The following is a 144,179-nucleotide window of genomic DNA, read 5'->3' as shown; positions in this document are numbered from 1 at the left end:
GAGGGGCAGGGGCTGAAATCCCGTAGGCTAAGAGGGCACTTCTGGACAAAAATAGCGAAAATAGCAGATCTACAAGCTCACAGCGTCGCAGTTGAGAGCTTATCAGCTATTTTGGGGCACAACCCAGCACTCTTTATCTACTGGAGATGCGGTGTATTTCTAAACAAATTTGTTCAAAGCAAAATACTGTGAAAAAAAGCAATTCTCCTAGAATGCTGGCATGGAAAGGTGTGGCATTTACATTTCTTTCACCATGTAGTAAATGCTGCATTCGTGGTGTGGAGAGGGCAGTTATTTTTACAGACGGGTAAAAGAGCAGGGTCTGACTCTCTGGATGCAGTTTCAGCCTAATTAATTCTGTAGTGCTATTAAACCATAGCTGTGCAACGTCAGTGGTCAGTGAATCCAGGCATGGGGAAGAGCCTGTCAGTGGTCAGTGAATCCAGGCATGGGGAAGGGCCTGTCAGTGGTCAGTGAATCCAGGCATGGGGAAGGGCCTGTCAGTGGTCAGTGAATCCAGGCATGGGGAAGGGCCTGTCAGTGGTCAGTGAATCCAGGCATGGGGAAGGGCCTGTCAGTGGTCAGTGAATCCAGGCATGGGGAAGGGCCTGGCAAATGTCTCCACCCGCTGGCGGAGGTCTGACATGCGCGATGCTGTGTCGGAGTCCTCCAAAAGGAAGGATTTGAAGCTCCTCAAGTTGCCTAAAAAGGAAGGAAACGGGTGAATAGAAGCAGTTAAAGATGTTACAAAGCAACAATGCCTTATGGTTAATATTTTACAAATTCTATCCTGGTGGGTCTATATTCTTTTCATCTATTTAATCATTAGTAGCTCTATAATAAATGTAGGATATTATGTTGTTTAAAAACCACCATTACAAATAGATGTATAAAAACTAAAATCTGCCAAATAGTTATTATGAGGAATGGGGGATGTGAATGTTAGTGAATTCATGTTTCGTCATCACAAATTTTAAAAGTGATAATGTAGGTATTGTCTTCTTTTGACATATTTGTTGCGCTCCTCCCATCCTCTAGTGGAAGAACATCAAAATTAAACTTAAGGAACTGTTTTTACTGTTTTTACATTCATGGCCTACTTGTGTGCAAAGTTGGCAGCTCGACAGAGTGCATTTCTAGTTAAGGGACCAAGAAGTCACGAAGTAACTTTGGTCACTTATTGTTTTTGTGTTTATTTTTCTTCTCCTTCTTCTTCTTCTTCTTCTCCTCCTCCTTCTTCCGCCAAAAATTGCAGTTCTGACTGAACGGTGCAGTCGGTTTTCGCGAAACGCGGTAATCTGGTAGAGGGCCATGCCAAACGGTGACTATGCGAAGCCCATGACGATTGGCCAAATGGTGGCGCTATAGCGCTCAATTGAAAATGCTAACTTTGAACGTGCATAGCTCATGAACCGTTTGACCGTTGGCAATGACACTTTGATACACATATGTGTCTCCTCATGCCGAACAACTTTCATGTTCTGACTTTTGACCTCTGACCTTGAGATCACCCGCCATTTTAAATGATATGAAAAACAGTTAAAATGTATCTGCTCCCAGGATCTTTGATGAAAATGCACGTGAACTTTGGACCTATACAGACAAATAATCGTAGCACATTTTTGTTAAGTGAAAAAATGAAGTTTTTATGAGCCAATGAAAATTGCTGTTTTGTGAAAATTATTCTTCTGCCTCTAATACATACATGCAGACATATGCTTATGTTACTTTACAGTATAGTAGAGAGTCATGCCAAATAGCACTGGAAGCAGTCTTACTCCAATTGGCCAAAGGGCGCTATAGCATTTTTTTTTAAATGAAACCTTTGAACAGGCTTAACTCATGCTTTATTTGGCCAAAATTCATGGCACTTGTTTCCACATGTTCCTTGACTCATGGGGAACACATCTGTCACTTTGAAAAGTAAGCTCCGCCCTCAGATTTTCTGCCATTTTGAGCAGTTTGAAGAATGCTTATACCTGATTTTCTGCCTGGTTTTTTGAGCAATTTGCGTGAAACGTTCTACACACAATGTATGGACCATTATTCGAAATTCCAGTTGAAGAGAAGTTTGTACGTGAAAAGAATTGCAGCAAAACACACTGTAGTAATGGATAATGACATGCCCAAAATGAGGACACACACTTGTTACCAAAACACTGAATGATGTTACAGTTTACAATGAAACAACTGACTGTCCAGATAGCTCAGTTGGTTGAGCTCTCACCTTCAGACCAAAAGGTTGTGTGTTCAAATCCGGGTAACGACAACTCAGCCTGTGATTCTTATTTGTGCATATTGTTCTTATTGCGTATTGTCTTCTTTCTTGGTCCCGCCTTATCGCTGCTTGCAGCTATATTTTTTATTTTGTTATGTTGATGCACATTTCAGTTTCACAAAGCATGAGTAATTGGTAATGATGTCCAACATTCTTTACATTATGATTTCATTATTGAGATGGACAGTAAGTGAAGCTGAGAGGTGCTGTAGTATAGACCACACAGGTGAAGCAGAAAAGAGAAGAGTATATCAAAACTACATTTAATTATAGCCAAGGGAACATAGGGTGCAGTCACACTTACCTTTGATTCTGCCAATGCGGCAGATTCTGCCAATGGAAACTTTCAATGGGAACTTTCAATGGGAACAGACTGATTGTTTTTTCTTTTTCCTTTTTTGCAGAAATCCGCAAATGGCAACAAACCATTGAAAAACATTGACAGAATCCACCGTATTTAGTCCGAATCAAAGTTCGGTGTGACTACACCCTCATACATAATTTAGTTTTTTAAATATATTCAATTAAAGAAAACTTGTCATCCCATATACCAGTCTGTTTCCCATCACTCCTCACTGTACAGTCATAATAAAGTGACAAATAATATTATTTTAAGTTCGGTGTGACTGCACCCTAGTGTAGCATGTTTTTCCTTTTTAAAGGTGTTTATATTGGATGACATAGTATATGGCATGGTATTTACTCATGGTTTTTACATTGGTAAATGGTGTATTTATATAGCGCCTTTATTCAAGGTGCTTTACATAGATTGTGCATTACATTCACCCATTCACACACACATTCATACACCGATGGCGGCGGAAACCATGCAAGGCACCAACCAGCACATCAGGAGCAATTAGGGGTTCAGTGTCTTGTTCAAGGACACTTCGACACTAACTCTGGGGGAGCCCATGCGGTTCAAACTGGCAACCTTGCGGTTACCATCCGGCCACTCTACCCCTGAGCCACCCACCGCATTGACATTGACATACAGTACAGCAGGGGTGGGAAACTTTGACGAAGGAGAGGGCCATTATATTTCCATACTCACTCCAGAGGGGCCACATTGCACGTGGCAAAAATAGCCGATCTACAAGTTCAAAATGCGTTGCATCGCGACACGTTTTGAACTTGTAGATCGGCTATTTTTGCTATATTTGAATTGAAACCTGAATATTTTTTTGCTATTTTTAATTGGGATCCTGAAAAGTCATTTTAACTAAATACAAATATAATGGACATAAAAAAGACAATAACATTATTTGTAATACTACTCAGCAAGCTACTTAATTTAGACTGTAAGTAATTAAAGCGGGTCATGTTCGCATGTTAGGAATTGTAACAGCTGAATCAATAACATATCAGTATTCCGAAATGAATCTGAGGGCCACATTAAGTGAAGGTGGGGGCCGCATGTGGCCCCCGGGCCGCCAGTTGACCATGTATGCAGTACAGCATACATAAAAAATCACACCCGTGTGAACTGAGTGGTGTAAGGTAATGAAATCATGTCTGACGTAATGTGTGCAGAGAAAATGAGCATGGTTGCTATGTTCACCCTGTTCACCCGGGTGTGATTTAATTACGTCAGAAATTATTTTGAACATAGCAACCATGCTCATTTTTTCTGCACAAAAAAGCCAGTTGTAGGAGTGGTTTACACCACTCAAAAAAGATATAATAAAAAATACATTATTTCTTACCAGTCTTGTTTTTCGCATCCAGAGCAATGTGAATACCCTCATCAAAAAAGTCCACAACTTTCTCAAAATCTTCCTCCTTGAACTGCCTGGAGGTCAGAGCTGGGGTTCCTATAACAGGGATAGATGGATAAAAGGCATAAAAAGATTAAAACATGGAAAGAACATACAGAGATAGATAATCAATGCCATTAACTATATAAGAGAGAGAAGCCCAGACAGTCATACTGTAAAACAGATTTATTGGCAGACATAGACAGGCAGAATAAATGGAAAAGCATCACAATGACAGACAGACAGACAGACAGACAGGCAGGCAGGCAGGCAGGCAGGCAGGCAGGCAGGCAGGCAGGCAGGCAGGCAGGCAGGCAGGCAGGCAGGCAGGCAGGCAGGCAGGCAGGCAGGGAGAAGTAGAAAGGGACAATGTGACTGATGTCTTCCTGCACTGTGTCCTATATCCTCTTCTTGAAGTTCTTCCCCAAAACCCAAATATAGTCATATAAAGTAAATTTGAATACCCAGCCTGAGTCCTCCAGGAGTGAGTGCACTCTTGTCCCCAGGGCAGGTGTTTTTGTTGCATGAGATAGATGCCAGCTCCAGGGTCCTCTCCGCTCGAGCTCCATCCATACCACGTGGTCTGAGGTCAACTAAGACAAGGTGGTTGTCTGTTCCACCTGGGAGATGAGAGAAGGATTACATAATATACTCTAGTCGGGTCATGACTTTCTGTGTTGGTTCTGTGTAAAACGAACATCATGGAATCATACAGAAATATCAAAAAGGATCAGTCATATATAACATTGATTAAAACTGATTATGATGCAAAGCCTCTGCAAGCCTGTGGAACTAGTTCAGGCAGACAACTCAATCTCTTTGCTGCTGCTGCTGTACCATCATGCTGCAATCTTGTTGTGCTGCTGCATGTGCTTTGTTCCATGAAGTTTTCTTTTGCGCTCCCACCACAATATGTGATTCCCTTAAAGGGGTCTTGCAATTTCATTCCCTGTAATATCTATTTGTCAGATTAAATATTTTCATGCTTACAGCCAGGGTTAAATGATGTACTGTATGAATTGACAGAGCTTTGATGCCAAAATACTGTATGATAGATATGTATGCTCAATAAATACTTCAATTATTTCAATCCAAGAGCTGTATGACTGAAGTCCCATGAACCCTTTGTATATACCTGACACCAAGGTGTAGCCTTTCTTTAGCAGGGCTCCAGCCATCGCCTTTGAGTTCAGCAGCACCTGATTAACGTACTGTTTGAACATGGGGGCGGTAGCCTGAGAATAGAAATGGAGATGGGACAATGATGAGTGAAGAGACACATGGAAATTAATTAGTGTGGTTGCATCTCATTGCAAAAAAATTGAAATTACAGCCTTTGGTGATCTAAATAGGACTTTTTCACAGAGCAGACACTGACATGTAAACACAGGTAAATAATGTTAAAGGAGCATTCAGTGATTTGGGTGATTTGGAAAACCACCCAGTCCGCCCCGGTAACAAAATGTGCACATGCACGCTCTACAGTGGGGGGGAAGTGCAACAGGCCAACAGCATGTGCACCAAGGCCCGCCCCCACTCGATCATGATTGGAGGAAGGCCCCTCTCATCCTGATTGGATGAAGGTTTTGCCACCCGCCACCAAAACTGAAACTAGGGTTTTTTGACCCCAGGGACTCACTGGGGACAGGGAGGAACTCCTTATATGGTCAACACACTCTATAGTAGGGAGGATTATCCAGAAAAAAAGAAAAAATAAGTGATATTTGAATTAAGTCAAATCACTGAATATACCTTTAAGTGGGCGTGTTTCATGTAGGTATTTCTTTGTACCGCTGTCCATGCAGGTACACCAATACACCTAAATTAAACTCACCCACAATTACTGTAAAGTTATAGCTAAATGTACCTGTCAAAATGTCTGCTGTGAAGAGAGTCCATTGAACTTAACAGTCCACCTCTTCCTCACATTCTATAGGCTATTCAGTGTGTGGAGGCTGAAACAACATAACAGGATTCTTAACCTGTTTGAGGGCAACAGCCACCCCAGCAATGGCATGGTTGTGAGGTCCTCCTTGCAGAGATGGGAACACAGCAAAGTTGACCCTGTTCTCAAGGTCATAGGTCACCTGATGACCTTTCTTATCCACAGACCTCACGCCTTTTCTGTAGAATATCAAACCAGCCCTGCAATACAGGTATCACAACATAATCATACCATCTTCATGTATGTATGTGTATGTATGTATGTATGTATGTATGTATGTATGTATGTATGTATGTATGTATGTATGTATGTATGTATGTATGTATGTATGTATCTGCCATACTATACGTTTGATAAACTGAGTACCTGGACACTGAGTCCAGTGACTGCTGAGAAAGATCAGCTGACGACAGGGGAAAGTCCTTGTGGCGGCATGGAGAGACAGCTGACAGGAGGAAATAGACCCCACTGGGACGGGCATGGGCTAGCTTCCCATGTTTGTAGTTTCCCATGCCGTTGGCATGTGGAATCACCCGCTATAGCTACGAAAAGACGACAAAAGAGAACACCCCTAGAGTCTGCGAGAGCGGGGGCGGAAGATGACTCATCGGCTGACATCATGGTAACGACTGGACCGGAAACGACTACGAGTAACGAGAGCACAGCGCAAGAGAGTGCCACAGCAGTTGCCGCAGCTGCAGCCACAACAGCGGGCCACAAGCAGCAGATATGTCCCTGTGGCTGGACGAAGGTTACATCATATTTGGGGTTGAGAATTCACCAGGGAAAGAAGAAGTGTTTGACAGAAGAGAGACAGAGGCCTCGCATTGATTACTTTCTACGAAAGCAATCAAATCAGTCGAATGAAGTACAGCAACCGGACGCAAACCATAGCTTGCAGTACATCAATACCACTGTCGTGGAGGAAGCAAACACAGAGTTGATGACAACAGCGGTAGAACCGACCCAACCTTCTAGACCTGCAGTCGAGAGGCGACTAGCAGGGCATAAACTACATGTGAAGTGGCCCGGTGCTGTGGATAAGAAGCTGTGGGAAACTATCAATACTGACCTGACCCTGTCTCTCGAGCAACTTCGAGGGACAGTGGAAAAGAAGTTGGAGAGAATGGGGGACATCATCTATCAATATGGGTCAGAACGCTTTGGAGTGCAAGAAAGGTCAGGTGGGAGAAAGGTTCCAACCGCACCCGTTTCCAGGAGGCAGCAGGAGATCAAGCGCCTGGTCTTAGAAATGAGACAACTAAGGAAACAGTGGAAAAAAGCCTCTGGAGTGGAAAGGGAAGGCATAAATGCGCTCCAGGTCGACATTAAAACTCGACTGGCATCCCTCCGCAGAGCAGAGAACCTACGGAAACGTAGAAGGAAGAAAGAACATACTAGAACACGGTTCTATAAAGATCCCTTCAAGTTCCTAAAAAGTATCTTCACCAAGGAAAAAAGTGGAGCTCTAAAAACAACAAAGGCTGATCTGGAGGCTCACCTGAAAGCAACACACTCTGACCCAAGGCGATATGAACATCTGTCCATTCCTTCAGATATCCCACCAATTGATCCCCCTGAACATCACATTCCGATTGGCCCCCCAACATGGAAAGAGGTGGAAAACACAGTGCGTCGAGCAAGAACAGCATCAGCCCCGGGGCCAAACGGAGTCCCATACAAGGTGTATAAGAACGCACCAGATGTCCTGAGGTTTCTCTGGAGGCTTATGAGAACAGCATGGCAGAAGAAAATAATACCTAAAGTGTGGCGTAGGGCAGGTGGAGTCCTCATCCCAAAGGAGAAGGATGCAGTGAACATCAGCCAATTCCGTCCAATCTCCCTACTAAACGTTGAGGGCAAAATCTTCTTTAGTGTCATTGCACAGAGGATGGGCGAGTATCTGCGAAGAAACGAGTACATCGACACATCTGTACAGAAGGCAGGAATATCAGGATTCTCCGGATGTTCAGAACATTCCAGCATGATCTGGCACCAGATCCAAACGGCAAAGGTGGAGAGAAGGGACCTCCATGTAGTCTTTCTGGACCTTGCCAATGCCTTTGGCTCAGTGCCCCATGAACTCTTGTGGTCTGCCTTCGAATTCTTCCACATACCAGACACCATCACAGCCCTGGTTAAATCCTACTTCCAGGACGTGCAGTTCTGCTTCAACACCACTGACTTTACCACCTCTTGGCAGTGCCTAGAAGTAGGCATCATGGCAGGATGCACTATCTCACCCCTGGCATTCACGATGGCAATGGAGGTCATCATTCGAGCCTCAAAGTGGGTTGTAGGTGGACAGCGGGTTGACTCTGGTCTGCGCCTCCCTCCGCTCAGAGCTTACATGGATGACATTACAACGTTGACCACCACCGTTCCATGCACCAGGAGGCTGCTCAGAAAGCTGGAAGAGAACATCAGTTGGGCCCGTATGAAGATCAAACCATCCAAGTCACGAAGCATCTCAATCGTGAAGGGAGTGCTCTCTGACCTGAAATTCTTCATCGGAGAAGACCCAATCCCAACAGTGTCTGAGCAGCCTGTAAAAAGCCTTGGCAGGTGGTATGATGCAAGCCTGAAGGACAAAGACCAGGTACAACAATTGCGTAAGGACATCAGCAGTGGCCTACTGTCCATTGACAACACCCAACTGCCTGGAAAGCTAAAGGCCTGGTGCTTGCAGTTTGGACTCCTACCCCGGATGTTGTGGCCCCTCGCAGTTTATGAGGTACCAATCTCAACTGTGGAGAAGTTTGAAAGAACAGTCACAGGCTACATCAAGAAATGGCTTGGAGTTCCACGATGCCTTACCACCATAAGCCTCTACGGAGATAGCATCCTCAAGCTGCCCCTCACCAGTCTCACAGAGGAGTTCAAGTGTGCAAAAACAAGACTCCAGATGACACTGAATGAATCTAGAGACACAGTGGTGAGCAAAAATGGACCAAGCTTAGCAACTGGGCGCAAATGGAGACCAGCCAAAGCAGTGGAGGAAGCAACAGCAGCCCTCAAACATGCTGACATTGTGGGCTATGTCCAGCAAGGAAGAGGAGGCCTTGGGCTAACAGCCCACCCCCCAGCCTGGAGTAAGGCCACAGCACCAGAACGGCGGAAAATGGTGGTGGAGGAAGTACGCCACCAGGAGGAGGCTGCACGGTGGGCCAAGGCAGTCTCTCTTGGCAAACAGGGACAGTGGACAAGATGGGACAGTGTGGAGAGGAGGAAGATCAGCTGGAAGGACATGTGGGCCATGGAAGCGAGGCAGTTGAGATTTTCCATCAGAGCTACATACGATGTCCTTCCAACACCAGTTAACCTTCACCAGTGGTTTGGTGAAGACCCGGCGTGTGCCCTATGTTCCAGGCCAGCCACCCTCAGGCACATTCTCTCAGGGTGCAAAACCAGTCTCACCCAAGGACGTTATACATGGCGTCACAACCAAGCCCTAAAGGTCCTTGCATCCACCCTGGAGGACAAACGAGCTGCCACCAACTCCCTACCACCACCAGCATCCAACCAACAACGGGCAACTACCTTTGTCCGGGAGGGGGCTAAGGTGACCAGGAGCTGCTCCACACCATCTGAGCGAGGCCAGCTACGCTTAGCCCGTGACTGGAAGATTCTGGCTGATATTGGCCGACAGCTGGTTTTTCCACGAGAGATTACTACAACCACCCTGAGGCCTGACCTGGTGCTCTGGTCCCCTTCTCTAAAAAAGGTGTACATCATCGAACTCACAGTACCCTGGGAGGACGCAGTGGATGAGGCTTATGAGCGAAAACACCTCCGTTATGCCGAGCTCGCTGCTGAAGCACAACACCGCGGCTGGAACGCTGAGGTCCGCCAAGTAGAGGTGGGAAGCAGAGGGTTTGTGGCAAGATCTACCACCAGACTGTTTGCAGACCTGGGAGTCAGAGGCCAGAACCAGCGCTCAGCCATCAAAGCTTTATCGGAGGCAGCCGAAAGAAGCAGCCAGTGGCTTTTTATGAGGAGGAAAGACCCCTGCTGGGCACCGAAGTAGCAAGCCAGGAGGTATGCGGTCAGCTTTGGCTTGACTCAGGGAATAGGACGCCCCTGCCATGCATAGTCCCACGAGAAGTTTGCCATGCATGGCTCTCTTTCTCGTGACGAGTCTGGATTAACGCAAGCTCAGGTCTGATCAGCCTGTAGCTGGCCACCTTGGGGAGGGTGTATAGTGTTAGGGCCGAAACATCCCAAGATCCAAGGATACACTACTGATGATGCGTATCCAGCTCCCACCATTCACCACCACTCATCACCAGGACGACAGGATGACACCAAGACATTCTGCCATTCATCACGACGACACTCTTAGGTATGTGCTTGCACAAAGGAATTTACATCTTATCCTGTGTTTGATAAACTACAGTATGACTTTGAATACTGTAATACACATAGCTACAAATCACTGTTCTTTGAGAATTATGGTATTGGTATTATACCCCCAAATTCTTCCTAGACTCAAATGTATGCTTTTTTCTGCCTTTGTTGTAGTGTTTGGTTTCCATAAGATGTTTCAGGTATATTAGGCATTTTAGTTTTGTATATTAAAGTAAATTATATGATGTTTCTTATCAGCAATATCGTTAGTCTTAATTTAACTCAAAGTTTAGTATTCAAATGGAACCAAATTGACCAATGCGGGTCCATTTTGTTCCAATTGTACACTCTTCAGAGTCAAATTAATTAACACTGGGATTTGACTGTGTTATTATAGCACAAACGCTTGTAACCAACTTGAAGCCCAAAGAGATGATAGACCGCACCTGGCTCCACGCAAAGTCTTGTGGGTAGTGGAGGTCACAAGGTCAGCATGCTCAAAAGGAGAAGGAACAGCACCTGTGGCCACCAGGCCACTGATATGAGCCATATCTGCTAGGAGGTAGGCATTGATCTCCACGCACAGCTAACACAGTTCACAAACATAACAAATGGGATTCTTCATTATATTACTATTGACTTCAATATGTATGAATTTAATAAATATACAAAATAACTATGTATTTGTTTATTTAAATGAATGGTGTGACCTTGCTAAATATTCAGTCTAATCAGTCAGAGGTTGGATGGTTACTATGGCTACCATTAGTGCGTGATGGCTAGCAGGTGTGCAATGGTAGAAGCCAATGTAAAACTATGAAGTGAGTTTCACGTTTGTCTGAACGGCTTCATGTGAATAAAAGGATTGACATTTCCAAAAAGATTCAACAACTCTGGACACTGAAATTAGGCTACTACCGGTATGTGCATGCATCAAACTTAAAGCCAACCCAGTTGCCCCTTGCTGTAGGACCGAAAGGTGAGGTTCTACATTACTGTTACCATTTATTTTAGTTTACTGTGCTCTATAGAGCGCCGCAGTCCCGCCCCCTACCCTGGACCAGGAAATGAATCCCAATGCATTATTCCCATAGACATTTCTTAAAGTATTTATTTAAAGACGGTTACGCCGCGGACAAAGCCAAATACACAAACAATATTTTGGACCAAACAAATAATTACAAATAAGAAAAACAACAAAAAGTGTTGTAACCTGCCGTTTTTTTCTTCTTTCTAATTATTTTTTCGGCCCCAAAAATTGTGTTTGTTGTCATGATTTGTCACGACTCGAGTTGGCTTTGTCCGCAGCGTAAACGTCTTTAAATAAATACTTTCTGAAATGTCTATGAGGAAAATGAACGGAGAATCATTTCCTGGTCCATGGTAAGGGGCGGGACTGCGACGCTCTATAGTCTATCATTCACAGCTCAGTGCAAATCTGAGGAAACCAGATCAGATGAATGAGAATATCACAGAATCAAATTCCTTTTAATTCTATTCTAAAATTGTAAGACATATTTGTGTGACAACAGGTATACCTTTTTCATGCGAGCATAGTCAAGGAGGCGGGCGTAAGCACTGGTTCCTGCTATGATGAGTTTGGGTCTGAAGAGACGGGCTGTCTTCTCCAACTGGTCATAGTCTACCTGACCTGTCTTAGGCTACAACACAATACAGGAGGACATTTCATTCATTAATGTCTTAGGCTACAACACAATACAGGAGGACATTTCATTCATTAATGTCTTAGGCTACAACACAATACAGGAGGACATTTCATTCATTAATGGCATAAATTGCAGAGGGATCAAAACACAGTCTTTTACTTCTATTTCCCAAAATACTCACATCCACTTTGTAGGGCATCGATTCAAAGTAGATGGAGGTGGCTGAGATTCTCTTAACATCAGTCATGTAGCCATGAGTTAGGCTGAAATGTAAAGTAGATGGAGGTGGCTGAGATTCTCTTAACATCAGTCATGTAGCCATGAGTTAGGCTGAAATGTGAAAAGGCTGTAGGCATTTACAGTAGATGACACTAGAAATACGCCACTCGACACTTTCTTCACTACCTTGAATTGTGACATTTTTGGTGAACTCATTTGATGCTCATTTGTTATCAGCTGCTTGATGTTTGATTGATTGACGTTTTTGACTAAAACGCATATCGCTTCTGTCGGTCAGTAATCTCCACATTTCAACTTGTTATAGTTTTTTGTAAATGAATGCCCTACTTTGTCATTGTATAGTAGTGTCACACAAATGTAGAAAAAATAGCCAATGTACAGTGAGCTTGTAGATCTTTTGCTATTTTTGAAAATATTTAACATGAAAACTAAAGTGGTTAAGTGTGTCTGTGGGTTTTGTAAATATTGACCTGATGAAAATTATAAACAAGAGCGTGAGACTAAATAATAAATTCATTGGATCTGTCATTTTGTGAAAAAGAACAGTTTCAGACCCTATAGAGTGTCGCAGTCCCGCCTCCTACCCTGGCCCAGGAAATGAAACCCAATGCATTTCCCTCATAGACATTTTTTAAAGTATTTATTTAAAGACGGTTACGCCGCGGACAAAGCCAACTCGAGTCGTGACAACTCATGACAACACAAACAATATTTTGGACCAAACAAATAATTAGAAAGAAGAAAAAAACGGCAGGTTACAACACTTTTTTTGTTGTTTTTCTTCTTTGTAATTATTTGTTTGGTCCAAAATATTGTTTGTGTTGTCATGAGTTGTCACGACTCGAGTTGGCTTTGTCCGCGGCGTAACCGTCTTTAAATAAATACTTTAAAAAATGTCTATGAGGGAAATGCATTGGGTTTCATTTCCTGGGCCAGGGTAGGAGGCGGGACTGCGACACTCTATAGTCTGCCGTCAACTCACTGTCCCCCATCAGGCAGATCCAGACCCATGATGCGGTCGTGGGGCTGCAGTACAGAGGTATAAGCGGCAAAGTTAGCCGGTGAGCCGGAGTAGGGCTGTACGTTGACCCCCCACAGGGCCGGGTCCAAACTGAAGGCAGCCAAGGCCCGTTTTTGGCACAGCAATTCAATCTGGTCCACAACCTCAGCACCGCCATAGTACCTGAGGATAGAGAAAAGCTTTGAATGCAGTAGTATACATTTTGGGTTATGTTTTGCCATTTGAACATGATTGAAGGAATTTGTCTTAGTAACTTAGCGAACAGTGTGCCTTTTCTTTTCTTTTCTTGAAAATAATACTTGTCACTTTATTATGACTGTACACTACAGTGAGGGATATGAAGGAAAGAGATTGGTATATGAGAGGGGTGAGGGGATGACATGTTCTTTTTAATGGAATTTCTTTGAAAAACAAAATGATGTATGTGGGTGCAGTCACATCGAACTTTGATTCTGCCTATGTGGCCGATTCTACCAATGTTTTTCAATGTGAACAGAGCGTGTTTTTCAAAAATCTTGCGGAAATCCGTGAATGGCAACAAACCGCTGCGTTCCCATTGAAAAGCATTGACAGAATCCGCCACATACTGTAGGCAGAATTAAAGTTAAAGTGTGACCGCACCCTGGGGCTCCTTTTTTAGTCTTTTGAGATAATTTTAAAAACATTGTAGGAAACGAGGGAAAAAAGAAGGGGAATCGTGACCAATAAAAATGTCTGCGACTGAACAATGGATCTCGACTAGAGTTCTCATCGGGCCCGAAAATTAAGACCCGGCCCTAAAATGGGCCTGGTAGGGTTTGTGCAGAATTTGAGAACTCTACACAGAGTAAAAGTGAAACGCCAGTCAGCACCATCTTCATAATAGATAAATACACAAACGGACAGAACAGAACTATTATTTTTATTATTATAAACAATATTTTTCATGGAGCCCGAGGCCCGGCCCTATTGATTAGCATACATTTTAGGCCCAGCCCGGCCCGGGTTCGGGGCAGAGTTTGAGAACTCTATTCCCGACCCACTGTACCTTTGTCCAGGGTACCCTTCAGAGTACTTATTGTTCAGACAGGAGCCTTGGGCCTCCAGAGCAGCACGGCTGCAGAAGTTCTGGCAAAAGAAACAGACATTTACATTATCCAGAGATCTATACCAGTGATTTTAAACCATTTTGATACCAGGGCCCACTATTTATTCTGAATTTTACCCACGGACCACCATTTGATGAGGTTTATAGTCTCTCAGACCCAAGATTTTCTTTCGTTTTTGTCCACAATTCCATGCTTAGGAGAGATAACAGGCGAACGTTGATCAAAATGACAATTCTTCTACATTTTCTAATTGTCTTGAAAATTAATAATTCAGATGTTTGACAATAATTTAAGAGTTCTCAAGAGTTAAAGATCTATAAGGGTCCATTTGGTTACCAATTCTCCATTTAGCTGGGGACCACTGGTTGAAAACCACTGATCTATATACAGTTACTAATGCAGAGGCTAAATACAATCTAGCTTGATGAAAGTAGGGATTTCTAAAAGAGTGTTTTCTATTGCAAAAGAAAACCCCAAAGATAATCAGTCAACACAGTCATGAATCACTGATGGTGAGAATATCATCTCCCAAGATTATCGCAAAGCACCCACTGACAAATGAGCGATGTAAAGAGTGTAAATTATATATTGTTGTAAATATTATAAACTGCATAACAGCTGTGGTAGGGAGGATACTGTATAACGCTATTGATGGCTCGGTAGTGAAAATACGGGCTTACAGGAGAGGAATCTCTCTGAATTCTGAATTGGGTTCACCTCTAAGTCAAGTTTCACAAAGACGCTTGAGAGTCAGAGAGGGAGATGAAACTCCATACAGTTAGTGGGGATGGAAATTGAATATAACTAGTCCTTACCCGTTCTGAATATATGAACAGCAAATGATGTTCAGTGTGGGTAATGCAATGTAATAGATCACATTACTGATAGGGGGGGAATTGTTTACAGATGGTCTAACAACAACAGGGTTTAAGTCCACCCGGAGGGGGAATTGCCTTGGCAACAGTTACAATCCTGTGCACTTTTCTATCTGTTGGATGATCATAACATTATGAATACTTCTGATGGTGATGTTCAGTGTGTCACGCAGTCACGCTGGGTGCGGACAGTGTGGTGTCGAAACAGCGCGTGTGTTCATGTTAACATGCCCCCGTCCAACTGTCAGAGCTGGCTTTCAGGTGCCTGTGCCACGCAAACCCCCGTGTTGGCCGCGATGCTTCCCCAAAGAAGAAGTTCTGTCGACTGACGCAAGAGTAGCTAGTAGTTTTCGAGTTGTTTTCCCCGTGTGGGTCTGTTACGCGGAAAAGTGTGTCCCAGTATTAATCTGTGTCCGTCCCAACATGCATTTCACTGGTGACCCGGAAGTTGTCCGTCCCAACATGCATTTCACTGGTGACCCGGAAGTGGACAGACAGACAGCGGTTCTTGAATTTAATAATGATAATGATAAGCTACTTTAATTTTTTTCCCCCTTCCCTAATTATCCTTATCTGTTCCGTCTCTATTCTCCATCTGATTTTCTTTTTTTTCTTTCATCCTAATGTCTCTTTCTTTCTTTCTTTCTTTCTTTCTTTGTGTCTCCCTGTCCTCCTGTAGCCACCTTCTTATGTCTTTCTTTTTTTACCTGTCTCATGTCATATCCTTCTAAACCTGTCAGCCATCAGGGATACCTCAATCACTTAAGGGACTTCAACCTGTCCAGTCCACCTATTTTGGAATGGGACTATTTCTCTCTTGACTTTCTCTCTCCACCTCTCCCTCTTTCCTGCTTTACTGCATGACACAAACCTCTCTGTGACCCTCTCTTGCTGACTCTTGTCATGAAATTCTTTATTCTTTACTTCACTGTCTGATGCTAAATTCCCTCTGACTTTCACACTTTCTGCCTATCATTCATTTCCTGGCTGCAAGGATCTACAACTGGTATCCCGGCCCTCTCTCTCTCTTTCAAAACGTTGGCTTTATTGGCTTGAGAAAAAATACATTTACATTGCCAAAGCAAAAGTGGAACAATACAATCAAAACAATTAATGTATGCATGCAGCTGTACAATTAAAAGGGAATAAATAATGTGTAAACCAGAGCTGTGTTACGTGGCAACTGAGTGCCGTGTCGTTAGTCAGAAGGTTCCTTGTTCCGAAATTACTATCCCTATCTCTAATCCTAACCTAAACATAACCGCAAGCACGGGAGCAGTGCATGTTCGGACTAACGGGACTTCGGATCTATGGGCAGTTCCCGTATTTACATTACATCGATATGTATTATTCATTCATATGCGGTGTCCTGTCTAAATAAACAAAGTATAGTATAAAGAAAAACAAAAATTGTGCATTCACAGAAATAGTTAGCCTACAGTACATCCACATAGGATTGATTAGTTTGGGATAAACTTTTGAAACTGTCACGGTCCGCTCCTCGGACCGTGGACTTTGACATGCATTTACGTCCTTTCAGTATGTTATGTATGTTTTTGCTCATGTGTTCCTGACTGTTGTTGCCTTGGTTTTGTGTATATTATTTTGTAGTATGGTTCCTAGTGTTTCCTGTCTGCCTAGTTACTGTTGCCTACCTTGTCTAACCTACTTTGTGATGTGCCAGTGTTTCCACCTGTGTCCTGTTAGTCCCCCAGCCTATCCTAGTGTTGATTGTATTTTGGTTTCACCTGTGCCCTGTTATCCTGTTTGCTTTTTGTTCTTGTTAGGTAGGTAGTTCCCTATTGTGTGAGGTCCAGCTGTATGTTTTCTGTGATTTTTTTTTCTTCTTCTGCCTCCGTTTAATTGCTCTGCCTGCTGTCGCCTGCCTTTGGGTCCTCATCCGTACTCACTCGTAACAAACAACTGGCAGCAATATTTAAATGTTTTGTATTCACTTGGTATAAAACCTTAACAATAGCAGAAGATTTTTCAAATGATTTAAAATTGTGCACAAATAGAAGCAGTTTTTCAAAAGTGTTTGGTAGTTGCTCTGTTTTGTATGTAGGCCTACAGTGTTTCTATGTTCCAATTTGACATCCTTCTCCTATCAAGGAAGCTCACAAACCATTGTTGTACTTCACCTAGCAGATAAAGGAGTTTGTCATTAGTCATGTTTTCAAACTCTCCTTTTGTGATTGTAATCTGTAGGAACGAAGTATGTCTCGTCTCTAATGTCTTGGTACAGTGGGCAAGCGGTTAGGAAGTGTAGATCAGTTTCCACCTAATTTTGTGTGCAGTGGGTGCCCATGCAGTCTGTCTTCTCTTGGAAGCCAGGTTTGCTTTTCTTGACTGCAAGACTGCTGTGTATTTTCTCAGGTCCAAATTGCATTCTGTTACAGTAGGTTGCTTCGTTTCAATGTGTCAGATTTTTTTGCTGTTTTATAAATTGGTTTAGTCCAGTGTGTTTTCAGTCTGGTGGCTCTGTTTGTGCACAGTGAGGCTGAGGGGGCATCTCGTGTGTGTGTGTGTGTGTGTGTGTGTGTGTGTGTGTGTGTGTGTGTGTGTGTGTGTGTGTGTGTGTGTGTGTGTGTGTGTGTGTGTGTGTGTGTGTGTGTGTGTGTGTGTGTGTGTGTGTGTGTGTGTGTGTGTGTGTGTGTGTGTGTGTGTGTGTGTGTGTGTGTGTGTGTGTGTGTGTGTGTGTGTGTGTGTGTGTGTCTTTTTGGTGGTTTGGTGTTTCCATTTTACAAGATCTTGGTTGTCAAGCAGTCCTGAGATCTCACAACCATAGAAGGAAATTGGTATCACAGAGTCCAATATTTTTAGCTAGGTTTTAATTGCGATATCCATTTTGATGTTTCTTTTGATGAGCAAATTCTCCCACAGCTTCCAGTTCATAAGGAAACACTGAATTGAAAGAGACAAAAGCAATGGAAATCTTGGGCCAAAATCTGTAGAGTTCCAGAAATGTCACCGTCTGTCATGTGGCATGCTTGCTCCATGGTGGGTTATCTTTTCTGCATTCTGTCTCCCTGTCAAGCCTGATTTATAGAAGTTATATCTCCACCGAAAATAGCCAATACCGATATGGCATTTTTATGGCCGATTATGCTACCGATTAATCGTGCATCCCTAGTTGAAACATAATTTGGCTACATACAACATACTATTTCATATGTATTATAATTTAAGCATATAACTGTACTCTTAAGGTTTAAGACAGCCATCGATCATAAACACACCTTTGCAACTCTGTTTATGGCACATTGCTTAAGGCCAATGGTGGAAGCGTAATGGTGAAGTGGACGGTTTCATAGTTATCTCTGCCAGGCCGGGAAGCAGAAATTATGTTTCTGCCCCTGTATGTGTCTGTCTGAGCACAGCTCTGGACCAATAGGTGTCAAACTTGCTACTTGCACACTAGGCCAAGGAAGACACTCCACCCCAAATGTTTCAAGTCGGTGGCGAATATATAATACCTCCTGTGGCCTATAACTCTTGAACCATAATACAATCAAAAGGATTCAACTCTGCATATAGGCCACACCCATGTCTGCCTATATTATCCACCATTTTACATTTTATGTACCTCATAGACAACTGACATCATAGGATGGCCACATGAAATCCAGAATACACACAGAGAGGCAGGCTGTTACCATGTGGATCCGAGATTCACACGATTTGATTGTTAAACCTTTACTGCCTGTAGTACTAACGGCTCTGCAGAAGTCTATTACGTGGTCTAGAAGAGGGTCTGTCTGTCTCTGTTTTGGCTAAGTTGTGCACTTGTAAAATATGTTTTTAATCCTTTCCTGGTGAAATAACGGTTATATTATACACACATACATTTCCTTATATAGTAACCCACCTCAGACGCAATGAGCTCCAGTCCCCGACACTGTCTGTCCTTCTCTTGCTGTAGAAGACTCCACATCTCTGGATCATCTTGAGCCAGGCTCTCCTGTCCTGTCCACTGCCTGCCACCGGCTAGGAATCGCCTAGGCGACTGCACCATGACATGCCCCTCTTGCCCTGCACATGCTGGGGCTCTGAGCCAGAGGGGCTGTGGTGAAGAGAAGAGCGGTAAGTAGTACAAGAATGTGAACATGTGGAATCATTTAAGTCAGCAGCCAAAACCATAATAGTTAAGCCTGATTCATGATTCAGCAACAAAGTGTTATGTGACATTTTCAACGGCAAAAAATGTTATTTTCTTCAGGTGGAAAATACATTTTGTATTGTCGTGTTCATATTGTGATGTTTTCTTTTATATGGACCCACGGTTCTGAGAGTTTAGTATAATGCTGTGCCTAAATAAGGCTCAGTTTCAAGCACTGATCAAATAAATACTTTCAAGATGCTATCTTTTGAGAACTTCATGAAAAGTACAATCCTTTAATTACTGAATAACACGGTCATTCTAATTTGCAGCAAATATTGGATCCAAGGGGGAAAAGAATAATAATAGTTTGAAGTTTTAAACTATGAATAATAAATAAAACAGGGGGGCTTATGGAAAACCAATTGGACTTGAAATAAATAATCTATAATGTGAGCCTGGCTAAGGAAATGTTGAAGGCTAGATTGTAGCTGTATGATAGTTGTATACGTTTAATAGAAACATTTCAACTTATTTTCATGCCTTGCAGCCAGCCTTATCATATACACCAACAAATCTCTTGGGACTAAATGCAGCTGTGTAAACTGACAAATAGATGAACACAGTTAGTTTCACCCTTGACCGTGAGTAAAACGTATGCAAAATGCAGCTGTAGGCTATATACAGTCTAAAACCCAGGATATGATGAAAATGTTGGGTCAGCCAAAGTAAAACGGCACAATAAAGCTTCTGACTGGATGATTCACTCAACCAAAGTCACTTAAGGTAACAAGTCGATATTTCATAAATCTTTAACCTGCAACACCAATCATTAACTAGGAGGGGGGATCGTCCCCTGACATGAACTCTTTTGAACTATTATTGTCCCACATGGACTGCACTGTCTTTGCATGGTCCACTCATGGTACTTTCTGTCGATCTTTGAGAAATACCAATGAAGCAGGCAATTGTCAGTTAATTTAAACTCTTCAATCAGCTGGCATTACTAGGCAACTGTGGGTATCCGTTTATTATTAAACCACTTGAACCCTAGCATTCTGGGGCAGACATTCAGAGAAAATAGTGGACCTTGTCAGCTTGACAGTCAGCTATTTGTCAGTTTGGTGTAGTAGAGGGAATTACTCGAGGATTTAGTAGCGTCCTGGGAAGACTCTGGTCAACAAAAAATATATATGGGGTTAAAATAGTTTAGCTTTTGTGGATGAAGACTAAATTAATTAATAACATTCAGATAAAAGCACATCTGCAAACTCTGCAAACTTTAAAAAGCCTGGCTTTATTTATACAAAATGTATATAAAATGGATAATTGAGCAAACAAATGTACTCACCCGTAATGTTCTCTGTAGTGATTGAGAAAGCATGCTTAGGACTGTGGATTGCTGCAATCTGACAGAACTTTTAAAGGCAAGTTGGGGTGAAAGTGAAATCAGTGTTGGTCAGGAGCCAGTGACATGCGTACCACATCTTTGGCTGATACATGGCTATAATAAATCAGCTGTTATGTCTTATCACATTGTTTAATGGCATCCTTTGTGAGGACGATTATCATGAACTAATGTTTTCAATATGGCATGATTGCAAAAACAAATTTGTTTTCAGTAATATCTTCAAAGATATATCTTTTAATATGGATTTGGTTTAAATTAATTGGTATAATGAAATGTACATAATGTATTTATTTGACTACATAAATGTAACTATTTTATGCCATCTGTCACTTCACACATCATTTACAGTTATAGTATACAATACAGTTATGTACAGTTTAACAATTTTAAGCTTTGTTCCAAAATCCAAAATAGAACAATTCTGTCAATACATAATGATACATTACGCATACAAGTATTTTTATGAAGTCATTGAATTTTTTTTCCTTCTTAAATTTCACCCGGTGCCAATTGCCTAATTTGTAATCCTAGGCGCTACGTTCCCACTGCCAACCTGGGGGAGCCCTGACAGGGGGGACTTTCCTCAGTAGGACATAGCACGTGGAAGGAACACGTTATTCCAACCAGTTCCTTTCCCCTCCATCAGGTGCCCCGACTGGCCATGGGGAGGCATATAGAGACCAGGATTACTGCATGTTTTTGTGAGGGTACCTACCCTATAGGGGACACGGGGAGAACATGTGAGGGTACCTACCCTATAGGGGACACGGGGAGAACATGTGAGGGTACCTACCCTATAGGGGACACGGGGAGAACATGTGAGGGTACCTACCCTATAGGGGACACGGGGAGAACATGCAAACTCCACATATAGAAAGGCCCTTTTGCCAACCCCACTTAGGGTATGGGCACTGATGACGCGGAGAAGAGAGCACGCCCACAGTGTCCCTATGGCGGGAATCGGTATCATCAGTATATGCCCACATAACTGATGACAGTTTAGATTAGTGGCATTTTGTTTTAAGGCGAGACATGGTAGGTGAAATCATGATTTTTCCTCTTATTTTTTTTGTTGCTATTTTGCTTCCTAAACATGTTTTCTTCCAAACTAAAGCAAAATAAACATTCAAAACACAGATTTAGATGTTTATTTTAGTAGTTTATTTTAGCCAATCGTTTTGCTGGGTGAAAATCCACCCTCTCAATTTTCATGATTGGTTGTTGGTACAAAGGAAGTGACCATATTTGGATCAAACCACAGTCAGCTCGAGGTCCAGACCTTTCCAATGATATATGGCATTATATGTTGTTGCCAAGATTTGGATGAGATATTTTGTCTCAAAATAGTGGCTTCAAATAAAACGTTTTGGAATTTTACAATACAATTCTTTAAAGGCCGTTTACTCAAAATGAGTTTTCCTCATACCTGGGACAAAGAATCTCCACTTCAGTTGCACTCACATACACCAAACTTTCCAGTCTTATTCATAACTATATTCTGCAGATATTTACAGATGGGTTTGTTGATATATCATTCACAGCCTGATTTACATCACATTTTATACCTAAAAACATGCCGAAAATTGCGTTTTTTTATGCCTGTTGACACTATTTTCTAATTTGTGGAGTGATAATTAGAGATATCTAAAATCCCTTCTGTAATTTTCTTTGTCAACAAAATGAAACAATCATTTTGAACCTGGCTTTATCCGATCTTCAGATTTATCGTCCCGAAATGTATGCAAATTAGCGCATATAATGCCTAATTTGCATATTTAAACATATAATTTCAGAAAACTTGTAATACAAAAGATCTTAGTTTTAATATAAGTAATCAACTGGAGAAGTTTCATTGTGATAGCTATTAGTTAACTTTTTTTTCCCTATTCACCTACCATGTCTCACCTTAAGAGTGCGTGTTAACACTCGCATCATAATCCCAATATCTCAAAATCATTCATCATATACAGTATATATATACATGGCTGGTGAAAATGACTGAACACATCATTTTCAGGAGTCTATAGGCTACGTAGCAACAGACATCTAAATATCGTTATATCTTCTTAATTCTTTCTCTTTCTGGAAACGATGAAAAATGATGGAGCTTGCACAAAAACAAATGTCACCCACTGTTTTACACCTGTAAACCTGTGACATGTAATAAAGACAATTCTAATCCGGTCTTAAAAATCATCAAGACAGATTTTCTCAACCAAAGTGCTGTTGGTGGTGATCAGTCTGGAAGTGATGATCTGGGCAGACTTTCTGCACCAGCCTATAGTCGGTGCTGGTGAATGCGATGAAGATGCAGATAACTTTGAAAGGTTTGGCACAGATCCAAGCTGCTTGGGACTGGGTGTTCTCTGCATAGCAGGTCTGACCTGGGTCGTACAGGCAGGGCTTGGTCTTCTTGGACCGGTTGGTCCTCTGGTATTCCACTCGACAGTTGAGCTCTGTCATCTCTTGCTGCTGCTGCTTGTACTGTTCCAGAACAGAGCCAGGACTAGTGGACTGAGGGTGGTTCTGGAACTGGAACTCTGAACCTATGGGGCCATTGGCGTAATGTGTGTTCTGGGCCTCAGGTTCCAGAACCTCCCACCCGACAGCCTTGGATGGTGGCACAATGCTGACCGATATGTTCCCCAGTCGGGATGAGTTGTGGCGGAAGTAGACACTGAACGTACCATTGATGTGATCCACAATCTTCCCTGTCACCAGCAGGCTGAACTTCAGCGTTTTCACATTGAAGTAAAAATCCCCCCAGCCCAGTATCTTTTTGGGTTTTGATGAGGTTTTGGCTGCAGGCTTGGTCTTTGGTGCAGAGCGGTACAAGTACTGATCCAGGGCTTGTGAGACGTTCTGGGTCCAGCCGTAAGGGCTGACTGGACTGTGACTTGTTGCTTTGGGTTTGGTGGAGATAATCTGTAAATCCTTGGAGAGATTCTTCACCTTCAGTGCAGCTCCCGTGGTCTCTCTTCTTCCTCGTCGCTCCATTATAAGTTCATGAGGAGGGGTCTGATGATTTGGACTTGGGTTCCGATAGTATGTGTGTTTGGTTTCCTCTTGCACCTGCAAAGAACATGATATGAATGAAGGGCAAGTTTTATTTTTATAGATTTATTTTCTTACTTTTTAAGGCTTTTGGCATGTCATTCACACCTGACATTTACATATAATCAAGTAGTTCAAAAGATCACCATCCTTTTTAGGGTCTCTTATTTATTCGTCATTTTCACGGTGAGGAAGGCTTTGATCCAAAATGTTCTTTGGCACTGGTCGAAAGTAACTGAGTACATTTACACACAACAGGCCAACAGCACGTGCACCAAGGCCCGCCCCCACTCGATCATGATTGGAGGAAGGCCCCTCTCATCCTGATTGGATGAAGGCTGGCTAACCCTAGCCAAAAACGAAACCTAAGGTGTTTTGACTCCAGGGGTTAACTGGGGACAGGGAGGAACTCCTTATACAGTATGGTCAGTAGGGAGGACTATAAAAGTATTTATTTGTACGTGAATATGACAAATTTTCAGTACTTTGACTTTTACATTTGACATTTCAGAGGCAAATATTGTACTATAATTATTTGACAACTTTAGTTACTAGTTACTTTGTAGATTTAGATTATTATTACAAAACATACATTAACCACTTCAGCCCTACATACATCTTGGCCATTGGAAAATAGCCAATCTACAAGCTCAAAACGCAATGTGATGCATTGTGAGCTTGTATTTTCAAAAAATAATTTATACATTTGAAAACTTAAAATGGGACATTCTGCACCGTGGGTACATTTTGAATTCCGGACGTTTACTTAGGAGTATTTCTATAGGCCTATTTGGAGTATTGATACTTTTACTTAAAGGTTTCATGACATTAATTTTCATTTATTTTTATTTTAGATTTTATGACCTCAATTACACCGAAGAAACCTGAACTTTGAACATTCAGTGGATTTTCTGTGGTCTCTGGGGTTTGGAAGCCTTTTGAGCTGCAATGAAAACAGGCAAAACAGTGAAAACATCTGCTGGAAAATCCCATTGACATATGGGATTTGCAGGCTGTGACATCACAAACAGCATGACAATCAGAGCACTTGTTTGAGCCAGAAAACCCCAGACCACAGAAAATCTACTGAATGTTAAAAGTTCAGTTTTTTTGGGTGCAATTGAGCTCAGAAAATCTAAACAAATTCATTACAAAAACCTTTTTTTTGTCACAATCCCTTCAAGTAAAAAATGCGAGTACTTTTTCCACCACTGTTCGTTGGTCATGCTGCTGTTGGGTCATCATTAAATAAATAAGAGATCCTAAAAGGACATTAAATGACTGCTGGTGATCTTTTCAACTATACTTCTTCTGATTCTTTTCAGAGCCGTGCACCCGATAAGACCTCGCATTATATTCTGCATATACTCCTCAGGGGATACCAGATGGGTGAGGTTTCCTGATTCAGTCAATCACACAGAAGTGTACTCATAAGTGATTGCTGCGTGTACTTTGGTGCTTGCACATTTTTTTAATGGCACTCAAATTGTCCACTGTGGAAAACCTTAACAGTTGAACAAACAAAGCACTCATAAGCGTATAGGTTTCATATCTGCTTTGTGCTTTAGGCCTTAAGCAACAGAATGTGCCAAAAAGTATGGGGAAGTAAGATTGAACTTCCTGATGTCACAAAGGTATTTAATCTAGTTGGAGTTGTACGCATGACATTGGCAGACGACAGTCCATCAAATGAACCCCAGGCGTCTGTACCGAACGACCCCAAATGAAGGACAGTTTCACTATAGCTATGTTATGAGATAAAAGTTAATCGATTCAATTAATTATGTTTTTGTGTTTGCAGCGCGGTGGAATGAGAAAAGTGACTTAGAAATGATCGTGATCAATAGGTCAGCTCCTTCAGGCAAGGACCAATGACGAGCGTACACACACACACACACACACACACACACACACACACACACAAATGACATTCATATTCCCATGCCATTCATGCTCCCGCATAATCAAATTTGTATTTGTCCCCTTTCTGTCCCATCTCTCTGCTTTTCAGCTCAACTCTCTTGAAGTTGATGGAAATAACAAGGATATATACTGTACTGGGGGGGGGGGGGGGGGGGACCCATGCATTTATTTATTGTTGATACAATATTGAGGAGCCACAATCAAAGATGTTTTATACTCTGTATATGAGATATTCACTATAAAGAGGTAATTGAAAGACACATGTTGAGGATGATGATGCAATGCTGTGAAAACACCCCCAAAATACTACAACAATAATAATAATAACAATACAATTGAGATGTAGAGGCAACGCCTTACTTAGTCTGTCCCCTTGAATATTAAATTAATTTCTACATAATTTAATTCCATATTCAAGTTGTGATAGGGTTGCTGTAATACACATGTACAGTATAGCTCTACTCTGTCATACAAAAGCTCCATGCATCAAAAATAGCACATACAATGCATCGTCGTGATCACATTGTGAGCTTGTAGATCTGCAATTTCCGGCACACGACAGCGTTAGTATAAATCGGGCATTAAGGATCCTGCAGCTGAGCTTTCGCACCATTTCACTTAGTCAGCCAATTTCGAGGAAATGGAAAGCTTTGCTAATATTTTGTGAACTCTGTGTTGCATTTGGGTACAATTCCATTGTTCTTTGCCTCGGGCTGTGTTGGTCCCACAGGGAGTAATTGGATAGATTTTGTGCATGATATATGAACAATAAGTGTAAGTAAGCAAAAGTTTTTTTTGTTTTTTTTGGTAATGTATCACCATAATGTGCCCCAAACTGTCCACAAAGTAGAAGTGTTTATCATTAGTTTATTCTTTGTGGAAAAACAAAACCTCTCTTTAAATAACACATCTGTTGTGAGTGGTGATCAGTCCATGTCTTTCATTAAATCACACACTATGAACAGAAGAGATCAGGAAGGCGGCTGTGAGACTGAGGTGGATATTTGATGATACTGTATGGCTTCTTATTGGTTGTGCTCCAAAACAAACCTAATCTTAATAGGACCAATCGGTTGTGAATACATTTTCTGTGACTCTCCTATCAATCAGGGAATCCTGAAACTCAGTGCACAGTTGGTGTTGGGTTGGGGCAGTGACATATTCAGATTCTGCAAGAATGATGTTTCTTTTGTAACAACTGAGACATATTGTTTGGGTCAAAACAAGGGGTGTCACTCAAGATTCAGGGAGATGGATGGATTGAAATATCTTTCTCTCTCTCTGCATAACTATACAGCCTAGTCTGAGGAGTGGGAGGCAGAGTTAACCTTTTTTTTATTTTTTTAAGTAAACAACTCAGAGGGTATATCATTATTTCCAAACCAACACGTGGGCTCCACACCGTCCTCCCTGTCATGCCATCTTCACCGCCATCCTCTCCCCTTTCTGTAACCATGGCGAGGTGAGCTCCAGCTGTGCCTATTGTTATGAACCTCATCTCCAGCTATGAGCTGTTCTCACCTGCTCTAATTGGACCCTGCTGTGTGACAGTCGTGTCACTGGCTCCATGTCAAGATGCCAACACTGTCTGTAACTGAGCAACAGTGGATGAGTGCCGCGCACGCACGCGCGCATGCACGCACGCGCGTACGCACAACACACCACCTGTGCAAAAAAAAAGAAACAGGACAAACTCCAGCAGTAATTATGTTTTTAAAGGGGATAAGAGAGACCTCTGATAGTGCAGACATGGGGTGAAAAAAAACCTTGTATCTCCAAATGTGACAACTTTTTAGGGTGCTGAAAAAGGCGTACGTTTTAGATTAATAGTCGTGCATTTTCTGCAATGATGCAATGGGTTTGGGAAAGGTTTCATCAGCCCTGAGGTCTGTCAATGTTCTCAATGAATATGGAACTAAATAGCCAACCTTGAGTTAACCTAAAAACAGAATTGGAGTGGTCAGGTTAGTGTGATTTAGGCTTATCACATTAATTGTGGAAATATTAATTAAAAAATGTATTTTAGACAACTACTTTTCACAGAGAAATAAATAGCTGGATGCAAGGAAATAAACAGCATAAAAAAAAATTATTTGCGTAAATCTTACAAAGTATTTTTCAAATGTTGTAGGCCTACATTTATGTTAAAGCCAAACCATTTCATGTAGTTTGAAGTACATCAAATAAAATGAAACCGGGAAGGCTTGTCTTTCTAGGTGAGTTTGAATGTATTAAGTAGGCTATAGCCTACAGTCACAGACAGTAGGCTATAGGCTACATGTTTTAGAAAGGTGTTGAAGACCAGTGCACTATTAACTTAAGTTTGTTCCCAAAGCCATCGATATCAGGTTTATTAATGCCATCCAACCTCACATCCAGTGGATATAAAGTATTTAACAGTAAATTACGAAATGTATGTGTGCACATGTAGATGCTGGATATGCTTAATTAATCTGTCTGTGACCACCTCTGCCCCCCCCCAACACGCACGCACGCACACACACACTCACACTATATATGCGCTCATAGTTCTGCAAAAACATAATACAAAATAATTAAAGTCAACCCGTGTGCACGCAGCACGACGGAAACCTGCAAGGTCTATAGCCTGTAGTATACATTATAGAACATCATCCGATTCCCATGTAATTTAAATTAATTAGGCTATCTCTAAAACTGACTTTAGTGGGATAATATTGGTCTGGATGGACAAGATTAGCTCAAATGCCACCGGCCATATAGCCTAAAGTGCATGCCAGCAAAATCTCAGTCCCACTCCCAGTCAACTATTAAAAATGGACTTCACTACACTCACTCAGTGAGTACTATCCATCTCTATAACGGTTAATTTGTTTAGTGCTATAATCATACAGTGAGTCTCACTGTATGATTATAGCACTAAAATTAACCGTTTAATCAAGTGTTGAATTAGAGCGTCTCTTACCGTTGCTGCTGAAAGTAGCCACAAACAGGTAATGGCAAAGTTCAAACAAACCGCTCTCATGCCGCAGCAGCAATAACGCTCCATCAATAATGTCAAATTGCGAGGTTATCTGAAACTGAAAGCCAAAGGGAACGCAGATGCATTGAAACAAATCGCCGAAAATCACTTGAAAAGTAGAGGCGACATTCCGTGTGGTGTGTGAGTGATGACAAAGTCGACAATGACTCGATCAAGATCGCATGGCTCACCGAATTCTTAAATCTGGGCGCGCGCCTCCCCCCCCCACCCCCACCCGGTCTACTGTCACTCTCCCTCCCTCTCCCTCGTCACACGCACCCGCGCGCATGCACGTACACACCCGCGCGGGCGCGCGCACACGCGCGCACACACGCGCGCACACGCACACGCACACACACAGACACACACACACAAAAGGTATTATCATCATCATCACCCCCCAGCGGGCCCAGCCCCAGCGATTTTCCTTAAAAAAAGGAGTTATGAATAAATAAATAAGAAATAGGCTATAGCCTTGGGAAATTTCACCGAAATCAATCAAGGGAGAGTAGGCCAAAATACGAATTTCTCCATGGTGGTCATTCATAACATTTGAAATGACAGGCAGGCGTGAACACTCACACAAACATGCACGCTGAACATTCATATAAGAACAAAAAGACCCCCATATGATATGCCTGCTGTTAATAGCCTACACTATTTCGCATCCTTGTTCATTTTCACCACCTGCCTGCCCCATATTATGACTCATCAAGCCGGGGGAAAGATCCCTCAGGCGGCCACAAATTGACAGCCCTCCCTGCTGTCCCCATACTTTATCCACGGGGATGCTGACAAAAATGACAAGTGTTCTCTCCAGGAAATGTAAAATCACTGACAGGTTTGCTGAAATGCTGCCGCTAGCTTATAGCTTGCCTTGATCAGTGGATTTCCCCAACCGACAAATCGGCTATATACAAATCAGATAGACACGTTGTCAAAGGCCTGCAAAGTAGAAAACTGAGACAGTTATACCAATGATGTGAATAGGCTGCTATACATGTTCAAGGCCAGGGCTCCCCTGGTCAAATATTTCGAACATTCACACATTTGCAGTTTTTAGTAGAGAGGTGCCCGTTGGGCACTGGCCTACTTGGAACGATGTAAGTTGGAAATTGAGGTCTAGGGGTGATTCTGGACTTGGGCCCTGTCTGTATATAGCCTGGGACTTTTGTACTGGTTCTGGACAACCGTGTGTCAAATTTAAAGTCGGTGGAGCGAACGGTTCTCGAGTTACGGGGATGACACTGTCATCCCTGTCGTCATGCATCATGACAGACATACAGAGACAGCATCAGTGTGATGTCAAAACAGGATGCTTTACTGCAGGTATACCTGTTCTTGGGACACGGGTAAGTGTATTTGAGGCCTAGGCCTAGGCCTTCAAGTCCAATTGGCAGATAACTACTTGAAAAGGTACCAAACTGATTATTTATTTTTCTCCACTTGTTGCACTATTGATTACGAGTCACAACTAATGCATTTCACATTTAGGCATTTAGCGCACTTATTGAGTGACCATCAATGTATGAGCAGGCTGTGGAGTTTTTGTCTTGGAATTACAGTGATTAATACTTTACCCTTTATGCACTTAACTGTCCATTTGAGTTGTCCAGCCCCTTATTGTTTTGGGAGATTTTAAGGTTATTTTATGCCTTGTATTGTCTCTTATTGGCCAGAAATATTCATTTTCTGGAGTCTATGAGATGTCAGAACATATTTGAGATGCCAGAACAGGCTAGCTACTGCCCAGCACGGCCTATGAGACAGTGGATGTCTCTTGCTTGAGTGAATTTTTACACTTAAATACCGAAAATCGACTTAATTATCAACCTTTCTCTGTCCCAGCAACACACTCTTTGCAAGATCTATAGCACCAGTAAATGTACAGTAGGACGTTCGTGAGATCTGCCGTCAGACGGTGCCCACTTAGGAGACCATTTGCTTTATGATTCATGATTATTATTTATTTGCTATGAACTATGCCTAATGAGTGAACGTGAATGTAGCATCTTAACTAGTCTTTAGCCCCACGTGGTCCAAATGCATACTACATGTCTGTGTAACTGGATGTGCTGGCGTCTCCTGAGATTACCCCGTTGACAAACGATCCTGTCATACTGTTTACAGTGTAGGTTTTCTCCAGTATGGATAAGCTGATGTTTCTTTGGATTACTTATCGTATTGAAGCTCTTGTCAGAATTTACAGGGGAAAGGATTTTCTCCAGTATGGATGGACACGTTGGATTGGAACTCTTGTCACACTGTTTACTGTGGGTTTTTCTCCAGTGTGGATTCGCTGGTGTCTCTTCAAGTGATCTAAGCGACTGAAACTCTAGTCTTGTCACACTCTTTACAGTGGTATGGTCTTTCTCCAGTGTGGATAAGCTGATGTTGCCTTAGAACGCTCAACTGACTGAAACTCTTTTCACATTGTTTACAGCAGTAAGGTTTTTCTCCAGTGTGGAGACGCTGGTGTATCTTCAGACTACCCATCCGCCTGAAACTTTTGTCACACTCTTTACAGTGGTATGGTCTTTCTCCAGTGTGGATAAGCTGATGTTGCCTTAGAACGCTCAACTGATTGAAACTCTTTTCACATCGTTTACAGCAGTAAGGTTTTTCTCCAGTGTGGAGACGCTGGTGTATCTTCAGACTACCCATCCGACTGAAACTTTTGTCACACTCTTTACAGTGGTATGGTCTTTCTCCAGTGTGGATACGCTGATGTGTCTCCAAGGAAGATAACTGATTGAAAGTCTTTTCACACTGTTTACAGATGAAAGGTTTTTCTCCAGTGTGGAGACGCCTGTGACTCTCCAAGGAAGCTAACTGAGTGAAACTCTTGTCACACTGTTTACAGATGAAAGGTTTTTCTCCAGTGTGGAGACGCTGATGACTCTCCAAGGAACCTAACTGACTGAAGCTCTTGTCACACTGTTTACAGCAGTAAGGTTTTTCTCCAGTGTGGACACGCTGGTGTAACGTCAGTTGATCTCTTCGTCGGAAGCTCATGTCACACTCTTTACAGTGGTATGGTCTTTCTCCAGTGTGGATAAACTGATGTTGCATTAGACCGCACAACTGACTAAAACTCATTAAACATTGTTTACCCTCTTGTATTGCATTTGGATTGATGCCAACAGATTAATTTCGTTGTACACTTGTGTCCAATGACAAAATAAAATTCCATCCATTCCATCCAGTAAGGTTTTTCTCCAGTGTGGAGACGCTGGTGTCTCTTCAGACTACCCATTCGACTGAAACTCTTGTCACACTCTTTACAGTGGTATGGTCTTTCTCCAGTGTGGATACGCTGATGTGTCTCCAAGGAAGATAACTGATTTAAACTCTTGTCACATGGTTTACATATGTTGGATTTTCTTTGATGTGGAGGTCAGCTGATGTGCCTTTACTCCCCCTGCACAAGTTAAAGTCTTGGTAAGCCAATTAGGTCTTTGTTCGTTTGCGTGTTCTTGTCTCTGGCTGCTCACAGAACTAGGGGGGATTTGTCCATTCATCATTTGACTGTAGATGTCACAGTGTTTGCTCTTCACGTTTTTATGGTGGAAGACCTGAGGCAAGGAGGCTTATAACCACTAAAGAACAGAAGACAAGAGTTGGCCTTATATGATCTGTTTTTTCTCAATTCTCTCTCCTCTCCGCCTTTATTGTCTATCTTCTGATCACTCTCTGAACTCTGTTTTATAGCTCTCTCTGGATATATTTGTCTCTCTCAGTCACTCTTGGTCACCTGCAAAGAGTAAATGAAGCATCTTTACTCGTTATAGGCTGAGCATATGTGACCGGTGTCAGAAATAGGTTTCTCTTTTTTTGTTTGGTTGTTCCTTTGATTGTTTTGCATATGTATTATTTGTTGTATATCTATCAGTGACTTATAATATCCTTCCTTATATATATATATATATATATTACTTACCACTGTCGATTGGATATATGACCTAATGTGCAGGACTATTGTGGAAGGACTAAGCATGACTCAGCATCATTAACTGACAGCTGTCAGGTGTGTGACATGGAGGAGGAGCTGTCTAAGAAACACAGATGGTTGCCAGTATAACTATGGACTTGCTGGGAGAGGTTGTGTATTGTGTGCTGCTCTGTTGAGTGTGGAAGGGTGACAGGAGGACCGAGAGAGAGTGAGCGGAAAGATTCGTTGGCACACCAAGGTGCGAGCCGAGAGAGGAGAGGGACTCGTGTGTGACCAACCTGTTGACGGCGGAGGGAATCGAGTGAGCTGTTCCGGTGACCAGGAGTGGTGTTACAGAGTGCGGATTCCCAACAAACGCAGCGGGCAGGTGGAACTGCCCGTGGTGTGTGAGTACTGTTTCATCCCGCACTACTGTTGATTCTATCACCCTGGGTGTATGTGAGCTGTACCTGTTTGTGGAACGGAGAAACTGGCCTTTGCCTTCTGTACTTTCAGGAGGAGGTGTTGAAGTGGACATATTATTCTGATGCTGGACTGACTGGAGGCTCTCTCTCTGATAACAAAAATAACTGTCTGAACCCATTGCACTTTAGCACACCTTTTGTAATTGAATGGTTTTAAGGATTTTGTTATTTGGTTTTGTATTTTGCTACTTCGTTTTAAGATTAAATAAATATTGTATTTTAGCAGGGGTCTTAGGAGCCCATGTATAGGATTAATAAACATATGTTATATTTTGATCCATGATTCAATGTCAGTCTCTCTCCAATGTTTTTATGGTTGTGCTCTCTTACCTGATAAAACGCGAACCTGTGTGTATCCTTGAACAAGCTAAGAGTAATGATGACAAAAGAGTTGCCGTTCTCTTTAATCAAATAACGTGCTGGCGTAGTCCCAGGACTATTGACTTAATAGGGTTGTACAGCTTTTATATCTCTAGCACCTTAAACGGTGCAACTATAATAATTAAAGGTTGTATGTCTTATAAAGTAATAGTGATAAAGAATATTCTACTGCCCAAATTATGTGTGGCTGATTCGGCCTTGGTCACACATAGGTATGGTCTAATGTCACACAGAAAACAAACCATTGTCATAGCAACCACAATTTGTGCAGGTGCCACTGCAGCACACCTGAAGGGCAGAAGAGAAATATCATATTCAATTATAATTGTTGCAGTTCACTCTGTATGGATGAATACAAAAATTATGACAGGCAGTTTCTGCTGTCAAAAAACACTTTGTGTTTGAAATGGACACTCATGCTTTCTAAGGTGTGATTTGGGGCCCTAGAGATGAAGCTGCTCTCAGAGCAGCATATTAACATGGTTGTATGTGTAGCATTTAAGCTGCCCTGAGAGCAGCATTCAAAAGCTGGTCATTCAAAAGGGGGAAATTATGACAGGCAGTTGCACTGTCAAAATATGACTTAAAGCTTGCCCCATCCATCCATCCATCCATCCATCCATCCACTAGCCTACCTGCATGCAGAGGTAATATAAAATAGGTTATCTGGCGCCAACTGCTGGCGGAACTGAAAAGAAAAAAACACGCATGCATGCATGCGCGTTCACGTGAAGGGGTCAAGGGGAGGGGAGTTGGATTCTGACGGGACTCAGAAAATGATACAACAGTCAACACACCGGCTGTTTTCATAGCATCATAGATTATATGCAGCTATTTGCTATCGAATAATCTAAGTATAAGATGTTCCTCATTTGGCTCTGTTACAAGGGCAGGGCCAGGGGCAGGTTAATAAGCTTAAAGCAATTGGTTTCGATAGCACATCAGTGAGCTGGATGCAATCCTACCTGGAGGGGAGAGAACAGATGGTGGAGGTGAATGGAACACTGTCCCCCCCGTTCCACAAGGAAGCATACTAGGGCCTTTACTGTTCCTAATATATGTTAACGACATGACTTCAGCTTGTGACTGCAACTTGTTCCTGTTCGCAGATGACTCGGCACTGCTAGTCTCGGACAGGAACAAACTGCAGGTCGAAAAGGCCCTCAGCTCTGAACTCGGTAGAATCTGCACCTGGCTCGCTGATAACAAGCTATCTTTACACCTGGGAAAAACTGAATCCATTCTCTTTGGCTCTAATAGTAATCTCAGCAAGGCAAATGGCTTCTTGGTTAGAGTGGGTGACAATGTTATCACACGTAAAGATGAAATTACCTACCTAGGTTCCATCCTGGAGGCTAATCTTTCCGGTGATAAAATGGCCACCAACGTAATCAAAAAAGTCAACCAAAGAACAAGATTCCTTTACAGGATCTCCTCACTGGTCAACAAAAACACCTTGAAGACCTTAACAGGAGCCCTCGTACAAGGTTTCTTTGACTATGCATGCACCTCGTGGTACCACAGCACCTCAAAGGCCCTTAAAGCTAGGCTCCAGACTTCCCAAAACAAACTGGTCAGGCTCCTACTTGGCCTCACCCCCCGAACCCACCTCACCCCTGCCCACTTTGACAGGCTGGAATGGCTTAGGGTTAACGACAGAGTACAGCATCTTGCAATGGGTCTGGTCCACAAGATTCGATACACCACCAAGATACCCATGTACCTGTCTAGATACTTCCTTAATGTTAACGAAGTCCACACCCACAACACCAGAGGGAGTGCAACGAACCATGTACAACCCAGATTCGGCACAAACAAGGGACTAAATTATTTTCGCTCCTATGCCACCAAAATGTGGAACGCCCTACCAACAGTCATTAAGACATGCGAATCCCTTGACTCCTTCAAAACCGCTCTCAAAGGGCACCTACGGATGGCTGCAATTCGAAACTGGCCCCCGTAAAATCTGAATCCCCCCCACCCTCCCCCCTTTTTCCCTCACTGTATATGTTTCTTTTCCCTTTTTACCTCCATTATGATTAATTCCTGTTCTGTTCTTTGTCTATATAGAAGTGTCTATTTGTACGTCTCTAAATGTTTTGATGAATTGAACATGGTGGACCCTCTTGTAAACAAGTGTAATGCTTAATTGGGTCGTCCACTCACAGTTAACAGCCTTTGTATTGAGTTTGTGCTTGAAATGTATTGTAATTCTGCAAACTGTTAATAAATATTTCAATCAATCAATCAAAGTACAGGGGGCTAATGGGGCAGTACCACCAGAGTAATCTAGTAAGAGAGTGGCGACACGTAGACAGAGTAATAGGAACTATCCCATTGAGATAGAATGAGCACTTCTGCATTCCATTGTTACGATGAGAGTCAACGCTAGTGTCGCCACTCTCTGGCTACCACTACCTCCGATGACACGTGATTGTGTTCAGCCAATGAAGCCCAGCCAACTACTTGCTTTTTCCCGTCATGCAAACTTGCAAAGCGCTTGTGCGAAACTCATTTAATAAACATTATTTTATCAGTAGCGTTTCGTTGTTGTATTTAAACGCAGAATGCGAGGAGTTATCTTATTTACCCTCAGTACTAGGGTGTGCATTTCTGTTGTTCTTTTTGTAGAACGTGACCAAATGTGTTATGTCAACACATTACTTCCAGCCAGGTCTTCTTATTTTTATATGATTGATTGAAATTTTTATTTCAACCAATTTTTGGATACCCTACCCTATTGGTGGGGTTGACTCTAAAGGGTAAAAGAAATGTTACGTCACATGTTCTCATCATCTTACGAGACCACACAAGCTTGTCACTGACGGTTCCCTGTTTGTAGAGAATCTTTAGACAGACCCATATCTTTTCTTTGGGGAAAGGAGCAGATCCTTTTGGCAATTTGGCAAACTGTAAAAAAAAGTACTGTCTACGTTGTGTAAACGTATTGTAAATGAAGTAATGCTGATACTTATGTTACATTTTATGCGTAACCCTCTCGAAGATCCTTGGTCCCTTCATGGACCCACATTTAGAACAACCAGACAACCTTTCAGGAGTGTTAATCACCACTGTTAATCAGACAATAAGTTGTCTCTAGTCTCTCCATCAATGTATTGTTGTTTCCAAAGAGTCTACAGAGTTGATACTCTTTGGTCTAAAGCAGAACTAAAGAAGTATTCCATTGGTTCAAATTGTTAGCTGTGTGACTTGGAAGGTACAGCCAAGAAAGAAGACCACATTTAAAATCTGTCTCTGACATCAGTTTTTCAACTACCTAGTTTGGCAGAGCAAGAGGACATGCATTTTTCCACTTTACAGTAGGTTATTTCGTAATTCTTTTTTTAACCACTAGATGACACTCAAGAACAATGCAATGTATCCAAAACATCATTGGTCTTTAGTTTTAACAAGTCTACACTGGAGCAAAACTACCAATTTAGGTGTGGGATAAATAAGTTCATTTAGTGAAAGTTAGACACAGTCTGATAAATTATTAGGGATGGACTTGAGTAGGTTTGATCAGGAATGCGTCATTTCTAGGGTGGCAATCTAATATCAGCCCAGAGCAAACCCTCGCGTCAAATACACAATATGGTCTCCATCTTGTTCAATATCCCAATAAAGTAACAAATGCTATGAATTGATATCATGACATGAACATAACTAATACATAATACAGCAATCCTAAGAAATGCTCAAATCAGTGACTGTAAAATACCAATTGTAAAAACATAAGATTTTATTCCCAAATTCCCAATTGCAAATAAATTCAAAACATTTCAGCATTTTACCCAGCTACGTATTTTGAAACTGCAGGACTTCCACGAACAATGCAATCTTAAAATGAACAAATTCCCACGTTATGACATTAGATCTTTTTCATTAGACACTTTCATTTTGCCAATATGGTTTGAAAGAGCTAGTGACATGGCTAGGCCTATACAAGAACCTAAGATCATCATGATGGGCCTAAGCAATATATATCTAGGCATATATGATATATATAACGATTTACTTTTGCATAAAACATCATTGTAAAAACACTCACTGCTTAAAAGTCTCAAAGAAAGAAAGAAAGAAAGAAAGAAAGAAAAAAAAGCCACATGCAAAATGACATGACACTAAGTTGCAAGTTTACTTCCTCCAAAAGTGCCCAGAGATAGCTCCAATGCCCCACCTCCTGGCCCAGAGATAGCTCCAATGCCCCACCTCCTGGCTTGCCAAAGCCCCCTTTCCTTAGCCTGACAAAGCCTGAACATATATCTTTTTAATGGGCTTGGCTATAGCGATTCAAGGGCTGGAGACAGGTTACCCTTTCCTGTCTCAGCTTTAGTACTATCCATCTCTATAACGAAAACTATATCTATGTGTAGTGGGTACTGTCCACTCTCATAGATCTCCAAAAACATTTTTTGTTAATAGCTAATGTTTCCATTTTTATTGGACATATTTTAGGCTTTAGGAGCTGAAGATGCAAGATACAGCTATTTTCAGGACTTGTCCTATATACGTATTATAAATACATGTAACACATATAACACTGATAGGTACAGTACAGTGTGCCTGACTGTCGCACACATGTATCCAGCTCAGGTTCCATGGCCATCTGACCTAGTTCGCATTCAACCTGGTTGTTGTTTGTGTGTTTGTGTGTTTGTGTGTGTGTTTGTGTGTGTGTGTGTGTGCGTGCGTGCGTGCGTGCGTGGGTGCGTGCGTGCGTGCGTGCATGCGTGCGTGCGTGCGTGTGTGCGTGCGTGCGTGCGAGAGAGAGGTAAGACTTGTGTATCAAGTTGCTCCTCGCTCCTGTGCCTACTATCTATAGGCTGGTATTCTATGCGCATACTGCGACGTGGGCCTGGAAGTCCCCTGGACCAAAGTATCTCAAAGTACCAAAGTATCTCAAAAAACGGTAATAGATTACCTAATACTAGTTAAAAAACAAACAAAAAACTATTACGATTACATTACATATTGCTCCCTGCCAAAAGTAACTTGTTACTCATTTAAAAACATTATCACCCCCAGTAATTGCATCTTTTGTCCCCAAAAGTCTCACACTATCCATTTTGTCCCGGGTTGTTTAAGGCCCGCCCTTCCGCATCCAATACTTTACATGTATAGACAAGTGTGCATCGTTCCCGTATCCGCTCTAGAGTCTAGAATAGATCTAGACTGGATCAGCAGCCTGCAAAGCAACTCGATCCCAAGTTGCCAACATGAGTCTACCACATACGTAGGTCTACCATTATAAATAAACACTCCACAGAACACCAAGGCTTGTGAAAATAACACTTTTGGAAAATAGTAAACGTAATATTATTAAAGTAATAAGTTGTATTACTAGTTACTTGGAAAAGGTAATATTATAAGTTACTTTAGTTACTTTCCAACACTGCGTGTATTAGATTGACTATTAAACCTTTAAGACACAGACAGCTGAACATATTTTCAATGCCAGATCCTGGATATTTTGTACCACTGACAATGAACTGAAATTCCACTTGATTAAACTGCAGTGGCAGTGTAGTGGCAGAATCAAACATAATTCGGTGTCACATTCTTTAATACCCTAGGAAGACCTTAACCTTTCTGGACAACACTGTAGTTTCCTGATAAGTGAATTTAGATAATTCACGTAGTTGAAGTGTAGTTGAAGAAAGGCACAGGTTTAGATGTTGGCGATGGGAAAGTAATTTCAGCAGCTACCTGACCAGAAGCAGGTAGCTGACAAGCAACAGCTATAAGTGCACTTTAGGTTTAGCAAAGCATTTGTAATGCTCAACATTTAGCTCATAAGGCTATCGCTGACTTTGATCCAGTGCAAATATGTGAGACCATCTTTTTCCACAGCTTCTATTAACTGTTGTACCACAGGTCTTAAACAGTAGTTATTGTTCAGTTTGTCATGTGTGTAATTATGTAAAGGCAGTAAGGCACATTTGTTAACTTGTAAAATAGCAGCAAATCCAACTAACTTAGCTTATCACAAACCTGTAATGGAGCTCTAAGTCTAAAGTGTGCTGTAACATCGTAACATCGCAACGTGTAAGAGTTTAAAAACATCTGACCATTTCAAATGATTGCCGTATACACAAGTTACACAACAAATGTGAATGCTTCGGCTGCATCTTTCCAAACACATTTTGGTGACACACTGTAGTGTACTGCATACATTAGTCATGTTTTTACACTATAGGCATTGGCATTGGCATGGCAGTTAACCATTTTAACCCTAGTTGACCTAATGATCTCCCCAGAAGAGGATCAAAATAATGGTTAAACTGGTGTAATTTCCTCCAGCAGGTCGGCAGGGAAGAAGCCCAATTTACGTCCAGTGCTGACCTTCAAATAGCCTGCCTTTTCTTCACCTTTCTTCACAACGATCTGAAATGCAAAGGAACACACTGCCACATCTCAACCACATAGGTACTGTTGCATCATAGTAAATCATTTAACTCCAAATGGACCTACCTGTGTCCAATTTAACACAGAGGAGTTTACTTTGTACCATCTTAAAAGTAGACAAATACAGCAATGCACATATTATCTTTAATCAGCTGATAGTGATACTGATGTTTCAGAAATGTATTCCACTGATAATGAATATATTTTTTGCCCAAGGCCTGATATTTGATCTGGCAAAGATGTGCATCATGTGAATTTACACACACACACACACACACACACACACACACACACACACACACACACACACACACACACACACACACACACACACACACACACACACACACACACACACACACACACACACACACACACACACACACACACACACACACACACACACACACACACACACACACACACACACAGCATTACCTGATCTTTCTTTAGTGTGATTTGTCCCATTTCTCTATTTCCCACAAAGGAACGGGTGATCTTGTACACCCTCTCTGCAGCACGCACTTTGATCAGGTAGTTTGTGGGGAAGTATCCTGTTTTCTCACCCATCTTTCCCTGAAATAGCACACCCATGCATACAGAACAAATTCAGTTCCTCCTCAGCTGAACCCAGATATGAACGAAACCAAATTGGGTTTCCACTTGACTTTTTGGTCTACACACACACTCCCAAAACGGCCTATAGGGACTTGTTTTTGTTAGTACTACTGTAGTGTAATCAATGTCAAAATGTATGCATGATGGTAATAACAAGTAATTCAAACTCAAAGTCAAAGTTAAACCCACAACACCAGAGGTAGTTCAACAAACCACGTACAACCCAGATTCTATTCGGCTCAAACAAGGGATTAAATTAATTTCACTCCTATGCCACGTACTAAAATGTGGAACGCCCTTAACAGCCATTACGACATGCGAATCCCTCGACTCCTTCAAAACAGCTCTCAAAGAGCATCTACGGGTGGCTGCAATTCGAAACTCGGCCCGTAAATAAAGTCTGAGTTCCCCCCCACCCCTTTTCCCAATTTAATTAAATTCAAAGGGCTTTATTGGCATGAGAAAACATATGTTTACATTGCCAAAGCAAAAATCTAAATTTGATATATAAAATACAATCAAAACAAAATGTATGTACAATAAGTCAGAATCTCAGTCAGAAATCAATTTCTAAGTACCAAGATCACCTTACGCAGATAGTGGACAAATACACACAATGATTAGTCTTTAGGGTAGTTGTGTTCCATTTGATATCGTTCTCCTATCACAGCAGCTCACGAATCTTGCTGCTGTGTTTGCACATTGTTGTACAGTACTTCACCCAGCAGATATGGGAGGTTTTTTTGTCATTAGTCATGTTTTCCCCCATACTGTACATCTTTTCCCCTTTTTCTACTTTCTTTATATGATTTTTTAATAGAAGTGTATATTTGTGCAATAACCAAGAAGTGGCTGGATAGAAGCCCGCCTAAGAAAGGAGAGTGGACAGCCATTGTACGAAACATATACGAAATGGAGGAACTTACTTTCGCAGTTAGGATATGTACAGAAAAGTTTCACAGATACTGGTTGAAATGGATATTATACATGGGAATAGACATTTTGTAAAGGATCTGTATGAATGAATAAGAGGTGAACACTGTCATTATTCTGTCATTAATGATGTCATTATTGTATCTGTTGTGCTCAAATTTTTGTTTTATTTATTTTTTTGTCCACTGTTTACCCTTCGTTTCGTATTTTATTTTATTTTTAGGATTATCTGTTTTCCCTCTGTTTTCTTTTTCACCTTCCGTCATTGTTTTTCATAATCTTGTACATTGATTTAATTTAAACAACCAAAAAGAATGGAATGCCGATGTATAGTTATCATGAACCCTGTAACTGGGAGCGAACTGACTAAAACGGACTGAAACTGCTCAAAGAGGGTTCCCCTACCCACCTGGAACTGTATGACCCGTAACACAATGAAAGTTGATAATAATGAATGTAACAAATGACTTGTAACAATTACAAAATGTACTGTGATGCCCGATGTGACCCGAAAATTCTGAATAAAAACAAAGTTTAAAAAAAAAAAAAAAAAGAAGTGTATATTTGTACGTCTCTAAATGAAAAAGGTGGACCCTGTTCATGGTTTTGTCCACAAAGTAACAGTATATGTATTGACTTGTGCTTTCGTTTGAAATGTACCCATTCTACATAAAAAATTTCAATCAATCAATCAATCAATCAAACATACCCGCCACCACTCTTCATTGGAGTCATCCAGGACTGTGATCCGATCACCAGGACTAAAACACAGGCATGCACGCAAGCGCGTGCACACACACACACACACACACACACACACACACACACACACACACACACACACACACACACACACACACACACACACACACACAACAGCAAAATAGAATGAATTTGTTTTTTATAATAAACCTAGTCCATTTCTTCTGTGTTCACATACAGTAAATGAGTGGTTCCCAAACATTTCCATGTCAAGGATCCCCTATTAAATAGGTATCGCCCCATAGACCCCTGTTTGAAAATAATTTAGTGCCCAGAACCCATAAGAGATTTGTCAACATGTGTCAATATTTAAAACAAAATTGCAGATCTCCAACTCCAAACTCACAACGCATCACATTTTGGAGTATAGCTGAAAGACTTTGCCCCGTGAGAATGTCCGGACCCATTGTTGATTTTGACAGCACATTTAGATTTTAGTTTTAGTCATAGTCTTTGGAATGAAACTTTAGTTTGTTTTTGTCATATAAGCTCACAGCGTGTCGCTGCGACGTGTTGTGAGCTTGTAGATCGGCTACTTTCAGCATGCAACCAAGTGTAAAATGACTTATACTGAATCTCTAGTCCCTTCCTAACATTTTAGTCTAGTTTTTATTTGTTGACGAAATTGTCAATATAGTTAGTCTTAGTTTTAGTCATCGTAGCTTAAGTTTTTATTTAGTTTCTATTTAGTTTTCCTCTGTGAAAAAAGGTAGTCAACAAACATTTTTTCGTTATAGTTTTAGTCGACGACCCCTTTGAGAATCACTGACATAAATGACTGAACATGCAATGACTGACTGGAAGTCCAGATCGTCCTTCTCGATGGCCTTGAAGCGGTACAGAGCCAGGTAGTAGTGAGACTGGGAGAAGGTGCTTTTGCTCTGTCAACAAAACATAGACAATCCTTAGTGTTCATTTATTTCAGATAGAGATGTCCCGATACTGTATCGGTATCGGGAAAAGTATCGGATCTGCCCTTATTTGTCATATCGGGTCATATCGGTATCGGTGAATATGCCAGTCTAACCACCGATCCGACACAGGGGTAAGGGGTTGACACTATGGCAGGTAAATAAAATGTTGGGACATGAGGAGTTTGCTTTGGAGTTGCCCAAACTGCAAGTGCACATCTGAGTGAGGAGTCTGCTATAAACACAACATGAGATATATAGCTAGATAGCTATAAACACAACATGAGATCACGACACTGGTATCGGTATTCAGTATCGGTATCGGCTAACACAAAAATTGAGGTATCGGGATCGGATTGGAAGTGAAAAATCCCTAATTTCAGAGTATAGAAATTGAAACAAATGGAACTTCCATTTACACTCTCCTACTCTCCTACAAATGCATAAATTAACACTAAACACGTCTAACTGGTAGCTCATTACATTTTATCTGCACGTCTTGAGATATATAATGTCCACAAGTTTCCTACCTTTTCATCTTTGTCTTTGTCCTTGTCTCCACCTTTGTCTTTCTTATCCTCTGGTTTTCCTATAAGCACATCAGACATCAACTGTTGAATGGCTCTCTCACTTTGTAATTGAGCTTTACACTAATCCTTCAGTGATGCATCTCTGCCTTGTTCCTGACCGCATTATGCTTATCCATGCTAAACCCCTTATCCCTAAACTTCTTTGCCTTTTTTTTCTTTTTACTATTGTGAAAAACGTTTTTGACACGTTGTGAGCTTGTAGATTGGCTATTTTAACTATTCAAAAATGTTTTTGAAAATAGTAAAAAAGGCAAAGAAGTCATAGGGATAAGGGTTTTTAGCATGGACGAAAATAGAGCCCTTAGTGCAGAGATTTTCGATCGTGAAAATAACTTCACTGCAGGAGTATTTCACTAACCTTTAATGCCCAAACCACACCAAAGGGTCGGGTTGGGACAAAACGTTTTTTAAGGTAAACCACTCCAAAGCAACCCATTGAGTTGCAATGAGTTAAGGTTTACCTTAAAAAACGTTTTATCCCAACCCGACCCTTTTTGTGTGCTTTGGGCTTGTGTCCGAGGCAAGCCTTGTATCAAAAACGGCCGATAAAACAAATAAAACAAAAGTTGGGAAAGTCGGGTTCAGCAGTAACTGTAAACTTCTACACTCATCAGCTGAACTACTAATCAGAGTGATATGTTGCTCATTGTATAAACTCCATACCTTCGCCCCCTTCTTCATTCTCCTTGGGCTCTTGGTTCTCTTCTTCCTCCTCCATCATCGTCATCATCATCTGAAACACAAACCATAACACAGTCACATTTTCTATATGGATTTCAATATGGAAACAATCACAATTCACAAATATTACGCTCTTGAACTGAGCAGATTTTACCGCCAGTCAGCTGATAATGCTACGCTAGACTACCACGCAAAGCGTGTCTAATAACTATGGTCAAGTCATCTGTGGAATCTTTTAGTAAATGATTATAAAATAAAAAATGGGAAAATCACAATTATATGTGCTTACTGTATAGTGTATAACAATGCCCCTCCATCCACGCATGTACTTGCAAGCTACAAACTAAGTAATGTAATAATTTATCTCATTCCCTCAGGTAATCCGCTTGGTTGTATTATTTAGCAATCACAGGGGACTGTCAAGTAATTGACTGATTTAGTAAAGCGATTTGTTTTACAGCACATCCTAATTATGTTCTGTCGTGTATCATCACCTCCACTTAGTTGTCACACTTACATTCTTCTTGTCGTTGTCGTTCTTCTTGCGTTCCTTGTTAGCCATGACGACTCCAACCCGCAGTGTGTCAAACACAGGGTCATTGCGGTTAGGGTTGTCTGTGGACCCAGAGGTAAGAGTGTTCATTTAATTCTGAAATGAGACAAAATATAGACTTTCTTGAGCCTATAGTTTCACCACAATAGAAACATTTGTCTCACTTGGATCAACGTTGCTGCTGTACAAAGGTGAGCTGTAGGCTCTTCTGAAACCAGGAGGCTGTAGAGAAGGTCAGGAAAAGAAAACTATGTATCAGTGTTATGGTAGAGCCATAATAGAGCCATCAACGCTGCCACAGTGAAAAAACAAAGAAACTATATATACAAGCAGTACTTGATATGGTATTTTTTACTTCTTTGAATAAGAATTAAAAGAGAAAAATGTCTCACAATTTTGCCAAAACACTTTTGGAACTCAACATAGGACTGACATGAGTGGTGGATGTTGGTCTTGCAGTTTTTGCACCTCAGAGCAAACTTGTTGTTCACTGAAAAGTTAGTGTTTACAAGATCAGGATCAGTCAACAATATGCAAAACAACACTTCAGAGTTCTGGAAAAAAAATTGTTTGATATGCTTTAACTGTATAAATAAAATCTACAAATATATATGTATTGATTTTAAATTCTCACGTGGTATTCACTGATGACTTTGTTTTAATGAAATCCATATTATTTACCAGTATTTATCCTAACATACTGTAACTACCTTTTTACACTTACAGGGGGGGGCGGGAACCCCTTTTGGTGTTTTAAGCATTATGTTATGCTTTAGCTGTTGAAGAATAGCAGATCTACAAGCTCATAGCGCGGCACTCGCCGCGCTATGAGCTTGTAGGTCTGCTATTTTTGAAAAATCGTGAAAATGTGCTTCAAACTTTGAATATATTATATATTATTACAGAGTGAACATTTTAACTCAAATCTTTGCTTCTGGGGAGGTCCCTGGAACAACATATTTTCAGATGGGGGGCAGAGGCATATTACATATAATTTTGGGATCCTCAGCATCACTGATACAGAAACATAAGGTTTTTCAGAAAACTGTCAGGATTTAGAAGACATTTTTTAAATTTCGATGTCCGGTCTAAATGAGTTAAGTCGCAAGAATAGGCATTACATACGGACTATCATGCGGGCACAGACATCGCAGAACTTGGGTTTCTTGCAGTAGTGGTCTTTAAGCTTGTGGGGTTTGTCGTTGATAGGTTGAACAGGATCTTGAGGGGGTTCTGGCGTCTTCTCCTCTACCTCCACCTCTTCTTCATAGATAAAATATACCTGCGTACACACACAGAGGACTCATCTATGGCACCTCACCTCTGCATATCACTCAGTGTCTTGAGAGCAGTGTTACTGTTAGTGCATCTCAATATTCTTTGTAAGTCCTTTTTGTCCCTAAAGTTACCAACTTATTTTAACCAATTTTGGGCGGGAACCCCTTTTGGTGTTTTCAGCATTATGTTGTACTTTAGCTATTGAAAAATAGCAGGACTACAAGCTCATATAGCGCGCTACGAGCTTGTAGGTCTGCTATTTTAGAAAAATCGTGAAAATGTGGCGCAAATCTTTGCTTCTGGGGCGTCCCTGGAACAACATATTTTCAGATGGGGTCGGTGGCCAATTACATATATTTTTTGGGGTCCTTGACATGAAATATTGAGCACCACTGATATAGGAACATAGGTATTTCAGAAAACCTTCAGGATTTAGAAGACACTTTTTAAATTTCGACGTCAGGCCTAAATGGGTTAATATTACATAATGTCAGTGTGGAATCTGTGCATGTGTAGGAGTGCTGCTGTGCTGCCACTACAACAAGACAACTGTGTCATGACTCATGCATTACAATTTTCAGTTTCGTACCTGATCATAACTGCATGTTTTGCCTTTAACCACATGAACCCTATTGTGGGTGGGGGGGACGGGACGTTAAAAGATCAGATATACAAGCTCACAATGTGTTACCTTGCTACATGTTGTGAGCTTATAAATCGTATATTTTCGGCATAGAGCCTTCGGGGAATCCGGTCACCTAAGTACAGTATATAGCCGGGATACGTGGTTAAAGAGTGAGTACAGAGAATACAACATATTCGAATTAATCGTATGATGCACAGATTAGCAAGAAGCATCAATTAAAGTAATTGGTGTGTACAGTATTTGGACCTACTGTACCAGTTGGTGGCTATTTTAAAAGCACTTGGGACGAGTTCTGTGTTGCCATGGTGATAGGATGGGGGACGGGTACTGTGTGTTGCTATGGTAATTAGGTTGGCATGATGCTGCCACTCACAGTGTCTCCTTCCTCCCTCACTACGTTGTCAGGGGCCGGAGGGTGGTCATGGATATCCACTGAGTTCTTATCTTCCTCACTGTCACACACACACACACACACACACACACACACACACACACACACACACACACACACACACACACACACACACACCAGTTTCAGCTAAAAATACTTTCAATTTAAAGAAAGACTACATAAAATTGTTTTTCTATGATCGGCCTAAAATACAGATTACAGATATTCTATAGAATCCAGTCTGTAAGAATGTTTGTGTCAACTTTAATTAATATCTTACCTAGTGGTAGCTTTAAAAATGATTTATTTTAATTGTTGCAAACATCTTTAATTATCAATGTAAATTACCATGGACAGAATGTAATGATGATCCATTTGATGTGTTTTGTCAATGGCACAGCAAAATTATTCGTTTGAATTGTTGAGCAAACTATTGTAGCCTATATCAGAGATGTAGTAATCACTTATCTCATAGTTAAAGGAACTCTTCACCCATTTTCAATCTACAGTATCTTCATATAATTTGTCCTCACTAGGCCTAATGCTCATTATAATATGGTACCATTTTTGTACCTACTCGGCCTGTGTCTCAGAGGAGGGCTGTGGACAGTTCAGAAACCCAGTGGCATAATCGATGAGGAATCCAAGATAATATGCAGGCTTTCTCTTCCAGGAAAGTTAGCAGGCTATAATAGAATCCACTGTTCTTGCATAATTAAAAAATCACACCTGTGTGAAGTGAGTGAGGGGCGCTCTTATCATCGTATACATCATCATGACGTAACATGTCGATTTGCTTGTCCACGTATTACGTACATTCTCCATTCATTGTCAATAGGAATTTAATGTGTAAGATGAAAATCTGCACTAATAGCTGAATATAGGAGGGGCTAGCGCCCCTCAAAAATCACACCCATGTGAAGTGAGGGGCGCTCTTATCATCATACATAAGAATACATCATCACGCCGGCCAATCACAATTTGTGTCCTCACTTTTCTGTCTTCACTTTTCTGCCCTCACGTTTAACTTCAATATGTACTTTGCTCAGCCAATCAAATCATCGCTATGGGGTGATCAGCCAATCACAAGCCAATGTTTGTGTTCACACAAACCCGGAAAGCTGGGCATAGGAGGGGGCTAGCGCCCCTTAAAAATACAATAAAACAATTTAAATGTTCAAAATGAGCCTACTGATGATGTCACTGGTAGGCATGTTTCTGAACAGTCCACACTCAGCCCTCCTCTGAGACACTCGTGAGTGAGTAGACATAAATGGTGGCATCTTATAATGAGCATTAGCAAGGACCAATTATATGAAATTAGGTTGAAAATGGGTGAAGTGTTCCTTTAACTTAACTGTCAGTACAGTACTGTACATACCAGCTTTTCAATGGGGAATAATGGAGAACTGCTATGGCTAGGTCTAAGAACCAGTAATGTTTAATAATGTGCCTGTTGGAAAATCTATTGTGTTTGGAGATTAGATTATACGCACCTGTCCATGATGTGGTGTGAAAACTGTGAAAACCTATAGACAGAAGAAATTACACATTGTTTGCTCTTTGAAACTTAAACATAAATAAAATATCACTAAATCAACTTCCTACACATTCAATGTTCTCCACGTGAGAAGTTGTGACAATGTCACATCACTTCGCAATCCTCTTTTGGGATCCAGTCGTACTCTGGAATCAGTGGCCTAGAATAACTTATTTAAAGTTGTCTTTGTGTTCCAATAAATCAGCAAATATTGGAGTGAGTGCACATTTTCTGCACTACATCTCGGCACCAAATTACCAATTGTGGAATTACATTTTGATTAAGTGGTTGTCTTTAATTTTACCGACAAAAACTTTTTAACGGGTACCTTTTATCACATTTACTGATCTTAATCACAGCTAACAATCCCTGTATCCCCAACATTCACCTTACTAAACAAAAAACAGAAAATTCACTGCCACTGGAAGTGAATGGAAGAAAAAGTGCTGGAAAAAATTATCGAATGAATGAATGAACGAATGAATGAATGAATGAATGAATGAATGAATGACGGAACACACTATCCAGTTTGGCATAAATAGAAGGCATCTTGACTGCTGCGGAAACTTGGATGACAACACACATTTCAGGCAAAACATTCTCACAGAAGAATTGGGAACATGGCATGTGCATAATATTCTTAGGTGTCTACTACATACTTATGCACACATCTAAATGTAAATAAAGTCACATATGATTAATATGAATGTGCACACACACACACACACACACACACACACACACACACACACACACACACACACACACACACACACACACACACACACACACACACACACGCACACGCAGAGTTGCATGCAGAGTCGACATGTCTATTCCTGGGAACTGTAATTCAATCTCATCACAGCTAAATGTGTGTGCCTCTGCCTGTAAAGGGGACGAACAGAGACATTCTCGAAGGTATGGCAACAATTGATAAAAATAATCTGACATCTGTGAGTTACTGGAGCTTCAATTACTTTCAATAGTGTGAAATTGGGTTATAAAGCAAAATTAAAAAATGTATATACCTTGACTGATTCTATACCACCAATGCCTCTGTCACATATTCATGAAAAGTAAATTCTTTAGTAAAGTCATCATAACCACAAACTAAAGCTGAAACCTACTTCTTGTCCACTCAGTTCAAATGGAGATACCGCAGATCTGGTGTGAAGTTGTACCCCTCTGCAAATGAGTTCTTCACCTGTTGGCACTGGTTGTGAGTCCCTAGTCCTTTATAAGAACCGCTTGATTTGAGAATAGAAGTCAGCCAAAGAACCAAATCGCCTCCTTGATTTGAGGCCTTCAGAATTCTACCAAAACAGTCTCCAACTTTGTATCCTTTTCCCTTTAAGCTGTACTCCCAGTCCCATGCACTTATTGATTTCCAATGGGGGCTTTTCAGTCTTTCCGTCTGAGTGTATGCATGTGTATATGCGTGTGTTTGCCCATGGGTGTGCGTGAGTGTGTTTGTGACTGTGTGGCCAGGCTTTCATGCGTCAAAGTGACTGTTTGAGACAGCTGGGGACCTCAGACTGAGCACCGATGACGAGGGGAAATCAGATCCATTCTCTCCCTCACCCTATTTTACACAAGCACGCACGCGCGCACACACACACACACACACACACACACACACACACACACACACACACACACACACACACACACACACACACACACACACACACACACACATACACCACCCATGCCCCACTCATGCATATACATAGACATTCATCATGTCCTTGGACTTCAATGCCCTGCTGAATTACAGAGACAAAGGCTAAGTTATCCACACACGCACGCACGCACGCACGCGCACACACACGCACGCGCACACGCGCACACACACACACACACACACACACACACACACACACACACACACACACTCACACTCACACTCACACTCACGGTCCATCCATAAGTTATTTATTGTTAATAATAATAATAATAATGCAGACTTATATAGGCTACTATATAAAAAGCTGGCCTACTTTACATGGGGGGGAGAAGAAAACACCAAAATAAATATCAATTTAATTTAGGGGGGGGGGTGTCTATAGAGTAAAATCAATAAAAACATCTTATTTTTCCAGAATCTTTGCCATAAAAGCAGTTGTAGTTTATATATAGGCCTACTACCTATTTATATCCCTTCTGTGGGCCAAAATATTGTGAACACTTCTTATCTTGGCAAACATACACTATAGACAGGTGCAATTGGAGTCACATGAATCCATCACATTGTATGGAAAGACATCTGTTTTTGGGGCCTATTATTATTCTCCCATTATCATGTCCTTTATCAAGGAGCTCGAGACTGATGTCTGGAACGCGTACTACAAAGGTCCCGTTGCATGTTGGGTACAATATTCCCCCCGTTCATTGCGCATGCGCGATAGAAAACTCCATTATTTTTTTTGCACAGAATCTGCAAGAAGCCAAGGAAAAAAAAAAAAAAAAAAAAAAAACAGTGGTGAACACTGAACAGTGAATTGTGGATTAATGGCTGGTTCTCCCGGTAGGTCGTTGTACGTGTGAATGCACAACTGCTTTCACTGAAGAGAGCCCACGGCAACGCTTTGGGATACGCGCACGGCAGCGCGAGGCGAGCGGAGCGGGACATCCTTGAGTCTCCTCGGGACACGTCCAGAATCAAGTACATTTCACTCAATGCTAACCTCTTTAGCATCCTACTACTAGGCTAGCGTGCTAACGTTAGTTAGCTCCAGAGAGAGAGATCACACACAGACACACAGTCAGTCAGGAGGAGGAGGAGGAGGCGCAGGAACATGAAGCGTTATTATTATTATTGCCCTTTGTGTTTTAAAGCGGACGGACTGGACGCCGCACAGAGACACGGGAGTTGATTGACGCACATAGCCGATCCGAATGACGGCCGGGGCTGCTTTGACGGTTGGCCGTTAAGATTAAACATTTTTGGCTTTCAAAACATTCCCCCCCTCCCCTCTCCTCCCCTCCGCTCCCCTCCCCTCTGTCGGCTAGTCGGGTTAGCTGGCCAGGCTAACTCCCGATTCTCCCGCGAGCGAGCTAGGAAACAAGAAGAGTCCCAAACTTTGACGCAGGTAACGGTTGATAGATCGTGCTAACGTCGTTTAGCATCCATGATAACGCCAGTTGATCCGGCTCTTACGCAACATTCATATGCGAAGTGAAGGATTTGTGCAAGGGGGGCTCGATCCTTTTTATCTTTTGAATCCGTCTTCTGCAAGAGTTTTGTATTCGGGTGTTTTGTGCGCCTGACAGCTGTCACGACAACATTGCACAAAGTGGAGTAGTTAGCTTAGCTTTTAGCCTAGCTGTTATGTTAGCCTGCCCTGTACCCACCGAGTCATGATCTGCGTGTAACATTTCAGTATTCTAGCCTGACTGTATTACAATGATGTAGATGAACTAGTCTGTGACTTTAGCACGTCTTCATTGTTTATTGTTTGCCCCAAACTTAGTTGTAAAAATATGTGCTGCCCAGTCAAATCCTCTAACTCATGAGAGTGTACAGATGGACCATCCATTTGGTTCCATAATTGTGTACTCCCAGAGTTACAATGGTACATGAAAACTGATTTGAACTGTGTGGCTTAGGATAAGACCAGACAACCACAGGCCTATTTTCAACACGCCCTCCTTGCCACTTCAAAGTGTCCACAACTTGTTCTTAAAGTGTTATTACATTGGCGAGGACAGCATTTAGCTAATCTTCCAGGCTGTACTTTTGATTAATTTCTGAGCAGCCGGAAAGTTATAAATCATAAAGCAATATTTCCAGGACGTGCCAGATTTTTCCTTATCTGACCTCCATCTCTCATTCCACAGACTCTTTCTTTCCCCCCCTTCCTCTGCATCTGTTCTGATATGAACCGAAGAGGCTGAATTGTATTCCGGATCAGGGACAAGCCTCATATTTGAGGGGGACTCTAGTCTCTAGAGGAGGAACAGGGAACAGTCCTTGTGGGACGTCCGGTCCGGCATTCAGGTGTTTCTGGCAGTCTGTGTGCTTCTATAACCCAGCAATATGTACGTTGGAGAGTGGATACCTTAGCCAAAACAGACACTGGCTTCCCAAAGATGACAAGGTATGTGGCTAATGGGCAATGTTCATTTTTCTGACGCAAACTATTTTCCACAAGGTTTCATGTTTCTGTTGTGTTCATCCTGTGAAATCCCAAGCAACATCACTGCTAAAATGCCTATTGCCTGCATCCATATTTTATATCCCTCCCAGCCCTACTTTCAGGAAAATGGGCTCAAGTGCTGGATGTTTCTTTTCTGTATCTATGATGAAGGCCTTGAACTTGAAGGCTCCTTCAGTTGTTATCTACTGAAATACCTGCAGGTCTTGCATGCATTTGCATGCATTGAAGTTACGCATTAATAAGCAAAGTTACACTCATCATGTTGTCATGTCACTCAGATCCTTTACAACAGCATACATGTATTAGGGATGCATGTAATCCCAGCATTCAGCATCAGCTATTCTAATATTTCCCCCTCCTATATTCAGCTATTAGTGTAGATTTTCGTCGTACACATGGAGTTCTGTGTCAGGCATGCCCAAATATGGAGTGTTGTGATGTCAGAAGAGGCCAGCTCCATATATGGAGCCTGGGCAGGGGCCCCCTTTCAAATATAGCAAACATATATTTTTGCCACGACAGTAATCTACAATGTTGCCCTCTGGAGTGAGTGTGGAAATATAGTGTCCGTCTCCATCGTCAAAGTTGCCCACCCCTGACTTATTTTATGTCTCTACATGGATGTTTTAAGCTAGTGAATGTTGACCTTTGCCTAGTTTAGCTAAATTCATGGATGTCTACAGGATCAAGTAGCAGTTTTTCCTCAAAAGTGGAAAGGACAAATTCTGGTCCAAACCGTCCAACAGAGCTAGATATTGTGAATGAGGTTAATGGTTATACAGAAAAGCCAAAGTGAATTTAAGGGAAAACGAGAAGTTCCAAACTATGGATTTTGTTAGCCGCAACATTCAACCCCCTAGATTTTCTTTTTATATATTTGGAATCTAGAGTTGCAACACCAACCATTGACAGCCCATACATCCAAACAGAAAAGTCCTACATTATTGTATTAAACCATGTTAAACTCACCAACATTACAGCTACATGGAAAGCTTGAATTATCTCTTTCTATCTGTGACGTGTTTGTTTCATAAGAATCCACCATAGACATGTTCTATTTCTGAGCTACCTTTTGTCAATAGATGCTGTACAGGTGATTATTAGTGTTGACGTTTGGAAGCGCTTGTTGGAAATCACTCTAGTCTCAGCGGTCCTGCGGTTATGTGCCATTTTCGAAATGGCACATAACTGAAAACGAGCACTTCCAAACCCTAAAGCTCAGACTTGGATGGTTAGAGCGGCGTGATTACATACAAAGTCAATGCAAAGACGAGAAGTTGCGCGAACAGGCGCGGCGCGAACTGGCACAGCACAAACGGGAGGAAACAAGGCATATATATATATATATATATATATATATATATATATATATATATATATAATATATTTCAGGTCTGAACGCAGCAAAAGACCCTAACACAAAATCGCCTGCACAGAATTTCTTGACAGTAAGTAGCTACAGTAACATGTCTAAATTGGATTTTTATGAAACAAACACTTTGCAGATGGAAAGAGGATAATACAAGCTTTCCATACAGCTGCAATGTTGGTGAGTTTAACGTCATTTAATACAATCAGATAGGACTTTTCTGTTTGGATGTTTGTATGTCAAATTGTCAATGGTTGGTGTTGGATTTTGTGTCTACTTGTGAAAGAGTTAAATGTTAAAAATAGTAATAAATTAAAATCTAGGCTAAGGTATAAAGTATCTTCAGCTTTGGAGAATATTGATGTCCTTACTTTTGAGTGCCAACAAATATAATATTAAAATATGCCTTGGAAATGAATGCAGAGTTTGTCTGACTTGAAATTCTCTGACAACTGAACTCTCCCTTTAATGTTGACACTGACAGATGATATTACATAACCAGGAAAGCATGCTGTCGCATTCATTAATAGAACAGTGACGTCCTTACTCCTTAAGACTGGCTGAGAAAATAAATATATTCGTTTTGTTTAAATTCAAATGACAATCTTCTCCCACATGCACAATTATCTTCTTCTTCTTATGCATGAAATAAAATCAAAGGGTTTGACAGCTGTTTAAATTTCTCTCACTTGCAAAGTCCTCTATAAATAATGTGGCTTGTTTTGATATGAGTTTGTCAGATGTATTTAGCTTCTCCGGTTCTGTCCCAAGGTGCTGGAAAGCAGCAGCTACAAAATGATGGGAGGCAGTGAGACTGGCAGTGGGGACAAGGATGTTGTCCATGCCGTGGCAATACACGTCCCCATTGGCTGGCAGAGGAGAGTGGCGCATGGACAGGTCGTCTATGTCAGGTAAGGCAGTTTTTTTTTAATTTCAAGGACCTGATATGTATTTGCCACAGACGCCTCCATTTGAAAAGATGATGTGCCAGGGAGGGAAGATTTGTAAAGGGCTTTCTAAAATAGCCGAAAAAATAAAATGTAGCTTAAGTGTTCAAACTGTTCATTAGAGGACCTCCTGGAAGAGTCTTACACCCCAGTTTGAGAATCAGTGAGGCAGGGAATAGCTTATAGCGCACAGAAAATGCATCTGTGAGTCATTATATACCGGTATGTAGAGATTTGAGGAGGCGTGCGTCTGTCAGTCAGTCCGTTAGTTGCTGTCTTTCTTTATGCGTTTTTTCGTTTGTGTCTGTTTTGGCTAATATGACTCATTGAAAAGAGCTGCTTTTGTCAGAACGTTGCTATTTGGTTGTTTCACTGTAAAACCATGAGTGTTAGTGTAGCGGTTACATTGTAGCCTAACTCTGATTGTGGGGATGAAGAGTGACTTTCTTGCTAATAGTTCCATGTAGATTTAAGCCTACGCACTTCCAAGAAGAATGACTTTGTTTTTTGTGTATCAGAACAGGGAGAGATTGGATTACTTGAATATGCTTGTTTGTACAGTATGTCATTTTCGTGGTCAGGTTAATGTTTGTTTTCCTTTTAGAAACGGAGCTGAAACTGTCCAATTATATCTTAAATAGTATACACATTCTTAACATTGAGGCATGAGTATTAATACTAATAATCATAGTGTGACAGTGTATATGACCTTCACAAAACATAGCCTGTTACTTATAACATAGAAATATTTAACAAGAGCTGTTGGTTTCTTTTGCATATCGTCAATGTTGGGCAGACACCATGCGACAAGTTGTAACTGCCCTGATTCGTCATACAAGAGTGTGACGCAAAAAGTTCACAATGCATCGCATCTTGATACACTTAACTTGTAGATCTGCTATTTCTGCTGTTTTTGAAATGCTTTCAAAGTGAAAGTCTGTCTGTGGGTTTTATAAATATTGAACCGATGAGAAGTATTAATAAGAGTAAGAGCTTGGGACTAAATAATACCATTTAGACCTGAGGCCGATTCTAATAAAATGTCTTCTAAATCCTAAAAGTTTTCTGAAAAACCTCCTGTTTCTATGTCAGTGGTGCTCAAACTTTTTCATGTCAAGGACCCCAAAAATTATATGTAATTGGCCGCCGACCCCCATCTGAAAATATGTTGTTCCAGGGACCCCCCCCCAGAAGCAAAGATTTGAGTTAAAACGTTTGCTCTGAAAGAATATATATTCAAAGATTTGCACCACATTTTCAATACTTTTCAAAAATAGCAGACCTACAAGCTCGTAGCGCGGCTTTCGGTGCCGCGCTATGAGCCTGTAGGTCTGCTATTTTTCAATAGCTAAAGTATAACATAATGCTATAAACACCAAAAGGGGTTCCCGTCTAGAATGGGTTAACAGAAGGGACCAAATGTAAGAGGTATCAAATGATACAAAAATGTGAACAAACTTTTGGTACCAAACTTTGGGGCTTTCCATGATTGTTGCTGACTATAATTAAGCACACAAAATTACTTCCAAGTTTTCAACCAAGCTGAACTGTGCTCCTGAAGAAACTTGTGCTCAAAGATACTGTCCGCTTGATGGGCATGAATGTGAGTTGATGTGAGTGTGCCAAGTGTGGCTCTCTTCATTTAATTAAATTTGTTGTTGTGAAGATGGTTCTGCTATAAAATTGGACGGGTGACGCCGCATATTGATGACAGTGAATGGATCACAGGCAAAAGCAATTGCTGAGATATGTTTATTTGCATGAAAGTTCTCTGTCAATATAATGGACGTTCACAGAAAGTCTTTTTAATTAAACATGTCAACCGCTTGACCTCGCCACCCCCCAAAGGGACAGAATTTAGAAATACCTGCGCCTCTCACATGGTAAAAACCAAATGGATTAGACGTGGATGCAGAATTGTATGGGAAAGGTTGGTTCAAAAATCTGAAATTTGAAAAGGTGTAAAAAGGCTGGTGTGCAAGTTAGGCAAAACATATACAATCTAATGCAACTACCAGAGAGTTGCTTGGTGTTTGATTGTTCCGTCTGTCCATCTCAGCCACACTGTTCTCTTGGACAGAGGAATGTGCAATTATAAACTGTTTAGGTCAACTAGGCGGTGGCTCAGGGGTAGAGTGACTGGATGGTAACCGCAAGGTCGCCAGTTCGAACCCGGACTCCCCCACAGTTAGTGTCGAAGTGTCCTTGAGCAAGACACTGAACCCCTAATTGCTCCTGATGTGCTGGTTGGTGCCTTGCATGGTTTCCGCTGCCATCGGTGTATGAATGTGTGTGTGAATGGGTGAATGTAATGCACAATCTCTGTAAAGCGCCTTGAATAAAGGCGCTATATAAATGCACCATTTAACTAGAGTAGAAATGTGTATTATATGCAGTTGATTAAAAAATATGTATTTTTAGTTTGTTTTGTAAAACATCAAAAATACCCCGCCTTACCAGTCTATTTTGTCCATGTTTACTTCCTATAGTCCCAGTGGCACTGCCCTATCTACTCTGGATGAGGTTAAGACCTATCTGTTGACTGATGGGACCTGCAAGTGTGGGCTGGAGTGTCCGCTGGTCATCAACAAGGTAAAGCAAGCATAAAAGTGTCTGTGTGTCTATCATTTAGTGTCCTGGAATATAATTCCAGGACACAGGATGAGTTTTACAATGCTTCGTCACTATAATATTTGTTGTTCATGTACATGCTACTACTATGTTCATGGAATGTCACTGATCGAACAATGTCAAACAAACTAATGCGATTAACGCGCTCGACAATTACTGTTCGATGTAGTCTTGCATAGCCAGCCAGACAACTACTCCGAATGCTATACAGTCTGGAACTACACCTAATCCGAGTAATGCAAGTTGGCATTTCCGTTCACAAATATATATTTTAAAATATTCTTTTTAATTTCCATTTCTACTAACCAGCAAGCTATATGTGCTTAGATGATTTTGATTTATATTAGAATAAATTTGTGTGACAGCTTCACATATTTTACTCATGATCAGAGCCTCCGTGCTCACGGTATGACCGGAAGCGTTGGAAAATTGTGGGAGGCAACAGTCTGGCCACACAAGACAAGTTCAATGAGATGCGAGCAGGCGGGTAGGGAGACGCAGGCAACATGCAGAGAATTGTGCCATGCTCATCTTACGCACGCGCCACTCTTGCTATTTTGAACCTGTTTTCCTGTGCGACGTTCACGAAAGAAGATTGAATGGTTTTAATTTGAACCCATATAGCATCATCAGGGTAAAATTAGGGTGTGTCCCCTAGACGCATTGACAGTGATTTTGCTGCATCCTTTTGGATTTTAATGCATCAGACACAGGAGGTTTACCTAAGAGATATATATATATATATATATATTTGTTTTAAACATTTGGGAAACTCCAATCAAGTCAGTAATATGTAATATTAACTCTTTCACGGCCAACAGCCCCATCTAGTGGTTTTGCGCAGAATGCCAGGCTTTTCAGCCGTAAGGTGAACTTCCGGTAACACAGAATAATTTCCGGGGCATTGGATACTTTCGTTTTTATCACAAGCCCGCAATGTTTTTTATTTAGCTCCTTAAAACATGGCTGTTCTGTGTGATCACCTCAACCTGAGCTTCAATTCCAATAAAAACGCAGCTAAAGATCGCCGCTAAGATAGTCTGGACAGAGGAAAATAATCAATGACGTCACCAACACCGCCAGGCAACGGAGACGCCAAGAGCCGGTATTAAATTATTAAGCTGTATAAACTAAGGGGTCGTTCTAGGCGATATGTGACTATTAAAAAAATGTCGTCCAATGTCGCCCTAGGCATAGAGTGAGCACTACAACATAATTTTGTCAGGAAAGTCAGTTCAGGCAACCATGAAATCACTTTTTACTGAGTGTACTCGTTGAATTGTTCTCTTGCAGGTGTTCAACTTTAGTGTTGGTGTGAAAGCGGAGCAACAGCAGCACAGCCAGCAACTGGGCAAGGCAGAGCAGGATATGACCAAACTCTGTAACCATCGTCGGAAAGTGGTAGCCATGGCTGCATTGTGTCGCAGCATGCAGACATCACAGCTGCCCTTTTCTGCCCATCATCACTCAGGTATGTTTGCAGATTTACCAGTGGTTGGCAGCTGTGTGTCGGATTGTACCTCCATGTTTGTTGAGCCCAAATGTCCTCACAAAGACAGGAGAAAGAGGAGGAGAATTATGGAAATTTACTTTTTGTTGGTCCTAATGTACGGTTTGGAGAGATTTAGAGTTATGCTAGTTACATTGGCCCATTTATCTAACCAATCTCGGTTTAGTTAAATGTTCGTTTTTTGCACTTTTGTGGCATGTACTTTCACTTTTGTGGCATGTACTTTCAGAGGTCAACAGTGTCTTGGTAGACAACCAGGATCCAAAGAGGATGCGTGTGGAAAAAGAAGAGGACCATGGCACTTACCAACCCAAACCTCACGTGGCTCGTGCCCGGCCCCACAACGTCAATCCAGCCCCCTGCGCCAGCCCCAGATCCTCCCCTCAACTCATGTACCCTTACAATGGTTCCTCCCCGCTCGCACACACGGCCACAAACTCCCACCATCCCATGGATGCTCTGAGGAGGCTACAGTATCCTCCTCCTCCTCTGTCTGCTTCCTCCTCCTCTTCCTTCTCTACGGTCTCCTCCAACTGTAACCCGTTCCCTGGTTACAGCGCCCCCCAGCGACCACCCCGTACGCCGACGCCCCAGAACCTCAGTCAAGGTCAAAGGTCAATACCCCAAACCCCGGAGACCCCTGGGTCGCCTCGGTTGGGACCACTGTCGCCGCCTCCCCCGTCTTCGCCCATGAACATGGGTGTTGGAGGAGGAAGGGGAATGCAGTCCCACGCTTCTCATCATCACAGTGTTATTGTGGGAGGTTCTCCCCTTTCTCCGTCTCCCTCCCCCTCTCCGTCTGTTAATAACATGAACTGTGCGTCCCCTCACCAGAGATCCCGCCACCCCTCTTCCTCCTCTTCCTCCCTCTCTGATCAGGGAGGAGTAGCAGCAGGAGGTGTAGAAGGAGGAGTGGTGATGGGAAGTAACTTCGCTCCGAGGAGGAAGTCCACCTCTTCCTCTCCCCACTCCCCGCTTCCCTGCAGCTCTCCTAACCCCAGCCTCCACTTCCCCAAATTCAAGCTGGAAGACATCTTGGAGCAGTTCAAGAACTCAGGCAACAGTAGCACTAATAACCATCACATCCTGTTCCCTTCCAGTCCTGTCCTCCTGGCCAACCAAAGCAGCGGCAGCAACCCTCACGTACTCTCCCTGGCACTTGATAAAGGTGGCAACTTGAAGCCCTCCTCCAAGGCTGCTCTGGGTACTGTGCCCAACGCAGGACCTGCAGGATTTGGGCCGAATGCTGCCGGGCCCTCTGGGTTGCCCCTCGGACCCTTTCTGAACCACCACCACCACAGCCATCAAGCCAGGCAGCCGCACCCATCCTCCTTCCCCGCTAGTAGTCTCCTCTCTGCAGCTGCCAAGGCCCAGCTGGCTAGCCAGATGACTCAGAGCCAGAGCTCAAATCCAGGTGGCAACCCCTTGACCTCGGCCTCTCCGCTGGATGTCTCGAAAGATAACCAGCAGCCGTCGAAGGTAACAAATAGCACTTTACACAAAAAACACGCCCCTTCCTCTAGCGCTGCAACAAGGCCTCCTACCAACCCCTCCCTCGCAGCGGCCTCTTCTCTCCTCTTCCCTCCCTCCCACCCTCTAGCTCAGTCTCTTGTCGCCTCCTCACATCACCTCCCTACGCCTGTGGAACGCAATGCCTCGCATAGGAAAAGGCAGCGGCGGTCGCCCACGGTCCTCAGCATGCTTAGAGAAACTCAACAGCTTGTTAATGGGCCGAGGAAGACCCCCCCAGGAGACTCCATTCCCAACACCATCATCAACCTCTCTTCCTCCTCTCCCTCCTTCCCCTCCTTCCCCTCCCCATTGCATTCCTCCTCTACCTCAACTGCCACGCAGAACCATAACTCTGCCATCATGGAGAACCACCACCAACACCCTATCCTCCCAGGGCACTCACCCAGGCTCTCCGCTACTGCCCGGCATTCGATGCCTCTCGCTGGGCCACTGAGACAAATGGAGGCCCTGGATTTCACTACAGGCCTGGCTGGTGCTGCCGGGACCGCAGCCTTGGCTCTGGACCCTCCGACTCAGCCTCTGTCTGCCCTATTACACCTACTCAGTGTGCAGAATGCACAGCAGGCCGCAACTTCAGCATCGAACTCTGCACCCGGCTCGCTGGGGTCTGCGTCGGTAGGAGGAAGTGGAGGAGGTGGGAACACGAACAGACAAAGCCCCAGACCACAGCCATCTTCTCCTGGCTCTTACTCAAACTCTGTTAGGCCTCTTCAGACCCGCTCTCCATGTCGAACCAATAACACTACTCTGCCCTCGACACAGCAGCCCCTTTCTCCTTCTCCCACCTCCTCCTCCGCTCGGCCCCGGTCGCGTCAGTCTCCGTTACAGGCACAGCCTCTGAAATCTAGCCCTTTACAAAGACTATCCCCTCCTTACATGACATTGCCCAGTTCTCATTTAGCTTTCCACAACAGCAGCAGCAGCAGCCCTCCTCAGCCTACTCGCCTGTCTCCCCCTTCAACAGACAAGCACCAACAGACTAGGAATCGGAATCACTTTACCACAGTTGACTCCATATCCCACGCAGCCTCGCACGAGGCCTCATCCCATGTCTCCCTCGCAACGGATATGTGCAGCAGATTTAGAAGTAGAAGCACCAGCTTGGCAACAACCATGGACCTGAGTCATTCTCAGAGTTACGTTACTATGGTGACCTCCACCTCCCCGAAGCCTCTGGATCTTAGCAACCACGTTCTGGCGCTGCTGGCAGCATCTTCCACTGCACCCCAAGGGGAGGGGGCGTCGTTGGACCGTACCACTGGCAGAGTGTCAACTCCACCGGGAAATAACACTATAGGTGAGGGTGACATTTGGTGAACAGTGGGAAAGTTTCATGTGAATTCCTAAACATTTGTATTAGGTTTTAGTTTAAGTTTTGCCCCATTTCTGTTTGATTTCACTGCTTTTCATCAAATGAGGCTGAGGCCGATTCTAAAAAAATATCTTCTAAATCCTAAGTTTTCTGAAAAACCTTTGTTTCTATGTCAGTGGTTCTCAACCTTTCCATGTCAAGGACCCCCAGAATTATCTGTATTTGGACGCGGACCCCCATCTGAAAATATGTTGTTCCAGGGACCCCCCAGAAGCAGATTTGAGTTTAAAACGTTCGCTCTGAAAGAATATATATTCAAAGATTTGTGCCACATTTTCACAAATTTAAAAAAATAGCAGATCTACAAGCTCGTAGCGTGGCACTCGGTGCCACGCTATGAGCTTGTAGATCTGCTAGTTTTCGACAGCTAAAGTATAACATGATGCTTAAAACACAAATGGGTTCCCGTCCTGAATGGGTTACCGTTAAAGGAGTACTTCACCCAAGAAATTACTGTATTTCTATGGTTTACCTACCCATTGATGTCTTTGAGTCACGGAAAATGTTCGTTTTGTAAAACATTCCTTAACCGTGAATGAAGAATCGAAAAATGAAGACAAAATCTAATGAATGCAATTAATCCGAGACCGGACTGAATTATATAAAAACTATACAAAACTATATAAAAAAATCTGTCCATATACTCAAACACCGCTCATATTATTCTCTTCTGCCGAAGTCCACTGATAATGAAAAACATTTACAAAATATCACCACAGAAGACAAAAATAAACTTTCGGTTCAAACTGTGACATGCATGAGCGTGCCTGTGGGGTTCAAAAATTATTAATAATGGTGAAGCTATGGCATTACACAAATATGTACTGTTGCGACTTGCATATATCTATGCTATGTTAATCATGTACATCTCGACTCCTTCAGGGCACGGACAGTCGGTGGCTGCAGACAACCAGGTTTCCATGATGACTGAACCTCCACAGTCCAGCAGCCCTGGTGCCGCTGGACACGCCAATCCCACCGGTCCTGGTGGTGACAGCCCAAGTCTCAACGCTACCCCCACCGTGGGGGACTCCTCCAGTCCTTTACCTTTAGCTGAAGCCTTTCCCTTCATGAACCAAGAGCAGCTCCTCCAGCTGTTATCAACCACAGGCGGCCTACCATCCATCCTGGACCCCACTGTGTTGGCATCGTTGCCCCTGGGGGGGCTGTGGTTAGGCGGGCAACAGGGTCAAATACCCCCGGCCCCCGCTACGCCACAGCCTTCACAGAATCTCTCGGAGCAACAGGCGGACCAGCAGCAACAACAACACCTACTAATGCAACAGCAAGACGCACAGCAGCAGCACAACCAAGATCAGCAACACAAACAAACACATCAGCTGAATGGCCACCCTCTGTTCCCGTTGTTGCCCTCATTGGTCGGCACTCACGGGGAGCTTCCTCTGAACCTCCTGGGCCTGCTCAACCCGCTGCCACCCCCGGGAGGCTCTGCACCAGGACAGGAGGCTGATCTGGGTTTGTCCGAGAAGCCAAGCCTCCAGGCACTTCTCATGGCCTCCTTGCTGCTGGGGCACCAGCAGACTGCCATGTTGCCTCTATCGGGGCTGGGTCAGTTGAGCCAGCTCAGTTTGGAGGTTCCGCTTCACCAGTCCCACCAGATCACGGCCACGTTAGACGGCCTCATGGACAAGAACTCCAGCATGCTGGATCCGTCGTCGCTCCCTGGACCCAGCCTCCTCGAGATCCTCCAGGGGTTACTTCCACCTCCCACGTCCGAGGGCTCTCTGCAAGCCCTGCAGTCTCTGCTCCTCCCTACCCACCTCCCACCTCATCCCTCTACAGCCTTCCTCCCCCTCAGCCCTGCCCTGCTAACCGCTGCCCTTGGCTCAGCCGAGCTACACCCATCTCATTCCACACAACTAGCTCCTGCACAGCAAACCCAACATACCTCACCTCAGGTAGGCTTCCCCCTATCTCCAGTTGCTCCCTTCCTCTTAAATCTGTAGTTTTTTTCTTTTCTTAAATAAAAATTAGTCCTTTTCATAAACTGTTCTTTTTACCCCCCCTGCCCTATTTTTCTTAGCTTTTCCGCGTACGCCATTATTCTGTATGGTTTGGGTTGCTGTCAAAACTTGTTTATCTTGATATGCGTGAGTTTCAAGCACATTCATGTTTGTTTTGACATTTGTACTTTTGCTTGTATTAGTAATGTTAATGCTAAACTTTAATTAAAATGTCTATACAGTAACGACAAACAAAACAAAAATAGAAATGAGTGAAATGGGAATTTGAATTCCATCTAATTGGATGCACCTGCAATGCTTCCCCCCCCCCCCCCCCTCCTGGTCCAGGGTAACCCTGACCCCGGTGTTGATACGCTGATCAAGGACAACCCCCTCCTGCAGCAGCTACTCCCCGCCCTGCTCAACCCTGCTGTATTAGGCAAGTTGACAAGTCAAGTGTTGATGTCGTCGACTAAAACCATGACGAAAAATGTTCGTCGACTACCTTTTTTTCACTGACGAAAACTGAAAACGGAAACTACATGAAAACTAAGCTGTGATGACTAAAACTATGACTAAATATAGTGACAATTTTGTCGACAAATAAAAACTGGACTAAAATGTTAGGAAGGGACTAGTGGACAACAGACCCAGTATAAGTCATTTTACACTTTGTTGCATGCTGAAAATAGCCGATGCGTTGTGAGCTTGTAGATCGGCTATTTTCATCATGCAAGTGTAAAATCAGTAATTTCGACGGCGTCAAAGCCCGCCCAAATTCTAGTTGACTAAATCAACTGTAGATTTAGTCAACTGAAATCTCATTCTAGACTAACACTAACCCATTCCAGGTGACTAAAATGTGACTTAAACTAAATGAAAATTTGCTGCCAAAAACAACACTGTTGCCAAGTCATTGCCATTGTTAGTGTTACTTGGGCCACTTTTACACGGCAACTGTCTCCAGAGAAAACGACAAAGTCCTGTTGCGTTCTCGTCTTTTTTTATTCAGACTTGAACAGTGACTGAAAACACTGTAGTGTGCATGCCATGTGGCTAGGTGGCGCACTGCCAGATAGACCAGGCACGCATGTGTACTAGAACCACTTCCGTTCTACTTCCTGTCACAAGGCTGTTTGTTTACATCATGGTGTAAACGGCACGCTAGTCGCTACATTTGTATTCATAGGACGAGGGGGGGGATTCATCTTTTTGCCCGTTTACATGGAGACGCGAGGCGGAGGGTTTTCAAAGATTTTCATTCTGGAAGGAGTTTTCACTTTGTTTTGACGTTTTCAACCCCCCAAAACGCTGTCGTCGTCTAAACGGACCCCTACAAACGATACTTTATTTTGCCGTTTTCGATGGAAACCGTTCTCGTGTAAAAGGGGCCTTACTTAATCCTCCTCCGTCCCAAGTCTGACCATAAGCCTTGGAAGTACTGTAGTGTAGTGCCATATTGGCTTAGCCCAGCCGTTATAAATAGGTGTTTGTCTGACTGTGTTTTTTAGGAGATCTCTCTGGCCTCGCAAGCCTCCATAATATGGTGGGGCTAGGGGCTGGACAACTCCTCTTACCTCAGGCCTCCGCTTTGGGGATGTCCCTTCTTCAGGGCCATGATGGAGCCATCAACCTACTCAACAACATACAGGTAGGAGTCCCAAGCCTGTGTTGGGAGATGGCTTAAATATGTAGAAGATTGCAAGTGACGGTGGCCGCGTGAGAATGGGAAAGGTTCCTAGTTCGATCCCGGGTTCCCACTGGGTTACGGTTGAAGTGTCCATGGGCTGTCCCCGACTCAGGACTTATCTAGTCAAATCATTAGGGAGTTTAATGCGACTTGTCGACAATTTGCCCTTTGCTAAGCCCCACCCACTCCACTCTATGATGGCACGCTGTCCTTATGACAACATTTCTCCATATAAATAATCGATTATTTCAGTTGCAAAAGCTTCAAAATGTCTTCTAAATCTAGTCAACCAGGCCTGCAGTAGGCTATGCACTAATAAACTAGAAATACGAGGAAATGTTACAGCTCATTGACAGTTATGAGGTGACGAAAGCTTGCCATCCTTGGCAACAATTGCTAAGCTATTTGGATTGGCATTGGACAATCACTTTTGGCGTGCGGTTTAGCGAAGGGCTAATTCTTTTTTTGTATACAAAATAGGTCATTGTGATCTTCAGTGCTAATTTAGAGCACATTACATATGAAAGTTTGTTGAACAGAGACTTCTTATTTTAATTAACAACACTGTATAGCAGTTGTTCCCACCCCTTGTGGTGCACGAGCGCCTTCTAGGCAGTGTGTGACATGGAAAGTCTAATGGTGGTGCTATCGTTTTATTTTAAATATATTAACATATGCAATATATGGCAAGTAATGCAGAATATAGCCTATGCTGCATATATTATGCCATATTCAGGTTCATATATGTGCATATATGTGGATAAAAAGGAAATATATGTCTCTATATAGCTTATGCAATTTATATTTCCATGTGGGGGGTGCATCAGCTAGGTCGGGAGGTAACGGGGTGCATGGCCGAAAAGGTTTGGGAACCGCTGCCAGTAGTCGCTGGTGCAAGACAAAACAAAATAAATAAAAGTAAAGAGAAAAGACCTAAGATATACCTGATAATTGCATATTAAGTCACAGGAGCATGAAAGATTTGAACTTTAGCCGAATTCTTGCACGGACGTAGTTTCTTGTTTACTTCCGAGAAGCGTCACAATAGCTTAGCTGTAACAGGAAGTATTTCCTGTTTTGGATTTGTTGGCTTATAGCAATACTTACTAAAAAAAATACTAAAAAGCACTTTTTCAGTTTAATAACAATGGCCATGAATATGCAAGTATGGGCCTGTATATGCCCAGATCTTACATAATCGCAATCGTTGGCGTTGATGAGTCAAGAGTCATTTCCGACTACATGTCTTTCCTCCTCCTTTGTCCCTGGTTTCCTGCCTCTGTCCTGCCCGAATAATGGCAAAACTGCTAAGCTTTTGAAGGCTGTGCAGGTATTTGTAGATTCATTGTAGGTACTATTTGTGTTTTAAACATTGATTAGATTTTTCAGGGGTTATGGTTCAAAAACAAGTTAACACCCCGAGCGGCATAAACTGAGTTCTCCGTCCTATCAAATAGTAAGGCCCAGCACTCAGGACAGAGATTAATAAAAGGACGGAGATTTATTGATATCAAAACCAATCACATCGCTCCACAGGCTGGGAGCGTCTCTTGCGCAACATTCAATGTTCTTTCCGGTTGGGACGTCATCGAAAATGTTCTCCCCCATTTTAGTCGGTCAGACTGAAAATCTTAAAATGTGAATAACTCTTGTTCTAAATCATTCCGTCCAATTCTAAGCAAAGATTATGTTTTAGACGGCCCATCGCGGTCCCGTCGCTAGTCGCGTTAGAATTAATCATACCTCCTGTTGTTGATCACCTTGGGAGTGTTTTGGCTACATCAAGCTACTTCAGCTACATCCGGGATAGCGCCTGGTGCATCGCTAAATGTGCTCCATTGCTGTAAATCGCTGGGTACTCTGATTTATTGGTCCTAAATACCCCCGGGCGTTTTAGGTGTTAACAACGTTGCAAAAAATGTGTATTATTAAGTGCTATACTGTGTTGTCTCTTCTCTTATTCAGTTAAGCATTGCCCCACCGACGGAAAACAAGCCAATGCGGGTACAAGAAACGCAGAGTCCCACCCCACAGGAGAACATTCCAGCCAGTCACTTAGTTCCAGAGACAGTACCGAGCCCCGCCCCAGCCCCTCCTCCTGCTCCTCCGCCACATTCAGCCTCACATCTACAACGAGGCTCTGAGGGTGGGTCTGCCAGCGGTGGGGGGATCATCGACCCGTACACCTCTTTCATGGACACCATTTATACCTCCTTCCTCCAAGTCAGTGCTAAAGAGCGGGAAGAGGGAGCCCAGTCAGGGCCGACTGACCCCACGTCACCCTTTTGTGCCTTACCCCCCGTCTCCTTCCACGCGGAGCACCCCTCCCCCTCCACCCCTCTCCTGCCCCAGGCGGCCAGCGGCCCCATCTCCCTGAGCCCGCGCCGGGCGTGCTCCCTTCGCAACCCTGACTTGTCTCGCCTCAGCCTGGAAGCGGCGGCCCACTCCCCCGCACAGGGCACCCCGAAACCCAGCGAGCACGAGTCCGCGTCGCCGTCGCAGAGGAAGACGGCGATGGTGGACGGACACGGACACACTCACCCGGAGCCTCCTCTCCTCCCCCCCATATACCTGGAGGAGGCAAAGACGGACTGTGCGGGGCCGGCTGCCGCCGCCGCGTGCCCCTATGTTGAGGCAGGGGTGGAGAGGCAAGGGGATCTGCCCCAGGGTGGCGGCTACCACAGCCCCAGAGACGGAGGCGGGAGGTCTAAAGAGGAGAGTGCCGGGGCGCTGCTGCACACCGAACAGGGCAGGGTGAGTGTTTGTGAGGGGCATGGAGGGAATCGTACTGTTTTTACGTTTTAATATTTATTTGCATTTTGAGTATAGCTAATGCAGTGGGGTGAATGTTGGTGAGTAAGCAGTCATCTTTATTACTGCCGCTAGGTGGCAGCATAAGCACACCTAAGGAATGCCACCCGGCCGCTCTAACTCTACGATCCTCGTTTAATTTCCGGGTTATTCAGTGAGGTTAGGGGCTTTTGTTGCGAGCACAGTGATCAGTCACGCTAGCTCAGACCTCTTAGCTATCATTACAACCAGTTGCATGTGCTCAGCGATGCGATACAAACTCACAAATGATTTACAATCGTCGGGGTGCGCGGCGGCTCACCATGGACAGCGCTCAAACCTTTTGAGATACAGCGCTTTGAAAATCCTGTTATAATGGAGGCTCAATGGAGCTGGATTTAAAAATCCCATAGCTGGTGGGGACGGAGGCTCTCCATACTAACCGGAGCAATTGTCTACGAACTCATAGCGGGGCACCACGCTACGAGCTTGTAGATCTGCTATTTTGGAAACATAGTGAAAATGTGCCGCAAATCTTTGAATATATGAACGTTTTTAACTCAAATCTTTGCTTCTAGGAGGTCCCTAGAACTAACCTGACTCCGCCAGATGGGGCAGCAGAGAGTACACTGGGTTCCCCCTCCTGCTCCCATCTGGGAACTCTCAGGCAGACTTGATGCTCCGGGCACAAAACGGCCTGGCCAATCAGCGGCAGCTAGAGGCGGGATCAAGGCAGCACTGTGTATGCCTTGATCCCGCCTCTAGCTGCCGCTGATTGGCCAGGCCGAGGGGGGAACCCAGTGTACTCTCTGCTGCCCCATCTGGTGGAGTAAGGTTACCCTAGAACAGCATATTTTCAGATGGGGATCCATGGCCAAATAGAGATAATTCTGGGGGTCCTTGACATGAAAAAGGTTGAGCACCACTGACATAGAAACATGGGTTTTTCAGAAAGATGTTAGGATTTAGAAGACATTTTTTTTTAAATCGTCCTCTGGTCTAAATGGGTTAAGTACCGATAGCCTAGCTACATTTATGAACGTAGATGGCAGCGAAAAAGTTAAGTGTGTTTAAGGATAGCCTGGAAACCAGACGAATCGTCTGGCCATGCCAGGCTAGCATAAGTACACATTGGCATGGCACAGTCATGATGATTGAACGTTTCTGTTAAAGGGCAAGAACACTTAGACGTTTGGTTGTGTAATTAGTTACCTTGCCATAACATATTAACTCCAAAGGGGGGCAAGAGGTTTTCAATGTTATGGGTCCCGGGACCCAGGGGTGGTCTTTTAGATGGGTCCCAGCCAGGGACATTTTGAGTCCTACTTCAATGACGTTAAGAGTACAGTAGTGAGTACAGTATTGCATCCCAGGACCCCTGGAGGGTGACATGATTGCGTCCTTTCTCAATTTAGTGAGTCTTAAGGATGCAGGCTATTTGCATCACTGATTTTATTTAAAAAAAACGAACACTACTGGGTTTTGTGGTGATCCATTATTGTCTGAATCAGCTTTGTTTGTTATTGTTAATGTGCTAAATGAGTGACTTTGAGAGCTTTTTCACCGTACAAGTCAATGAGGAGATTATGAATAATGAATGGAACAATTATTTTGGATTAGAAGCCCAACCTTTGGAGTTCTCGCCAACCTCATGACATGGTAACTACACAACCCAAACCTGAATTAAAATGTGTCCGGATTACAAATAATAAGACCATTTAACAAGCATTGCACAGGCAAGCAGAAAAAGAATCGGGGCTTTTACGCATAATATAAGAACTTATTCATATTATGTTCTGTGAATACATCTTTCAAGTGTTCTAAATGACATGAAACATTTATAATGCTGTTGACCGCACTGGAATCATCAATACTATAAAATATGGTATCGCAAAGTTTTAGTCTTTATTTCTCCTAGAGGGAAACTTGTGTTTACAGCCCATTCTCTCATCATCTCGTCCATAAAACCACAGCCATATAAGAAGTACACTAGAGGCTTCAGTCGGATCAATTCACTCACATCATTAGGGTGGCTGCTTTACCGTGTTTGATTGTGTTATGTTCTTTCTGTCTTCGTTATTATGGAATGGTCATTACAGCGTATTGAATCATTGGGGGACAGAAGTCTCAAGCTGAGCGTGCGCTACTGTCAATTATTCATTAAGATGGATGCAGACTCTCGGTGAACAGTATAGAAACCGCACTCAGTAGTCTGAGTAGCTGCGTTTTGGCTACTCAGGCCTTCATCAACGCTGATGAGGAGGGGGGGGGGAAGAGTCTGTTTGTCATGACCACTGCTGCAGTAAATAAAATAATTCAAAGAAAGTGTTCTGTGAGTGGTGAGTGAGCAATGTCTATAGACTGCCTTATAAAGAGCCATGGGTATTGTAATTGGGTATAAGATTAAACGCAGTATGGTGTCAAATTCCAAACTTGACTGAGTATCCATGTATGTTTCCACGCGGGTATACTGCATGATAGTAAATTATTAATATCCTATCTCTGTGGCATACAGTATATAGAAATGCTGAGCAGGCCTCGTCTTGACCACGATTTTGGATTAAGATGGCAAGAGAAAAAGATCGACATCCATTCTTATGCATTTCCATCTATGGGGAAAACTTCAATAAATGGGGTTAGACATGGACGAAAGTGCACATTTGATTATCTTGATGCAAGAACTGTGGATAACTGCATAGAGAGGGAGTTATAGTGCAATACACAAACCCCTCATTACAAAGATGAATGCAGATTTGAGAGTTCATTGGAGTAAAAACATGGGCACTAGACTACAGAGAATGTGGGCGAAAAAGTGATATGATCAGATGAGGCATCCTTCATATTATCCACAACCAGGCATGTGCAGCGTACAGCAAGAGTACAGTACAGGCTTGAATGCTTGACACCTACAGTCTGGTAGCTCTGTTATGTTGTGAGGGCATTTTCCTGCCATGGTCTGTCCTGACTCCTGAGAAGAAAGGACCCAGCTGCTCATAAGACACAGTGGAAAAGTCGTCATTACACTCTGTGTAAAAATGCATTAAAGTTTTTTCAGCTGCAGTTTTCCTCACGGTGTGGAGGAAGAAGTCTGTTTACTGTGATCTCTCCCGCTTGAAATGTACTAAAACAGTGCCTGTTGGGCACCGGCCTACTCGTGAACGATGCAAATAGAGATCGAATGCATACCCCACCCTGTTATGCAATAGCCGGTATAGAGGAATCTGCAGAGCTGTGCCTTGTAGGGCCAGCTGTGCGCAATCAATGCTGCTGTGTCGAGCTGCGCCTGGGAAAAAATAAAATGGAAACATTCGAACATGCTGATCTGGTCTATAGAACGGAACATGTTTTTTTACAGCGTTTGTTTTGTAACATGGCTTGTCTGTTTGGATTCTTAACCTTTCAGGATCAAGCAGGACCAACAGTGGGTGCCAGGAGAGGCAGGAAAAGGAAACAAACGTAAGTTGCCATTCAGTGTTTCCTCGTTAATACTAGCAAAAGCCATACTCTCATGCTACTGTCATTGACTCATTTCTAAGGTATTGTATATAATGAGTATAAATAAATGCAGGTGCATTATATGATGTATTAACTGATTAATTATAACTGGCATTTCAGGCTACAGAATGTACTAGAGGATTTCAGAGACATGGATGCTGCAGTGCTGGAGGACAACAAGCCTACGGTAAAATGTTTCTGTATTGTGTGATTGTGGAAGTCTTTTAGTCAAAGTGCTCATATGTGGTCTAGATTAGAGTTCTCATCGCGACCGAAAATGAAGGCCCGGCCCTAACTGATTAGGCCCGGCCCGACTAATTAGCATAGATTTTAGGCCAGAACCGGCCCTAAAACGTCGGGTCGGGCCTTGTCGGGTTTGTGCAGAATTTGAGAACTCTACACAGAGTAAAAGTGAAACGCCAGTCAGCACCATCTTCATAATAGATAAATACGCAAACAGACAGAACAGAACTCTTTTTTTTATTATTATAAACAAATTCAATATATATATTTTTTCATGGAGCCTGAGGCCCGGCCCGGCCCGGCCCTACTGATCAGCATAAATTTTAGGCCCGGCCCGGCCCTAAAACGCCCTATTTTAGATGCTCAGATCAGAGTAACAAATGGATAAATGAACCGCCAGGTAATTAAGGGACCAAGAAGTCACAAAGTGACTTTGGTCACTTATTGTTTTTGTGTTTTTTTTCTTCTTCTTCTTCTGCCAAAAATAGCTGTTCTGGCTGAACCGTGCAGTCGGTTTTCGCGAAACGCGGGAATCTGGTAGAGGGCCATGCCAAACGGTGACTATGCGAAGCCCATGACCATTGGCCAAAAGGTGGCGCTATAGCACTCAATAGAAAATGCTAACTTTGAACATGCATATGTCATGAACCGTTTGACCATTGGCAATGACACTTTGATACACATATGCGTCTCCTCATGCCGAACAACTTTCGTGTTCTGACTTTTGACCTCTGACCTTTAGATCACCCGCCATTTTTAATTATATGAAAAACAGTTAAAATGTATCTCCTCCCAGGATCTTTGATCAAAATGCACAAACTTCTACACGTGAACTTTGGACCTATACACATCGTAGTACATTTGTTTTAAGTGAATAAATAATTACGTTTTTATGAGCCAATGAATTGCTGTTTTGTGAAACTTCTTCTGCCCCTAATACCTACATGAAGCGTCATTTGCTTATGACACTTTACAGTATGGCAGAGGGTCATGCCAAATAGCACTGAAACCAGTCTTACTGCAATAGGCCAAAGGGGGGCGCTATAGCAATTTTTTGAAAATGAAACCTTTGAACAGGCATACCTCTTGCCTTGTTTGGCCAAAAGTCATGGCACTTGTTTCCACATGTTCCTTGACTCATGGGGAACACATCTGTCACTTTGACAAGTAAGCTCTGCCCTCAGATGTTCCACCATTTTGAGCAGTTAAGAATGCTTATACCTGATTTTCTGCCTGGTTTTTTGAGCAATTTGCGTGAAACGTTCTACACACAATGTATGGACCATACTGAAATTCCAGTGGAAGAGAACTTTGTACGTGAAAACATGAACAGCGAACACACTGTAGTACTGGATAATGACATGCCCAAAACGAGGACACACATGATTGTTATCAAACACACTGAATGATTTTCCTGTTTATATTGTAGTCAATGATTGTCTCTGTGTAGCTCAGTCAGTAGAGCTGTCGCCGTTCGACCTCAATGTTGTTGGTTCAAATCTGGGTACGGACAACTCAGCCTGTGAGTCTCATTTGTGCATATCGTCTTCTTTCTTGGTCCCGCCTTATCGCTGCTTACAGCTATATTTCTTTTTTGTTACTGTGATGTGTTCTCTGCCACTCATTGTGCTGTTTACTGTTACTTTAGGCAGCACTGCTGAAGCCGGAGAGGTCAGTTCGAGGCAGGAGGCGACGAGGCGCTAGGTCACAAAGACAGTGATTGGAAGAGGAAGCTGTCAATCCCAAGCTGTTCACCATTCATTGTGTCCAGAGGAGGAACCCCCTCTTCTTCTTTTTCTTCTCCTCCTTCTTCTTTCCTGTCCCGGTCACCTCACCTTCATCATCACCACTGCTCCCCCACTGTCTAGAATTTATTATTTTTCCTCTTCTCAAAACTGCACTAATTATTATGCCGTTGTCATGTCAACCATTGTTAGGGCAACCACTACAAGAGAGGAAATAAGACATAGGAGAGATCTAGTTTCTAAAAATACAAAAAAAAACAAGGAAAAAAAAGACAATACTTTGTCACAGATGCATTTTCCACTTTGATCTTGTAGGTCTAGTACACACAAATAATGGTTGCTTGACTATTGTGATCAGAGCTCAGTTGATACATTGTTAGTGTTTAGAATTATGTCAACAGAAAAACAAAACAATCTTACTGTTTTCTCCTCACCACTGTTTACTGTGAGTCAGGATAAGCCCATCTACTTGAATTACCTATATAGTTGCTCTCTCTCTCTCGTGTGTGTGTGTGTGTGTGTGTGTGTGTGTGTGTGTGTGTGTGTTCTGTGAGTATTTGACAACAGTGCTTGTACTGAGCCCTCTCCCACTGTCCCACAAAAGTTGGTTTAGTTGAATTTGTTACAATTTTTTTTTGTTAAATTAAACCCTACGCCGTAAAAGTGTATGGTGATAATTTAACTCTTGAGTGATGAAATGGAACCAAGCGGAGGCCTTACAGGGCCATTGTAGAGTTACAATTTACAGTATAATTTGGTGGACTGGGATAAAGGCCTCTTCATAGAGACAGTACAGTGGTTGACTATTATCTTTGGGTTAAAAAAAAAAGTGTTTGGGCAGGGAGCAACCTTGAGAATCTTCTTGTTTAAGTGCTGTTGAATTTAAACAACCCAATGACAAGGTAAGGCAATAACGTTTTAAGTCTAACGTATGCCTCGAGGCATCTTAGCGCTTAACTTCATTGTGCTCTCGCATCGCATGCTGAAAAGTGCAGATCCAAGAAGTTCACAACACATCTGTGTTGTGACTTTGTACATTTGCTATTTTCAGCAGGCGACGCCATCGTACGACGGGAGTAAAACAATGAAGCATTAGGAATCGTTTACATCAACTTGTGTTGAAAATCAAACCGTGTTTGATCGTGTTATGTTCTTTCTGTCTTCGTTATTATGGAATGGTTATTACAGCCTATCGAATCATAGGGAGCATCTCATTCCTGTTGGAATCTTTTTAGGGAAATGTATCCCTTTTTTTATATACTGGCTAAAGGAGAAAACGGAGTAATAAACCCCACGTGTCTGTTCTCTGTATTATGGGGTGGTTTTATAAAGCAGGAAATTAGGTTCCATTGTTTGAAATATTATGGAAAATTACTTTCCAGATCATGAAATGTGTGATTTTGCACACATGAATATGGAAAATTATATGAGGGTGAAACATACTCATCCTATATTTACTATGACTACACCGTTTCTTTAGTTGTAGAATGACTACAATGTCACATACTGTGCTACATCATGATGTGAAGGATAAATTAACTGTAATGGGACCTAGTTCATCATTGTATTGCAAAGCCATGTGACCTTCAACATCGCAAGCAGACCAAAGTCTGCTTGCGATGAAACATGCAAACTTTGAAACATGCAAACACGAAAACCCTGAAGAAAACCACATGGTTACAGACTATCGAGTGAATGGGTAAAGAAGTTCTCTGTGTGTGTGTGTGTGTGTGTGTGTGTGTGTGTGTGTGTGTGTGTGTGTGTGTGTGTGTGTGTGTGTGTGTGTGTGTGTGTGTGTGTGTGTGTGTGTGTGTGTGTGTGTGTGTGTGTGTGTGTGTGTGTGTGTGTGTGTGTGTGTGTGTGTGTGTGTGTGTGTGTGTGTGTGTGTGTGTGTGTGTGTGTGTGTGTGTGTGTGTGTGTGTGTGTGTGTGTGTGTGTGTGTGTGTGTGTGTGTGTGTGTGTAGAGAGAGTTGATGTACATGTGGGTTTGTTGAGTTGGTGTTTTCTGTCTTTTCTCTAAATCTCTTCCCTCTATCTCCTCATTCACTGTTTGAGCTCTCCTTCACACACTGCCCCACCCTAAAGAGTACCGGCATCTTTAGCTGTATTTAAAATAGAGAAAAAAAAATAGAAATTAAATGAAAAAGAAAGCAGATTATGCAATTTCTACACTTGGAGATTTTTTTTTGTACATATGTACAGTTAATGTGTTTTATTTTGATTTTATATTCTTAGAGAAAGAGACCAGAGACGGAGGACAAAATGATGACTTGTGAATTTTTTCTGGGAATTGTAATTGAGTATTTTTCTCATTCTGCCCCCCTTGCTTTCAATACTTATGTTTAAAAAGACGAAGATTAAATTGTGGACTGTAGCTTTCTTTTTATATGGGAGTCTCTTTTTTTATTTAATATTAAACTATTTACAGAAAAATGAAACCTGCTGTGTTTACTTTATTTCCATTGATTGAAGAGATACAAGGGACACTGACGATGTGGCCTATCTTATTATGTGGACTGGAAAATGTTTTCTTAAAGCTCTGCATGATTTCGTATTTTTGAGTGGTGTAAACCACTCCTATGACTGGCTTTGTTAGTTTACGTGTCTGTCTGTCTGTCTGTCTGTGCTCAAAAAATGAGCATGGTTGCTACGGTCACCCAGTTCACCCGGGTGTGATTTCATTACGTCAGACATTACGTCAGACCACAGCTGATCAGGCTATATAAGACCTTACACCACTCAGTTCACACGGGTGTGATTTTTAGGCATATAATTAAGTTTCGTATACTTTCATGTACTTTGTTTTACAAACCTTAATAGCTGAAGCAAACCTGTGTTTGGATATGATGAGGTAAGAGTATTTATAAGAAGCTCTGATTTGACAGTAAGGTAGGTGATGGCAAACTAAGAATTGTGCTTCATCATCGTTGCATCATCCGACTCAGTAAGTGGCCTTTAGGTTGAGGGCGCCTATAGACTCATCTTAAAATCAATTATATTTAGTGCCTTCCCTGAATGACTGGGCCAACCATTTGTTTCAAGACAATGAAATAGAGGGGGTGAAAGAATTCACTGTAGTCCCATTGGTTATGTTTTGGACTATACAGGTATACGGCTATGCACAAAATACTATTTTGTATTTTTATTTCATTTTATGTTCACAGACCAGTAATTCAGTTATTCAACATGGATTTTGGAGTCCCATGGGCCCAACATTCGTCATGCAGATGGCGATCAAGCCTTGGTTGAGTGGAGGGAGGTGCCTTCTAGCAACCAGTTAGTGCACACAAGCCATTGTCCTTGGAGCCTACTTGTTATCACCTCTCTCTCTCTCTCTCTCTCCCCCTGGTTTCCTGTCTCTCTACACTCCTATCTGAAGAATATTAATATTAATAATAATAATAAAGACACTCAAAAAATTATAACATGGCTGAGTGGAGGGTTTGGCTTCTTGTGTTGTTGGATGCTGAGATTGTGGGTACCACTTTAACAGTTTTAGATGCAGACCACGCCCTTCCCCCAGTCACAGCAAGAGGGCGCAGCTGGCGACCAAACAAGCCATTAGTACATCAGACCGGTACAGTCAGAAGCTACAGCAGCATCTCCTCTCCTCACCTTCAACCAACCAACCACACCACCACCACCACAGCCGCGCATCTCACAAAAGAAGGGAGACAGCATAATACAAAGACGTGTTTTAAGCTAGGACAGACTCACAGGAGACCCGAGCGACAATGGAATCCGTTATTTCAATTATGTAGCCCATCTTTCTGCGATTTTTATCTCAAATTTTGACACATTTCAGCGCCTGACAGTCCTGCCTCTGCGACAAGAAATCGCTCAGCTGCGCCAAACGTCTTTTCGCTTGAAGCTTTTGACCTATACGCGGTGGCGTTTAGAGCATTTTTTTAACCTTGTCATCGGTTACCGATATACCAAAGTCATTCTGAAAGGACGTATAGGCTATAGCATCCTTGCATCCTCCTCCTCAGCACTTCATTGATTTGACGGTCGACTAGGCCTGCGGAGTGTCCGACTGATCCTCTCGGCAATTTTACCCCCGCAAGACATCCGACCCAACTGAAATTGCGCAATGGCCGATGCCACCACAGAGTGCAACATAAAAGTGCTGTGTCGCTTTCGTCCCCTCAACCAGTCGGAGATTCTGCGTGGAGACCAGTTTATCCCCACATTCCTAGGAGATGACGGTGTCCACGTTGGGGTAAGCCTATAAAGGAGATGCTTTGGTTTTCATATACAGGCCAGACCTCATTAATAAATTAACATTTCCTGTTGCCTTTGTTTTTGTTATGCTTTTTTCCCCTCTCAATAAAAATTACAATCAGTGAAACAATCTAAACCCAATAGGCTACTATTTTGATTAACCATAAAGAAACTTAGCCTGCCGGCTGCCACGGAAAAGCAAAACGCCTTTAATGTTGAAATGCGCACATTAGGGCCCTTGATGCATCAGCCATCAGCTGACTGGCTCTGGCCTCTAGCTCATAACCTATCCTGCCTGCCTGCCTAGATACATGCATCAGGCCTACTGTTTACATTGTTCATTAAGACTGTTCTTAGATTATAGTTTAGATTTAGCCTGTGTAGGTAGTATACACCTTTTGGCAGAGTCTTGTGGGTATACATCCCTAGCCCTTATACAAAACCTAACCTTTGTTTATAGCACAATATATCGATCTGATGCAATGAGATCTCCACCATTAAAAAATATATATATGTTTTTATGGCTCTATTTCTGATTTACCTGCTGCTCTGGTACCCTAATTAAGTAACCTGGGCCAAGCTTTCTATTCTGTTATGTTCTGTTCTATTCTATTCTATTCTATTCTATTCTATTCTATTCTATTCTATTCTATCGGTATTCTATTCTATTCTATCGGTATTTTATTCCTTGTGTTACACTGCAGTCAGAGGCTGAAACTGAAGTTGTGCCTTGCACAAAATGAATGGGAGATCGAATTAGTATAAGAAAACGGCTACCAGAGATTAGGCACAGAAGGGAAAGAGAAACCTGAGCTGTATATATAATATAATCCATTTCCATCCAGAAGACTCCAGGGCCTAGACCTAGAAGGTCCTAGATGATGTTGCATGCAGTGCCGTGGGGATGCACATTTTAGAATCAATTTGAAAAACTTAGATTTGATGAAAGTTCCGGGAACATTTATACGCAAGTTGACAGTACACATAAAGTGAAGTGAACAACATTATCTGATTCAAACACTTAATCCCTATATTATAGTACAGTAGGCTATCTTCTTTATTAGATAGACTAGAGCAATGGAGGGAGAGAGGGGGGGAGAGAGGGAGGGAGAGAGAGAGAGAGAGAGAGAGAGGGGGGGGGGGGAGAGGGAGAGGGAGAGAGAGAGAGAGAGAGAGAGAGAGAGAGAGAGAGAGAGAGAGAGAGAGAGAGAAAGGGGGCCAGAGAAGGTACCAGATGGGGAAAAGGTAGCCTAATGATTTGAAGCCTTGTTGTGGTCCTGATGAGTCCAATGTATTACCAGCCACTAGGATGCCTATAGCTATCACTGAAAAAGAGTGTTAATTTAACTCTTGAGAGTGTACAAATGGACCATTATTGTCAAATTTAATGACAAACAACAGCAATGTAATGTAGATAAGGCCTGTAAATATAGGCTGCCTAATACTAGCCCAGCACCACATCACGTGATAATGAGTTTTGTGTATTGAGAATGTTTGTATAAAAGTATCAGATTCATTATTCATTCATTCATTATGAATTTGTTGCAGAATAATCCACAAGACATTGAGCAATGAGCATAGCAGTAGATGGAGACTGTGCTACTAGAGTGTCTGTCTCTCATTCTCTCTTTCTCTCTCTTGCTCATAACTCTTAACAGTGGATATGCCTGAATGTGCTCTCTCTAATTACCTGCAGAGCCATGATCAATAATCTCCCAACAACATGTCCTACACACTGGCCTGCTTTCTCTTCCCTCAGCTCCTGTCTGTCTGTCTGTCTGTCTGTCTGTCTGTCTGTCTGTCTGTCTGTCTGTCTGTCTGTCTGTCTGTCTGTCTGTCTGTCTGTCTGTCTGTCTGTCTGTCTGTCTGTCTGTCTGTCTGTCTGTCTGTCTGTCTGTCTGTCTGTCTGTCTGTGTTCCTGGACACATGTTCTGACTGACTGACTCTGTCTGCATGTCTTGCTGTCTGTCTCTCTCCCTCTCCCTCCCGGCTCCCTCCTTCCATTTGCATTTACATCCCTGCTGTTGTCCTGCTCAACCCCACCCCTTTCACTCTGCCCCATTTTCGCCTCTTGTCTCTCTCATTGAGTCTCTTTACTGTCTGTCTGTCTGTCTGTCTGTCTGTCTGTCTGTCTGTCTGTCTGTCTGTCTGTCTGTCTGTCTGTCTGTCTGTCTGTCTGTCTGTCTGTCTGTCTGTCTGTCTGTCTGTCTGTCTGTCTGTCTGTGTTTCTCTCTCTCTCTCTGTGTCTCTCTCTGTGTCTCTCTCTGTGTCTCTCTCTCTCTCTCTCTCTCTCTCTCTCTCTCTCTCTCTCTCTCTCTCTCTCTCTCTCTCTCTATCTGTGTCTCTCTCTCTCTCTCTCTCTCTCTCTCTCTCTCTCTCTCTCTCTCTCTCTGTGTCTCTCTCTCTCTCTCTCTCTTTCTCTCTCTCTGTGTCTCTCGGTCTCTCTCTCTCTCTCTCTCTCTCTCTCTCTCTCTCTCTCTCTCTCTCTCTATGTTTCTTTGCCTACCTACCTATCCTTGCTGTGGTTCTCTCTCATTTCTCTCTCATAATCTGAGTAAGTGTTTATCTCACGGAGATGAGATGACTATTACACGTGTGGCTGTGTGCACTGATAATTCCGTTTGGTAACAATATTTCATTGTCAGCTGATGATTTATTTATATCTAATAGCTGAATAGCATGGTGATATTTGTGATTACAGTAGCCTGTACTATTACTCTTGAGTTAAAATTTGTCAATGGATTCAACCTAAAACAACACTCTCTTCTCTTTTCATGTTTAAATCCCCAGCCAAGTCTGTTAATAGATGCAATGCCACACGTTCTGTTACATTGGACACATATACCATTCAGACCAAAATCGGTTGACAATGTCAGCTAGGATGTCAAGTAAAAAAAAGTAAATTATCTATTGGTGTATCGTAGAAATCTTACAAGAAGCTCCATAATTGTATAATCAAATGTTTAATGCCCATAATTTCAGTGGGGATTCATGCAAGGGGGCTGCTGGACATCTAAAGAGTACAGGTTATGGCCTGGGCTCAGTGGTCCAGGCACCTTGGCTGGTAATCCAGTCTGGCAGTGTGCCAGACTGTGACTCCCGATCCCGACGGCCTTTACTGCATGTCTTCCCCCCATCTCTTTCCCCATTTCCTGTCAGCCTACTGTCTGTCCCTGCATAAAAAATATAAAATAAAGGCAAAAGCCACAAAAAAAACATTTAAAAAAGAGTACAGGTCATAGCCCTGTATTGTCTCCTGCAGTGTTGGCTTTGTCGACTAAAACTATGATGAAAAATGTTCGTCGACTACCTTTTTTCACTGAGGAAAACTAAGCTATGATGACTAAAACTAAGACTAAATATATTGACAATTTCATCTACAAATACAAACTAGACTAAAATGTTAGGAAGGGAAGCCGGACAACAGATCCAGTATAAGTAAAAACACAAGTCATTTTACACTGAAAATTTTACGCTGAAAATAGCAGATCTACAAGCTCACATCGGGTATTTTCAGCAAGTGTAAAATCAGTCATTAGGACGGTCCGCCAAAATACATTTTTGTCGACTAAATCAACTGTAGATGTAGTCGACTAAACACTAAACACAGACTAACACTAAGACATTCCAGGTGACTAAAAAGTAAAATGTGACTAAAACTAAATGCAAACTATTCAAGAGACTATGACATTGCCATGACTAAAACTACAATCTAAATTTGCTGCCAAAATCAACACTGGTCTCCTGTTCTGGTCTCATGTGTTGTTTTATCAGCATTCTAGTGAGGGAATATGGCCATCCCCCAACCATCGACAGTAGCCTATAACTCTACTCTACATCTTAGGTCCCCGCATGTGCCAAACTCAGGAGGTGAAATATAGCTCTGACATCGCTAGACTTGCAGGTGCACTGCAGAGCTAGCTTTCTCTGAAGCTCAGTGCTGATATCATCTTCTGTTCCACTGCTAGGTGCTTAGGCAGGTTTTTTAAGGACCCTGGGGGGAGGGTTGGCAATGAAAATGATGCACATACAGGTATACAGCCTTCCTTTATTTTCTAAATCTGTTTTATCTTATTTTTATACTCTATATACTATATGCTAAGATACCTATGACAAACCGCATAAATCTTTTCCTTTTCATCATCATCATCATTGCTTTTGAGCAGTAAGCATCCACAAGCTTGGCCTCTTGGCACGTGCAAATAAAGGATGACTCAGTCCCATCTTTCAGAGCAGTTCCCTGTCAAAGCATCAGATACCACGCCACAGTCACTGATAGCCTTGCAGGGGTGACATCACTTCCCATAACTTAGCCTTAGATTGATGACAAATTCACAGTGAAAGGGCATTCAAATACAAGCAAGTAGCGATCAAGAGAACAATGTGTTGCCTGGTTTAAAAACAATAGCATACTGTGTGAAAAATAAATACAATAAAAACAGTGAGTGAAATCAGCGGCACAAACAAATTATACATGTCTGTCAAAAGATGCAATCAGAGACATTAGTCAAAATTTAAAATTAATGTATTCAAGACAGCAATAATCTTGCAATTTGATTAGAATCTATTGTAGATCTGTGATTGTGTAAATGAATAGGCTATACTGTGCGTGCGTGCGTGCGTGCGTGCGTGCGTGCGTGCGTGCGTGCGTGCGTGTGTATACAGTATATATATAGAGGGAGGGAGAGAGAGAACCAGGGTACATCATTCATGTATTGTTTTTTTTTTCTTTTGCTGTTGTTAATTTAACAGGGGAAAAACTATGTATTTGACCGAGTATTCCCGACCAACACCACTCAAGAACAGGTGTATAACACGTGTGCCAAGCAGATTGTCAGGGGTAAGTATGATTATCTGCAGCGAAATATATACAATGCTTAAATGTATTAATTTGTGTGTGTGTGCGTGCGTGCGTGCGTGCGTGCGTGTGTGCGTGCGTGCGTGCGTGCGTGCGTGCGTGCGTGCGTGCGTGCGTGCGTGCGTTTCTGGGAAAATATACAGCAGGTCAATGGGAAAGAAATAGAGGTTTAGGATAGTAAGATTATTTGTTGCATGATGTCATCACTTTCACTTTGTCCTCATGTACGTAGTTTACATCAGATTTCATTACATTGTAGATCGCATTGGGAACATCATGTGTTTTCCTTCAAGTGTATAGCTGGTATTATACATTCCTGATTTCTTGTGTTGTATTTCTCACAGACGTGCTGGGTGGATACAATGGCACCATCTTTGCATATGGACAGACCGCCTCCGGGAAGACCCACACCATGGAGGTACGGAGTTCACTCACCACTAGTACTGTTCTAATAGTATAGTATATCTGACAGTTTTCTGAAAAACGTTTCAGTGGTGCACTGGTGCTCAAACATGTCAAGGACCCCCAGAATCATCTGTATTTGGCCACGGACCCCCATTTGAAAATATGTTGTTCCAGGGGACCCCCCAGAAGCAAAGATTTGAGTTGAAAACGTTCACTGTGAAAGAATATATATTCAAAGATGTGCACACATTTTCACGATTTTCCAAAAATAGCTCATACAGAAAGGTGTTTGTCATATCTTATTCTAAAACAGCGGTTCTCCAACATTTTACACCATCTCTCCAAGTACCACCATTATTATACTTTTTCAGAAAATAGTGGAAATAGCCGCAACTGTCAAATGTCAGCTTATAGATATAAAATGTATACAATTATTAAATATGGGTTATATATTGGCAATAGTAGCCTACATTATTTATTTTTGATTATTGGCAGTCATTTCACATCAGTCATATCTACCCTGTGCATTTTTTACACAATTAAATCGTTATTCACAATTATTTGTATGACAATTAATTGTTAACTAAACTGTCACGATCGTGACAGCCCTAGTTGTGACCACAAATGTTCACACCAAAAAGGTGCACACCAAAAGTTTGACAAGAAATCCCATTTACATGTTTTAAATCGATTAGATTTTATATTTCCCTTCTATATTTTGGAAATTACTCTGAACTAAGAATTACTCTTAGTCTGCATATCACTAGAGAAGGCCTTTTGTAGTGGTTCGCGTGCCATAGTTTGAGAACCTGTGTTATAAATGGCAGAGATAGGAAACATAACTCATGGCTTCATTCTTAATTTAGGCCTATCTCAGACTATAGGGTAGCACGTATCCTAACTCCGAAACTGACCCATGGATAAGTGGACCCGTCCGGAAACGGGACCGAGGCAAACTGGACCCAGTCCTGAAACGCAACAGAGAATTATTCAAATGTATCCGACCCGGTCAGACTACTGTAGGTCTCTCGGTCTCCAGACCCCCACTCCACGTCTCCACCAGAGTAATCACAGACGACGAGCCTCAGCTGTGGCGTAGTGCGCTCAACTCTGTGTTGCAAGAACAGATGATATAGATTTGGGAGCGCAATTACAACGCATGTGTCTCATTTCAAAACTGAATGTTAAAGAGATTAATATAATAATAATCATAATAATAATAATAAACAGCTGGTCGTCGGGTCCTCACGTGTTCACACCGGTCCATCCATTTCCAATGTATCCGACTGAGACCGACCCGTGTCGATATTTTGGCCCCAAACCGGCTCGGATGCCAACCCCTATCTCACACCTGCATAATTGTGAAACTTATACATCTGCAATCATTTGTTTATGCCTGTATTTAGGGTGGGCACAAGATAGCTTTTGATTAGTTAGATTGTGCCAATGTCTATGCAACTGTATGTATTATACTGTATGTAGTAACTGTGTCTCTTTTGACTTGGCTACATTCACAAAGATTCAAGGCTGTTACTTGTAAAACGACAAGCAGAGGTCTATCTGCTATTAGACCACACAGGATGGGATGTGTATTATGGTGTATAGTTATTGTCACACTTTCTTATTTTCTTTTTTCCGGTGTAACCTACCTAACTTCCGCTCTGATTGACCGAGCTTTGCATAACGTTTGTAGTAGCTAATTGGCTGTTGTTGATTACGTAACCAATCTATGTTTTACAATCGTTTATAAAGACATGAATTCCCTTGCAGGGGCAGAAGACCAAACTATTCAAGCGTTATAGAAATTTTCAAATTAGGGAGGGGCCTATGTAAGCACAACCACACTTTGCAATTATGTTTTTTGCACAATAAGGCCATGCTGGCAACAAGAGCTCAGATTTAGTATACGGCCAATTTAAAGGACAGTGCACATAGACACTACATTTCTTTCAACATTTTTGATCATGAAATAATGAATACATATACGACTGTAACCTAGCGACAAAAAGAAAATCAACCAGGTGCTCGATGGAGATGCACAAAGTAAGCTTCAAAGATCAGTGGGACTGAAATAAATAGATGTACTTTATTTATAAAAGTTAAAAGAAGCCAACTTAGCCAAGGCTTCTTTTAACTTTTATAAATAAAGTACACCTATTTTTATCCACCCTCTCCTCATTTTTAACTTTTTGAGTGCTCGGATCACCGCCTTGTCTTCAGTATACTAGTGTAACCTATTGATACAATGATCTTCCTTCCTGGTAAATTGCCATGTGTGACTGTTCCAGGGTAAGCTGCATGACCGTCACGGGATGGGGATCATCCCTCGCATTGCAGAGGACATCTTCAACCACATCTTTGCCATGGACGAGAACCTAGAGTTCCACATCAAGGTCTCCTGTTTTATTCTTAAACAAAGCTTGAAATGATTTACGTAGGTGTTGTTGTTATTATTATTATTTAAACCAGACTAATACTTGTTTAATTTTCCTGTCTAACAGGTTTCATACTTTGAAATCTACATGGATAAAATCCGTGACCTCTTGGATGGTTAGTATACAACACTGTCTCTCAAATATCTTGTCAACAACAGAGCACGCTAATGCTGCATTCACATGGAATCAGGCAAGCAGTAAATGGCAAACGGCAAAACCTGCATGCTGGACGGCACGGAGCGGTAAAAAGATTAAATATTTTGTTTTGGGCAAGACACTGAACCCCAAATTGCTCCCGATGTGCTGGTTGGTACCTTGCATGGCCTCCGCCGCCATCGGTGTATGAATGTGTGTGTGAATGGGTGAATGTAATGCACAATCTATGTAAAGCGCCTTGGATAAAGGCGCTATATAAATGCACCATTTACCATTTACCATTTACCATTTACCATTTACCAGTCCACTAAAATGAAGTCCGGTTTGCCGTCTGGTGTACCGCTTGCCTGTGAATGCAGCGTAAGTCGGACAGTAAATGAACCTACTGTATGCCAGTTTAACCACTCATTTCAATAAGGCATGTTGTGTAAAACTCACATTTCTTCTCTGTATCTTCTAGTAACGAAGACCAACCTCTCTGTCCATGAGGATAAGAATAGGGTCCCTTATGTCAAGGTATGTTAAAGCTGTGCTTACAATTACAGTAGTACGCAATACACATTAGAGTACGACTGATGACAGATTGTTTAGGTCCGATTTTAGGAGAGTATATGAAAGATTAATAATCCTCCTCCTCTCCTCTCCTCTCCTCTCCTCTCCTCTCCTCTCCTCTCCTCTCCTCTCCTCTCCTCTCCTCTCCTCTCCTCTCCTCTCTATGCACGATGCAGGGATGCACTGAGCGTTTTGTGTCAAGCCCTGATGAGGTTATGGATGTGATCGATGAAGGCAAAGCCAACCGCCATGTTGCTGTGACCAGTAAGTGTCTCTCCAGTCTGGAACAACATAACTGAAACTGCATTTACAATTTAAACACAGAAAAGGAGTTCACGAGAACTCGAGAAACGATAATCTAAAAAGCCACATTTTCAAATCATAATAATTCCGGTAATTATAATAGTAAAATAATTCCTAATAATAATAATTCCTCTCCCATTATAACAACCCATACCACCATTTCCTTCATCTAATTATATAACATCTCTCTCTGTTACCAATGGTAGCGTTCTGGAGCTGTAAATGATGCGTGAAGAGACAGTTGGCTTCATATTATGTAATCTGTATGGTAGGGTATACTGTACATGGCTTCTTATGAAGGAAATGATAACTTCATTCAATTGACCTGCAGGCAGTCATTGCAGATTTGCAAAAACCTGAGAACAGAACTGAGAACATCATATAGTCTATAGTGCTATAAGCTATTTCAAGGAACTGAGTTATGCACACTGTATGCACAACGTTTATTTCATGTCCGATAGGATTTAATGAGCTCTATGGCAAAATAATTGCATTAGTCATTGCCTTATAGTGCATAGACAGTGGTTCTCAAAGTGGGATCCAGGGACTCTCAAGGAAATATCCCCTTTTACAAGTCTATAAATCTGATGAATTTAAAATGGAGGACCCTGATGTAAACAAGTCTTTAGTGCTTTTTCTGTCTTAGTGGTTTTATGCTTTTAGCAGATTTTGTATTGACCTGTACCTTCATTGAACTGTATACGCATTCTACAAACTGTTAATACAAAATCAATCAATCAATCAATCAATCAATCAATCAATCAATCAATCAATCAATCAATCAATCAATCAATCAATCAATCAATCAGTTATGGGGGTCCATTTGAGAACCACTGCTCTATAAGATGAGATGTGAAACCTCTATCCTACTCCCTGTGGGATGCATGGGGATCCCATGGGACTTATTACAAAGAGTACAGGGTTCCTTAGTGTCTGGCCTCCCCATCTGGCCACCTAATTATCCCCCAGAGAAATTGGCTCAGTGAGTGACTCCCTCCCTCCCCCCTCCATATAAAGATGATGTGTGGTGAGCGTTCTGGCCCAAAATGGCTGCTGTGCATCACCCAGGTGGGTGTCGAGATAAAGTGCTATTTAAATTGAATTTAGGTCTGTGCAGCTCTGTGCAGGAATCAAACCCACAAGGCACATTGCCGGTCACGACCCTGTTCCACAGATATGGACCACATGTTGTCTTACACTAGAAATCTTTCACCATGTAGAAAAATGTTCTTTGAACAAAATAACCCTTTGTACAATATATAACAATGCAAAGACTTGCACAGCAGATTAAATTGCTCAGCAGAGCAGAAATAGAATGAAGACTATGCAACGACACGTCTCCCTTCCCTGTACAGGTATAACAATACATGAACAACACAAATATAACATCAGTACAGGAATGACACGTCTCCCTTCCCTGTACAGGTATAACAATACATTTTTGACAGTGAGGCGTTTCACCAGGCGGACGTATAGGAACATGCTACAGTATGCGACTCAGTTCCGCTCTCCGCTGAACGGGCACCGTGTCCGCAACTAACCTGTAGGAGTCGATAATGCAGCGACAGACTTCGGACTCCCTAACCACGAACACGGCCAATTGTGTTCTTCGGAGCGCCCGGCCATTATTTATTTGAAATGTCACTAGGGGATAGTCCCTTGGAGTTGCAGCAACTCGTTTTCAGGCACAACATACAACAAGATTATAGGGCTGCTGTAGAGCAGGTTGTCCAATGATCCCTGGGTCGGCGCTTCGAATCCCGGCTCCTCCTGTCCACATGTCGAAGTGTCCTTGGGCAAGACACTGAACCCTACATTGCCTCCAATGAGTTGGTCGGTGTGAGCTCGCCACCATCGGTGTGTGAATGTGGGAAGTGAGAACGCTGGCGTCGACTGTTCGCCGCTTCACCTCCCAATGTATGAATGAATGAACCATTGTAAAGCACTTGGAAAAGCGCTATAAAAATGCAATTCATTATTATTATTATTATAAGAAACAAATAAACAATACATACTTCACAAACAGTACACAACAATACACAAAGGCTCAAAACCTCCAGAAACCCACCACATCAGTACACATTGTAACTTTTAGAGGTTCATTAATACTTTCAGCGCCATTGCCGTCGATTAAAGTCAATTGAAGCCTAATTTTTGATAGTGACGCTTAACGCCATTGCCGACGGCCTCCGGCAATTGAGCTTTTATAGCGCGTTCGATTGCTCGAGCCAAAATGCTACTCACGTTAGCCGGTTAGCTAGCTGTGTTGTTAGCACAGAACTGGATCGCCCATCTTAGATCGTCGTCGCCATAAGCATCCATTCTATCCATTTCTTTCAATCGCCTGTAACTCCTATTCCTTGTCCCAGATGGCATTTTTGGTCAAAACAGCGTTTCTTTGACGGCACAGAGCTGACAATCTAGAGCTCTCCGGAGCTCCGGCCTGGTTTTACATTGTAAACAAGGCCCATCCAGCTGTGTGAAAACTCCTAACGTAGGACTACCGGTTGTGGACCGGAAATGGCGGATTTTCAAAATAAGAGCTCAAATTTAAAAAATGCTGGCGTGAATTAGATCCTAATTTTTCAATAAATGATAGCGGTGTAAGTGTTAAGAAGAAAAAATACAAATACAAATAATACAAAAGAAATACAAGAGATAAGACAATCAATGCAACCAAACAAGTATGATCCCAATAAGAGAAACCCAAAATAAAAAGATACAATCAAAAACAAGAACAGCTAGATGTAAGATGCACCAGCAATGCCATTTTGAAAGCATTAAAGGAAGTCATTGATCTCTATAAGAGACAAGTAAAGGGCAGGGTGTTCCACATTTCTCTAAAGATGCTGGGCACAACAATGAAATAAAGTTGTTGAGTATGTTAGAGAACAAGTTGATGTGTGTGGGTTCAAAAACTCTTTTAAGTATGTAGTTCACAGAGAAGATTGTGTGCACATCTCAATGCCTATATTTAGGCCAGGTGCTGGATGGCAAACATCAAGGAAGAAAAAGAACATCTGCACACTAGTTTCTAGAGCTCCGAGATAATTAAAATAAAAACACTTGAACACAAAAAGTAACCAACGAAAATGTCTCCTACTGTAGCTTGGGGTGATAATCAGTTCAATGAATCATACATAACACACAATGATGCGTCTGATAAGGACAAATGCACCGTGGTGCATTTGAGAAACCCCATCTCCACGGTGGTGGGCAATAGCTTTACCCCTGCACCAGAGTAATCTAGTAAGAGAGTGGCGACACGCTTTGATCTCGCCGCAAAGCGGGTGCCTATGGGCTATAGTTCCAAACATTGGAAACTATCCCATTGAGATAGAATGAGCGCTTCCCGCAATCCATTGTTTCAATGGGAGTCAACGCTAGATTACGCTTACTAGATTACTCTGCCCTGCACCACCCCACCCGGGTGCCCTTGTTGGTCAACATAGTTGAACATAGAAAGACACTTCCAATCCAATCATACTTTATTTATAAAGCACATTTAAAGTTGACCAAAGTGTACAATTAGGCAAAGCAGTAATAAAACACAATACAATACGGTAATAAAAACATAATACAATACAACTAAACAGTCAGGAATACAACATTCATCACGGTTTAAAAGCCAAGGAATAACAATGAGTTTTAAGATGTGTTTTAAAAACAGGTAGTGAAAAGGCTCGGTGCCCTCGTCACTCACACCTTGCCTTATTAGGGATGACAAGGAACATTTGATTAGCTGACCTCAGTGATCTAGATGGAGCATATGGTGTAAGAAGATCGGAAACATAAACTGGCGCCGATCCATTTAAAAACAAACAATAAAATCTTAAAATGGATCCTAAAACGTACTTGATGCATGTCTTTCATGGCCTGATGGTTGAACCTCCTCTGTCTTCTTTGTGCAGACATGAACGAGCACAGCTCTCGCAGTCACAGCATCTTCCTGATCAACATCAAGCAGGAGCACGTGGAGACAGAGCAGAAACTGTGCGGAAAACTCTACCTGGTGGATCTGGCTGGCAGCGAGAAGGTACGGCAATGTGGTACACTTAGAGCAGTGGTTCCCAAAGTGGGAGAGAGTTCCAGGGGGTCCCCAGATAAATGATAGTTTGGAACCAAATGGACCCTTATGGGTCTGTATGGCATGTCAAACTGGGGGTCCTTGAAATTAAACGGGTTGAGAATCACTGCTAGAGTCGTAAAAATCTTCTCTGGCATTATCTCTTCAAATGGGGGTCTGTGGGCCTAATTAGTGTCAATTTGGGGGTCCTTGACACAAAAAGGTTTGCGAACCATTAGAGGACCATTGTATTCTGATAACCTGCTGTAAACCAAACACTAGCTACCCTCTTCATACAAGATTCAGTTATATAATAAAACACGCTTTTAAAGGCTGTCGGGCTTTTTATACATTTTTATTCCGTAGATGTAATTCATTATTAGCAAAATGTGGTGACCTAAAAACAACATGAAACATTACACAATGGCTTGTATTGCATTAAAGTGGGCATGCTTTTGAATTGTCACGCTAGTATCATTCCATGTAATCACAATTGCACGACTGTAACTTACCACAATGTTAACAAATTAATACTGTAATAGTTACCATACAATTTGAAGATATTTTGAGATTTATAGAATTGGCATTTTTATTTATTTTTTTATTTTTATTTTTTTATTCAGTGTTTTAACCCATTAAGACCTGAGGCCTACAAATGCCTTCTAAATCAGTAGTTCTCACACTTAAAAATAGCAATGCAGCACGGCTGCATTGCTATTTCTGAATAGCAAACGCAAAAATATAAAATCACACAGATATCTAAAATGACACGGATGCTTTCCTGTTTTTTCTTTTGTTTTGTTTTTTTTCATTTATTGTTTTGCTGTGTCTCTCATTCTCTCTCTCCCTTTTCCAGGTCAGTAAGACTGGCGCTGCAGGATCTGTCCTGGATGAAGCTAAGAATATAAACAAGTCTTTGTCTGCTCTGGGCAACGTCATCTCTGCCCTGGCAGAGGGAACGGTGAGACACATTACTCCTGTAGTTATTGGGAATGCAGTGCAGTACAGTCAAGACAGTTATAATACTGTAACACTCATGTATTTCATCTACAGGCTACCTCGCCTACATTTGTCATTGCTACAATGTACGCGCTTTTTTCTAGTTCTCCTAATGACTGTTGATGCTAGCGGCTAGCCCATCTTTCATTTCTGCCCACTCAACAGTCCCTGTGTGTCTTTGCCAACTGTACGCTTGGTGGGATGCAGCACATTCAATCAGCTTTTTTGCAGACCAGCATTTCTGTTGAAACAGTTTTAGAAATTGTCGAACCCCTGCTATTACATTTAGCTGAATAGTAGACCGTTTAAAATGCTGCAATAGTTGAAAAATTGCTGTGTCAGTAAGAAATGCTGGTAAAATCAAATACACCTCAAGGGTTTATTTCGCTGTGATTTCGCATAACTTTCTATTCCTTATCTCTCTGCTCTCCTTCCAACCTTCCCTATGTAATGCTTTCTCTTATTCTGCCTCAATAACCGCCCTTACCCTCCCCTCCCCGCCTCCCTCTTTCTTCTCTCTATCTTACAGAAAACCCATGTTCCGTACCGTGACAGCAAGATGACCCGCATCCTGCAGGATTCTCTGGGAGGGAACTGTCGCACCACCATGTTTATATGCTGCTCTCCCTCCAGCTACAACGATGCAGAGACCAAGTCTACTCTCATGTTTGGACAACGGTATGTGTGTACAGTGTACCATTACGTCACTAGAAGGAGGAGGAGACATACGATATGGAATCTAGACCCTGTTAGCCTATGATCCAAAACTAATTGGACTATACAGTGCACACGCGCACGCACGCACGCACGCACGCACGCACGCACGCACGCACGCACGCACGCACGCACGCACGCACACCCGTGTGAACTGAGTGGTGCAACTCCCCTGTCCCCTCTCCCCCTGCCTCTCTCTCTCTCTCTCTCGCTCTATAATTAGCAGGCAACAGTGCAACACTATCTCTCTCTCTCTGTTTCTGGCACAACAGCGCCACTTTTGCCCCTACTGGTACTCTAAACATTGGGACATAGTCCCATAGTCACATTGCTGTTCCTTGGAGTGGTTGCACCACTCAAAAATGGACCTGGAACACTTAGGATTGTGCTGTGTTTGTACTTAGACTGCAGGATCTCACCCAGTGACCTCAACCGTAACAGACTAATGGGATGACTGGCCCCTTCTTGGCTGGAAACAGCCCACTCGGCAGAACGGCATCCAAACAATCAGAGATCAATGAGTCTTCTGGCTTTAAAACAGCAGTGCAGCAGATCAGCGCAGACTGTGATTCTACCGACAGCGATCATGGGATCTTAGGGGACAATCATAGTTAGTCTTGTCCTGGGACTTAATAATAATAATAATAATTAAATAATAATAGTAAACTAATTTCAGCGTGCTGTCTGCACTGTAAAATCCTGAGTGTTCATTTAGTGTAAAAATGGACCTGTAAGGTCTATAAATGCTGATCCAGCACAGTCGGCATGTTGTTGCAGAGGTTGTTGTCCTCGTCTGCTAAGAAAGTGACTGTTCTGCCAAGTTTCACTGTAGTGGAGATTAATCAACATCATTATCAGCATACTGTATTTATGTCAAGGACACAAGCTATTTTCACTAGGTCATTTAAAAGGGTGTACTTAAAATAGAAGGGGAGCATTGCATGAATCAATCAAAGCGAATTATTTATTAAAATTGTAAAGTAAGCACCACAGGCATGCGGTGGCCTTAATCGGTAAATAGAAATAAAAAAATAAAACATTGTTTAACCTTTGCATATATTTCTGTGTTGTTGGAGAGACAATATTTTTGAGGGGTGCTAGCCCCCTCCTATGCCCAGCTTTGTGTGTTTGTGTAAATCATAGCGATGATTTGATTGACTGAGCAGCCCATAGCGATGATTTGACAGAAAAGGACAGAAAAGTGAAGACGGAAGAGTGAGGACACAAATTGTGAACGGCCGGAATGAGATGATGTACAGTATGTACAGTATGCTGATAACTCTCCTTTCCAGGGACGTACAGAGAGTGTTACAGAGGCAGGGGCTGACATTTCGGAAGAGGGCACTTTTGGAAGAAAATAGCGATCTACAAGCTCTCAATACGTCGCACTGCAACGCATTGAGAGCTTGTAGATCTGCTCTTTTCCGGGGGCGACTCGTTGGCTACTGCGGCGAGGACATGGATTTCTAAACAAATTCTTTCAACGCAAAATGCTGCGTTCAAGATCAGGAGAGTTTTAAAAAAGCAATACTCGGGTATGGCATGGAAAGGAGAGGAGGGGCATTTGCATTTATTTCATAATAGTAAATGCTGCATTCATGGTCTGGAGAGGGCAGTTGTTTTACAGACGGGTAAAAGGGCAGGGGCTGAATTAAGCCCCCTTTGATGTCTATGTGTGCACGTGCCTGCTCCTTTGACCCTTTTCCCCTTTTTGTCCCCCCCCCCCACCCCCCCACCCCACACACACTTGTGCACACAGTGCTAAGACCATCAGGAACACTGCCTCCGTCAACCTGGAGCTGACTGCAGATCAGTGGAAGAGGAAGTTTGAGAAGGAGAAGGAGAAGAACAAGACCCTGAAGGAAACCATCCAGAGGTTGGAGACGGAGCTGAACCGCTGGAGGAACGGTAAGGTCGTCAAGCCTCACCTCAGTACAACATGAGGATAGGAACGTTGAGGTCGTCAGCCTCACCTCAGTACAACATGAGGATAGGAACGTTGAGGTCGTCAGCCTCACCTCAGTACAACATGAGGATAGGAACGTTGAGGTCGTCAGCCTCACCTGAGTACAACATGAGGATAGGAACGTTGAGGTCGTCAGCCTCACCTGAGTACAACATGAGGATAGGAACGTTGAGGTCGTCAGCCTCACCTCAGTACAACATGAGGATAGGAACGTTGAGGTCGTCAGCCTCACCTCAGTACAACATGAGGATAGGAACGTTGAGGTCGTCAGCCTCACCACAGTACAACATGAACATAGGAACGTTGAGGTCGTCAGCCTCACCTCAGTACAACATGAACATAGGAACGTTGAGGTCGTCAGCCTCACCACAGTACAACATGAACATAGGAACGTTGAGGTCGTCAGCCTCACCTCAGTACAACATGAGGATAGGAACGTTGAGGTCGTCAGCCTCACCACAGTACAACATGAACATAGGAACGTTGAGGTCGTCAAGCCTCACCTCAGTACAACATGAGGATAGGAACGTTGAGGTCATCAGCCTCACCTCAGTACAACATGAACATAGGAACGTTGAGGTCGTCAAGCCTCACCTCAGTACAACATGAACATAGGAACGTTGAGGTCGTCAGCCTCACCTCAGTACAACATGAACATAGGAACGTTGAGGTCGTCAGCCTCACCTCAGTACAACATGAGGATAGGAACGTTGAGGTCGTCAGCCTCACCTCAGTACAACATGAACATAGGAACGTTGAGGTCGTCAGCCTCACCTGAGTACAACATGAACATAGGAACGTTGAGGTCGTCAGCCTCACCTCAGTACAACATGAGGATAGGAACGTTGAGGTCGTCAGCCTCACCTCAGTACAACATGAACATAGGAACGTTGAGGTCGTCAGCCTCACCTCAGTACAACATGAGGATAGGAACGTTGAGGTCGTCAGCCTCACCTCAGTACAACATGAGGATAGGAACGTTGAGGTCGTCAGCCTCACCTCAGTACAACATGAGGATAGGAACGTTGAGGTCGTCAGCCTCACCTGAGTACAACATGAGGATAGGAACGTTGAGGTCGTCAGCCTCACCTCAGTACAACATGAACATAGGAACGTTGAGGTCGTCAGCCTCACCTGAGTACAACATGAACATAGGAACGTTGAGGTCGTCAGCCTCACCTCAGTACAACATGAACATAGGAACGTTGAGGTCGTCAGCCTCAGTACAACATGAACATAGGAACGTTGAGGTCATCATCCTCAGTACAACATGAGGATAGGAACGTTGAGGTCGTCAGCCTCAGTACAACATGAGGATAGGAACGTTGAGGTCGTCAGCCTCACCTCAGTACAACATGAACATAGGAACGTTGAGGTCGTCAGCCTCACCTCAGTACAACATGAACATAGGAACGTTGAGGTCGTCACCCTCACTCAGTACAACATGAACATAGGAACGTTGAGGTCGTCAGCCTCACCTCAGTACAACATGAACATAGGAACGTTGAGGTCGTCACCCTCACTCAGTACAACATGAACATAGGAACGTTGAGGTCGTCAGCCTCACCTCAGTACAACATGAACATAGGAACGTTGAGGTCGTCAGCCTCAGTACAACATGAACATAGGAACGTTGAGGTCGTCAGCCTCACCTCAGTACAACATGAACATAGGAACGTTGAGGTCGTAGGAGAGAGAGAGGGAGAGGGAGTAGGGGAGAGATAGAGAGGAATATTTGATTTAGGTTCAGGTTTATGGTTTATTTATTTAGAAGTTATAAAAAATAGACAATACATATATATCAAAGAACAAAAATACTGTGCAGGGAAAGGAAGAAGCCAGCTGGCTTATTTGGAATCCTTTCCTGTATGGAAGAGGTCATTGATTAAAAGTTCAGTAAGAACAATACAAAAGACTACAATTTGTACCACTCAGTTTAATCCAACTTCAATCAAGGGGTTTTTGCTTTCACTCAATCACTCTTACAAGTACAAGCATCAAACAACAAAATGTTAAATAAGAAACATAGCAGCAACAGGTAATGTACAATGGTTAATGTGCAGAGTTTGGACGGTATGTCTTCCCTTCACAGCCAGGTACAGGTGTAAAGAAGTGTATAGAGAGGTAGAGTGAGAGCACAAGGGAAAGAGAACATGTTGTGAATCCATAGCGTCATTGTGCCATTCTTTATCTGTCTCTGTCTATCTGCGTAGGCACAATTAATACACTGGCATTGCCATGCTTTAATAATATATAATATACTGAGAATTAGCATGTGAATATTAAGTCAATAAATCAAAGATGTCTGTTGGCCATGAGACATTAGGCTACAGTGATTGTGACCGCAGTAACGGCCATGCACTGACTGTGTTCGGACACCTCTCATTTCATATGTTTGGGTGAGCAGAGAGATTCTGTTTCCCCTGCAGTCTCCTGACACCATATCACATTGTATGCTGCTACCATAAATTATTAATGTTATTTTTTTGCATGCTTTCATTTCATGCACACAGTACATTGGTTTTGTCGCTGGAAAAGCATTGTCTTCTGCTCTCCACCACTGAAATAGAGCTGCGCCTCACATCAAGCGCAACCTGGTTCTCAGTGCCACAGGACGCCTAATGACGCCTCCCCCTTATCGGTGCATGATGGCAATGTAACGCCCAAAACACACCCATAACTAATTCAAGGCCCTTAAGTATAGGGCACCAAATGTCAAAGTAATTATTGCGACCGCAGGACATCACGCCTCCATATATGGTCACGCCTCCAAATAGGGTCATGCCTCCATCTCCATATATGGAGCTGGCCTGTTCTGGCATTCCATATGATCTCTTTGTGATCGGTAAAAATGTGAGAGAAGTTGATCAGAATGCAAATCAACATAAATCTCCATACTCATTGCACCAACAATATTGCCGGCTATCTACTGTACATACAGCTGACAGATTACCCCAGTATTTATAATAAAGAGAGAATGTATGGGGTTTAGTTTGACAGTTACAGTATAAACTGCCCTAACGTCACGTACTGTAGAGGAATGATGTCTTTACTATCCAAATCAGAACTACAGCAAGAACAGTAAATTCACACTGTTTACACTTTGCAATTGAGTCATATTTTTCTTTGTATGATGCTGACGTTCAGGAACAGCAGTGAGATGAGATCACTAACACCAGAATCCAGTCCACACAATAACAACACAGGTTCAGAGAAAATACACTTTGTGTTCTTTTTGTGTTCTGGGAGGCAGAGATGACTTCATATTCCACCGAGAAACACTTTTTGCTTCTCTAGTGTCTGCATCAGTAGGCATGATGACCTTGCAGCAGCACTGCAGTGTTTTCCCCTCTCCGTCTCTCTCTTTGTGCTCTCTCTCACTGTTATGCACATCATGCTCTCTCTCTCTCTCTCTCTCTCTCTCTCTCTCTCTCTCTCTCTCTGTCTCTCTCTCTCTCTGTCTCTCTCTCTCTCTCTCTCTCTCACTGTTATGCACATCATGCTCTCTCTCTCTCTCTCTCTCTCTCTGTCTCTCTCTCTGTCTCTCTCTCTCACTGTTATGCACATCATGCTCTCTCTCTCTCTCTCTCTCTCTCTCTCTCTCTCTCTCTCTCTCTCTCTCTCTCTCTCTCTCTCTCACTGTTATGCACATCATGCCTCTCTCTCTCTCTCTCTCTCTCTCTCTCTCTCTCTCTCTCTCACTGTTATGCACATCATGCTCTCTCTCTCTCTCTCTCTCTCTCTCTCTCTCTCTCTCTCTCTCTCTCTCTCTCTCTCTCTCTCTCTCTCTCTCACTGTTATGCACATCATGCTCTCTCTCTCTCTCTCTCTCTCTCTGTCTCTCTCTCTCTGTCTCTCTCTCTCGCACGCACGTGCACACACACACACACACACACACACACACACACACACACACACACACACACACACACACACACACATTGTGCTATTAATATTATGACATTGCTAAAACTATACGGTGAACATTCAGTGAGGACAGCAATTGCAATAATTGCCTTCTTCTACTGCCTCATATCCTCTCACAGCCTCTTCTACTCTCTCCCTCCATATCATCTCCATCTCACTTCCTTTCCTTTCCACCCCCCCCCCCCCCCCCCCCACACCATCCATCACTTTCACTCTACTCTATATTCTCTCCTCACACTCTCTCTCTGTCCCTCTAACTCTATTTCGTTGTCCTTCAATCTCCACTTCCCACTCTCCATTTCTCTATCCTTCCTTCCCCATTGTTTCTCAACCAGTGGTCTAGGGACCACTAGTGGTACGTGGCATAATTGCAGTTGCGGTTATTTGTTAATTATTAAGTCCATCAAATGTAATAATGTTTTTGTCAATAAGCATATAGAGTGTCAAAAATCTTGAAATTAAATATTGACTGTTAACAGCTTGGTATTAGTTGCATGCAGTGTCACACACTAAAAATAGCAGATGTACTATAGCTCACAATGAATCACTGCGCAGCGGCTATCTTTGGTGTGGGACAACGGATTTAAGATCATTAATGCACTGTTGAATATTACTATTATTATATGAATATTATGGTATTATTTGGTCCTTGATGTTTGCTAAAAATATACTGGTGGTGTAAAACAGTGGTTTTCAACCAGTGGTCCGGAGACCACCGGTAGAATGTTCCAGGTGGTCCCCAGCTAAGTGATTGAGAGTTGGTAACCAAATGGACCCTTATAGATCTTTGTTTCATTTTACACTCTCAAGAGTTACATTATTGTTAAACATCTGCATTACATCATTTACAAGAAGTCAACACAATTAGATAATGTAGAATAATTGTTATTTTGATCAGTTTGCCTGTTACGTATCTATCCCATTGATACCACCTCAATACAGCATGTATGGACACAATCCTATCCAACGACAACAACATAACTACGTTTTGAGTTTCAGAGGCTAAATCGTCATCAAATGGTGGTCGGTGGCTCAAATGCCAAATAAATAATGGGCCTTGATATGAAAAGGGTTTAAAGCCACTGGTGTAAAACCACTGCTCTAACCTAACCCTATCTACACCCCCCCTCCTATTCATTCACTGCTCTAACCTAACCCTATCTACACCCCCCCTCCTATTCATTCAGGAGAGAATGTTCCTGAGACGGAGCGCACCAATCCAGGGGAGGTGGTGACCCGTCTGGAGTCTACGGAGGACCGCCCCATCTTGGACAACGACACCTCCTCCATCGTGGTGCGCATCTCGGAGGAGGAGCGGCAGAAGTATGAGGAGGAGATACGCAAGCTCTACAAGCAGCTGGATGACAAGGTCTTTAGGCGCACGCACGCACGCACGCACGCACGCACGCACGCACGCACGCACGCACGCACGCACGCACGCACGCACGCACGCACGCACGCACGCGGACAGTGCATACACACCATTGCATGCACACTATTGTCCTATCACTATGATCAGGGTAACCTGCTTGTCCTAGAGTTAGACTCTAGTCTAGGCCAGTGGTTCCCAAAATTTTTCATGTCAAGGACCCCCAAATTGACACTAATTAGCCTGCAGACCCCCATTTGAAAAGGTATGCCAGGGACCCCCATAAGAGAAGAATTTTACGGCTCTAGCAGTGATTCTCAACCCGTTTAATTTCAAGGACCTCCCAGTTTGACATTCATTAGTCCCAATACTTGATTCTGATTGGCTGGTTACCGTCACGTGACCGGTGTAAATTTCACCGATAACCCACACCTTCAATCACTTTATATCATTCGCACCTGATTCCGCATCTCTGTAGCTGTACTGGGGAAGGGGAGCGCTTGATTACCTTACAAACCCATGCCGTGCGGGCGTCTAACCACCGCCCGGCTCATATGAATGTGAATGTGTGGCTCCAGGCAGCCCCGTAAAGACATCAAGCGCTATTCTCCCGTCACATAGCCTACTTGCCAAGCAAAACAAGGAAGTGATGTGGCTCGCTCTGGTGGCGCAAAGCGTAGCTACTTTTGTGAATTTAATAGTTAATATTGCTATATGTTTGTAACCGTTTTAGAAAAGCAATAAGCCACTCGAGGCCCCAGCTTACCGGGTATTTTACAATGGCTGGGGGGTAGAAGACCCTCCGCTCCGTGTCGGGTCTGCCTACGCCCCCAGCCATTGTAAAATAACCGGTAACCTGAGACCTCTCGTGGCTTATTGCTTAATTCTATCTCTGGGACCCCTCTTTCCATCTGCACGTTTTTAACTTGTAAAACGGAACTTCTTACTCACGAAACCTCTTGAGATGACTTTCCCAAGGTAAATAAAAGATTGGATCGCATACAAGGCTACTGAAGATCAGAGATTAACTAACTAAGGCTTTTTCCTTCTTGTGTCTGCAGTAGTTGTTTTTCCCCCTCCTTGTGGGCAAGTAATGTTATGATTTATTTTTTATATAGTTTCTGACTTTAATACTCCATCCCCTCCCTCAAAGAAGCTTGGAAGTGCAATGGACTCATTCCAGACTGAACTCCCTTTGTTCCCATGGCTCTCAGTCACATGGTCACATAGTCTAAATCTGCTCTTCTTAACGCCTAGAGATCCTGCTCCTAAACATTTCTCTTCAGCCAGGTGGTGAACTGTATTTCCTCTAATGTCCCAGGTTTAAACCAAACCCTAGTAAGACGGTTAGAACACGAATGAGCATCATTGTGGGTCCTCCACTGAGATTTCCATTGCACTGTTTCCTCACAGGATGATGAGATCAACCTGCAGTGCCAACTGGTAGAGAAACTGAAGGAACAGATGATGGATCAGGATGAGGTGGGACACACACACACACACACACACACACACACACACACACACACACACACACACACACACACACACACACACGTCACACACACACACACACACACACACACACACACACACACACACACACACACACACACACACACACACACCTCCACATCTGTTAAAGCTACATTTCTTCAATTATCTTAATTTATTTTCTCTGTGAATTTTTCATCAGCATTGAGTCATGAGTCATATGTTCTGTTCTTCTGTTTTGTTAGTCAGACATCTAATCCAATCAAATCAAATCATGGTGTTGTCATACTCTAGGCAGCAGTGTAAGAATGGCTGTTGCCAGGGCAATGCTAAATATAGGACGTATGGGTCTAAATGTGTGTCCATGTGTGCATACACACACGTACGCATTATGCACAAGACCTTTAATGATGTATTTGTCCTCCTTACTTGTTTCTTAACCACTTCTCTATTCAGAGCATGCCACAATAGGCAAACATTTGGCAAAAATAGCCAAATAACATTCACCGAAAATAGGGTTAGGGTTAGCCAATCTACAACCTAAGGTGAACCTGTTGCAATGCAACCTGTTGTGAGGTTGTAGATTGGCTATAGTTGGCTATATTTGGTGTAGAGGAGAAAAAAGGAGAGGGCCAAGTACATGGAGGACACTGGTTAATGGAGTATTAGACATTTTAAGTGGTTAAACTTGTCTTGTCTTTCTCTCTTTTTCTCTGCTTCTCCCCCACTTTCTTCCTTCCTTCTCCAACACTTCCTTCCTTCCTTCCTTCCTTCCTTCCTTCCTTCCTTCTTTCCTTCCTAACTTCCTAACTTCCTTCCTTCCTTCCTCCCTCTCCGTGTGACTCCTTCTGGTTCCGTGTAGCTGCTGGCCTCCTCCCGTGGCGACGGGGACAAGGTGCAGGCGGAGCTGGGCCGGCTGCAGGTGGAGAGTGACTGTGCCAAGGCGGAGGTGAAGGAGGTGCTGCAGGCCCTGGAGGAGCTGGCCATCAACTACGACCAGAAGAGTCAGGAGGTGGAGGAGAAAGGCGTCCAGAACCAGCTGCTGGCCGACCAGCTTGCCCAGAAAATGGTGCGTCCACTCGTCTGACCCGAGTGCCGATTGGAGAAATAAAAACGACCCATGAGTCTGTGTGAGACAGGATAACGCCATCCAATTTTTCATGGTGGTCTTGCCCTTGATACTGCAGCAGGCCTCCTTGCCTGGCCGCGGGCTTTGTATGGGTATATATTAACCCAATTAGACCTGAGGACGCATCGGTGTCACCTTAGCTTTTAACCATTATTTTAAACTTTAGCTGTTGGAAAATAGCAGATCTCATGGTCAAAGCGCGGCACCGAGTGCCATGCTACGAGCTTGTAGATCTGCTATTTTTTGAAAAATCGTGAAAATGTGTGCAAAGCAAATCTTTGAATATTCATTTCAATATTTGCTCCTGGGAAGTCCCTGGAACAACACATTTTCAGATGGGGGACATGGCCAATATTTCTGGGGCTCGTTGACATGAAATAGTGTGAGCACCACTGACATGTCACGATCTACTGTAGAAGACATTTTGTAGAATCTAGTGTCAGGTCTTAATGTGTTAGTACAGTACAACTACTGTAGCATGTCATCTGCTGTGGTTGTAGCATGTGGTCTCCAGACCCTGGTGTTGGGTAGGACACCTCCTGCTGTGGTTGTAGCATGGCAGCGGTGGCCGAACGGATAGCGGCGCGGTCTTGATACCGGAAGGTTCCTAGTTCGAATCAGCCGTCCGACACGTTAAAATTACCACCGCTGAAGTGCCCTTGAACAAGGCATTGAACCACTACGATGAAATGTGTTCTATGAGCAGGGCCTGGCTGGAAACAAGTTCTTGAGCTTAGCCCAGATACCCTGGGTAAATATAGATTTCATTTCATTTCATTTCATGTGGTCTCCAGACCCTGGTGTTGGGTAGGACACCTCCTGATTGACAATGTCAACAAAGTTATTTGAACCGGACGGACTGGATACTTAAGCAATATTACACGTTGCTTTCGGAACTCGCCCTGCAGGCTCGTTCCTGCAGCATCGCAGGCGTGCATTAATGACATTAAACCACCCCCTCGAGTGTAATATTGCAATTATACAACAGTTACCCTTAAAACTAAGAAAATCGCTGAAGAAAACATATTTATTTAATGACAGAGGTAGTCACTACGACCACAAATGTCCCAAGAAACTAGCTAGCCTAGCCACAGAGTTTGCTGCGCTCTTGGAGAACCCATCAGCTGAATTCTTTGTTTTGATTAGGTGTGGAGTGGTGCTCGTTTGAGCCACGGCTAGAAGGCTGTTTCAACCAATCAGATTGCTTCCTCGAAACGACCTGTTGTGTAATACTGTATACAGCACCTTTATTGGTGTGCATTTTCATGGCAATTACACCTGATGGAGATCAGAGAGGGAGACAACAGACTCTTACAGAATGCAGCATTAATGATCAAGAAAAGAAATAACTATAGATATTGTGAAAATCTATTATTTTCTTTATCCATCACTGAATCATCATCTTTATTTTCTGTCTTGCCCTGTAACATACAGGCCAGTTTGATGGAGCTAGAGGCGGAGCTATCCCACATGCAGGAAGTCAGTGGGCAGCAGAGGAAGCGCATCGCCGATGTCCTCAATGGCCTGATGAGGGACCTGAGTGAGTTCAGCACCATCGTGGGCAACGGAGAGATCAAGCTGGTACGTATATGAACACATTTTGTACTGCTCTGGGCCCTTTCTATGCAGTGCACGGAGTGCACGAGAGCGTGCCGTGAGCTCAGACTCCGCAGTGTGATTTGTCCACCGGTTTATTCTGTTTTCAATAGAGCGCCGAAGTCCTGACGTCACTTTCTCATCCCCTGGTTCATGGAAGTTCTTCGCTATGGAGAATAACATGGGGTCATCTTAAAATCGTCTCATATAAGCATTGTGGTCCAAAAATAAACAAACTGCCTCTGCGATATTGTCGGGGAGGTGTCTCTGTGTCGTTTATGACAGTCAGTCCCTCATATTTGTTTCTAGCAAAAATGTAACTAATTCAGCAGCAGTAACATTAGCGTTTTCTCACAGTCGGCCGGGACGATTGGCTTATTTTTCAATCACAGTTCTTATATGAGGCAATCTAAAATCCCCCTATGGGGATTACAATGCAAATAAAAAGTACATGAACCCGTGGACTTAGCGCCCGCTACCGATATTGACGCCAGACTTCGGTGCTGTATTTGTAGCCCCAAGTGTAAACATGCGCTACATGAATAAAGTTCCACCTACTAATACATAACACACAGTGATGATTTCACTGTGTGTTTCCCATCTTCCTCTCTGCTGCCCCTCACCTCCAAGCCGTTGGAGATCAGCAGTGCATGTCAGACATGTCATGTCTACTATTATTTTATCTGTACATTGTGTTTTACCCTCCCCAACGGGATGATAATAATAGCGTTACCTCTTCCTCTCCTCGTCTCCCCAAGCCGGTGGAGATCAGCGGTGCGATCGAGGAGGAGTTCACCGTGGCTCGTCTCTACATCAGCAAGATCAAGTCGGAGGTGAAGAGCATGGTGAAGCGCTGCCGTCAGTTGGAGAACCTGCAGCTGGAGTGTCACCGCAAGATGGAGGAGACAGGCAGGGAGCTGTCCTCCTGCCAGCTCCTCATCTCCCAGGTGAGGGAGGGAGGGGGGACGGAGGAGAGATAGAGGCAGGGATCCTCATCTCCCAGGTGAGGGAGGGAGGGGGGAATGGAGGAGAGATAGAGGCAGGGATCCTCATCTCCCAGGTGAGGGAGGGAGGGGGGAATGGAGGAGAGATAGAGGCAGGGATCCTCATCTCCCAGGTGAGGGAGGGGAGAACGGAGGAGAGATAGAGGCAGGGATCCTCATCTCCCAGGTGAAGGAGGGGAGAACGGAGGAGAGATAGAGGCAGGGATGGGTCATAGAGTTATAAAGGATAGAGGGCGGACACCCTGCTATTCATTTCAATAGAAGTTGCTCAGTGGCGTTTTGAAGCACCCGGAAGACTGCTGGAAGTACCATTATAACTCAATGGCTCGAGCGAGCGGAAGAGCAGCCCGGACCTCATCCCGGACGTTGGGTGACGCACATGACGTCACTGAACGTCCGTCCACCTCCATGAACGTGCTGCGGTTCCATTTTTCGCCAGTAGGTAGTGGCAGCTTCAACGTTGGATAGCCTTATACTGGGGGCTTGGGATGGGTAGACAGAAACATGAATGGAAGGAAAAAAGATGGACGACTGTAACTGTTTCTAGTTCATCAGCTCTGAGGTGAGAGATGGATGGATGGAAGTACAAATAGATACATTTAACTGTGTGTGTGTGTGTGTGTGTGTGTGTGTGTGTGTGTGTGTGTGTGTGTGTGTGTGTGTGTGTGTGTGTGTGTGTGTGTGTGTGTGTGTGTGTGTGTGTGTGTGTGTGTGTGTGTGTGTGTGTGTGTGTGTGTGTGTGTGTGTGTGTGTGTGTGTGTGTGTGTGTGTGTGTGTGTGTGTGTGTGTGTGTGTGTGCCTACTACAGCATGAGGCTAAGATCCGCTCTCTGACGGAGTACATGCAGAGTGTAGAGCAGAAGAAGAGGCTGTTGGAGGAGAGCCATGACTCCCTCAGCGAGGAGCTGGCCAAGCTGCAAGACCCTGGTAATTAACGCACACACGCACGCACGCACGCACGCACGCACGCGCGCGCGCACGCACGCTCGCTCGCTCACTCACTCACTCACTCACTCGCACACATGAATGCATGAGGCATTCAAGATGCCTCACATAAGGAGCGCCTGAGTAAGGTTCGAGGTTGTGCTTTATTGCTACATCTTGTGTACAGGTAGGCCTACATAAGAGTAAAACTTATTTTTGTTTGGCCAAGTGTCCACAACAACAAAGTGTCCACAACGAGCAATGTGATGTCTGCTTCTGTCGACTCAGTGCCGTTCGAGTTGCATTCCAATAGGCACAGAATAGTATTCAATTTAGGCTACAAAAAACAGTGGTATCAAGTTATAAAACAAACAAAATATATATTTATGGGTCAAGCCCGAAGGGGCGAAGAAGAGCCATTATTGTGACTCTTAGGGCCCTAAAGCGTTATTCATAGTCTGGATTCTCTGTGGTGGGGTGACCACCGAACTACAACATGACGTCACCACCGAAAGTCCAGACTATGAATAGGCCTTAAATGATCTGTCGAGGTCAAATTGGGATGCAAATGAAACGTGGTATACCGTTCTTGTCTGCATCAACACTCTGGTACACCAAACAAGCATCAGTATAACGACTTGGGAGTGAGAAGACATTGATATGTACTTAGTTTAAACCTTCTCCTGTGACCTCCAGATAACTCTCTGCTGGAGGAGGGAGAGAAGGGTGAGACCGAAGATGGAAATATCAAGGTAACAACATGCATATGAAGCTCCTCATACACATTTAACATTAAACATGGAGGTGTTTTAAATCTACAAGTTTGGTTCGTGGTCTACAATACTACAAAGTACTATTTTGAAATTCTGTTTTGTACAAATATATTATGTTTGCAAGTCTGGCGTGATCTTCAGCACTGATTTGGTCTGTTGACCAAAAGGGGTTTCGCATGCGTCAAACTCTGTTAAAAAAAACATTTCCGACCGTCTCACAAACATACATTGACATACACATTCTGTTGCACAGAAGGACTCCCACCAGCAGGGGGAGTCTCACCGTGGTCTCCACCACAAGCAGCTGGCCCGTCTGCGGGATGAGATCAACGAGAAGCAGAGGCTCATTGATGAGCTCACTGAGTCAGTAGCATGAATAAATATACATCAATTATAATGTCTATTATTTATATAGAGATGTTCACTGAGTCAGTAGCATAAATAAATATACATCAATTATAATGTCTATTATTTATATAGAGATGTTCACTGAGTCAGTAGCATAAATAAATATACATCAATTATAATGTCTATTATTTATATAGAGATGTTCACTGAGTCAGTAGCATGAATAAATATACATCAATTATTATGTATATTCTTATACAGTATAGAGTTGTGTACTTATGCCTACTTTGATGAATTATGATTTATATGCACAGAAACATTACATAGAAAGACGTTTTTAATTTCATCTTTTTCTTTCATGATTTGTATGCATGTACAGTATATCACTCCTACTGTCACAGTCATTTTGTGATGGCCTTTGTCAAGGCAGGTGGTTAACCATGTTGTCATGTTTTCTCTGTCTCCAGTCAAGGCAGGTGGTTAACCATGTTGTCCTGTTTTCTCTGTCTCCAGTCGTAACTCTAAGTTGTTTTCTCTGTCTCCAGTCGTAACTCTAAGTTGGAGCTGGAGTTGGCTCAGGTTCGCTCCGACTTTGACCGTCTGAAGAGTCAAGACAACACCAAGAGTGAACGTCTGGAGGAGCTGTCGTAAGTCTGAATGACAACCTGCTTGTCTCTCTTTGAAGGGGAACAACACCTCATTGTTACACAGAGACGTGTTTAAATTGCAGCTGAAACACTTTTCTCAGAGTATCATTTTGTCTTTCGTTCAAGAAGGTTGTTGATGTCTTGTGTGCGCGATACTAGTGACTGAACAGCAAATGGGAAATAAAAGCTGTATCTCTTTTTGTATTGAAATTATGTAGACACATTGTGGTCCAAAATAAGTTGTGGAAAATGTTGTAGGTATCACGGAATATGTTATTCTTTATGATGAAATGTTGATTTTTGTTTTCACATTTTGTGAGGTTGTGAAGTGGATTGAAAGCATTGTCTGAGAGATACAATGTGGGATGGACGATATTCTTGATGATGTGATGATGCTGTGATTCCTTGTTCCTCTCAGATTTCTGCATGAGCGCCACGAGCAGACTAAACAGGACCTCAAGGGTCTGGAGGAGACCGTCGTGAGTAGCAATTAAAAAGCATGAACATGACTACAAATGATCTATGCATACAAAACATAAACAATGTATCTGTCATAATGTAAAGAAAGAGTTAACTCCTTATAATCTTATAATTCTCCTGTCTGTCTTCCAGGCCCGCGAACTCCAGACCCTCCACAACCTGCGCAAGCTGTTTGTACAGGATCTCACGTCGCGGGTTAAAAGAGTATGTGATGATAATAATGCACAGTTGCACTTGAGAATATCGATAATGTGGATAGAAGAAAGTACTCCACTGTATAGTACCTCACTTCACTTAGTGGGAATTTGTGGTAATTAATTCACCTAATTTCTCCCTCTATCCTACCCCTCTATCCTACCCCTCTATCCTACCCCCTGCAGAGTTCCGAAATGGAACCGGATGATAGTGGGGGGTCTTGCACCCAGAAGCAGAAGATTTCCTTTCTTGAAAATAACTTGGACCAACTTACAAAGGTTCACAAACAGGTAAGAGAACAGCGGAAGACAACAGGGTATCCGGTGGCTCAGAATCAACTCAGAATCACCTTTATTGTCACACCACAGGTTTACAGGTTATAAAGAAGTGGCTGAAATCGTCTTTGTTATTTTCAGAAAGAGATAACGAAAAGAGGGGCATGGAGAAAAAGAAACAATGACAACATGTCGAGGAGAGGCGTAAATCAAAGATATCTACATTATATACACATAGCAGCCATAATGTATATGTACATAAGGCTAGACATAAGGAGCATTCATATTAGCAGCAGCTATGTTCATGGTAGTAGAAATTAAGGTGAAAAAGAGTATCACCGCATTGTACATGAGATGAGATTATGTGTAAAGAGCACCAGCGCAATTGTCAGGTTCAACCACAAAGTCCACAAATGGCATTAACTTCCACTTTCAGGTACAGTACAATCCACAGATCAGGTAGATCCACAGGCAAAAAGTAAAGTCGAGGCTGGTGTGACAGGTTCGAGCCTGGTGTGAACGGTTCGACAGTTGGCTGTTGGGTTTGGTGCCTTGTTCAACAGTCTGCCGGTTGGAAGCTGTTCATAAACCTGGGGGTCTTGCCCTTGATACTACGTTAGGTCTCCTTGCCTGGCCGCGGTCGTTGTACAGTTTGTGGCTGGGTTGGTGCCTGTGACTCCTTGATGATCGGTGAGCTTTGACTACGAACCTCTTCTTGTACAGTTCCTGGAGAGAGGGAAGCTCAACTCCCGTTATGCTTTCAGCCGACCGCACCACTCCACTGTAGTCTTTTTCGTTTGCGGGCACTGCAGTTTCTGTACCATGGATGCTGGGGCCTATAGAGCGTCGCAGTCCCGCCCCCTTTCATGACGACGAGAGACCCACAAAATAATTCCCCGTTCATTTTCCTCATTTCAAGGCGTTTCAAAAAGTATTTATTTAAAGACTTTTACGCCGCGGACAAAGCCAACTCGAGTTGTGACAAATAATGACAATAAACACAATGTTTTGGACCGATCAAATAAATAAAGAAAAACAAAACAAAAAGTGTAGTATCCTGCCTTTTTTTTCTTCTTTATAATTATTTGATCAGCCCAAAACATTGTGTTTATTGATATACTTTCTGAAAATACTTTCTGAAAAGTCTATGAGGAAAATGAACGGGGAATTCTTTTCCGGGTCTCTCGAGGGGGCGGGACTGCGACGCTCTATACTCCAAACTTCTTCAGGCGACAAAACCAGTACATATATACAGTATATATGTGATCTAATTGATGATTTTAGATTCAGAACTTATTTTTGCATTATTTCGGATGCAAGACAAATTCTCCTTCCTCTCCTCCTATCTCTCTCTCCTGTCTTTCTATGTATTTCTTCCTCTCTCTCTCTGTCTCTGTCCGTATCATTTGTGCCATCCCCAGTTGGTTCGTGACAATGCAGATCTGCGCTGTGAGCTTCCAAAGCTGGAGAAACGGCTTCGGTCTACTGCTGAGAGAGTTAAGGCCCTGGAGACGGCACTGAGGGATGCAAAGGAGGGCGCCATGATTGACCGACGCCGCTACCAACAGGAGGTCGACCGCATCAAGGACGCCATGCGGGCAAAGAGCATCAGGCGCCCCCATGCTGCACAGATAGGTACTTATTTGAATGAAAATAAATTAATACCAGTAAGACGCCAGGGTTTGATGAGGTCAGTGTCGTGATCTTCGTATATGGAGATCCAGGTGATGATAGTCAGCTCCGCCTCCACAATGTCCACAGTCCACATATGGAGATCCATGTGTTTTACCAACTTGGCTCATTTGCAAGTGTGACTCGCGATCGCGGCAACCACACTGGTTATCATGAGACTGGCACAATATGGCCATATATTGACATTCCCATATATGGGCTTAACAGGGATTGTATTAGGGCATCGTCTGGGAATGTTTTCAATCCTGAAACAACAGAGCATCTTAATACGGTACAGTGGATGTAGATTTTCTGGCCGGCTCCATATATGTAGGTGATGATTCAGACTTCTCCAGACAGCCATTTATGGAGTGTGTCATGAGGCGTGATGTGGTGTGACGTATCACGAGGCGTGACCATATATGGAGGTGTGATGTGACACGACACGACACGACACGACTGCTGGGAAATGCAGGTTTTTTGAGTGGTGTAAACCACTCCTACAACTGGCTTTGTTAGTTTACGTGTCTGTCCGTACCAAAAAAAATGAGCATGGTTGCTATGGTCACCCAGTTCACACGGGTGTGATTTAATTACGTCAGACATTACGTCAGACCACAGCTGATCAGTCTATATAAGACCTTACACCACTCAGTTCACACGGGTGTGATTTTTATAGTAACTGCGACCTACGTCGCAATAATGTCAAATACTAATAATAGCTCCAGCACTACTAAGAATAAGAATAATGGAGAAAACATGCTTATATATCAACTCCATAAATCAGTGGTTCTCAAAGTGCCATGGACCCTCAGGGTTCCCTGAGGGGGTTCTAAATGGACCCTTACCTTACAGGTCTGTAAATCTTGTGGAACCAAGTAGAACCAATTAATCGACGATTACAGGTCCATTTGGTTCCATTTGTACTCTCTCTGAGTTATGGGGTTATGGGTTCTTGAAATTAAAAGGTTTGAGAACTACTGCCAAACATTCTGTGTTTTCTTCCAGCTAAGCCAGTGAGACCGAAGCAGCTGCCTGTGTGCTCTCCCACCAACCCCTTCTACACCTACATCCGTGCCAACAGCGAGCACTCCAACGCCTACAGCAACGCCCTGTTCCAGAGCGCCCTGTCACGCCAGAGCTCAGCCAGCAGCACCGGCTCCAACCCCAACTCTATCCAGACCAACACGTATGCACTGTTGATTTTGACAGCGGATTTTGATTTTAGTTTTAAGCCCTAACCACACCAAAGGGTCAAGACGGTTTTAGCGTTGTCCCTGTGGTGTGATATGTCTTGTTGCACGTTGACCCACACTGACCCATGTTGACCGACGTTGACCCTAGTGATTCAAAGCATGGAATTCAATGGCCCAAACCACACCAAAGGGTCGAGACGGTTTTAGCGTTAACTCCTTGCAACCGTTTGGACCCAAGGAGTTGCATGGTGACCCTTTGGTGTGTTTAGGGATTCTGTTATAGTCTTTTGAATAGTTTCCATTAAGTTTTAGTCACCTGGAATGTTTTAGTGTTGGTCTAGTTTCTAATCGACTAAAATCTTATGATATTTAGTCGACTAAATCTATGGTTGGTTTAGTCCAGTGACGTAGAGTCTGTGGGGGCCGGGGGGCCAGGGCCCCCATGAGGAATTGGACCAGGGATCTCGGCCCCCATGAGGAATTGGACCTGAATATATATTCGCCTCGGTTCGTCCCGTTTGTGCCGCAGCAGTTTAGTCGACAGTATACTTAACTGTGTATTGATATTGATTCACTTATGTTGTGTGTGTATATCATTGAAGATGTGTGAACATATTTCTGTCTATTCATTTCTGTGTGTGTGTGTGTGTGTGTGTGTGTGTGTGTGTGTGTGTGTGTGTGTGTGTGTGTGTGTGTGTGTGTGTGTGTGTGTGTGTGTGTGTGTTAAACAGAGTGTCCACCGCCCTGGGCTACAGAGCAAGCAGACCCACAGACATACTCGAGTCCTACCCACTCAACATAGATAATGGTGAAAGCAGTGAGTAAACTAATGTTTTTGTATTTTTGTACACACAGACACATGCATTGCATATACACACAAAATGTAGTGTGCGTTAATGTATTTATGCATTTCAAAACAGACTTAACTGATCAATCAAACCTCTTTTCCATTTCTACAGGAAATACCGCAAGCGAAACGAGAGACATCAACGATAACAGGTGAAGTTGACAGTCAGCTAAATATATAATATGTCTCTACTTATTTCATTTTTTTATTGTATATAGCCACAGTCTGTATATGACTTTTTCAATTAGCGTGCCCATTGAGTGAACATTCAACCACTATTGAGTTGTTGTTGTTGTTTTGACTGATTCAATATTTTATTGTCATTTTATTTAAAGAACAACAGTATAACAAATTTAAAAAAAGCCAAATGGATAAAACATAAAAAAGCCAAAGGCCTTTGGCTTTAATGTGGTCCATTCATTAAAGACTCAAACAACTGGACAAACGACAGTACTCCTGAATCAGAGTTGTAGTGATGTGCTCCGTATACTAGGACTTTAAGCAACTAGTCGACTATTCAACTAGTCGACTAGTAAATCCACTAGTTGACCTTGTTGGTACTAGTTGACTATAGTTGATAAGAAAAAAAAGAAAAGCGTTTTTATTTTGTTTTTTGTAGGCCTCAAGATCAGCTAGAATACTAGATTATAGGCACCAATGTACACAGTTTTTACATGTAGCCTACAAATATATATATTTTTTAACTTATTTTTTATTTTATTTCTTTTTTCATAATAGGTAGTTAAACAACTAGTCGACTAGTAAACTAGGCAACTAGTCAACTAGTAAAAGTCATTAGAAGTGAAAGCCCTACCGTATACTGAATAAATATAGTTATAATATAGATTTTATGTCTGTGTTTACAGGAGTGATGTACACTGTAGCAGCGAGGTGGATGATACAAATCGGCACTACATCATTCAGCAGGAGACGGCTGCAAGTTAATAACATGGTAAATAATACACACCCATGCAAACATTTGTATTGAATAGTGAACACACACGCAGGCACGCACGCACACACGCGCACACACAATGCGTAGATGCATAGTGAACATACACACACATGCACGCAGGCACGCGCGCACGCACGCACACATTCTTTTACTTTTACAGAATCTACCATGTATTTTTACATGATCTTTTTTGTTTTGTTTATATATATGGTACATCAAAATAAAACACATCTATCTATTGACTATTACACATGAATACATTCTCTCGCTTTCATACATACTGATTACCAAGTTTATTTTTTTTCTCTCTGTCTACAGATTACCAAAAAAAAAACTGTCTCCCCCTCCATGATTCAAGAACTCACTATCCGTCTGCATGCAGCCTTTCTCTGGGCCCCTTCCACTGCATCACTGATGATGATGATGACAGCGGTGAAGATAGCCATGTAGTCTTCTCTCTAGCTCAAGTCACCCCCATATCCCCCACGGTAACGATTTGGCACCCAGCCTGTTCCAATTCAACCAATCTAGGAAGGGATTTTTCAATAGTGCTCAATCGGAAATATTTTACTACGGAACTCCTACTCAATCAACACCAGTCAATCAAGCCAATCAATCAATCAATGAGGCAGTCAATCAGCTCCCTCGTGGATTGCAGTCATGAATGTTATTCTTTTTACCGAATCAGAATTTCCACCTAACTTCCATAATCCGTTGAGTTGAAACAGAGCTGACTCCCATCCCTTATTAGTTAGTAGTACACACCACACACACGACACACACACACACACACACACACACAAACACACACACACACACACACACACACACACACACACACACACACACACACACACACACACACACACACACACACACACACACACACACACACACACACACACACACACACACACACACACACACACACACACACATAGATTGTAAATACTATTGCTGTATATTCCAGTAGGGGCTTTTGACCAGCAACTGTTCCTGTGTATGCACAGTCCTTCCCCAGTCGAGACCTCTGACGCAGCTTCATCATAAGGGCACCATAACGTTGACATATAGGCTTCTATGGCCTGTTGTCTTGTCCTAATTTAGGGTATACTGTGTTATGCCAGCTTGTATCAGAAGACCCTCAGTCTCTGCATGCATGTCACTTAAGAGAGTTGGCTGTAACTTAAACAAATCTTTGCATGTGTCATGATTCTAGCCATGCGCTGGTACAGTATACTGTACAGTATACTGTCCAGAGACACTGTCAGAGAGAGAGAGAGAGGGGGGGGGGGGGGGGGAGACAGAGAGTTAGCTTTCCCCCCAGATATAGATTAGATTGGTCTATATACTATAAACACTTTATATAGAGATTCTCTACTTGAAAGTTCATTTTAGTTTGAATCTTATGTTCCACTATATGCATCATCTTGAATTAAAGATGATGAATCTTCAATAGAGATTACCTATTTAGACGGTCATTTCAGTCCGAGACAATGCTGCTATTGTCTCCTTTGCAGATTGAACTGCAGTATGTCAGCATGTTAGTGTGATTGGTGTTGTAAAGGCAGGAAGAAAAATGACAGAAGACAATGAAACTAAATCGAAAGGTTTTCCAAAATGACATTCTATAACTAAATGCAACTCTGTCTAATTATATGTTTATGGTGAGATGTTGGAGGAAAGATCACTCCTTTCTTGTATATATATGCCCTCAATGTTCTCTCTAAACACCTTTAATGTGAAGAACTCCACATCTATACAACAAGATAATAATTAAGTCTAGAATGCTTTTTTGGACAACCCAGATCAGGTTTGCACTCTTTATTGGGGGAAACCTCCTTTTTATGTTGGCGATAATGTCATGTCGTAGCTCTTTGATGCCATCATCGCCACCACCATCACCAACATTACCATTTCTGTGGCCTGTCCCTGTATTGCATCCGCTTTCTGTAACTTGAAACTATGATGTGTCCAAAGTCCTTTATACTTAAACGTAAAATGGTGTTTCTCACCGAAACTAGCTCAAATGTCTGAGCTTAAACAGCAGCCCATTTCAACATAGTCATAATAACAATCATTATTAGGCCTGTATGTGTCCACAGTAGTGGTGTCTGGTCTGGTCGTGTGTCACAAACGGCTGGTGTATGCAGGCTTTCATTCCCACATTCATATAATTAGCTACACTAATTATATGAAGGTGTGCTAATTGATGTGCTGGTGTAGGGTTTGTTGGGAATGAAAATCTGCATACTTGTGTCCTTACTCAACTGTGATACAAATACGCGTGTAATTACTAGTCTCTAGACACGGGTAATTATAGTGCTATAGCGTTCTACTGCTTATTATAGTACTAAAATCACTATGCTAACTAAGTGCAGATTGTAGTGTACAGTACCTAGAGGACACTGATAGGTATATAACTGTAAGGACAATTCAATGTGGATTATCAATGGTTCTCTGGCGCATTGAATTCCTACTCCTGGATCAAAATTCAAATGCAGTCGCAAGCAACTTACAGTAGATGCTATCTGCATCTAAGTTGCAACAAGCTCCATTGACAGCCCGATATTGCACCTGCGTTATCCTCTTTGTCTCTGTCAAAACTGTGTTTGAAAAAATACACCATTGCCATGTTATGAGCAACTTACTGTCAATAAACTATACAGGACACCCGTAAAACAAGTGGTTCCAAACTTGAGCACAGAAACAAATCATGACTGCATGGTTTTAGAGACAGAAAGGTGCTCATGACATGACATGACAATGACGGGTGTTTTTCAAACACAGACTTTCACTTGGCACAGACGAAGTCCATAACCAATGCTTTCAATACGACTGCAAAGCCTGCACTATTGGAGGGTTTATCGTCAATTAATACAATCAGATAAGACTTTTCTGTTCCGTGAATGGGCTGTCAATGGAGCTTGTTGCAACTTAAATGCAGATAGCATTGAAGTTGCTTGTGGCTATAGGTCAAATGGTAGCTGCAAGTCATTCTTACTGTTTTTTTGGCTACATGGAGTACCAGAAGGGTGGAATTTATCATATCACATTTCGGATCATTGTTTAGTAAATGATTGATCCCAGAAATAGATTTAAATAGATTTAACCTTTTCAATAGCGGGAGGCGAGTGTGGAGAAATACTCTACTTTGTCTGCTGACATGTGCCGCCCAGCCTGTGCTGTAGGAGTCGCTAGTGCAGTGGAAAAGATTGCCCTCCCCATGTTTCCCCCTCAAAACCAATTATGCTGGTATGGACAGTGGACACTCTGACTGTCAGGCCACTACAGACCCAGAGGATTCAAAACCATAGTCTCTGCCGTGGATTTTCTGTATGCTACTTTTTATTCTTGAACATGTCTGGGACTCTGTGTAAATGAGTGTGGCAAACCATGCACACTCATTTGGCAACTATAAAGATTTTAAACAAGCTATTATGTATTTATACATATGACCACGGTCTGAACAGGACAAAGAGTAAGGATTTACTTGTCAACTTGCATGCTGTGTTTCTCAATGTAATGTAACACTCATGACCTCCTCCTGTTTGTTCTCTGATCATCTGGAATGAACAAAAATATCAACATGGATACAAAATGACATCTCAAACCCTTTACAACCACCATATATACTGGATATGTTATTCAGTGTACCATCTTGAAGCTCAACAGATATTTCTCCATTAACTCGGCTGACAGGAGCCAATGAGAAAGCTCATCTCACCATCTCAGGCTTTGATGCTCTGTCTCCTCTCCAAAAAAATCCTGATCAACCAATCAGGATAGAGGAAAGCAGCTTGCTCAACAAGCCTGATTCACTGTTTGGAATGCAAGTCATCATGCTAACTTCAGAAATGTGCAGCTCTTTGAATTGTACAGGTAGAAATGAAATGTGGCACAATCATGCCTCTCAGCCAAGGGGTATGTTCACTCATTCATTTCTATCTGACAAATCCGTTGTACTCTTCTGAAGACCAAACACGTTTTATGTGTTCTTTCACTCCAGATTATAGCATTATAGAGAATAGATCGAGGTCTTCTCTGTTCCCTTTCTACCTGTCCTACCATCGCTATATGACAGCACCACTCAGTCTAACGTCATCACTGGCATTAACAAACATCTCAGGGCTTTGCAATCACAACGACAATGGGCCAACAATGTCTTCCTTGTTGACACACGACCCACGTGATTGTTGGTATAAACAATCAGGTTAGCATAAGAAGTGACGCTATAGAGGAACATTATTGTAAAAGCATTCATACAGATAATGTAAATGCATTTTTCTTTAGCTGCATAACAGCCACATCCCAGCACACGACATGACATCTCCATCATGTCTGGTCAAATAATAAGAGCTCCATAGTCCATAGTAGACTTACTTGATTTAATTGGCAAAAAAAGCCACAACGTTTCGACAGTTTAGGTCTTCATCAGGCAAATGTCTGGTCAAATAATAACCCAATCAGCCCGTGATGTATGAGTCAGAACAGAACCTATATAGGCTATATTTGACCTCATATTTTAGATGTAAAAAAAATATTCTGGGGGGGGTGTGTGGTGGGGGGTGGGGTTAAAATATATAAATGTGTACTATAGCGCCATCTACTGTCCCAATGTCTGATTTTATCATATTGGAAAATATGTGTGATAAATATTGTTAATCTTGTAAGTATAACAGCGTACCATGATGTAGTAACGTATGAGGAAGTTTTAGACGCTAAAGCCTAATTTATACTTAGTCGTACAACAATGCCAGCAACACTGTCGGACAATAAAGTATAAGTTAGGCTTAACTTTGTTAAGGCAATTCATGTATGTTTGATTTGGTTCTGTAGGCTTCTACTGTGATGTCCATCATGCATTTGTGAATCATAGTGCATAACTCTGTATATATATTATACACCCATTATTATGCTGTATGTGAACCATTGTGTTGTAGTAAAAATTAAATAAACTTGTAGAAAGGAATCGATTGAAGATAACTATTCATATTCAAACAACAGGTCTCAATGTTGGCAAATGTGTGAGCATACATACAGGATCTGTCTCTTTCTCAGGCAGACTTGTAGTGCACACGCACACACACACACACACACACACGCACACACGCACACACACACTAGACCAGTGGTTCTCAAACGTTTTAGCTAAAGACCCCAACAATAAAGTAGACGTAATGTTTGCCTGGGAGTCTGGTACCCAAACTAGTGAAAATAGCAGATCTACAAGCTCACAACACAGCGCCTATTTTCACTAGGCCTACTTCTTAAACATTTGTTTTCTAATTTATGGAATTTCTTTGATTTTTCTTTGATATCGGGTTCATGAAATTACTGGAAAAGAAATCATTCATTATTTTATTTTATTTTTAAATTGGGTTTGAAAATGTTTTGAAGTAATAATAATAGGCTAATTAAAAAACACAATTTAGGAAACAAAAGATAAAGGGACCCATAAAATTGTGTCTGTGACCCCCAAATGGGTCCAAGCCCAGTGTTTGGGATCCAGTGCATTAGACAAATCGGCACAAAATTCGTTTTTTTAAATATTCCATATTCTGGTGGAGTACTGCATAAAAGACAGGTGTGTGTGTGGTCTCACTTTCCTTCCATTTGAGTAGTTTTGAATGGTACAGAGAGGATAGGGGTTATGTGGGCGGGTCAAAACATGAAATAAAGGATACTTTTTTATTGAAAATGGCTTTGTCCTTTAAATAAATGTTCACTAGAGAAATTAAATGGTATTGTAAATGAAATGAAATGAAATGAAATCTATATTTACCCAGGGTATCTGGGCTAAGCTCAAGAACTTGTTTCCAGCCAGGCCCTGCTCATAGAACACATTTCATCGTAGTGGTTGATGCCTTGTTCAAGGGCATTTCAGCGGTGGTAATTTTAACGTGTCGGACGGCTGATTCGAACTGGGAACCTTCCGGTATCTAGACCGCGCCGCTATCCGTTCGGCCACCGCTGCCACAAAAAGACAGGTGTTACAATGATCTAATTAAGAGTGTAGCAGTCAGAGTTCAATTGTGCACAACTGCACAACAGCGGCGCCCTGCGTCAGTTTGGCGTGAACGTCAACGCTGTGGAACATGACGGCCTATCATTGGTAACACCTGTGTTTACCTAACCTGACTCCAGATGGGGCAGCAGAGGCCAGAGAGTGGGTTCCGGGGAACCCAGTGTACCCCATCTGGAGTCAGGTTAGTGTTTACCCCCAGCAGCCCACTAGCGGCCTACTATTTATCATGTCAACATGGCTGCTGTGAAAAAAAATCTATTAGAATGCGGTTTTTATTTTATTTTAACAATTACCGGTACGTGCACATGTTAAAGAGTTGTCCACTATGCTGCTATTACTAACATGAAAGAAATAGAAGACGGGGGAAAAGGGAACAAGCCAGGCCATCCTTTTACTTGTGGACGTGGTGCACCTGAGAAGGAACGTCTTCTGACATGATGCCATTGAGGTAGGACCTGTTTTTCTTTAAACCGATTTAAACATGCAGGGTTGTTGTGGTCAACGTTTTACAGCCACGGTAGAGGGCGCTGTTTAATCACGTTGATATGTAATGGCATGCAATTTTTATCTGACCCATGTTGTGGAAGAAGAAACATTTTGACTTGAGGAGAATGTGTTGTCTTTTAATGGTAGACTGTAGGTTTTAATTAAATAAAGGTTTATGATTTGTATTAGGTGTTGTATAGCCTACTGTAGCCTACATAAACATTTTTTAAGGTTTTTATTTGTTGTCGTTTTATTTGTTGTCTCTGGGCAGTGTATATTGGTTCCCAAACGTTTTCATGTAAGGACCCCCAAATTGACACTAATTAGCCCGCGGACCTAGCCTGATACTGAATTTTCATTTCGTTTCACTTCATTATTGAATCGCCAGGAAATATTTTTTTAATGGTATAGCGATTCAGGGCTGGAGCCAGGCTACCGCGGACCCCCATTTAAAAAGATATAGGGACCCCCATGCATAAGAGAAGATTTTTTACGGCTCTAGCAGTGATTCTCAACCTGTTTAATATCAAGGACCCCCCAGTTTGACATGCATATTAGTCTCTACAGACTCCCATTTAATGCCATTTCTTTCTCTGTGACCCCCAATTTATATTGTAAAATCAATGTTTATTTAACGCTGAGAGTGTACAAATGGAACCAAATGGACCCTTATGGATCATTTGGTTCCATTTGTACACTCTCAGCGTTAAATAAACTATAATTTAGCTAGGGACCCCCTGGAACTCCCTCAAGGACCCTGGGGGTCCCCGGACCCCACTTTGGGAACCACTGGTTTTAGTGTGTTTTTTTCTGCATTGGCAGAGTCGGAATTAAGGCCATAACCTCAAACAAAAAGCATACAAAGGCATTAATGGAATATAGCTAATCATTTAAATATGAAGTACAGAATGAGCTTGAAGATCTGCTAGGCCTATTTTATTTTTATTTCTTTATTTCTTTGGCTGTATATTTGCACCCAGAATAGTGATGAGTACTTCATGTGGTTCTTCACCTTGGGAAAGTGATGTCAAAACTAATTTGCGCCTCATAATAATTTATTTAGAGGGTGAGACGAGTGTTGCCACAGTATGCAAACCAACCCACTGGGCAGTGTCAGTGGCCAGGCTCACTTCAGCAGATGGTGGCCATCGCCTGCCCTGGGCTGTTAGAGGACCACTTCACCACTTTTCAACCTATGTTCATATAATTGGTCCTCACTAATGTTCATGATAAAATTCCTTTCTACTCTGTCTGTGTCTCATAGGAGGGCTGTGTGGGAAGTTCAGATACCTGTATATACCGTACCAGTGACATCATCAATGGGGAATCCAAGCTGCAGGCTTTCTATTCCTGAAAAGTTGCAATGCGACAATGGAAGCCATCGTTCTCACGATAATACAACTAAATCTTTTTTCAAAAAAATCTTGTGATGTCACGATGATGTCACTGGTGGACAGGTTTCTGAACTGCCCACAGCCCTCCTATGAGACACAGACTGAGTAGGAAAGAAATGTGGTATTTTATCATGAACATTAGTGAGGAGGACCAATTATATGAAGATAAGTTGAAAAGTGGTGAAGTGGTCCTTTTATATATTTAGCAAGCACACCTTTCTAACACAAGTTCATGCCCATGAACACACTAAAACGCACACACACACACACACACACACACACACACACACACACACACACACACACACGCACATGCACGCGCACACACACACAAGGCACAAGCAAACACTTCCAGACAGACATAGGTGCATATATCTCTCATTCTCACACAAGCTGCACAAATGCACACAAGCTGCACAAATGCACACAAGCTGCACAAATGCACACACACACACACACACACACACACACACACACACACACACACACACACACACACACACACACACACACACACACACACACACACACACACACACAGGTCCTTGTGTGCATCAGATCTGAGGCTCTGTGGCTCATGTGTTGTGACAGTCTAATGGTATCGACCGTGCTTGCAACCACCCACCTGGAATAATGCTCTGAGTGAATGCTCCCCTTATAGCAACTCAGCTTTCCTCTCATCCCCTCCTAGGACTTAGCGCTCTCTCTCTCTCTCTCTCTCTCTCTCTCTCTCTCTCTCTCTCTCACACACACACACACAGACACAGACACACGCAGTGTCATGCATGCACGCACGCACGCACGCACGCACGCACGCACGCACGCACGCACGCACGCACGCACGCACGCACGCACGCACGCACGCACGCACACACACTTAACTCTTTCTATATTCTCTTTTCTCTGGCTCAGATGTCTTACCCACTCTCCTTCACTGTCTGTCTGTCTCTTCTGTCTATTTCTCTCACATCATCTCTCATGTGTTCTTCAGTCACTTGTCCACTTTATCTCTGTGTGGGTGTGTGACTGTGTCCACTTCTCAGAATATATCTTCACACATGCCCTTAGCACATGCTCTAGTCTACACCATCTGTAATAATTCCTATGTTCTTTGACTTGAAAACGTTTTCTTAACCACTTGAACCGAAGGGTCTGTGTTCTGGGGTGAACATTCAGCGAAATTATCTACTTTAAGCCCATGTTGTGAGCTTGTAGATCGGATATTTGCGGCGAAGAGATTCTTTAAAGAAGGAAATAAATAGGATCAAAATTTAAACTACTCTTTCTTTACTCTTAAATTTTCACTCATATCTCCCCTGCTGAAATTGTTTCTAATTGAACATGAGCAGTTATATCCACTAGAGGGCAGTGTGTCTCTTTAAAAGATAACAGGGACCCTCAGCACCTTAACTTAAAAGTTGATAAATGGTGCATTTATATAGCGCTTTTATCCAAGGCGCTTGTTTACATAGAATGTGCATTACATTCACCCATTCACCCATTCATACACTGATGGCAGAGGAAACCATGCAAGGCACATTGGGAGCAATTAGGCGTTCAGCGTCTTGCTCAAGGACACATCGACACTAACTCTGGAGGAGCCCGGGTTCGAACTGGTAACCTCACGGTTCCCATCCAGCTGCTCTACCGGCCACACATGCTGAATCAATTGTTTTAAAGGGGGTGTTAAGTTATAATTACTTGTTAAATGATTAAGTGTTTAATAGCTCTAGATTTCCATTATAATCACTGCTGTAGAATGTTTGTTCTGTCTCACACAGTCTCTCCGGTGTTTTAGCAAACAGAACATACATTTACAGATCAGGATAACAATTTCATGATGATGTCGTCGCGGTGGTTCTTCAAAGGTTAGTGAAATCTAGGCAGTCAACTGGACATTGCGATTAATTAATTCCACAGTCAAACTGTTATTCTGGTGTTCCTTGACGTGAAGAAATATGGGAACCACACTTATAATAAGCAGACATGGCAACACTGGCTGAAGGAAGTGAAGCACACACACAAGGAGCCCCAGTAAATTCCTGCCGAAACAGGTGAATAAGATAAGATAAACATGTGGAATTGGAATTGATGAAACTGGGTTCTGAAATTGGTGACCCATCCACTGTCGCACACACCCACCCACTCACACACAACAATGGGCACACACACATACACATGCATTATACACATGCATGCACATTTGTGCAAGCATGCATTCACCCAAGCCATGTGGTGTCTTTCCCAACAAAAACATAGTGTATAGTGTATACAAATATTGCCAAACATACAAAAACAGTAGTGTAAAGATGCAAGATTCAATACTTTATTACAATTTATATGAGCCATACAAAGAACAACAAACATTCATTAAACATGGTGAAAACAACAGATTATTTACTGTCTTCCTGTTATCAGGGCATCAGAGCATAAAATGGTGGCCATCTAAGATGGAGTCGGGTTGAACTGGCGATGCATCTCTGCCCTCCCCCTTGTTGCGATGGTCTCACACTTCTTGCTCATGGCGTTCTCTTTCTTTCCCCTTCTGCCACTCCGTATGTATCTCTGTTATCACTACCCAGTACAGTACCCTCACTTCCTTTCTTGTTTTATGTGGTGTCCATTTTTATTCTGCATCCTTTTTTGTCAAACTCCCCATCGCTTCACTGTGTATTGTACCGTTTTCCTCTATCTTTTCTTGTTAGTCTGTCTTTATCAATGCCCTTGTTCCCTCACTCTATCCCTCAGTTTCTGCATCCTGTTTGCCAGTGACCTCCATCTTTGACTAATTGTTCGTACCTTTTTCAGAACTTAGTTTGCTCTCCCCCTCCACTGACCACCACATAGTCTCTCTCTCTCTCTCTCTGTCTCTCCTTTATCCTTTTGACAGATGTCATGTAGGCTAATATGCATTTTTGTCAATGTTGCCTCTCTCACCCTGCTATGTTCTATCATGCTCTTCTCACAGTCTTCAGTTGACTCTCTTCCTTCCTTCCTACATATCCCTCTATCATTCTATTCACTCTCATCATACTCCCTCCTGCTTCCCAGTCTGTTTTCTCCAACCCCTGCCACCTCTATTCATCCCTCCCTCCACCCCTTTGTTCATCCCTCCATACCCCTCTCTCTCTCTCTCCATCCGTCCTCCGTCAGCCCCAACCACCCCATTTATCCTTCCTGCCCCCACCCCTCTCTCTCTCTCTCTCTCTCTCTCTCTCTCTCTCTCTCACACCATCCCTTTCTCACCTCCTTCGCTCCTCAGCCTGAGGTCTCCTTCCAGAGGTCCCTCTACAAGGCAGAACCTTAGGAGGAGTCATCCCCATTCACAAACTAAAAATCACATGTGAGGGACATGGTCGTTGCTTGGTTGGTTGGCCAGCGTGGCGTGGCGTTACATGGCGCTGGGACGCCCCTCTTTCGTGGTGGATGGGGTCATCGCAGGCTGCAGTTGCTATAGGCGTCATGGGGGGAGGGGTGCAGGCCAGGGCAACGTGCACAGCTGCAGCTATGTTTTTTTTAATCCTTTATTTACCCAGGGTAGTAGCTGAGCACAAGTGCTCATTTTCGGCAACGCCCTGCACAAAATGTACAATATATTATGCGAAATTCATTGAATGAGTGTTTAAGAGAAAGATGAACATTATGCACACAGGGCAACTGTAGCACAATCCTTTTATTGCACCATAGAGAAGATGCCCTTCCCTAGTCTTTTCAATTCAGTTAAATTCAACCAAATTCATTCATTCGTCGGTGTGCACAGAGTACATTCTGTTCAGCACTAGCCCAGATGGCTGTTTCGGATGTGCATGCAAACCCTTGTGAGCACACTGTGAGCTTCTGTGTGTTCAAAATCTTTAGAAAGAAAGTGAACATATTTGAAATATTGTGGGATGCCAGAGTTGAATGGTTAAGTTGAACAAAATCCTGAGTTGTGGAAAAAGACAAACAATCTAGCCTACATGGTCTTTAGAGTCATCCAACATGCTTGGGTTTGGGTGTATAGTACTGTATATTAGTTGTGACAAGACGTTAGTGTCTATGGCCTGAGACAACCAGTGTTGATATTCCTTTGTGTCTGAGAAGCTTGTAAGGTACAGTAGGCTGTGTGTGTGCGTGTGTCCGTGCGTGCATGCAAAGGCTGAGGGGGGTTCACTGAAGTGTAAGGAAGTTGACAGCAGCATGTTCGTTGAGATGGTTTGCAGATGACAAAACAGGCAACACATAATCAGCCCTTCTTTTTTTGTCTTCTCTAATGCTCTCTCTCTCTCACTCACACAAACACCCACATTGTATATTGACACAAAATCACTGAACTGGATTCATTGTTCGATTAATGATTAAATGTTCTGAAAAAGAATGTATGTTGTATGTGAATTGAGCAAGTATCGAGGAATGCATTTTGAATGTAGGTCTGTGTGATTTTGTGCATGTGTTGACTCTGTTGAGTCAGTATATATATATTTTTTTTTAAAGATATTTTTTTGCGGCTTACGCCTTTTATTGTTTTTTGAAGGGACAGACAGTAGGCTGACAGGAAACGGGAGAGAGATGGGGGAAGACATGCAGTAAAGGCCGTGTCGAGCTCGGGAGTCGAACCCGCGGCACACTGCGACTGGATTACCAGTCGGGTGCCCAGACGGTTACGCCACCGCCTGGGCGAGTCAGTATTTTTGTTGATATTTAAATACTTGTTTTGGGGAGCAAGGTCAAGTGTGTGTCCCATCTGGAGTGGGGCAATGTGTGTGTGTGTGTGTGTGTGTGTGTGTGTGTGTGTGTGTGTGTGTGTGTGTGTGTGTGTGTGTGTGTGTGTGTGTGTGTGTGTGTGTGTGTGTGTGTGTGTGTGTGTGTGTGTGTGTGTGTGTGTGTGTGTGTGTGTGTGTGTGTGTGTGTGTGTGTCAGGGCCGTGCAGAGAGCACTGAGGGGGCAGGGGCTCAAACTCCAGAAAAGGGCACATGTGTGCGCGCGTATAGCGCGCGCCGTCTTTTTGTGGAGTCCGTCCCTTGTGCCATTTCATGTCATTGGACAGTAAAATAAGCAATATGTTCTCATTAGTCTGAAACTAAAACTGACTGATGGCAGATTAAAAGATAATTCATTATGATAGTGGAATTATCAATACTTGTCAAATGTTTGTCTTGAAGGGCCAATGGCACTTATTGGCCCCCCACACAAGCCCTTATTGGCCCCCCACACATACGCCCTTATTTGCCCCCCACACAAGCCCTTATTGGCCCCTCACATAAGCCCCCCCCCCCCCCCATAAGCCCTTATTTGCCCCCCACACAAGCCCTTATTTGCCCCCCACACAAGCCCTTATTGGCCCCCCACACAAGCCCTTATTTCCCCCCCCACACAAGCCCTTATTTCCCCCCCACACAAGCCCTTATTGGCCCCCCACCACAAGCCCTTATTGCCCCCCTCACAAGCCCTTATTGGCCCCCCATATAAGCCCTTATTTGCCCCCCTCACAAGCCCTTATTGGCCCCCCATATAAGCCCTTATTTGCCCCCCACACAAGCCCTAATTGGCCCCCCACACAAGCCCTTAAAAAACTTTTTTTTTTCCTGCACCAGGGGTAGGCAACCTTAGGCACCAGTGCCAACATTGGCACAAAGGAGGGAGATCACTGGCACACTGGCAAGTGTGTGAGAGAGTATCTTTGGTTTTAAATAAATTATTTTAAAAAATGAGTCAAATCCCTCACATTTGTGTGTACATTACATCCTGCATTCTACATTCATTAAAACTGAACTTTGTTATTGCCCTGAGTATAATGATCATTATAACATCATGAAAGAAAATATTTAAAAAGAAGGAAAAACTTTATATTTGTGGACAAGCAAAATATGTTGTGGTGTCATTAAAATTAATTAATGTTGATATGGCACACTGACGATCTAGAAAATACAAACATGGCACTTCATTTAAAAAAGGTTGCAGACCCCTGACTTAGTGTATAATCTGGTGAACAAATGCAAAACTTGCAAGCATGTTTTGGATACTAAACCGTTTTCTGTAATGCTGACCACAAATTTGCATATTTAGAACTAATTAGCACTATAATTACAATAAGAATTCTGTAATCACATTTCTAACCCTCATAACATAGATATGGACACTTTTGCTTGCCTCAGTTTTCCTTGCCTTGTTACAGAGCTATTGAAGAAATACTTCAGAAATTGGCAACCATTTTGTTATGTAAATTAAAAGGTCAAAAACCTTTCTGATTCACCCTTGAATTATGTAAAATGGCCTGCATGGTTCCCCACTTTTACCCCAAAATGCCCCTAACCTCTGAAATCCCACCAGTCACCATCACAAAAGCTGCTTGTTTGGTTATTTGTAATGATAACACCCTCAGGACCGTGACTGTGCATCTTCACTTATTATTATTATTATTATTATCATGATTTTTCCTGTGTCCTATGACACTGGTTTCCCCACAAGCAGGACTAAAAACCTATGGGTGCTTTGTCACTTGTCAAGAAAATAAAATGGACAATAAAAATATAGTATAGCCTACCTTAATAATACTAGGGACTTTCTGAGAAGGGGCATGAGAAGTGATATACTGTATTTGGTTAAGTCAAAGCTATGTTAAATCCATCTTTGCCCACTAGCCACTACTAGTATTTGTTACCTTCAGGTGTGCTAATACTACACAGATTAATATACATTTACAAATAGCCTATATCTTTATATTTTTGAGTGGTGTAAACCACTCCTACAACTGGCTTTGTTAGTTTACGTGTCTGTTCGTACCAATTTGTTAGTTTACGTGTCTGTTCGTACCAAAAAATGAGCATGGTTGCTATGGTCACCCAGTTCACACGGGTGTGATTTCATTACGTCAGACCACAGTTGATCAGTCTATATAAGACCTTACACCACTCAGTTCACACGGGTGTGATTTTTTAATATATATTTGAATGTATTATCAGTTATCGGTATCGGTCTTGAGAAGCAGGATGTTATCAATATCGGTTAAAAAAAGTAATGGTGATGAGCCATGGTGGTCTGCTGGCCCTGCAATATGAGTACTTTTACTTTTAGTACTTTAAGTACATTTTGATGCCGATACTTTTGTACTTTTACTCAAGTACATTTTAAATTCCATACTTTTACTGGTAACGGAGTAGTTCTAAATTGCAGTATTGGTACTTTTACTTAAGTAAAACAATTGAGTACTTTTTCCACCACTGTATGCCTATCCGTTGGCCAGGTATAGTAGTGACTCATCACAGCCAAAATGGCGCACCCCCCGAATTTGCATACCAAAGGTGCGAGGTTTGCAAGCCCTATTGGCACTCGGCATCAAGGGTTGGATTGGGCGTAAGTCCCTGCGACATAGCATCATGTCCAGGGGGTGTATTTGTACATCAAGCTGCCTCACGCTACAGAAACAGGAGATAGGCTCCTGCCCTATGGGCCTCATGGCTACAGAAACAGGAGATAGGCTCCTGCCCTATGGGCCTCATGGCTACAGAAACAGGAGATAGGCTCCTGCCCTATGGGCCTCATGGCTACAGAAACAGGAGATAGGCTCCTGCCCTATGGGCCTCATGGCTACAGAAACAGGAGATAGGCTCCTGCCCTATGGGCCTCATGGCTACAGAAACAGGAGATAGGCTCCTGCCCTATGGGCCTCATGGCTACAGAAACAGGAGATAGGCTCCTGCCCTATGGGCCTCATGGCTACAGAAACAGGAGATAGGCTCCTGCCCTATGGGCCTCATGGCTACAAAAACAGGAGATAGGCTCCTTCCCTATGGGCCTCATGGCTCGGGCAAGGCTACTTTACTGACTCAATTATGCTATGAGGCTAACGATGAGTCGATATGAAATCAATCGCTGTCCATCATTTTTGAGTGGTGCAAACCACTCCAACAACCAGCTTTGTCTGTATGTTTGTGTACCTGTATACCTGTGTACCTGTATACCTGTGTCCGTGCAAAGGTGAGCATGGTTACCATGGTCACTGACATTACGTCAGACCACAGCTGATCAGGCTATATAAGACCTTGCACCACTCAGTTCACACGGGTGTGATTTTTATTAATGAGTGACTGCATATAGCAGCACTTGAAATGTTTAATATTATTACAATTTAGGCATTTAGCAGACACTCTTAATCCAGAGCGATTTACAGTAAGCAAGGGCAACACATGGTAATACATCAAATGCATAGAAATTGTCATCTAGGTCTAGGATCATACTATAGGTAAACAAAGCTTATCATCTATATCAGTGGTTTTCAACCAGTGGTGCGGGGACCACCAGTGGTCCTTGAGGGGGTTCCTGGTGGTCCCCGCAGCTAAATGATGGAGAGTTGGTAACCACATGGAGCCTTATAGATCTTTAACTCTTGAGAGCGTAAAATTAATCCAAATCGACCCGTACGGGTCCATTTGGTATACAAATACGCTGATATGAAAAACAAAGTTCTGGTCTCAAAGAGGCTATATTGCATGTTGATTCCTGCTGTACTCTAGACAGGTTTGAGGGTAGACATCAGAAACTCTCCACAGTATGCAGATTTTACAACATTAGTGGCATGCATGCATCACACATGATCAAGATTCTTTACTATAGATTATTACTTAGTTATATATATTACTTTCAATAAGATGGATTTACAATTACTGTATGTAATGTTTTATATATTTTTTTATATTATAATATATTGTTTTACAATATATGTAAAGGTAAGAAGGGGGCCGGACAATATAAGCATTGCTTCTCTCTGTCCCTTCTTGAACAAATAATGGTATGATTGATATTGTGTTGATGCACTGTTATTTGTACTTTTTATGTTCAAGATAAATAAAGATCAAATCAAATCAAAGATTCAATTCAAGATTCAATACTTTATTGCCATGTCAACAGAGTTGATTGGAATTTGTTTCAGTGACATTCATTGCAGTAACGGGGGATAGAGACAACAATAGAACTACACAGCTGCAGCCATATTTCGGCGCTGACCTCAGCTTCATTGCATCAGAAAAAAGAAAACAAAGAAGAGGTGGGGGGATATCAATATGATATTGATAGGAATCATAGGATGGATTGGGCATATATATCACAGACTGGACAGTAGGTAGATGATGGTAAATAGGCCTACAGGACAATTCCCAGTTCCATCTCCCATTTACACAGATGAATCAAACAGCTCTGAATATTATGCCAATCACATTTGAACAATATTATGGGCATCTAAAATGGCAAATAAGTTTGGGGATAAGGCATAAGGGTGGCGCAAGATAGGGCTTGCGTGTGTGTGTGTGTGTGTGTGTGTGTGTGTGTGTGTGTGTGTGTGTGTGTGTGTGTGTGTGTGTGTGTGTGTGTGTGTGTGTGTGTGTGTGTGTGTGTGTGTGTGTGTGTGTGTGTGTGTGTCTGTGGCATTTTTTTTTTTTATAATAAAAATCCATACCTTTACCTCTATCTGTTTCTGTGCTGTTTCATATTGTGGTGCAGCTATGATTAGGGCCTATAGGGCCCTATCTTCACCTTACCCCACATATCATTAGGGCCTATAGCGACCCTATCTTACCGTACCCCACATATCCCTAAACTCTTTTGCCATCCACATTTTAAAATAGTTCAAATAGCCAATCTACAAGCAACATGTTAATGTAGATGAGCAAGTTGAACTATTTAAAAATGTTTTTCAAAATAGTAAAATATGGCTAATAAAAGTTTAGGGATAAGGGAAGGTGGCGCGCAAGATAGGGCCCTCAGCCTACATTACGGCGCACAGGGACAATGCGGCCTTGAGCATTTAAAATAAATCTTAGCAGTCGCACCGATCCTGCATTTACTCTTGCGACTTCACGTTGGATGACACCCTGGAGATAAGCCATGTTGACCATCCGGTTGTCCAGCCATTCCGTGTTGCGCTGCTGGTTTTCATTCCGCAGTCGCGCATTCAGAATCGTAGGATCGTTGAGGATCCTCGTCTCCGCCAGCGTCGCATCGTCGCATATGTAGACGGTGATGTCGGAGAATGGTCGTATGTTTCTCCTGTGCTCATTAAGTCTGTCTAGTACAGGCCTGTTGGTCCTGCCGATTTTTAATATCCCGTCTGGGCGAGTGAAGCAATAGATAAAACCTGTTTGAACACTGTCCGAGGAAGACGAAGGAAAGTATTCACTATCTGAGCCACTGTTGTCACTAGACGGAGACGGAGACCGAGACCGAGACCGAAACGGAGACCGAGACCGAGACCGAGACCGAGACCGAGACCGACTACTACCGTTCACAAAGAGCACCTGTTGTAAAAGAATAAGAGAAAATATAACAGCTAGTTTCTTTACTGAAAACATGTCTACTCTGCCTCTACTACACGATCCCTACAATCTCCAGTTGAATTAAAGATGTTAGGAGGCAGGAGCGCAAAGCACCAGCAGGCCGGACAGATGTATGGAGAACTGGGATGACTGGAAGCAGCGATGGAGGGCTCGTCTGAGGACGACCTAGAGAGAGAGACCACCTTGATGGGAGAAAGAAAAAAAGGAAAATATACAGTGAGGGGGACCTTCTTATTATGCCTAAACATTTTAGACATTCTTACTATTTTGAAAAACATTTTAAATTGTTAAAATCTACATCGACATGTAGTGAGCTTGTAGATCGCTTCTGCATACATGTAGGGTTGACACAATTCTTACATAATCGTCTAATTGCAATTATTTTAGATAATCGCAATTGTTTTGTCATAATCATCATAATCGTTTCCATGTTGAAGGATGTTCATAACAAAAGCAGAAATAGCAGATCTATACAAGCTTACAACACGTCACTTCAAGACCATTGTAAGCTTGTAGATCAGCTATTTCCACTATTTGTACCTTTTTAATGTATAAACTGTATAAAAATGCCAGTGATTTCTTGGTATATTTCAGTTATTTGTCATATCTCATATTTCATTACGAAGCCTAAAAGGCTAACAGAAATTCATATTATATGTTCCAATTTCCAATGCCAAAAACACAATTAGATTCCTAATAGCAATTATTTGTGTGACAATTAATCTCCAACTTAAATGTGGTGACAGCCCTAAACATACCTGAGTTCCACGTAGATAGTGGCGATTAGAGGTGTTGTGGTGATGGTTCCAGATGTCAGGAGATAGTGGTGTTGTGGTGATATGGTTCCAGATGTCAGGAGATAGTGGTGTTGTGGTGATGGTTCCAGATGTCAGGAGACAGAGATGTTGTGGTGATGGTTCCAGATGTCAGGAGACAGAGATGTTGTGGTGATGGTTCCAGATGTCAGGAGATAGTGGTGTTGTGGTGATGGTTCCAGATGTCAGGAGACAGAGATGTTGTGGTGATGGTTCCAGATGTCAGGAGACAGAGATGTTGTGGTGATGGTTCCAGATGTCAGGAGACAGAGATGTTGTGGTGATGGTTCCAGATGTCAGGAGACAGAGATGTTGTGGTGATATGGTTCCACAGGTATCTGTCAGTAGGAGACAGTGGTGCTATGGTGATGGTGGTACCGTATTTCCACAGGTTTTATACAATTCTGGCATCACCAGTTCGGAGGAAGGGGCTGCTGTAAGTCATGCGAAGATGACGAAGGAGTAAAGAAGGACACACCCCGGCATCTGCACCACTCTCTATTGAAGGAAAGATAAAAAAAGAGAGAAGTATGACTATGTTTTACTGAAGCGGTCACTTTTATCAGCAACTTCATGTTGAAATGTGTTGTTTGTAGATTGTATCACACCTCGAGCACTCTGACCCTTGTCTAGTTGCCTTCTTTGTTATAGCTCATAAAAGGTTCCTCTTTGTGAGGGGCCTTTTTGGTTCAACTTCTGAAGTTCAAGGTCTGGCTCTGAAACACAATTAGTCTGCCAGTGTCTTGGAGACCCATTTTAACTTGGGACCAGAGCCTTGTGGACCAGCACACCTTGTGGACCAGCACACTCACTCCAGAGGGCCACTATATTTCCACACTCACTCCAGAGGGCCACTATAGTTCCACACTCACTCCAGAGGGCCATGCACTACGGTATTTCCACACTCACTCCAGAGGGCCACTATAGTTCCACACTCACTCCAGAGGGCCACTATATCTCCCTCACTCCAGAGGGCCACTATAGTTCCACACTCACTCCAGAAGGCCACTATATTTCCACACTCACTCCAGAGGGCCACTATATCTCCACACTCACTCCAGAGGGCCACTGTATTTACACACTCACTCCAGAGGGCCACTATATTTACACACTCACTCCAGAGGGCCACTATATTTCCACACTCACTCCAGAGGGCCACTATATATCTCCACACTCACTCCAGGGGGCCACTATATCTCCACACTCACTCCAGGGGGCCACTATATCTCCACGCTCACTCCAGAGGGCCACTATATATCTCCACACTCACTCCAGGGGGCCACTATATCTCCACACTCACTCCAGGGGGCCACTATATCTCCACGCTCACTCCAGAGGGCCATGCACATTGCATATGCTGTCAGGCAGAAACGTCTGGAATAGTATAGTGATAGTATTAACCTGCGGGTCGTGTCATGGTGGAGTCATACTGAAGACAGATGCCTCCATAGCTTGGCGGCTGGGCTGGATTTTGGGTAAGTCCCTGCATGTGACATACCAGCATCATGTCCAAGCTGCCTCACGCTACATAAACAGCAGATAGGCTCCTGCCCTACAGCAGTTGTCCCCAAAGTGGGTCCGGCCGTCCGGGGACCCCCAGGGGTCCTTGAGGGAGTAGGGGGTCCCCTGCAGCTAAATCATAGTTTGGAACCAAAGGGACCCTTATGGATCTGTAACTCTGAGTGTAGGCCTATATGGAACCAAATGGACCCGTTCCATTTTGTACACTCTCAGAGTTAATACATTGTGTGTGTGTGTGTGTGTGTGTGTGTGTGTGTGTGTGTGTGTGTGTGTGTGTGTGTGTGTGTGTGTGTGTGTGTGTGTGTGTGTGTGTGTGTGTGTGTGTGTGTGTGTGTGTGTGTGTGTGTGTGTGTGTGTGTGTGTGTGTGTGTGTGTGTGTGTGTGTGTGTGTGTGTGTGTGTGTGTGTGTGTGTGTGCGCGTGCGTGCGTGCGTGTGTGTGTAAGCTTTAAATTTAGAGAAGATGTCAAAGGAGTAATAGAGGACACACCTCAGCATCTGTACTCTATTGGGAGGAAAGATAAGAGAGAAGTATACGACTAAGTTACAGAAGTGGTCACTTTTATGAACGTCATGATGACATGTGTAGATGTAGATTAGAGCCAAAAGTAGCTGACACCCCTTTTGTTTGAACGCTGACCCTGAGAACCCTTTTTACCCGACGAGAAAGCCACACAAGATTGTGTGTGTGTGTGTGTGTGTGTGTGTGTGTGTGTGTGTGTGTGTGTGTGTGTGTGTGTGTAGAGTATATGTCGCCTATTAATTTACACTGTGCAAATGTGGGGGCATAGTATTTTGAATAGAGCATCTGTGTGAATTTGCATGTGTTACAGTTGTGTGTGTGTGTGTGACTGTGTGTGTGTGTGTGTGTGTGTGTGTGTGTGTGTGTGTGTGTGTGTGTGTGTGTGTGTGTGTGTGTGTGTGTGTGTGTCTCGCGCACACACACACAGACAGATTGTCTTTGATTCTCAGTAATTAGACAATAGAATCCATACGACAGATTGACAGGCAGACGGATAGATGCTTATATGGCAGCAAAAATGCTCACAATGTATGCCTCCCAACCGTCTCCACAGCCACAATGCAGTACAGCATAGAAACACACACACACACACACACACGCACACGCACACGCACACACGCGCGCGTGCGCCACACGCACATGCACACATACTGTACACTTACTGTACACACTAAAGATTTTAATTGGATCCAGTAAATCAATGTTTTCTTTAATAGATTTATTGTACATACCCCCCAGCATACCCCCCCCCCCCCCCCCAGCCACACACACGTTACACACACGTCGCACGCGCACACACACACACACACACACACACACACACACACACACACACACACACACACACACACACACACACACACACACAGCTGACACTTTTTCTAGTTCACAAGCCATAGAGACAGACTCCTGCATGCTGCGCTACAGAAACCGGGTTAGAGGTCATGTTAAATATCACATTCAATCATCTGGGACCCTTCTCACGGGCTGGGTACAGTTAGTACCGTTAGTACCGTGGGTACGCCCATCTGCTTATAGCCCCATAACCCTCAGAGTTGTAAGGGTCCATTTGGAACCCTGAGGGTCCCTGGACCCCTATAGCCTGGGTTCCGTGGGTTTGTATTGAACCCAGGCTACTGGACTCCACCTTGAGAACTATACGGTGCATGCCCAGCTTTGTGTGTTTGTGTGTATACCACATACTAGTGATGATTTGATTGGCTGAGCACGGAATGTGATGCATGATGATAAGAGCGCCCCTCACTTCACACAAGTGTGATTTTTAACAGAAGATACTGTATGTGTCGCGTGAATCTATTTTGCGTCCGAGCATGGTAACCATAATTATATCCACCTCGGAGGACAGTCAAGACGGGCAGTGTCGGTATAGGCCAATCAGAGGCAGGCGGGGCGTTACCATGTCTAGCAGCTCGGACGCAAAATAGATTGACGCGTATGTGTCCAAGACATAAGACTATGAAGTCTACCGTTATCTCTTCCTGCTTACAGTATGTGATCGTTCAAAGATCACAGTCGTTTTGTCTGAACCTTCTCAGTTCTCAGACATTTGTACTCACTGTGAATATTGGATAGGATGCATACGTTGTGAACTTGTGAGATATGTCTTTTATCTTCTTCACTATGCATTGCATAGTTTTATTGACCTGCTACAAACCCATTATTCAATTTGGGAGAACCAACAACTTTTGAATATACAGTACATTTATCCCGTATTCTGTGTCTTTTTCTGTCTCTCGCTCTCTGTCTCTCTCACACACACACGCACGCACACAGATCGTAATATGGTCCATCCACGCACAACATGCTGCAGTCCCCTTGAATCTTTCAATAGGCTTTTCAATTATTAACGTGGACATGAAATATGCAGAGCACGTGGTGGACGTGTGCTGCCGTAGACTTTGCTGACAGTCACCCTCTGTCACCTAGCAGACTCTGGCTGCAGTAGAGGAGGCCTTCTTCAGCGTCTTGCACTTTCTTATAATGAAGATTTGTTGCTGTCGGGGAGGAAACCTTGAGTCATAACTCCATTTTTGAGGTTTTTGATTTTATTCCATAAATCAGTGCTATTGAGCACCCTTTAGTCTTCAGGTGGAAAGAAGATGGTGGCTTGACGGCCCGGGTTTTGGAGGAGACCCGATGCTTTCTTCACCCTCCCAATAAGTGATTGTGGGGGTTAGCAGAGATGGAGTACTCGTAGAGAGGCTGGGGAATTGGGAATTGGCTTTACTAAATTGGGACTTGAAGGGGAGGAAATGTTTTTTCATTTTTCTTTTGTCTTGAAGGGGCATGATTTGTGCAATAATACTATTTTTATTATGTCTGCCCTATGATTCCTGAGATCTATACTATTGAAATTACAATAAAAAGATTTTGAAAAGAAAGAACACCCTTTACGTCTGTGTGTCGTTTCGAAAATATTGAACCAATGGAAAGTAGTAAAAAACTCATTGGACAAAACCTTTAAACTCCATTGGACCCTCAAACTGTCTGCTAAAACAGCTAACTCCACCACCTTTCTCCTTCTCATGCAAGCAATTGACAATATCTAATGTCACAACACCAACTTTGATGAGGCAGTATTGCATCGTTTAAAAAATACAAGGTTTTATTATTTTCCTTAAAAATGTATAATTTTCATTTCCTGAACACCATCCATTAAACTTAAAGCATGCGTAACACTGGTTTCTTTAAAAATTGTCCTGAAAAAATCAGGACGGGAGACCAAAAGGGTAAATAAATGGAATTTTCCCATCTCTTTTGTATTTTTGTGTTTTTTGATGTCATGTATTATTGTGTTAATGTTGTATGCTATGTTGATGAATTGTATACATAGGACCACAATGGAAGTCCCCAGGACGTTATTGTGTTAATGTCTTACTGTACCACGTGTTGTCTACATTTCTGACTGATAAAGTATTCAATCAATCAATCAATGAAAACGAAATGTCAGAAGAATATAAAATGTAATGTACCTAAAGAGTATGTTGTGTAGCTTAGCTATATGTGTCTTCCAACATAGCCTACCTTAGTGGCCAAAATCGGTTTCAGATAGGCCTACATGTCTGATGAGTTGATGTGATGTCTGAAGATTAATAATATTTGGATCCAATGGCAATACAGAAATGATGATGAAATTGTTTAACCTGATCTCTCTAAAAACCCAAGAAGAAATGACACCATGTATTAAATATAACTATACAAATACAAATGAAATGATATATTGATAAAGCCACCTTGTATTTAAGCTACTAGTAGCTAAAACAGGGGAAGAAGACGCACTCGAGACATGAACATTGTGAAGAAACCTTTTCCTTTTATTGTTGTGAAACAGTCCCTGCTATGTCAGGATCAAAATGATTAAAAACAGTCAGTGCTCAGTCAGAAAGTCCTAAAGTTCCTCCACACTGCTCGCTGTGGTGGGGTCGAGGGATTTTACAAAGTAGATGTGGGTTGGGTTTGTAACGAGACATGACATATATGTAGCCGCCTTCAAAAATGTGACAGGATTCCACAGAGGAAGAAAAAAAATAACTTCACTTTTACTCCAAAACACGTTTACTGACTTTACCGACTACATCAGTACTGGAACTTTCTCTGGGAGCTATGCAGGGGTAGACAGGGTCGGTGTGTTAGGGTGGGTTCACTGAACTCACAAAGGAGCATGGTTAGGGTTGGGGGAGGATTGGGTTAACTCAAGGGGGAGAATGGGGTGGATATCAAAAACCACAACAATGACACTTAAAACAGAAATATAATTTTCCCTTCGTTTTCTTTCCTCAAATGAACACTATATCCATATGCCTACTAACTGTTTGTAGTGGAGGAATGGAGGGAAGGGAGAGCATGTGTGGGGCGAGCCCACGGGTGCTTTTCCCTCTCCATGTGTTTTCTTTTGTTGTTGTTGTTTGTTGTTTGTCGTCTCCATGGTGAGGTGACACAAAGTTACCGAAGAGTCCGTTTGTCGTGTTCATGGCCCCGCCGATGTGTGGAACCCACCGGTCTTACTTGGCGTTGGAGGAGTTGCTGATCATCTTGCGCACCGCCTGGGCGATGGCCTCGCGGTCGATGCCGAAGATCCGGAGCAGCTCGCTGGGCTTTCCGCTGCGGGGCACCTGCGACACGGCCAGGCGCTGGACGGTGAAGCCCGTCTCGTTCACCACGGCCGAGCACACTGCCTCGCCCAGACCGCCTGCATGGAGAGATCAATGGAGAACTCATGGCTGGGAAGAAAGACTATAGATAGATGTTGGGTTTGGTGATCGATCACATAATGGTTTTATACTCGTAAAACCCATTCAGGACAGGAACCCCTGTTGGTGTTTTAAGCATTACTTTAAACATTAGCTATTGAAAAATAGCAGATCTACAAGCGCATAGCTTGTAGATCTGCTATTCTTGGAAAATCTTGAAAATATGCTGCAAATCTTTGAATATATATTCTTTCAGAGCAAACGTTTTTTTAACTCAAATCTTTTACATAGGTTTTTCAGAAAACTGTCATGATTTAGAACTTAAGACATTTTGTAGAATCGACCTCAGGTCTAAATGGGTTAAACTTAAAACTGTAAATATTAGAAGAAACCCTGGAAATGTAATGAATGAAAACGGTTTTGAATGAGGAAAAAAAAACCTTTGCTTCTATCCTTCTCTCCCCTGCTTGCTTCCTTCCTTCGCTCCTTTCCTCCTTGTCTTCCACCCAGCTGTCATATCAGATCACTCACACCTCCATGGTCAGTAGAGTTCAGCTGTGATGTGATGTTTACTGACATGAACAACAACGCCCTCCCAATGCTTTCTCACTCCTCTCTCTATCACTCTTTCCATCATTGCTCCTCTCCAACCACTCTTTTCTCTCTCACCTTCATCCTTCTCCTTCGTTCCTTCTCTCTGTCTTCTCCACATCCACCTACAGGTATAATCATTCCACTCTCAAGCTCCTATACGCTCAATTTCTTCTGTGAACTCTTTCCTGCTTTTATCTCACAAATCATTCTTGATATTCTTCCAAATCTCTCACACCATCCTCCTAATTTCTCTCCTTTTTCCTCCACCCACCCTCCATCCATCCATCTCTCACTCCTTGCCCAGGTTATTTCATTCCTTCTCTGCGTCCTCCCCCCCCCCCCCCCCCCCCATCCTCCTTCCCTACTCTGACCATCAACTATCTTCTCCCTTCTCTCATCTATCTCCCCCTCTCATTTCCTTACACGCCATCCATCTTTGTGTGATGTTGGGAGTGAAGAACAGGCTGGGTATATGGAGGTGTTGGAGGCATAGAGTGGGGGTGGGGAGGTGTGGCGTTGCACTAGCCATGAACCCATCTGTGGTCTGGGACTAATAATTTGTGTGACATCCCCCTGAATAGCCTTGAGCCTCCACCCCGTGTGCCCCCTATATTGTTAAGACCCCCTCATTGGTACAGTATAAAACAGATGCACACACACATCGCTACAATGTAATGTTCTTTGACAGCTGTACCCTTTGTCCTGTCTGCTCCCCCCCCCCCCCCCACTCCCACACACACACACACATACATATACATACAATACACACGCCGATATACCATCGCCTGCTACCACTGTCAGACCTATCCCTTCCCTCTCTACGCATTTGTACCCCATGCGATTCAACCTCCAACCCTCTCTAACCCTGGTTCCCTGCTGTGTCTGTGAACAGACCCCCCAAACATGACCCTCACATACTGGCCTGTCACAATCCATTCATGTACTGAAAATGTGCAGTACAGTATATAGTGTGTGTGTGTGTGTGTGTGTGTGTGTGTGTGTGTGTGTGTGTGTGTGTGTGTGCGTGTGCGTGTGCGTGCGCATAGTATACATGCATGCGTGCACACATGCATTCAAGTGTGTTTGCATCAAAGGCTGATCAATTCTAGGGCAATGGTTCAAAGTGAGGTCCTGTGACCAGCAGCGTAGATGTCAGTAGGCCCTCACGCAGGCTTATCCCCCAGGCAGCTACGCTGGTCTGCGTTTTGGTTTATAAACAGCGGGCAGTGATGTAAATAGGTTTTCAATGTAATGAGTCCCGGGATGCAGGGATGGTCTTTTAGATGAGTCCCAGGGACATTTTATGAGTCCCACTTCAACGACGTTAGGAGTCATATTTTGCCATTTTTACAAATTGCAGCATTTAACTCCCATTTAATTTTATATGGTTATAATGTGGTTTATATATTCATGTAGAAAACATGCTGAGTACAGTAGTGCATCCAGTGGATGCAGAGGTCGTTGTTTTATTGTGTCCCTTAACTATAAATTGCGTTTTGGGATGCAAAATGCACCCTATTTTAATAAGTAGTTGTGATTTGTGAACGTACCTGTCGCGCGATTGTGAACAGAGCAGCAGCATCCGCAGCTCAGCGCTACCCTTCCTCTCTCTTCTTTTCACTTTTTCTCCTCATTCATTCATTCATTTTATGTATCTATTCTATGCTTCTATCTATCTTATCTATCTCTTAAATTTCAATGTCAAGTCTTCCACCTGTCCTAATCCTAGCTTCCCTCTACTATTTGTTGCTCCCTCTACTATTTGCTGAGAATGTACATTATACAGTAGTTTCTGAGTTAAAATTGATAAATTAATACGTAAGCAGCTGTAACACTAGATGCTTGTTTCATGTGCTATTGTGATAATGCACTGGATTCACCACAAATATGGCTTTATTGATCATTTAGTAAGTAATGTGTTTATATTAGAGATGGAATGAGATGCTATTAAGCCCTATGATTTAGCCTAAAGTTCTATGTTGGTAATGGTATGACATCAGTATGATGCAAAATGTATCTCCAAAAAGCTAATGTTTAGGGAACTGAGAAAAACAAATGTCTTTGTTCATATGCATTCTTTTGACATTTGTAAAGCTGTCTGCAGCTATATCGTTAGTTTATATAATTGAATGTTGACCCCATTTTTTTTAATTTGTTGCAGTTTTCCTTTGTGACTGTTCTTTGTGGTGTCAATGAAATGTTCCCATTACCTTCTTTTTCTTTTCTTTTCTTTTTTTAAAACATATTTTTGGGGTGCATGTTCTTTATTTCACAATACAGTAGAAATAGAGAAAGGAAGGTGAGGAGAGAGATATCTGACACAGAATGAAGAACATGTGACACAGAATGGGAACATGTGACACAGAATGTCACACCATTATTGGGCCCAGTGCTGTTTATATCTTGTGATAATTGTTTTTGTGTACCCACCTTCATAGTAGTGGTCCTCCACTGTGATGATGCGTCCCCTGGTTGCCTTGGCGTTCTCAATGATGGTCTTGGAGTCTATGGGCTTGATGGTGAAAGGGTCAATCACACGGATGTTGATTCTCTCTGGGAGTGGAGGCAAGAAAGTTTTGTTTTGTTTAGTTAGTATGGTAATATAACACACGTAATCAAAACTAAGTATCACAACTAAGTAGTATCTAAATTGCTTTGTGCAGAAAATAGCCCATTGGGCTTATGAAAAAGTATCTCTTGACAGACAGACATTTTCATTTTTCAAATGGTAAGCAAAGAACAAAGACAAAGCACTGCTTTTCTTCAATGTCAAAAGAGGTACTTTTGCATTGCAGGACATCTAATACCATGTTGCTGACAGAAAGCTCTGTCTACAGCAGTTTATAAGAGCCCATGACGTCGTACCTTAGCTCGAGTTTCCATAACTGGTAACCAGGGAACTAGTTCCCATCTATTTGTATTGTAGGAAACTGCAGTTTATAATCTTTAAAACTCCCTCTGCTTTGTACTATACCTTTCTTTAACTGTTCAGCTGCAGCCAGAGCCTCATGGAGAGTCACTCCTGCTCCAATCACAGTCACATGGTCATCAGTAGTCTTGTACACAACCTGAAGGGTAGAAAAGCATTTTAATTGCATAATGTAGACTAGATTTCACTCGCTGAATAGTTGTGTTAATGTGAAATAAAAAAGCAAAAGCATCTGGGAAAACTTCTAGCAGGCTACCGTATTTTACACATGCCACTCATTTCTTTATGTATAATTCAGCCTGAAATGTGTACACTTACTACACTAGTAGTCTCAAAGCCAGATGAATCGGAGCTCTCTGCCTACCAATACATGTGGTGACATCCAAATTCAATGTGTGGGCTAGATAGAACAGTGGAGAAAACCTCCGCTAACAAACCTACTGTAAGGGTCAAAGCTCTGCTTTGAAAGAACAATCCTGGTATCGCCCTAGGTAGGACCACCGAGTCTTTGCATTGGTTCTGTAATGCAAAGACTTGGTGGTCGGATCCAAACCTTTTCCACACAGTTCAAGCCACTAAATTGAATTTAAATGTCACCAGACGTAATGGTGACAATGGCGGATATCTCTGCTATGTCTGCCTACGTGAGACTACAACCAAGTACGCAGTAAAATACTTGATGTTAATTTATCCATTTACCTATAATTCCATTTGTACACTCTCAGAGTTAAATGAACACTAAGTATAGTGGGATAGTAGGCCGCTACTCATTTCTGTGACATGTCCTGGTGTGTATGAGCTTCAAACCTTAGCCTGTCCAACATGGAAGTCCTCGTTGCCGTTGTAGAGGACGTTGTTTTCTGGACGGCTGGTTCGGATGAAACAGAGACCCTAGGGGACACAAGTGATGAATCACATGGTATTTATTACAATCATTATTCAATGTTATATGTATTTGGTTGTTTTTGTTTTTTCAATACGTAAATCCCTTACTATCAGTCCCCTTTTCATTTAGACACCTTCTCTATAGTACTAAAAAGAGCATTGTGGGTAATTATACCTTTGTGTTGGCGGCCAGTTCCACTGCCTTCTCGGTCGAGACGCCGTCGCTAGGGTAGAACACTGTTGCCGTGGGGATGGCTCTGAACATGGCCAAGTCCTCCAGACCCATCTGAGAGGGCCCGTCCTCGCCTGGCACGCACGCACGCACAGACACACACACACACGCACGCACACGCACACACACACGCGCGTTAGGTGTGTGTATTTGACATTGTTGGAGGCATTAGTGGACATGCATGCATTCGGGCACTGTGGGCATGCAATGTACCTGAGGGGGTGGAGAGGAAGAGGAAGAGGAGGAGGAGGAGGTTAGAGAGTATCGGGCCGCCTCCTCACCACCACTTCCGTGACACGGAAACAATGAGAGGCAGAGAGGAGGGAGGGGAGGAGGAGAACTGATACGGGGCGCAGGAATGGACCAACAGAAGAGGTGAAGAAACCAGTTCAGGGTTGAGGAACATCAAAGAACCACAGAATACAGTGCAGTGAAGACGAGAGATCCAAACCACATTATACAAAGTAAAACCCTGCGGAATAC

At 42.8% G+C, this 144,179-nt stretch overlaps 6 protein-coding genes across 9 annotated transcripts in view; 2 read left to right on the top strand and 4 right to left on the bottom strand.

Moving 5' to 3' along the window:
- The window catches only part of shmt2 (serine hydroxymethyltransferase 2 (mitochondrial)), a gene marked incomplete at its 5' end in the record, with an annotated part of 19,441 nt that extends 208 nt beyond the window's left edge, over window positions 1-19,233 (bottom strand). Inside the window, 11 exons of the mRNA XM_079515236.1 lie at window positions 1-702; window positions 3,985-4,092; window positions 4,500-4,655; window positions 5,171-5,270; window positions 6,018-6,180; window positions 10,774-10,913; window positions 11,866-11,988; window positions 12,176-12,257; window positions 13,217-13,417; window positions 14,283-14,362; window positions 19,087-19,233. The exon at window positions 1-702 is cut by the window's left edge and continues 208 nt beyond it. Of these exons, the coding sequence (XP_079371362.1) occupies window positions 575-702; window positions 3,985-4,092; window positions 4,500-4,655; window positions 5,171-5,270; window positions 6,018-6,180; window positions 10,774-10,913; window positions 11,866-11,988; window positions 12,176-12,257; window positions 13,217-13,417; window positions 14,283-14,362; window positions 19,087-19,233 (1,428 nt within the window). The 3' untranslated portion in view covers window positions 1-574. The remainder of the gene's footprint in view (window positions 703-3,984; window positions 4,093-4,499; window positions 4,656-5,170; window positions 5,271-6,017; window positions 6,181-10,773; window positions 10,914-11,865; window positions 11,989-12,175; window positions 12,258-13,216; window positions 13,418-14,282; window positions 14,363-19,086) is intronic.
- A 3,706-nt stretch (window positions 19,234-22,939) lies between these two features.
- LOC306915179 (neurexophilin-2-like) lies at window positions 22,940-28,733 on the bottom strand (the record flags this gene model as incomplete). Its single annotated transcript, XM_079492439.1, has 2 exons — window positions 22,940-23,800; window positions 28,650-28,733. The coding sequence occupies 2 exons, from the start codon at window positions 28,731-28,733 to the stop codon at window positions 22,940-22,942; spliced, it is 945 nt and encodes a 314-aa protein (XP_079348565.1).
- Window positions 28,734-37,221: 8,488 nt separating this feature from the next.
- stac3 (SH3 and cysteine rich domain 3) lies at window positions 37,222-48,791 on the bottom strand. Its single transcript, XM_079492514.1, has 13 exons — window positions 48,771-48,791; window positions 47,257-47,335; window positions 46,085-46,241; window positions 45,352-45,449; window positions 45,124-45,181; window positions 44,924-45,021; window positions 44,389-44,458; window positions 43,666-43,724; window positions 43,023-43,105; window positions 42,172-42,223; window positions 40,350-40,487; window positions 37,716-39,890; window positions 37,222-37,683 (listed from the first exon to the last, which is right to left on the bottom strand). The coding sequence occupies exons 1-12, from the start codon at window positions 48,776-48,778 to the stop codon at window positions 39,783-39,785; spliced, it is 1,008 nt and encodes a 335-aa protein (XP_079348640.1). The 5' UTR covers window positions 48,779-48,791; the 3' UTR covers window positions 37,222-37,683; window positions 37,716-39,782.
- Window positions 48,792-51,215: 2,424 nt separating this feature from the next.
- Window positions 51,216-76,698, top strand: mbd6 (methyl-CpG binding domain protein 6). 2 transcript variants are annotated; one of them, XM_079492184.1, is made up of 14 exons: window positions 51,216-51,909; window positions 52,658-52,917; window positions 55,118-55,257; window positions 57,783-57,885; window positions 59,218-59,395; window positions 59,664-62,264; window positions 63,222-64,258; window positions 64,652-64,742; window positions 65,815-65,954; window positions 67,959-68,747; window positions 72,187-72,239; window positions 72,399-72,465; window positions 74,170-76,002; window positions 76,231-76,698. In XM_079492184.1, the coding sequence occupies exons 3-13, from the start codon at window positions 55,142-55,144 to the stop codon at window positions 74,239-74,241; spliced, it is 5,247 nt and encodes a 1,748-aa protein (XP_079348310.1). In that variant the 5' UTR covers window positions 51,216-51,909; window positions 52,658-52,917; window positions 55,118-55,141; the 3' UTR covers window positions 74,242-76,002; window positions 76,231-76,698. The 2 variants fall into 2 exon arrangements, with proteins under 2 accessions (XP_079348310.1, XP_079348311.1); XM_079492185.1 differs by having other exon boundaries at window positions 74,170-76,028.
- Window positions 76,699-78,359: 1,661 nt separating this feature from the next.
- kif5aa (kinesin family member 5A, a) lies at window positions 78,360-113,763 on the top strand (the record flags this gene model as incomplete). 3 transcript variants are annotated; one of them, XM_079492225.1, is made up of 28 exons in its annotated part: window positions 78,360-78,488; window positions 83,243-83,330; window positions 83,693-83,766; window positions 86,042-86,146; window positions 86,255-86,303; window positions 86,805-86,860; window positions 87,073-87,160; window positions 91,111-91,235; window positions 92,122-92,226; window positions 92,794-92,942; window positions 94,738-94,886; window positions 100,059-100,240; window positions 101,654-101,722; window positions 102,597-102,803; window positions 104,298-104,444; window positions 105,218-105,406; window positions 106,272-106,389; window positions 107,083-107,138; window positions 107,413-107,522; window positions 108,053-108,154; window positions 108,573-108,633; window positions 108,767-108,838; window positions 109,015-109,119; window positions 110,526-110,739; window positions 111,784-111,964; window positions 112,703-112,779; window positions 112,931-112,970; window positions 113,685-113,763. In XM_079492225.1, 28 exons carry the CDS (start codon window positions 78,360-78,362, stop codon window positions 113,761-113,763), a joined length of 3,126 nt encoding a protein of 1,041 aa, XP_079348351.1. The 3 variants fall into 3 exon arrangements, with proteins under 3 accessions (XP_079348351.1, XP_079348350.1, XP_079348352.1); XM_079492224.1 differs by having other exon boundaries at window positions 113,664-113,763; XM_079492226.1 differs by having other exon boundaries at window positions 112,703-112,788.
- A 24,394-nt stretch (window positions 113,764-138,157) lies between these two features.
- Window positions 138,158-144,179, bottom strand: part of LOC306915057 (transketolase-like) — a 29,843-nt gene continuing 23,821 nt past the window's right edge. The window contains exons 10-14 of the mRNA XM_079492303.1: window positions 143,640-143,770; window positions 143,387-143,470; window positions 142,625-142,718; window positions 142,081-142,203; window positions 138,158-139,055 (exon numbers count right to left, since the gene is read on the bottom strand). Of these exons, the coding sequence (XP_079348429.1) occupies window positions 138,868-139,055; window positions 142,081-142,203; window positions 142,625-142,718; window positions 143,387-143,470; window positions 143,640-143,770 (620 nt within the window). The 3' untranslated portion in view covers window positions 138,158-138,867. The remainder of the gene's footprint in view (window positions 139,056-142,080; window positions 142,204-142,624; window positions 142,719-143,386; window positions 143,471-143,639; window positions 143,771-144,179) is intronic.

Source organism: Electrona antarctica (genome assembly GCF_951216825.1).
Source record: "Electrona antarctica genome assembly, chromosome: 2".
Taxonomy (NCBI): domain Eukaryota; kingdom Metazoa; phylum Chordata; class Actinopteri; order Myctophiformes; family Myctophidae; genus Electrona; species Electrona antarctica.
This window is presented reverse-complemented; position numbering and strand designations above follow the sequence as displayed.

Excerpts from the sequence above, each read along its gene's own strand:
- mbd6 (XM_079492184.1), top strand. The coding sequence starts at position 55,142 with ATGATGGGAGGCAGTGAGACTGGCAGTGGGGACAAGGATGTTGTCCAT. Across the intron at positions 57,886-59,217 it reads GTCCGCTGGTCATCAACAAG|GTGTTCAACTTTAGTGTTGG; the intron begins GTAAAGCAAGCA and ends GTTCTCTTGCAG. Across the intron at positions 65,955-67,958 it reads ACCTACTCAACAACATACAG|TTAAGCATTGCCCCACCGAC; the intron begins GTAGGAGTCCCA and ends TCTCTTATTCAG.
- stac3 (XM_079492514.1), bottom strand. Across the intron at positions 45,182-45,351 it reads AAAAGTGTTTTGGCAAAATT|CCTCCTGGTTTCAGAAGAGC; the intron begins GTGAGACATTTT and ends CCTTCTCTACAG. Across the intron at positions 40,488-42,171 it reads CCAATGAAGAGTGGTGGCGG|GGAAAGATGGGTGAGAAAAC; the intron begins GTATGTTTGATT and ends GTGCTATTTCAG.